The 144,179-nt window shown below is 36.0% G+C and overlaps 2 protein-coding genes across 2 annotated transcripts in view; one reads left to right on the top strand and one right to left on the bottom strand.

Annotated features, from left to right (window-relative positions):
* LOC149798083 (phosphatidylinositol 3,4,5-trisphosphate 3-phosphatase TPTE2-like) overlaps positions 1-50,755 on the bottom strand; it is a 57,722-nt gene extending 6,967 nt beyond the window's left edge. Inside the window, exons 1-14 of the mRNA XM_089963171.1 lie at positions 50,607-50,755; positions 47,429-47,685; positions 45,413-45,616; positions 40,558-40,689; positions 33,319-33,485; positions 30,953-31,017; positions 29,177-29,237; positions 27,549-27,630; positions 20,583-20,733; positions 15,976-16,056; positions 14,143-14,248; positions 12,697-12,794; positions 6,195-6,290; positions 4,090-4,163 (exon numbers count right to left, since the gene is read on the bottom strand). Coding sequence (XP_089819297.1) covers positions 4,090-4,163; positions 6,195-6,290; positions 12,697-12,794; positions 14,143-14,248; positions 15,976-16,056; positions 20,583-20,733; positions 27,549-27,630; positions 29,177-29,237; positions 30,953-31,017; positions 33,319-33,485; positions 40,558-40,689; positions 45,413-45,616; positions 47,429-47,667 — 1,556 coding nt within the window. The 5' untranslated portion in view covers positions 47,668-47,685; positions 50,607-50,755. The remainder of the gene's footprint in view (positions 1-4,089; positions 4,164-6,194; positions 6,291-12,696; positions 12,795-14,142; positions 14,249-15,975; positions 16,057-20,582; positions 20,734-27,548; positions 27,631-29,176; positions 29,238-30,952; positions 31,018-33,318; positions 33,486-40,557; positions 40,690-45,412; positions 45,617-47,428; positions 47,686-50,606) is intronic.
* A 31,601-nt stretch (positions 50,756-82,356) lies between these two features.
* LOC149798082 (ankyrin repeat and LEM domain-containing protein 2-like) lies at positions 82,357-137,933 on the top strand. The gene is made up of 11 exons (XM_089963162.1): positions 82,357-82,790; positions 86,496-86,653; positions 90,183-90,368; positions 93,895-94,089; positions 100,125-100,247; positions 105,994-106,060; positions 107,103-107,278; positions 109,585-109,700; positions 113,294-114,262; positions 121,554-121,685; positions 125,665-137,933. The coding sequence occupies exons 1-11, from the start codon at positions 82,457-82,459 to the stop codon at positions 125,849-125,851; spliced, it is 2,643 nt and encodes an 880-aa protein (XP_089819288.1). The 5' UTR covers positions 82,357-82,456; the 3' UTR covers positions 125,852-137,933.
* Positions 137,934-144,179: the final 6,246 nt, after the last annotated feature.

Below are 144,179 nucleotides of genomic sequence, written 5' to 3'. Positions count from 1 at the left end.
GTGTTCTATGTAGCAACAAGCAACACTCTCTGCTCTGTGTTCTATGTAGCAACAAGCAACACTCTTTGTTATGTGTTCTATGCAGCAATAAGCAACACTCTTCGTTATGTGTTCTATGTAGCAACACTTTTTGTTATGTGTTCTATGTAGCAACAAGCAACACTTGTTGTTATGTGTTCTATGTAGCAACAAGCAATACTCTTTGTTATGTGTTGTGTGTAGCAACAAGCAACACTCTTTGTTATGTGTTCTATGTAGCAACAAGCAACACCTTTTGTTATGTGTTCTATGTATCAACAAGCAACACTCTTTGTTGTGTGTTCTATGTAGCAACAAGCAACACTCTCTGCTATGTGTTCTATGTAGCAATAAGCAACACTCTTTGTTATGTGTTCTATGTAGCAACAAGCAACACTTTTTGTTATGTGTTCTATGTAGCAACACTCTTTGTTATGTGTTCTATGTAGCAATAAGCAACACTTTTTGTTATGTGTCATATGTAGCAACAAACAACACTCTTTGTTGTGTTCTATGTAGCAACAAGCAACACTCTCTGCTATGTGTTCTATGTAGCAACAAAGTGTCCGACTTGGCAGATAAAGCCAAGACAATGCATTTTTCATTGCAATAAGAAAATCTTCCAAAATGATAAGTACTAATGCACTCACTGAGCTTTAATGAATTTTAAGTTTATTTACTGGAAATGTTTCGACATTGTTAGAAGGTAAAAAATCTTCAAAAGACCTTTCTTTTAGAGCCTCTATTGACAAGTCATGAAACCCATGTCAGGATCAAATAACTGTAGTCCAATAAAAATAACTGAAAAAAAACTTTTCAAATAATATAAACTCTAATTTTAAGCAACTCATTATTTTTCTTACACTGTATTGATACATCTGCATTATTTACACTAACTACAATAAATCTAAACCACTTTTAGCATCATGTGCTGGAAATGTTTGACATTCAAGAGTAAAAAATGTTTCATATTGATGTAGTGATCTCAACTTCCAGCTTTACAAGTCAAAATATAAGAAACAGTACAATTGCAAAATTGTTTATTGACAAATTTTAGTAAAGTTTAGTTCTGATATGGACTGAAATGATAGTAAATATATGTAACTAACCCTTTACCTCATACAAGCGTCTTTGGACGCCTCTACTCCATTCGCATGGAAGCGCCTTTTGACGCCTCTGCAAGATTCGCATAGAAGCGCCTTTTGACGCCTCCTGTAAACATCAGCCATTTTGAGATGGTTTTCGTAGCGCCACCTTCGGGGAAAACCCCCCATTACATACTACATTCATTTCTGCGAATGACAATTACGTCAGATCACATGGTCGCTATTCATGCACTGGTCGATATCAGCTATTTAAAGTAACTGGGTCGTAATCTCCACTCGACAAAATGGCAGCTGCGGATTTCATTCAGTACGTACGAAGTTTTCACGATTAGAATAACAACCACGAAAGATTCAATAAATTAGGTAAAGGCTCTGATATTAATGTAGGCAGCAATTAGTTTTTATAAATTATCAAATTCAGATGACTTAGTGATATAGACGCACACGAAAACCTTGTAAATTTCGAGTATCGGAAATGGCAGCTACGGTTAGTCACGCGGCCTCACTGACATGACGGTGAACGAGTTCTCTCAAGATTTCGAAGCACATAAAAAAATTCTTCTGTGGAAAATAATTACACAGCTATAACAATCGGACATTACTCTTAAATTTTTCCACATATAATATATGTGTACCAAAAATGTAAAATGCTTAAAATTGTTGTTAAACGTAACATACACTAAACTGCTTAACAGTTCACAGGCAGGATTTCATTCAGTACTTACGAAGTTTTCACGAGTAGAATCTCAACCACGAAAGATTCAATAACTTTGGTAAAGGCTATGATATTTATGTAAGCAGCAATTAGTTTTTATTGATTATCAAATTCAGATGACTTAGTGATGTAGACGCAGACGAAAAACGTGTAAATTTCGAGTATGGGAAATGGCAGCTACGGTCGGTCACGCGGCCTCACTGACATGACGGTGAATGAGTTCTCTCTCGATTTTAAAGCACATTAAATATTCTTCTGTGAAAAATAATTATACAGCTATAACAATCGGACTTCACTCTTCAATTTTTCCATATATAATAGATATCTACCTTAAACGTAAAATGGTTAAAACTGCTGTTAAACATAACACCACTACATTGCTTAACAATTCACAGGCATGCCTATGCGGATGCGGTCTGCTAGGTAACAGGTGTTCTATTTATAGCGTGCTGCACTTTGTCACTATGCTCTATGAGGTAAAGGGTTAAACAGATATCAAAACTTTAATATGGTAACATTAGCAACCAGCACTTCCCCAAATGCTGTCATTGCCAAAAATTAAATGTCATGCAACCAATCCAAAACTGTCTGGACCTTTAGTAATACATATGATACAGAATTGGAAGAGGAAACTACAATGCTGTCAGGCATTTCTGAGCACATAAGGTTTCTGTCTCCAATACTGAAGCAAAACGCATACCGAATTCGACCGATTCATGGAAATAAAATACAGCAATGCTTACCATTTGAAAAGAGGCAACTGTTACCAGAATATTCTGTTCAAAATAATATTAATTATGGATACATGGGATACCACCCCTGTGTTTTCATTACTCGCGATATGTTGTCCTATTCTGCGCACAGCTTTGAAAAGATGTAATGTTTATCCATTGGGCTATAGAAATGAAATACAGCATTTCTGTCAAGTAATTAGGTGAGGGTTATATCTAGTTTTAAAAAACTCAATGTAAAAATGCCAATAAATGGCAAGAGATATTAAGCAGACTAAACTGATTGTGTAAAAAAATTAGTAAAGTTAAACATTTTATAAAAAATTAGCTATTACGTGGAAGAGAAACAACAATGAATAGGATACAATGTGTTTACAATGTCTTGTTTATAGGGAAAAATTACTACAGAATTTAGAAACAGACCATATGCCAGGGAATTTCTTGAGAATTTATGTTATGGTGGCAAGTTGACACATTGGGTAGCATACAATTTTTTACGTGTGGGACAACTTCTTGCAAAATTGGAAACTTGGATTGAAATACAGTTTTGAATTAAGGTATACATTTCCATCTTTTATATAATGTATTTATCTGTTTGATTCTAAAAGATGCATAGTAAATCAGATTTTCTGGGTTACCGTTTCAAGAAGGTCATGGAATGGGTCTTCATGTTAACATTTAGAAATCACATTTTCATATGTATTTCAAGTTGAAATGTGGGATATTTTTGTACACTTTATGAATATAACTTTCCTTGATTAAAGAATGATCATTCTTTCTTGATACAAAATAGATTTCTGAACCAAAATAACACGTGATCCAATGTTTACACAAATGACATATTGTTGCGCAGAATTACCCGACATGCAGAATTAGCCGACATGGTGGTACATCAAGATGAAATTAAAGAACTTTAAGGTTGTTCAAATGGGTCTACAATTCTTAAATGATTGGAAAATAAAACAATAATATTTAAACGACAGCTTTTATGCAAAACAATTTCATGCAATTAAATTGAACTTTCCGCTGATTTCATTCAGATTAATTTACATGTTACCTAATTTGTCCTTACTTCAATCCAGTGGAGTTTGAATTTCATTCTAGTACTCAGTGTAAATTTTAATTAAAATAATAAACAATAAATAAACAATGTAATGTTTTGACATAAAAAATAATAATGAACACTATAACCTGAGTATTAACATGTGTCGTGATGTACAAGTATCTGAAAATATAATTGTTGCTTAGTGCAGTAAACTAAGTATAAAACCAAATTACCTGCAAATTACTTAATTATTTTGTTATAACACCTGTTACAATTATTTAATAACATGCCTCTTATTATTATGTAATAGTATGATTATAAAATATATATATATATATATATATATATATATATATATATATATATATATATATATATAAAATGTACTTAATTACAAGGTGGTTCACTATACATCATTATACTCTATGGCTCCCATGGTCAGCTTTATAATGAGGGAGTGATGTTTTGATTTACCTGTTGTTTTCAATGAAAGATGTGTGGAACCAAAAGAAAAAGGCACAGTGGTCATACACTTTAGGAATGTTTTTCTGGAAATGAGAAAAGGAAGCATTAGTTTGAATTACACAATAGTTAGTGCCTTGCTTCAGAAGCAGAACATAAAAATGAGTATACCTTCCTTACAAACATAAAACATGAGTACCCCTCTATTAGGGACACTAAAAATCAGAATGCCTCTCTTAGGGACGCTAAAAATGAGTATCCCTCTCTCAAGTACACAAACATGGGTAGCCCTCTCTTAGGGACACAAACATGGGTAGCCCTCTCTCAAGTACACAAACATGGGTAGCCCTCTCTTGGGGACACAAACATGGGTAGCCCTCTCTTAGGGACACAAACATGGGTAGCCTCTCTTAGGGACAAAAAACATGGGTAGCCCTCTCTTAGGGACACAAACATGGGTAGCCCTCTCTTGGGGACACAAAACATGGGTAGCCCTCTCTTAGGGACACAAACATGGGTAGCCTTCTCTTAGGGACACAAAACATGGGTAGCCCTCTCTTAGGGACACAATGAGAACATCTTTCTTATGCACACAAAACATGAGTACTTCTCTCTTAATGACACAAATAAATCAGTCCCCCTCCGGTAGGGACACTAGGCATTAATACCCTCTGTAAGGGACACCAAAACATGAGTACTCTCTTTTAGGGTCATAAAACTTGAGTGACCTTTCTCATGGACACAAAAAAGAATACTCTTCTCTTATGGACACAAAAATTCAGTACCCCACTCTCAGGGATACAAAACATGAGTACACTCTTTTAGGGACACAACAATTGAATATCCGTTTCTCAAAACACAAAACATGAATATCCCTCTCAGGGAAGCAAAAGTGTATGATGGAAGTGGAGGTCAAGAGGTTATGCAATCCAGTATGGCAATTCAATTCGTTAATAAACATAGTGTACTGCAGATTGAAATGAATTCATTTAATGTTGGGATAAATCAAAGTATGGACCCATAGTTTATCAATTTATTAATATAAGTATGCTTCTCTTATATTTATTCTGTATTTAATTTATTCTTCTCTTATACTTATTCTGCATTTCATTTGCATTCCATTCAAATATTCATTCAGCTGTCATCTCATTTATTTTTCATGGCATTCTGATCTTGCATTTCTTGCTTCCATTCATGATTTCCTTTTGTCTTTGTTTATTTGGAATGCATTTACAAAAGTCTGAATTTCCCTTTCTCAGCGTTTAATGGGGAGAACTAAGGCTTTCATAATTTGTCTTATTTAAAAGTGAACTTTATTAATAAAACATAACATGCATAAAAGTCAAAAAGACACCATTGAACTTAAGATAAAATATAACTACAACTAAAATAACTGTAAAAATACATTTGTAGAGTATCTGTCAGCAAAATTGACTTATTTAGTTTCATTCAAATAAAAATTGTATCAATACAACAACAGTTGATGATAACATCATATGATGACATCATATCAATGGATGTCAGAATAATTTCATTAAGTAGTGAAAAATTGGCAATTTAAAGAATCTGATTCAAGATTAAAATTAAGTGATTTTTGGCTAGAAAAATTTAACAGCAGCCCAAAAAACAGGTATCTGAATTTGGAAATTTGGATGAAATCCACTAAATCTTGAAAAAGTTATTCTGTTGAAAGTCAAGATTATAGGAATAAAAGGTTATATAACTCCTGTAAGACACGGAATGCAGGAAACAATTCATTTAAAGTCTCATTAATATAGAGCCATTTACAAAATCTGGTTGAAGTCCAAAAATCCCTGGGGAAGGTTAACCACAGAAATGAAAAAGTCATGGGGATGGGAAATCATGATAAACAACTCCTGTAATCAAGTTGTTATTAATATAAAGCTGGTTAAAACCCCAAAATAATGTCATCTTGTTGAAACCAAATTCGTTGATGGATGGACGGTTGGATGGATGGATGGATGTATAGACAGACAGACAGACAGATAATACATGGATGAACAACTGGACAGATGGGTGGACAATATAATCGCTTTAGGCTCCATCAACAAAATTAACCAGGGTTCGAGTCACAAATGAAACTGAAAAGGACTTACAGCAGAAGATAAAAAGCGAACTTTGATGTCTTCCACCAAGACTGGACAGCTCTTCAAGGTGATAATTACACTGTCCCCATCTTCCCCTTGTGACACCTAAAGAAAGAAACAGACAGGGAAATTAAAATCTAAATCTAACCTAATATACATATCACTGGCAAAGTCTGGAAATGACATTAGAGCAAAATAACCCATAAAGTCTATTTATTATTTTGAGTTAATTCAATTTAACACTTTTCAAAATAAGCTGCTTGTTTGATAAGACTTAGCCTCTGCTGGACTAAAAACATCTGTGGGAATGCATGACAAATCTGTTTGATGAGACTAAGCCTCTGCTGGACTAAAAACATCTGTGGGAATGCATGACAAATCTATCTGATGAGACTAAACCTCTGCTGGACTAAAAACATCTGTGGGAATACATGACAGATCTGTTTGATGAGACTAAGCCTCTGCTGGACTAAAAACATCTGTGGAAATGCATGACAAATCTATTTGATGAGACTAAACCTCTGCTGGACTAAAGACACCTGTGGGAATACATGACAAATCTGTTGAGGAGACTAAGCCTCTGCTGGACTAAAAACATCTGTGGGAATGCATGACAAATCTATTTGATGAGACTAAACCTCTGCTGGACTAAAAACATCTGTGGGAATACATGACAGATCTGTTTGATGAGACTAAGCCTCTGCTGGACTAAAAGCATCTGTGGGAATACATGACAAATCTGTTTGATGAGACTAAGCCTCTGCTGGACTAAAAGCATCTGTGGGAATACATGACAAATCTGTTTGATGAGACTAAGCCTCTGCTGGACTAAAAGCATCTGTGGGAATACATGACAAATCTGTTGATGAGACTAAGCCTCTGCTGGACTAAAAACATCTGTGGGAATACATGACAAATCTGTTTGATGAGACTAAGCCTCTGCTGGACTAAAAACATCCATGGGAATACTTGACAAATCTGTTTGATGAGACTAAGCCTCTGCTGGACTAAAAGCATCTGTGGGAATACATGACAAATCTGTTTGATGAGACTAAGCCTCTGCTGGACTAAAAACATCCATGGGAATACTTGACAAATCTGTTTGATGAAACTAAGCCTCTGCTGGACTAAAAGCATCTGTGGGAATACATGACAAATCTGTTTCCTCCATTTATTTTGATCAACTGAATATGTAAACCATTTCAGATAATCTTGAGATATTCCAACATTCAAGTCTAATAACAAAATATCTTTTGCTGTATTTAATTGACAAATGCATTTAAAAAATCTTTTTAATGACCTTTGACTTTGAATTTTATACCATGTACAGAAGATAACTGAACTTGTGTCACTTTCAAGATACAGTGGATATACACATAATAAGTTTGTTTAAATCCATAGTTAATCAAGTAGTTTTGAAAGAAAATAAATAAAAGGGATAAATCAAGGTATTCTTAAAATATAGCCAAAAACTAGGGTTAATTTAAATCAATTCATCCTTGCGTGTGTTATGATGCTCAAAAGACATTACAGATTACCTGAGTTAAGACCTTTCACTTTGAAATCAATGTCAGAGTGCTGACAATCAACTTGTTAACTGAAAAACAACTAAATAAAAAGAGTCTGGTCAAATTATGTGTATACATGTATGCAAAAGTCACTATTTTCATTAGCTCATTGGAGTATAAAATCAGTGACCTTTGACTTCACCCTAAGGTTGAACAGGTATAGTTTTCACACTAGTTCAGAATAGCATGGACTGGTTGTCAGACCTGCATAATTTCTGTTCAAGACCAATTACATATTTCTGTAAGTATTTTAGTGAAACCAAATGTCAGTACAACCATTCGTTATAGAGGAATAGTGATAACAAGATTTCTTTTTAACATGGTAGGTATGGTTACCACGTCAGAGGTCACATCAGCCCAATTTTCATTCCTGACTAGCTATATGTTAGTAGAGCTTTAAAGTGGAAACCCAATGCTGATATGACCATCCACTAAGGTGAAGACACCTAAAATGTTTTTCAAGATGGTCACCAAGGCAACCATTTCAGAGGATTTATCAGCATCCTTTTAATAAAGGAACAATGTATACTGCAAGAAAGAAGTATTTTTTAAAAGAAATTAAAGAAACAATATGCTGGTACATCCATCTGATCAGGAGAAGCAGCTGTAATGACATTTTTCATTTAGGACCAACATCATAAACTGAGAAGTGTTTTAGGTATACTATGTTGTTGTTGTTGTTGTTGTGGGATTTGTGGGATTTAATGCCATTTTTCAGCACACAATAGGCTATATGTGGCGGCCAGTATTAACGGTGGAGGAAGAACCCGGGGAAAACCCCGGAAAGAACCACCGACCCACGAGAAGCTACTGGCAAGCTTTCTCAAATAACCACACTGGCTGAATCTTAGACTTGAACCACCTCAGACAGAGGTGAGATGGCAGTGATCTTTAACGAAGAGCGCTTTAGACCGCTCGGCCACTCGGGGCCCCTTTTAGATATATTAAAAACCACAATTATTCATTGGTCATGATTAGCAATCAATTTGTGTAGAGAGTTCAGAAGTGGAATATCCTAGACATGGTCACAAACATGTTTTTTTACAATACATTTTTGCAATGTCAGACACAAACATTTTGATGGCCATGACTAGGGCAATCCGTGATGCCATTTCATTAATACATATTTTTATGATATTTTGCTAAACCAGTCAATTGTTAGCTTCAATGGATATTTTGGGGCATCTGTATGAAAGTGATTCCTTGACAGTGAGGGAGGAATTGTGCCTGTGACGTGGAGGCCCCACAAGACAATCTGCAAAACCAGTGGGTCATTGAAAGAGAATGTATCTCCTTTCATGGCAATGTAATGGCATCTTCACTCTAATTGGCTATCTAAAAAGGGTAGCATATTATGAATGATATCCTGTTTGATAGTGCCTATCAAGAAGTGAAACTTGGACAAAATCAATCTGTCATCCCGATGTCTTGTCAACTGTGGATTGGACATTGCGTTCTTGACAGGAAGGGTTCAGTTTTCCCCATGTCTTATCATCAGTGGCTTAGACATTGAGTTCTCATTGAGGGAAAAGGTTTCGTGGACAGTTTCCCAACTGTGTGACATAGCAGAAAACTATTCCTGTTTCTCTGGTCTCTCCACAGAAATGAGGGCTGGATTACATATTACTGTACCTGCAAGAGTATCACCTCTTTGGCAGCTTGTTTCCAAACCCATCTAATCTGGCCATGAAAGAGAATAGAGCTGACTGCAATGAGAGCATGTTTCTGGTGATTTTTCAAAAAAGTGCATATAAAAAGAAAGGCTCAAAATTGATGGATTGCTGCTCAGTTAACCACTTGTGTCATCAGAGACTAAAACCCAGATGTGATCTTCAGTGGAGTTCTCAACCAAATGGTCTTGATTGTGTTTAGAATGCTGCAAGTAGTATGTAAAAACTGTGTGTCTTGTTGAAAGCCAGACAGAAATTTGATGGGAGTCATCAATGTAAAAAGAAATGCCCTTTCTTATTTTTGTCCTGAAGCCTCCTCTCAAAGCAAAGGAGTATATCAGTAACACTACCAGACTGGGTTGTTGTTAAAATTATGTCTGGTCTTACTTAACCACTATATTGAAGAATGCAGGAATATAATGGCAGGAATATTATGACAATGATAGCGTCAAAGGAGGCAGAAAAGTCTCAAGTGAAGAAACCCAGAATATCTCTTCAATCAATGCAGAGAGCATCTGTACATCATTGGATCAAGAAAGGAAGATGGGTTGTGTCATCATGCATCTTCAGATACAGAAAAGTGGGGTAATTGGGATGCCTTCCTTTGATGCCTGGGAGGACTGTGGAGGCAAAGCAGGTCAAGTGGGATGGTGAATAATGCTGGAATGCAGCCATGTTGGGACATAGTTATCACAAGGTATTCAGTGGGTATCATTAGTGGTTCAGGACTGGTACTAAGCATCTGTGACTTAGTAATCAATGTATTCAGTACCAGGTTACAATCAAACCAGGTCTGGTTATGAACCTGTCAGATACCAGTCTGTAATACTTCCAGGAATCCAGTACAAAGTTAGTTGAGATGGTTCACTACTGCTGGTTGTACTAAACATCAAAGCCGAAACAAGAATGGGCACATACAGATGTCAGGTGCTATCAATTTCTTATATCCATGACTGGGAATAACAGAAAAATAAACCATCATACCAAGTCATGGAAGGTACATGATGACTGGGAATACCAGGAAAAAAAATCAACCATCATACCTAATCCTGGAAGTGAAGGCATGGGTCATGACTGGGAATATCAGGGAAAATAGACCATTATACCCAGTCCTAGAAGTGAAGGCACCGGTTTATGTCTACATTCTATGAACAGAGGTGAGTTTACTTGCTTGTTCTTGTTGTTGTTGCAGGGTTTTACGCCATTTTTCAGCACACAATAGGCTATACATGGCGGCCAGTATTAATGGTGGAGGAAGAACCCAGGAAATCCCAGGAAAGAACCACTGACCAGTTGTAATTATCAAAGAGAAGAACTCGACAGATGTGTGAAGCCCAAAACTCTATCATAACATTGTTGAGCCCATTTCCTGTAAATGTCGGCTTTTATAAATAATTATATAATATTAATATTACTGTTACATGTACTTTTGTCAACACTTCTTTCAGTAATGGAATCTTCACAAAGGGATACACGTATCGACGATAGAGATAATCTGATTACTTACCGTATATCACGATATGAATTAACTATTGGTTCTGGATACATCTGAAAAAAAGTGGCTGCTCATGAGGGGAACATTTTACATTTTTTACTAATATGCTGGCCACTGGTCACATTGGAGGGGTGGCTGTTCCTGATGGGTACTTTTGAATACAAACTCGTCTGTGTCAAGGGATTCTGGCCGTAATAAGTGGGTGGCTGCTGGTCAAGAGGGCTGTTCAAGAGGGAGACTACTCTATTAGTAAAAAGAAAATGTTCCATAAAGAGGAGTAAAGAAAATTTTCCCACAATCACAGCCAGTCAGTAAAGAGAATAGTGTGCAAGAATTTCATGGGCTTATTTGGACCAATCAGAATCACATAAAGTGATATGTTAACCTGTGGTAATATAAAAAAATATTAAACTGCTTATGCTATATGCAAAGTATACAGAGTATGCGAAAATTTGTAATCTTATATTGTATTCCAGTAAATTCATATTTTGTAATGTAATATGATATTCATGTAATTCCTTGTATTTATGCAAATTCATACTTTTTTTAATGTAATAAGATATTAATGTAAATTCATATTTTGTACTTTGATATGGTATCAATGTAAATTCATATTTTGTAATATGGCATGGTATCAGTGTAAATTCATATTTTGTAATGTGGTATGGTATCAATGTAAATTCATATTTTGTAATGTGGTATGGTATCAATGTAAATTCATATTTTGTAATGTGATATGGTATCACTGTAAATTCATATTTTGTAATGTGATATGGTATCAATGTAAATTCATATTTTGTACTTTGATATGATATCAGTGTAAATTCATATTTTGTACTTTGATATGGTATCAGTGTAAATTCATATTTTGTAATGTGATATGGTATCAATGAAAATTCATATCTTGTACTGTGATATGGTATCAATGAAAATTCATATTTTGTACAGTGATATGGCATCAGTGTAAATTCATATTTTGTAATGTGATATGGTATCAATGAAAATTCATATCTTGTACTGTGATATGGTATCAATGAAAATTCATATTTTGTACTGTGATATGGTATCAGTGTAAATTCATATTTTGTAATGTGATATGGTATTATTGTAAATTCATATTCTGTAATGTGATATGGTATTAATGTAAATTCATATTTTGTAATGTGATATGGTATTATTGTAAATTCATATTCTGTAATGTGATATGGTATTAATGTAAATTCATAATCTGTAATGTGATATGGTATCAATGTAAATTCATATTTTGTACTGTGATATAATATCAATGAAAATTCATATCTTGTACTGTGATATGGTATTAATGTAAATTCATATTTCTGTACTATGGCATGGTATCAATGTAAATTCATTTTTTGTAATAAGAGGATTAATATAAGCCATCTGAACTGTTTGGAAGAAAGTGCAGCAACAAAACTTAGGTTAATGGATGGACAAATGAATGCAAGAAAGGATATGCAAACACAAGACATATTCTGATGGATAGACAAATGACAGACAAGGGATCTCTGCATAAGCTTTTCTGGTCTTTAACCAGTACAGCTAAAGAAAATGAGATTTAAGTTTGTCTTCCTCAGGAATAAAATTCATACATAACATGGCAACAGTCTGAGGCTTAATACACCAAAGTTGACTATATTACAGATGGCAGACAGACAAATAAACATGGGAAATTGCTAGTAATCAGATAGGGCTTCAATGTAATATGAGAATACTAAATTCTTTTTTGCATGCAATCTTAAAATTGCTTTTAATCCTACCTGACAGTTAACACCTGTCCCAAGGCTGCACTCAAAGATGGGCAACCCATCAACTCTTATTTCCATCCGTAGGTCTGATCCATCTCCGTTTCCTACACCTGCAATGGTAAACAGCAAATGATCTACAGTGACAGGTCAATACCATATGTACTCAGTTATAAGTTCAGTCCAACTGTAAACTGCATTGACACAGATCTGCTGTCACATGATGTGCTTCAAAATCTGGATCTATTCAGTTTGTTAGGAGCAATCAGTAAGACAAACAGCATAGGCCCTGATTGGCTGGTGCATTATGTGTGTGTGTGTGTGTGTGTGTGAAGATTCATGGGAATAGTTTGGCTTGAACATGGACAAGAGAGAGTGAGTGTGTGTGTGTGTGTGTCTAAAGGTTCAGGCAATAGTTTGGCTAGAACAGAGATGAGAGATGAATGTGTGTAAATATTTCAGGGCAATAGCTTGGCTAGAACACAGACAAGAGATGAACACAGACAATAGATCAATGTCTGTGTGTGTATAAATTTTCAAGTCAATAGTTTGGCAAGAACATAGACAAGAATGTGTGTTCATAAATTTTCAAGGCAATAGTTTGGCAAGAACACGGACATGAGATGAATGTGTATTCATCATATAAAGGTGAACCATTCTGGGAATCAGCCATTTTAGGTTTTCTTGGTAGCCCATATCTGAAATACATATTTGTAAAACTTTCTTGATGCAAGGTTCAAACTATAACATAATGCTTGTTCCTGGGCCCAATGTGCCAATCATGTCAAGATGAAGAAACCACACGTGTAAACAGTTTTCTACCAGAAAAAAGACGGATGACACAACAATCACTGCAATGCCTCTACTGCCGTGCCGTGTCTTGTGACAAGCACTTTAATGGTGAAATAAAAATTGTATACTGCACACAGTATATTTTGATATGCATAACTTTAAACTATCTTGCTTGAGTTCTTGCACAACAATGCTCCCCAAGTGCATGAATTCATCCAAAATTGTCCCTAATGGCAGCATTTCTTAAGGCTATTATGACCTTAATCACATCAAAAGAGTTCTACATATAGAGATCTTGTCCAACTGGTGTAATCCCATTACTCATCAGTTTGTTCTGACTTGGACACAAATTTACACATTTTTACAAAATGTTAATGAGAAATGTCCAGTCATCCCTCTCTCTCTCCAACATGATGTCAGTTTGATTTATAGGGCTTTTTTGGGGGAGAAAATAAGTTATAGTATTTTCGAGTATTTTTTGGTTTTAGCATATTTTCTTTACTAATTGAAAATCAAAATGACATGCTGTATGGTTTAAATCACTGATTACGAAGCTGATAAAAACAAAAATCACATCAAAATGTGTCTTCTAATTAATTTTACCCACGAGGTTTTGCAAAAATCCAATTTGGTCCATTCATGAATTTACACAGTACTTGGCTCAATTACCTTTAATTCCTTGTATCTTAATGGTGGATATTCTTAGCTCTCTCCTAGGTGGCAATTGTCCATTATACTCCTTCTTAACTTTCTCATAGTAGCCAACATAACGGCTCTTGTTAGTAAAGGAAATAAAAAAAAACAAAGACAAGTGAATAATACAAAACAAAGAGTTAATACAAGTTTAAATGTAAAGCTATGAGAAAAAAACAGCACTGGTGGTATACAATGAGACAAGTATTTACTAATCTAAATACTTAGGTAAATAAAGATTGAAACACTCTAAATACATGTACAGCATTTCTCTTATGATAAGATTGAAGGGCCATCCACATGAATCTCTTCAAAGACTAAGGGGTGGGGTTATTATCAGACAAAGAGACAGTTAAGAAAACTACTGCATGTCAAATCCAGCTGCAAAATGCATGGATCAAGATCTACCATCACATGTGCTTGCAGATATGGATCCAAGTTGTTTGCAACTGGACTTAAAAGCAAGCCATTGCATTATTTTTGTCCTATTTGGTATAAATGGAGGTGGGCTTATCAAAGGATAAATATGGCATATCATTAGTATGTATAGCAATAAAATAGACACACATGTGATTGTTATAAGATAATGATAGTGATGAAAATGATAATAAACAAATCAAGGTAAGAATAGCTGTTGAAGGACAAGATAGTTGATTATTCAAAATGTCTAAAATAAAATGGATAACATGTGTAAAACCCTTCTCAGTCATTTCATCAACTAATTAGGGTGCATTTGTTTATAATATTTACCAATAAGTTATGTGGTTATGTGTTAAATAAGTTTTATATATTTAAAATTACATCAATTTTAAGTCATGCCTGGTTTTTATAATAGGTATCCTAGAATAACTTTGTGAACTGTGTAATGTATTTTCTAGGCAGTGCTATTAATAATGCTTGAATCCAAAAAATCTCTGTCATAAATTCTAGTATATACTACATGATGAACAATTATGTGCCTTCAAAATGGGAATTAAATCAATGCAATCGAAGTACAGCTTAGGTAATTAAATTCTGTCTACAAATATTGCATTTATAACTATTTTATCAAAATGGGTAAATGAACCTAGAAAAAACCAGACCACTAAAATAGGCTACATGCCTACAATGCCTAAAGGCTTCCAATATGCCAGCAATGCCTAAAGGTTTTTAACATGCCTACAATGCCTAAAGACTTCCAATATGCCAGCAATGCCTAAAGGTTTCCAACATGCCTACAATGCCTAAAGACAATTATAACCTGCAGTGAGCTGTTATTATCTGAATCCATATTCTATTTTATAAGGACAAATAAGAAAGAACAAGAAATGCGTTCAAGGAACATAAATGCACATGCCTAAAAACGACCTTAATTCTTAAATTAAATGAATGGATAGTTGGACAAAAGGATAAATATACAGTGATGCTAAATGGATGGAAATTAATAAGCAATAAACATACATGCAATTAAAGAACAAACAAATATGCAAAAGCATAAATATCCACAAATAAGAGAAAATATACAGTTAAATACAAATTGAAGTCAATATTAATGAAACTGGAACCCAACAAGTTAGCCACTTTTAATCAGTACCTGTGTATATATAGCAGAATTATAGCCACTTTTAATCAGTACCTGTGTAATTATAGCAAATTTATAGTCACTTTCAATTAGCACCTTCAGCTGCAGTAAAAGTAGACAACAGTCAAATATGGAAGCATTCTTCTGTTTTCTGAGAGGTCAATTTACAGATGTCCCCCAACATTTTAAATAGTGAGTAATTAATGCTGTGTTCAACATTCACATTTCTAATTCTTTACTATACTAACCTGACTGGGTGTCTCTACTCCCTGAAACTGGGTTCCCACTGACAGGTCTGTTCTTCTGTCTCCAAAGTATAACAAGCTTTCCTAAGGCAAAAATAATAGTAAAAAATGCAAAGATTATTGAACAAAATCATTTATACACATTTTTACATCTACCAATGTTCATTATTTTCAGTCAATTTATTTTACGACCATTCCATTAAATTGAACCTGAATTAAACCAATGGACAACATGATTACCTTAACTACATTTTTAAAGAAACTACCTGATACATCACATTAGAGATCTGAAAAATATAATTAAGTCCCACAACATGCCCTCACTATAAGGACCCTCCTTATAATGCAATTCCTGTTTTAACATAATGATTGTCATGAATCCCATTTCATTTAATGGAGGTCAAATTGTATGTATCAAGTAATTCATTTTAAGATGGTTTCACTATAAAGCACTATGACATCCATCAGTAGCCTTATAATGAGGGAAATCTATATTAAATAAAACCTCAAGAAATTCATGTTGACAGTATTCCTTAAAGAGACAAGTTTGTGGCAGCTAGGATTGTCAGTCCATGATATTCATGAATAACTCAACAGTCTTAAAGTAAACAGAAATGACTACCATTTGCCAATAATAATAGAGGGTAAATTATGGTTATTCTGGAGGTTTGACCTGTATTATTTTGGAATTATATAAGTATATTATTTCTAATTTCTACATAAAATTTACTTCTGAATTAAAATATCTAAGAATAATTAATATGACCATAATACCATGTAATTTTTTTTACACAAAAAAATAATTATTAATTTCAGGGTAATAAAAATTACATGTAAAATAAATAATCATTTTTTGGTACTGACCATGTATAAAAGATAACGGGAACACATGATACTCAACAACCTAATGGTACAAACATATAAAATAAATGTAAATATTTTGCTTACTCATCTGAACTCAAGAATACAATTACAATAAAAATATAAGTACTCAGAAAGGCTTTTTTTGTTATTAGTGAACAAGAGGGAGAGAGAGAGAGAGGAAACATTAATGTCTTATTGTGCAATTTCATCTGTGTTTAGAGTATACTTTTTTGTAGATGTTACAGTGTTTTGTTGACAGCCCTACTACAAGATGAAAATCTGTCTTTTCTATATATAACAGATAGACAACGGGCAATTACTCTTGTCCATAACCTCCCCATGCCACCAATAGCTATCATTAGTTTTTAAGCTGAGTGAACAACCAATGAAAATGCTTGCATGGCAGGATGGACAAGAAGGTCTTAAAGTAAGGCAATCAGGTAAGTATTCTTGGAGAAATAAAATTCACTAGAAAGATTTGCCTTCTCCTTTGAATACATTCCCCAATCACATCAACATTAGGAGAATAGGAAAGGGGAATTCTGAGTATCCTACATATACCTTGGGTATCCTTCTACGAAAGAATGACAGGATTCCCTACGTGAATGATAACCTTCTCTCCTACTCAAGGCAACACAGCCAATGGTCATGTGACCCTATCAGGTTAAGCAGATGATTATTGAATTTTCCAACTGTCAATTCACAGGTCAAACCAGTGAAGCTAATAGGCTGTGTTGTATGGGTCACAGCCACAGGATCCACAATATTCAGGTTTTATCTCTGCAGAGCTAAATAAAAACTAGAGAAGGTTGACTCTGTCTAAGAGCTGTTATGTATATTGTCATTAGGCTTTTATCATAATTAAATGATAGGGATAATTGTATTTTGGATCCAAAATCAAATTCATTGTGTACCTAAACAGTAACTGAGTTTTGTAAACAAATAATACATAGCTAATATTTTCTCTTTGAGTGTGGGATAAATAGTGGGCTCATTATCAACAGAGGTAAACATGTTTATTAGGGTCTCGGACTAGGATACTGGGATTCCGAATTGATAAACCTGTTATTTCTAATGTTTACCATATTTTTTATTATAATTTTAGTAACAGATTTTATCTCTTTACAACTTAGAATTCTCTAGAAATTAAATTTGTACCTACATCCTGGCTCTATCTTTGTGTCTTGGTTTTTTATATAGACTTGTTTACTTGAGAAATTACATAATCCTGAGATAACCTTAGAAGTAGAACCATTTGTATTGTTGTGTTCAGTTTTTTATTTGGGTGAAATTATTTATTTAAATTATTATTCACTCGAAATAAAAATTCCCATCTAAAATATTATTGGACAGGAACAGTAATTTGGCATTATAGTTAATTCAGACAAAGACATCTTGAACTATATTATTGTTATTAATTAGAAAACTTAGGATATCGTCCCACTGAGGCCACTGGTATATTAGTACATTCAAGACTACAGGGATATCAACACCTTCAGTGCTAGATCTTAGTTTGGACACCACTTGAATTGAAATAGAACTTTATTCATTAGAACTGGTGATAAAATATTATGGACTATGGGGTATTTTAATTCACATATTGTAAGGTCTTTTTTAAATTTTAACTTTGTATTCTAGTGAAATAAATTATTGGTTGAATTTTGCAAAATTTGTTAATTTTCACTCTTTTCAATTACTTAGTTTACAATATTAGACTCAAATTTTAGCCAACTTCTATGATGTTTCAGACTGAAATATTACTTTTGAAAGCAAAGCTCAAAGATATCACTCCAATTTCATGAGCTAACATCCTCATGAAGTAACTGATCTTTTGAGATGTCATAGCATGTAGAGCATACTACTGGCTTAAACCATGAACATATTAGAAATGTGTATGTACATACCAGCTAGATATTAAATATTAACAATGGCATTAACTATTAACAATGGACATTACCTAATAATGATGGACATTAACTAATAATGATGGACTTTAAGTATTAATGATGGACATTAACTATCAATGATGGACATTAACTATCAATGATGGACATTAACTATCAATGATGGACATTACCTATTAATGATGGACATTAACTATTAATGATGGACATTAACTATTAATGATGGAATTAACTATCAATGATGGACATTAACTATTAATGATGGACATTAACTAGTAACGATGGACATTAACTATTAATGATGGACATTAACTAGTAACGATGATCTTTAACTATTAATGATGGACATTAACTATTATTGATGGACATTAACTAGTAACAATAGACATTACCTATTAATGATGGACATTAACTAGTAACGATGGACATTAACTATTAATGATGGACATTAACTAGTAACGATGATCTTTAACTATTAATGATGGACATTAACTATTATTGATGGACATTAACTAGTAACGATAGACATTACCTATTAATGATGGACATTAACTAATAATGATGAACATTAAGAAGTAACGATGGACATTACCTATTAATGATGGACATTAACTATTAATGATGGACATCAACTAATAATGATGGATATTACCTATTAATGATGGACATTAACTATTAATGATGGACATTAACTAATAACGATGGACATTACCTATTAATGATGGACATTACCTATTAACGATGGAGTTTAACTATTAATGATGGACATTACCTATTAATGATGGACATTAGCTATTAATGATGAACTAACTATTAATGATGGACATTAGCTAATAATGATGGATATTAACTAATAATGATGAAATGGTGGACATTAACTATTAATGAGGGACATTAACTGACAATGATAGGCATTAACTAATAATGATGGACATTAACTATTAATAATGGATATTTACTTTTAATGATATAGCAATAGTTAATGTACAACTGGAACATACATATATATTTAATAATTATATAGGGTTCACTATTTGGACAAAATAACTTCCTACTCCTGTCAGAGTAAGATGAAAAAGGTGAAAGTAAGGAGAAGTGAGTGTAGAAAGTTTAAAATTTAAGACATCAAAAATAATCACCCTAAATTATTGTTTTTGCATGATTATTATGCCAAATGATTACCACACTAATGAAATACTAATAACATTTAATAAAAATACTTTTCTTATTTTGCTTCACCATCTTTGTTTTATTACACAGACAATGTATAAAAATGGCAACCTCAAAAATAGATTACAGTCAAAAATCGGCAACTGTTCTTTAGTGTAAGTCTTAATTTCATATGTGTATTACTGTATGGGATAAAATTATTCATTTTACTGGAAATGGGCATGGAATCATCCTCTGGGCCCAAAAATTCAAGTTTTCACCACTTTTGTTGAGATTTGTCTGTTGCAATTCCAAAGACAGCAATATAATATCTGGCAATTAAGGTCTTCAAATTAACACTTAAATTGACCACACAGTTTGCAATTTATTAAACTTTCCATCTTACACTTTGAAGGGAAAACTGACACAAAAGTCAACTTCTTACTTTGATTTTTAATGCACTGTACTGAAGAAAATGGGGTTGGGGGAGGGGGAATGTATGAAACCAAGGCATAGCGAAGTGAACTTTGCTTTTTGGGGATGTTTGGGCAAAATGATTGACCTGACGGTGACTAATTCACCCATATCTTCCCTTAGCCTGAACCCTGTATATTCAAAAGGGACATAACTATTGAAGATACATCAACACTTTCATTAATTAAGACATCACTGGATCCTTCCTTTCCCTATTACCTCGGCCTCCCCAAACAGCCCACAATCCACAAGCCAGGTACAGATGATGGTCCCCGTTCGCCCCTTACCACCCTTACAGTGGATGGCCATCACATTTCTCTTGTCAGCTCCCATCCATGCTCGGGCACTCTCACAGAATATGACCATGTCCCTGAAAGCAGTGTATCAATGCTAATATGCCATAATCGAAACTGGATAGATTCACTTATAACTTGAGTCCAACTGCAAACAATGCAGACCTTAATCTGCCATTGCATCATGCACTAGTAGATCAGGGTCTAAACGGTTTATCCTACTGATTACTCCTAACAAGCTTCATAGATCCAGATCTGCTGATGCATTATGCAACAGCAGATCTAGGTCTGTGCAGTTTGCTGTTGGATCTGCCATATTATTATTAATAATAATAATAATAATAATAATAATATTATTATTATTATTATTATCATTATACTTTAAAGAGGGCAACTCATTTAGTCAAGGACTATTCTCCTTTGAAAAATTTATCAATCTGCACCATACATAAGATAACAGTATTTACTATTCATTTTAACTTGTCTTTAGTATTATTGATACTAAAATCTATTATAATTTATTAGTAACACATACATACTCAAGATAACTCTTCTTAAATACTGTAATATTTTCAGCAGATTTTACATTAAGTGGAAGCTTGTTCCACAGAATTGTCCCAGTGTATTGTAAGCTTTTCTTAAATTACTCTATTCATGGTTTTGGCAGATAAAGGTTTCCATAAGACATGATCTCAACTGGTAATATGTTGAAAAGGCTTTAATAAGTTCTGTAGCTACTCTGGTACAGCTCCATGTAGAACAACCTTGTGAAAATCAATCCTTTCGTATATTGTAAACCATTTAGTTATGTAAACAATGCTTTGGATGAGTAATCGTGAGATGCATCTAAAATAATGTGTGCTCCCCTCCTCCTAAGTCATAAAATAATGAGTGCTCCCCTCCTCCTAAGTCAATAAATTCCACCAAGCCAAGATTTGGCACAGTTTCCCTATACTGCTGAACAATAATCCATTACTGGAAGAAAATATAATTCCAGTATAGACTGCAAGTTTCTGAAGATAATTATTTCTTTATTCTGTTTTGTATGGCAATTATGGATGAGATTACAGTACAAAGTTTGTCTATATGGTTATCCCATTGCAGATTATTATCCACAGACACATGTAAATGGTTTTCATGTTTTACATTTTCTAATTGATGATTATTTAATAAAAGAGATCATTCTGGATATCAGAACTTATGTAGTTTTGTGACATGCTTAAATAATAAATTTTGTTTTACTTTCATTAATTACCATCTTATTCTGTTCTAACCTTGTTTGGAAAATTTTGGTAAAAGAACTAGATGTATTGCATCTTCAAAAAACAAATTGGTAGATTCATTATTTAATGCAAGATCATTTACTTATTTAAAAGAAATGAGGACCTAAAAAATGAGGGACTTCTAATTAAATAACTGAAAGACTGCTGTGAGCTAATATTGCCAATGGTTACTTGTTGAGATTTTTGGTTTAGGTATGATCTAAACTAGTTTAATAAGGAATTATCAAACCTGTTCACCTTCTGAATTTCATGATCAACTATAACAAAAACTTTCTTCAGGTCAAAGAACCATTATCCATTTCTTGTAGCGAAAGACCTGTTAATTTAGTGAGTTCTGCTTGGCTTGAGTGATATTTCTAAATCCTGAATGTGACTTACGAAACAGAAAGTAAGTTTCCAAAAAATCATAGACCTGCATAGGTACTTGTTTTTCAAATAATTTTGATACCAGAGGTAGAATGAATACTTACCTGTATTAGCAAGTATATACATTAAATCTGCAGAGTGAGAGGTTTCCTATTGTTTAAATAAAAGAAACATTTATCTAGTAAACTATGTTGATCTTTTCTTGATAATACATTACGCAATCACAATACCTATGGAGTAATACCACCACCTCACAAATCCAGCCTTCCCAGATATAATATTTAGATATGGGAGCTAAATGTTGTATGGCCACATTTCTGGCAGTCAGACATATGTCATGGATGTGGAGATGGTCCTTAAGTGAATCAATACTTGTACATTGTGAAGACCCAGGGACTGTTGTTGAGTTCCCTAAATTAGTAACTGTCTCCTTGAAAGCAAACTGCAAGAAATTCCTGAAAGATTTGTGAAATGGAACAAGTTTCTTGCAGATCTATGCTGAAGCATTTAAAACCCATCTTGATGTTTTCATTTTGAACTACAGCCTATGAAACTACTGACAGCACTTCAGTGTATGACTGGTCGAAGAGTGCCATTGATCTTTGGAACCAGGTGTAGTGTCAAATAAAAACCAGGTGATTTTACATTGCAAATATAGTTTACCATTCTTTTCTGGAGAAAATTGTTGATTTCTCACAGCAGGACCTCCACTTTAAATGGGTCTTTGGGGACATCTGTAGCTGAAAGGACTCGGACAAAGGAGGAAGGGTACTTTGCATGCTACTGAGGTCCCCGGAAACCACTTGGCCCTAAAGAAAGGTGAAGTGTAGAACTGCAAAAAGTCTATTTGCACTAGGATCCAACAATTGTCTGTGTAAGCAACACAATAGATCTGCCACTCAACCTGACAGTGGTAGCAGTTTGAATGCTGGTTTTTCTTTCTTGATCAGCAAGTCAACAATTGCTGGAACTCTCTGGATCATGCCTGCCGACAGAGAAGGAAGAGGAAAACAAAAGACTTTTTAATCAATGAATGAAAGGTAGAGTATTCTCTTGTCATCATTGGGTCTGGCAACAATGAAGGAACTTTTGAGCATACTTTGTCATCTCCAAAAGAGTGTGTTACACTGATGCCTTTTTATGAGATGGATCTGGTGAAAACTGTCTAACTGTCTAACCATACATACAGATCATCCTGATTAAAATATGGTCCTTCCTTAGAATGGCATGTGAATAAGTTTTTTATATATCACCTACAGCACTAAACCAGGTATAAGATGCCATCTGTCTTATGACACTATAATGGTATGGCGATCCAGAAGAGTGCTATTGTACTGGTGTCAGGTAGGCATACTGGTCAAACAGATTCCCCTCCTCTGACTTTCAACTGTGGTGTTGACATTCTGCAATCTGAAATGTATGGCCAAGTCCAATGATGGTTCAGCAGTGCTACTTTGTCTTTCATGACAATATCCAGTTCTTTTATTCTTGGATGGTGTTATGTGTTTAGGCTCTTTCAAAGATTAACAAGACAAGAGTGAAGATAACAAGCTCTGCAAAATTTACCAAATAATTTATTTCCCTGAAAATAAGGTAAAAATTAGAAAAACAACTTATTGTTTTATGAATCAAATCCAAAAATAAACCAAGAATTAAAAAATAGAAGTCCTAGTAATAAAAAGTCCTAATTAAACTGAGTTTGAACCCTGATGAAATCCAAAATGGAAGGCGATGACGTATTCTGTCGTCAGCATCATACTGATGTGTCAACAGTTCTTTGTTGAATCACAGAAAATAATATTCCAATTTGATTTCTGTATAAATTTTGATAACTGTCTTTGTCCAAGAAATAATTTAGAGCACAGGTATTTCCAGGGCAAAATAATCTCTTGGAATCCAAATAATTTGAAGAAAAATAAAATAATTAGCCCAAAAACTGGTCACAACATAAAACACTTTAACATCTCAAGTGTTAAGGCACTAAAGACTACTCTTTCTCAAAACATCAACAATAAATCTAGCTACAACGCAAAACAGATGCCCAGATGTGGGTCAATCCTCTGGAAAAACCATAGTTTCAAACTATTGCTACATGTTATTTATCATGTACTCCAAGTATATGGTCTCGATTTCACTTTATGAATATTACTCTGAGAAAGAATAAAGAATAAAAAAATTTAAAGTCATTTACTACAACTGTTACTGGTTCTAAATCAATGTCAGGAACTAGGTCAGCATTAGATACAATCTTTCTATCGTTAGTTGTTTTTAACTGAATTAAATTTCAGGACAATGTCATATCCAGTAAATAAAATTACATCACAATAACATGTAATGGAATAAAAAAATTAAAACAAACCACTAAATTAAATCAAATTAAATCAAGTAGACATAACCGATGGGTTATGGGATATTTAATCCATACAACTAGGCTTTACTTGCATGGTGTAATAGAGTTTGCTCGACTTAATCCTGATTCATCTGTAACTGGTAGTGATGACTGTTGTTTCAGGCCTATTAGTTCTGGCTAAAATGGTTTGTCAGGTTAATGCTGCAAAGTTGGAGTCTGGGCTGTAGCTGTTGAAAAGAATGTTATGTCCTGGATTGCTTCTTGCCTGGTGAACCCTCTGACTTGTGATACTCATTCAGCACCATTTATTGAGGTGATGTCAGCATGAATGTCTCTCTCTCTCTCCCTCTCTCTCTCACATTCATGCACATAATGACATGTGTTTCTTGAGTGGCAATCCATACAAGCTAGACATATACTCCTATTGTCTTCCACATCTTTCCACTATTGCAATGTTTTATTTAGTCCCTAGGACAGACAAAATTATACAAGTGTAGCCTGTTTTATGAACTCAAGGAATAGATGTTACTAGGCTACTACTACACAATACTGTGTATAGTTACCTGTGAGAAAGGGCCTAAGTGGCAACCACATAGCTGCCAACCTTCCAGGCTCACAATTAGAAGGGATAAAAAGTCATGAATTTGGACATGAATTCGTGAAAAATACCATGACAATAACTCCATCCACTCTGACCAATCCATCCACTCTGACCTTCAATACTATACTATATCAAGTTCGCAAAATAAAAATAAAACACTACACATATGCAGAAACATTTATTTATCAAGACATGATACTGTGGCAGATTTGAACTTCCTCAACTGCTTGATCGTAAATTTGTTTTCTAAACAGTTCCGACTTCTTGCCTGCTGGTTGATCTTGGTGACTAAAATTGCTGCCAAATTTTCTGCAGCTAAGGAGGCCCTAAAGTCCGTCTTATTTTTCCTCACTGAAGAAAATACTCTTTCGCTGTCACTGTTGCTGTGAGGAATGCACAGGAGCTGCAGCATTTTTGGTTCTTCAACAGGAAAATTTGGAAGCGATTTTCAAGTCTGGGAACATTTGTCAGAACAAATGTTTAGCATGGTCTCCAGCTGATAAAGGTAGATTGTCTTCGACAAGAAAACTCACAAATAATGCTTCAGCGTTGGTAGCCTGCAGGTCTTCCGCCAATGGTTTAAAATATTCCAGAGCTGAAATCTGCGAATTCTTAATTTTCCCAACTTCTAAGTGTTTTTCGCAGCTGACTTGCTTACTCACATCGTCTCTACGATGGCACACTGAGTGCAAAAAGCATGATGAATATCAATGTTTAATGGCAGAATGCATGGCCAATTTTTGATATATTCCAAATTAAACTTCACTTTTTGAGTAATACATTTCTTTTTCTTTGGTGGTGAAGACATTTTCAAGATCTTACATACGATGCTGAATGGTAGCTCAAATCAGTGTTGGTGACACATGCGCAGAGCAAAATTCCTGCTAGGCCCCAGTTTCTCTCAAAAGCATTTGTAAAACTACTCTTGTACATATAGAGTAAAATAGGCTAAAATGCTTGCTACCGGGCCAACTGTACTAATCGGCTGTAGATCTACTAATATCGTGACCAGCAGTACTGGACCATTTCGGCAACTGCGAATATGACGACTAGCGCTTAACGGGAAATCGGTTATATTAAAGATTTAAAATAATTGAGGATTGGAGAATTCGTGAATTTTTGGCTTGCGGCGTGAATCCGTGAATCGCTGAAAAAGTCGTGAAATTCACACCAAATTCGTGAGGGTTGGCAGCTATGCAACCAAGACTGGTAAGAAAAGAGAGGCATTAGTTTCAATAGCTATGAACTGGACATTATTATATAAAATAAATTATATTATATTCAATTTATTGTATAAATTTATCTGTACAAAAAGACCAAGATACTGCAGATCCAGGTAAAGTCAATGAAGCATTGCTTAGAATAACTATAAAGTGAACACTATTATATAAAATATATTGTGTAAAGTTACCTGTATAAAAAGACCAGGAGACTGCAGATACAGGTAAAGTCATTGAAGCATCGCTTAGAATAACTATGACACTTACTATGACTGTCTGTAGAAAACTCATCCTTATGTACCTAACTGTACCTAGATATGCATGCAGCATCAACTTAATAACCCGAAGTCTTCTACGGCACATATATTACCTGCATAATGCAATAAAGCTATTAATGATATCCAAAAGCATGTTACTCCGCACAAGCAGAAACAGTAACTGAGACACACATGGGAATTGACACAAATTTTTATGTCATGGGAAGATCACTCCGACTGTCACATGTGCAGCCATACAGCATTTAGCTCCCATAACTAATAATTTTAGCTGGTAGGGCTGGATTTGTGAAGAAATGGTAGTAATCCTATAATATTATGATCAGGTAATATATTTGAAGCAGAAAACATTCCAATGTGGGTATGTGAGAAAGCTTGCCAGTAGCTTCTCGTGGGTCGGTGGTTCTTTCCGGGGTTTTCCCGGGTTCTTCCTCCACCATTAATACTGGCCACCATGTATAGCCTATCGTGTGCTGAAAAATGGCGTTAAACCCCACAACAACAACAACAACAGCAGAAAACATTCTTCATTTATGGTTTGTAGCAGCTATGTAATTCTTGCAAAATGTTACCACATGAAAAATGTTACTATATTAAAATTGGTACCACATGAAAAATGGTACCAAAGTTTTTAAATTGGTACCACAAGAAACTAATTACCCCTAGAAAAATGGCGTACTTACAATACTGACCTGAAAATTATCTAAACAAACACATGACTAAACATTTTGAAAGAGTGGAGTTTATCAAATCTTGATGCCTTTAATCCAATCGAACAACACCATTCGGTTTCTTACCTTAGAGTTGGAACATTATGGTCATCAATAAAAACTCTTTCCACCCGATTATCAAAAAGTGTTTCGTCATACTCCATCTCACCTATAGAAAAAGAAAAGTACAAGGTACACTTTGGAATTTAATTAGATCTGAGCAAGCTGCATGGGATTGGCCAAATTAGAAAATTAAGGGTCAAGCAAAACTGCTAATGCTCCATTGATAAATGGTGATGTCAATACTTTTCCATCTCATGTATCTCAAACTTTAGAGCATCAGTCTAAACAAAGTCATACTTATATTAGCATATTAATGAGACAATATTAGAATCTCCATAGAAACAATTATAATTATGGTAAAACAATGCTAGAATGAGACCAACTTCAGTATCTTTCTAAAGCAGATCTCCATAGCAACTATTATAACAGTAAAATAATATTACATTATCTTACTTAAAAAAAATCTAAAATCCATACATTCAAAAATGCTTTAAGTGATCTCATAACTACAAATGGCAGTCATTGCCCTAAACATGTTATGGAATTAAGTCTGTTAGACTGGTTTAGAAATTTAATTGGGGAGTATTGGTACTCAGATAAAGGGTATGAAGACTACATCCACAATGAGGTTATAAAGGAGAAATATACCACTGAATAAAAATGAGGCTACACAAGTAGCTTGTCAGGATCATTGACCACTTTATCAGAGACAAATGTGCACCAAATTTGGAAGAGGGAAAACAAATATGATAACCTGCATAGATATTTCAATCCTTTATATCACACAAGTTAATCCACTTCAGTGAAAATAGGAACTGATGTGCATGGTTGCTTTGTCTCCCTTTGCATGCTCTCCAGCAATAACTATAAAAGAAGCCTGCAATCACATGTCACCTCGATGTAACACTGATGACCATTGATTTTACAGCTATCAAAGTGATTCATTAATGAATTCCACCATGAAAGGTTGTTTTTCCTTTATCATTATCTTTAACAAGTTTGTGCTCACTTTGCTTAGGGTACTTATTAATCATAAGTTGTGGAGTGTGTCAGCTAGTTTTACTGTAGTAAATGATGACAGCACCTTCACTTAATCCACATGATAATTAGAGTCTTCAAAGCAATTTCTTGGTCAGATGGTTAACCTATTCAATCACAGGTACTCAATACAGATACAGCAGTCCTTAGTTTTAGTTTCTACTTATAGTTTGTTCATTTTTCAATAGCTTTATAAAACTTGCTTTGTGTCTGGAAACATTTTGTAATATTTAAAATTATTCCAAATTTTAAAAACATGGTGTCCAGATAATTGTAGTCTGACTATTTGAGGTAATTAGAGTAATCATGGACAGACATACACATGGACAGATGGAGAGTTTTACATTATCCCTGATGCATTTAATAACATGTAGGGATATAGATGCAGAATATATTCAACAATTTTCTGACTTTTTACCCACTTTTGTATTAACGAAAAATCAAGGGTGATTAAAAAAAACTGAGGTTTGAAACCCATGTCTACATAATCATTTTGACATGACACTGAGGTTAACATGGCATAAATGAGGACAACCAAAACTTTTAGAAAATATTTTTATAAGTACAGGAAAAAAAGCCAGACTTTACACTTAGTTTCTAAATGAAGTACTTACTACAAAGATTATAAATTCTGTAGTGACGAGGGTGTTTGGTATTAAAAAATCTAGCAACTTCCTGAAATAGATAGCATTATTAAATTAAATATACATGCACATTGTTAAATTTAAGTATACATGCACCATCATCCGAAAATGCTTAGTGACTTAAATGAGAAATTTAGAACAGAGGTGGGCAAACTTTCCAGTGCAAGTGCTGCATACACAAATTTACACCTTGTTGCGGGCTGCATAGTTCATTAAGTAAAATAATTAATATTTGAAATAGCAAAAACAAAAGGTTTTTCTAAATAATATCTAATTAATTTTCAGTTGTTAATATGTTGTTAATATTTGAAAACTTAAACTTAAACTTCAAAAGAAGCACATTTATTTGATAAATAGAATAACATAAAAAGAGTCAGTGTGAATGATGACTTGTTCCTAGGCCGCATGAAAATCCTTGGCAGGCACCATGAATGCCCTTGGTGGGCCGCACGCGGCCTGCGGGCCACAGTCTGCCCACCACTGCTTTAGAACAAGCTCAAGACTTTGTTAAAAATCAGTCATATTAGATATGAAATATTTAAAATTAATAATTAACTGATAATAATAATAAATCATTTTTAGTTAATTATTAACTCAAGTTTATTTGTACATGCCATTTTCACAATGATCAGACAAGGAAATTCACTAATGCAATCTAACTTACACACATGATATGAATTTGTTCATTGTAACAACAGCTAACTGTACAAGACATGTAGTACAGATTAAAATTTCTGCCTTAATTTTTCATTTATATATTCAAGTTTGACAGTACAGATTGACTCAGTCATGCATGCTGATTTGACAACAATTAGACAAGGATGATAACTCCTCTAACTTAAAAAAATGTTTTTAAAACAACAGAGTCATCAATATAACAAAACTGTTCATAAAACGTCTTGGAACAAGAGATAACTGTATAATGAAATGATATGTCAAAAGTTAATTAAAGTGAAGCAACTTTTGAAAGCAAGTAATGCTTGGTTCTAATCATTCTACAGACAAATAAAAGGCACACTGGTAATTTGCTAAACAAATTACCATGCTGACAATATTATCAGTTTGTCTGGCTGTCAGGGTGTGTAAAAACTAACATTCAAGACTATTACATATATATAAAATAACAAGGAAAACAAATTCATGTAAAAACAGTATGAATAGGACAATTCAAAGCACCAACATGCTTGTAATAATGGAACCATAGAGTTAAAAGAAACGTTAGTAAATAGAAACCATAGAGTTAATAGAAACATTAGTTAAAGAAAACATAGAGTTAATAGAAACATTAGTTAATAGAAACCATAGAGTTAATAGAAACATTAGTTAATAGAAACCATAGAGTTAATAGAAACATTAGTTAATAGAAACCATAGAGTTAATAGAAACATTAGTTAACAGAAACCATAGATAATAGAAACATTAGTTAATAGAAACCATGGAGTTAATAGAAACATTAGTTAATAGAAACCATAGAGTTAATAGAAACATTAGTTAACAGAAACCATAGAGTTAATAGAAACATTAGTTAATAGAAACCATAGAGTTAATAGAAACATTAGTTAACAGAAACCATAGAGTTAACAGAAACATTAGTTAATAGAAACCAGAGTTAAAATTTGTTTCATCATACAATGAACAATCCAATACAGGAGAATTTAGGATTACATATTACCTGCAATTCAGTCCAACATTACTACTGTGTTAATATTCCTGATGAATTTAAGAAGTCTACTAATGACAACTTACCCTGATTGGGTTCCTATACACTGCCATAATTCCAGAGGATGGAAAAGACATTGCTATTACTCGTTCTGAAAAAAAGAAGAATCAAATCTCATAACTTTCAATGCATAAAATGCAGACATTGTCAGTAGGCTACCATTAAACTATTTCTTAAATGTGAAGTTATTTGATAAGTGAAAATCTATGTACATATAAACCAGTCAAAGCAGAATAACATTGTAACAACCACAACCAAATGATAATTTAAATTTCAAGAAAGGACAATCAAGAGCTGTCAAATTTCACTAACTAAGCTTCAACAAAATACTTTGCCAATATAGAAAATGGTAACCTTGCCAATGTAGAAAGTGGTCACCTTGCCAATGTAGAAAGTGGTAACCTTGCCCATATAGAAAATGGTAACATTGCCAATGGAGAAAGTGGTAACCTTGCCAATATAGAAAACGGTAACTTTGACAGTATAGAAAATGGTAACCTTGCCAATATATCAAGTGGTAACCTTGCCAACATACTGAGTGGTAACCTTGCCAACATAGAAAACAGTAACCTTGCCAATATAGAAAATGGTAACCATGCCAATATAGAAAATGGTATCCTTGTCAATACAGAAAGTGGTAACCTTGCCAATTTAGAAAATGGGAACCTTACCAATACAGAAAATCATAACATATTCAATTCATGTTATGCTATATAACACATGTTCATGTATTATATAGCATTATCATGGCATTCAAACATGATATATATATATATATATATATATATATATATATATATATATATATATATATATATACACACAAGACAAGGTCAGTGACTAAGTAATGACAGCTGCATTGTTTAAAGTAAAGATAATACAATAAAACAATACTAACTTTGCAGACAAATGGCTGAAAATTCCAGAAAAATAAAATGGATTTGAAAGGTATAGAAAACACTTAGGCTGAGGAACATCTGGGTAACTATATGATATGCAGCCTAACACTGGCAACATGATGGCAATTATTATGCTATCTAGGAATTGTTTCCTCCAACAGACAGGAAAGACATCTTTTTTTTTTGTCCATTCGGAGGGCTAGATTTTAAAAAGTAGCAAACTTAAATGCCAAATCTTTTAAAAGGAATTTTAAAAGCTCTGAATAATTATTTTGTCAATAAATTTAATATTGATTGACAGACAAACTAAGGATATTTAAATCATCAGTATCTGCAAATGCAGCATATCTGAAACCTGTAGATATATGCATACAATGTAATATAGGATAGATGCATGCAATGTAATATAGGATATATGCATACAATGTAATATAGGATATATGCATACAATGTAATATAGGATAGATGCATGCAATGTAATATAGGATAGATGCATACAAATGTGATATAGGATAGATGCATACAATGTAATATAGGATAGATGCATACAATGGAATATAGGATATATGCATACAATGTAATATAGGATAGATGCATACAATGTGATATAGGACATATGCATACAATGTAATATAGGATTGATGCATACAATGTAATATAGGATAGATGCATACAGTGTAATATAGGATATATACATACAATGTAATATAGGATATATGCATATAATGTAATATAGGATATATGCATACAATGTAATATAGGATATATGCATACAATATAATATAGGATATATGCATATAATGTAATATAGGATATATTGAATACAGTGTAATATAGGTCAACGACAGTGATGTAAAGATGTTGGAGAAGGAGAACAATTTGTTACTGAGCAAAGAGCATACTGTAATATCCAGCTAACTTCTGACTGAAATCAATGCCATCTTAGATAAAGGTTATGGATGTAACTACCTATTCTACAATTTTTTGGTTCATTTCATCATTTTAAAGGTGGTCAAGAACAAATAGAAGATGGAATACTGTTGGCTGTAGTTGGTTAGCAGAAACAGGCTCTGGTGAAGGGGATAATTTATGAAGATACTCGATGCACATCATAAAATATTTATATTATCTTAGGCATTCATTTGTCAGCTATTTTTAATATACAGAAGAAACATTTTTGAAGTTAAGAAACAATTTTGCAAATTGGGTCCAGCATTATAACTTTCAAACAAGGACAAGGGGTAACCTCATAGGCTTACTGGTTTCTCATAGCAAGAGGTCTGATTATGCAGATTATGTCAATTGCATGATATCATAGGTGGATGGACAAACATGTAGTACTTAAGTGACTACATAATGATTTAATTGGAAAGCAACCCAATGGGATTGCCGATAAGCAATAATTATCTGAATTTTTTCTATAGATCAATATCTGATTGCAAGAAAACAGAGTTTTACCCATTGTATAATGCACAATTCACACAATCTGATACCTGTAATGTAACACAAATCTAGGTCAAATCCATCTTTCTGATACCGTCTTTTGTTCATTGACACAACTCTGCGAGTCGCTGAGGTAATATGGCGCCTCTGTTGGACCAAGATGTAAACAATACGCACGATTCTGATTATTCGCACAACTCGACCAAAAGTGACTAACCTGAAAGGAAAAAATGCACCATTAATTTAATAATTAATTTAATAATTAATTTAATAAGATCTCTTGCTGAAATCCTAATCTAGTCAAAAAGAAACAAAGAACTTACTATAAACTTTGCGATCTTACTTTTCTAACACTATTGATGTTGCCTGCAATAAATTGTCACCATTGGCATATGCCAAACTAGACTTGAATTTAAGGGAGAAGTTACTTCTCCTTTTGGACGGAAGAGGGAGATTGGCAGCAATACAATACTTTTGTTCTCTTATTTATACTATACCTTTTTGTTCTCGTCATCGGTCTTTGCATTTAACACTGGTTTAAAGCAATACTTTACCTTCCAGTAAAACATTCTCTGCGTTGCATGCATATTATAAACACATTTTATAAGTTTATGACTCTATCATATTCACATACAGTGTATACATACTTGAAAGTGTATGTTAGGATGAAGAGATATATGCAATGTATTTTGTCCATGTCTTTAAAAAAAAGTACAGAGGTAAAAAAAATTTTTTTATAGTAAATCATGTTCATCTGAAAATACTCACCTCATCACATTAACATTAGGAATATAAACATGGTACTTCCCAAATAAAAGACAAAAATTCATCTTTTTTGTTTATAACATATAGACGAAGGAAAGCAACTCTTGACCGTTACCTCCCCTAACCACTGCTAGGTGTCACCAGTTTTAACCTGAATGTACTACCAATAGGATGCTCGCACAGTGGGATGGGTAGAACAGTCTGCAAGTAATGTGGTCAGGTATGTATTATTGGAGAAACATAATTTACTATAAAATTTGCTTTCTTCTTTGATTACATTTGCAGCTTATATTAACATTAGGAGAATAGATAATATGTGGAGGGAATGCTGAGGATTCTATTTATACCTCAGGTATCCTTTGAGGGAAGAAAGGTTGGATTCCTTACGTGAACAATAATGCATTCTGCTGCTTAAACAACACAGGCTATAGTTAAAAAGCTTATTGATTACTGAAGTCTTACTGAACTCAAAATTCACTGGTGAATCCAGCAAAGATGAGAGGCTGTGTTGGTTTAATTAGGTCTGGTTGTCATCTGGTCATTAGGTCTGGTGGTCATATGGGTATTAGGTCTGATGGTCATCTGGGCCTCAGCCACAGGACCCACCAGGTTCAGATTCTGTCTCTGCAAAGCTAAATCCCTGAGAAAAACACTCAAGAAGGTTGACTCTCATACCAGCAAACAGCTTCTATGATGTCTCAGATCACAACAATGCATTTAAATACTGGGCTCACAGAGATCACTCTAATTTCATGAGTGGAGGGCCTAATGAGGTCACTTGATCTTATGAGAGCATGCAGACTGTATAAATCCATTTAAGAGACAATTAAAGGACTTGAGAGGTGATAACCTGATTTTCCACCCTCAAGGGAGAAAGTCTTTTGTGGTTGCTACTACTTATCTCTGTGCACTTCAAGTAGTGCTTGAGGGCATGGACAGGACCTCACATAGCTGCTGTTCTCTCTGAAATTCTAATGAGGTCACTTTGATCTATAAAAAAGAGGAAGCATATACCGGTAGCTATTCTCTGACTGCCAATCAATGGTATCCAATGGTAACCAGTTCTTCATTGCAAAGCCTGGTTGTGTGATGAGGATCACCCAAGCATAGGACCTGAACTGAAGAAAGTTTTGATCAACTCAAAAGGACATTAAACTCACTCACCTTGCAGGCTGAAGCTAAAGATGTCAGAAAATGATAAATGTTTCATTGAGATCCTGGCTAACGGATCAAACATGTGAGTTGAGTCATGTTAGGATCCAGGACAAATTCCAGTTTGTAAACAGGGTGAGTAATTTTGGTTGACTCAAATCAAAATTGACTAGTAGGTGCAACTGATCTTTATCAGGACATATTGCTTCAGCTATGGTGCATTAATGTGTCAGATATCATGGAACAGTAGCCTCTGATGGTAAATGACACCAAAACTTTTTCTCCCCATAGCCCTTGAAATAAGTCTGCTAGTGGAGGGATCAAGGTACTCAAAGGGATGATGGTACTGACTCCACACCAGTCTTTGGAGACATGCCACTTTCCCTCATAAACCTTCAGAGTAGAGGACTTTCTACTGCTCTTGAGATTCTCTCCACAACTGAATATCTGAATTCGTTCTCTCACAAGGCTCTCCTGACAATGTCCAAGTGTGAAAAAGAAGACAGCAGGGGTGAAACACCTGCAACCTTGGTTATTGGAGAAGATTCAGTTTGGTCATAATCTTGTTGGGTAAGTGACCTGGGTATTGTCCCATCTGAGTGGGGCTTTCAGAATTATTTTGAATTTTTTTCCCAATAATTTCTGTATTAATGACTGTACTAAGGCTGCGGGGCTGGGGGAAGTAATTATCCATAACCATGTTACAAAGTGCACAAATGCAATACAAAACCTATGATGGAGGGATAATTTTGGACAGAACATTGGCCAGAAAACTGAGTCAGCTGAGAATATGTCTAGTTTGCACACCAATCTAGAAAAATGACAGACTAGCATGCACAGGTCAGGTGCCCCCATTTGAGGAGATAAATCACCACTACAGATTTGTCCAACATAATCAGAACTGACTTCCTGGAGAGTCAGTCCTTCCAGAGCTGATAGGTGTTTTGATAGCTTTCATTTCTGGAAGGTTGATGTGAAGAGGCCATTCCCCTTGTCTCCACTGACGAACTGCTGTTATTTACCTAAATAATTCAGGCCATGAACTCCCAGATGTATTAGTTGTCTGATTTTTCTGCCAGTTTGAAAAGCTCAAAAGATGACAGGTCTAGCATCAAAGATGTGGCAACAATGGTTTGAACCAGCTTTTGTGTGGCAAGAAACACATTCTTATCCACCTTATTAAATGGTGGGGCAGACCCATTAACCACTGTTACATTTTTTTCCCATGCCAAGAGTTCAGTATGGTAGATGCTGCAATGTGTTTTGTACCAGCACAGTGAGAATGACCCTAATATCTGACTTTCCAAAAAGAAGGCTTTAGCATTCCCCAGATCATAGATTTGATCAGACAGCTGATCATTAATCTCGAGTTTTGCTGGCTTGGGAAACATATGGACACAATGAGACTCTCCATCATCGTGAATGCCAACCAATGCTTTGACTCTAAAGCCAGCATCACAACTAACATTCACCCTCTCAATGGTCAGATTGGAGAAGGGTTGTTACTAAGAAGTATCTTTACATTCAATGTGTGAAATCATCTGCTTCCATTTTGAGATAAACCATGCCCTAAAGTAACAATGACACAATGCCCTCATCCCTAAAAAAATAACTGCTAATACCCTGCTGGTAGCCAGATCAAAAAGATGGCTCTGCTTGGTGATTTTGCCTCACATGGACAGACAACTGGTTAGCCAGGAGAGTGGTCTACCTGGTTGTTGGATATGTGAAAACCAGACTGATTGACTTTGGTACCAGTTATGATGGAAGCATGTCTGGATCGAGGGATTTTCAGCTACCATGATATACATATGTAACCCTTGGCCTAACTATAGAGACAAATCACTAAGGTTCCTATCCTTATAAATATAAGAAGCTGTATGTTTGGCTAAATGGTTGGCTCTATGACTAGAAACAGGTTTGGACAGCTGGTATGTCTCTTGATGGTGAGACAGCAATACAACATGTTGGATCCACTGGATTAAAAAATTAGCCCATGCATCTTGGTGTACAAGACCAAAGGCCAAGGTCTTACATCAACTGGGCTGCCTGAAAAAGGGAGAATAATCCCTCACTGTATCCTAATTATCCGCAGGAGCAAAAGATGGAAAGAAAGGTAAAATCGCCATCTCCTGTACCAGCTGATGTACAAGTTGGTGTAAATGTCATAGAGTTAGAAAGTGTCATGCTTCTGATTTTGTTGCAGTTGGGGGGACAAGGTAGCCTCCCCAATAAGGCTCAAAACTGATTCTGTATACTTAGTACATCTGTACTGGTCTTACATGCATTTCCTCTCTTCTCTTTGGCCACAAATTGCACATACTGCAATGGGAAGATGAGGTACATTTGGTACATCTCTGGCAGAACTCATGTGTACCTTTCCAGGTGTAATATTTCTTGACTATAATGCATTTAGATCACATGTTTCTGCAACAATAAACAATATATAAATTATCATGTCAGGGTATTAATAATTCATTAAATAACACCCATTATAAACAGCGTGCGTGAACTAAAGACAGCATGTGTGACCACTTGCAAGTCTATATCCATCATCAATAATAGCATGTTGTACCATGCGGTCTAAAAAGACCAAGTCTGAGAAAGTGATAAATGTCACAAAATATTTACCAAATTCTAAACAGAATAATTACCACCTGTTTCAAATAAATCGAAATTTGTTTAGGATGGCTTGAATTTAACACACACAGACTTGGATTAATGGGAGGCTTATTCCATAATGTTGTGCATGGAAACCAAGCTTCAAAACTGGCAACTAGCGGTGGTATGGGTAGGTCATGGGCAAGAGTTATTACCCACCAACATGAGAACATAAACCTTAAGTTTGATGCTTAATCTCATTGCTGCTGATAAACATGATCAATTAATTAATTTTTAATCAATGATGAAATAAAGCATCAAAGTCAATATATGAATGAACTTTTTCCTTCTTTCCAAATGAATCAAAACATGGTCAAGAACAAACATGATGCCATGCATACCATCTACTTTTAGAAACAGGGATTTTCCCAAGAAGACCAGTCATACTGTCTGGCCTTCATACAACAATCCACATATTGGACTGCAAATTTATGGTTTTAGTATTTGTCCATGTACTTATAATAATGTCATGCTTTGGTTATATGTTGTTTACTTTGCTGCTATTTTTGTATATTTGTACAAAAATGAGCTATTTAAGAAAACAATGCAGACCAAACAGCGCTTCCTGAATTCCACAACACAGCACTGCCCCATATGTTTCTGACCTAAAAATGTTTATTTTTAAGCTAAATTTTCTATCACATAATATTTACACTTCACTTTCCTAGGAAATGTATATTTTCCTTAATTTATGTGCATAAGAAAATCACAAAACCAGTCTAATGAAGAGGTAATTCCTAGAAACAGTAATATCTGCCATTACTACCTCATGACAGGTTCACTTTAAGTTTCAAACAGGTCTTATAAAGAAAATAACATAAGAGTAGCAGTTAAAATCTCAAAAATTATATTTAGAAAGACCTTTCACTGATTCTATTCTGAAGACACAAATTGTCCGGGGGGCCCCGAGTGGCCGAGTGGTCTAAAGCGCTCTTCGTTACGGATCACTGCCATCTCACCTCTGTCTGCGGCGGTTCAAGTCTAGGATTCAGCCAATGTGGGTATGTGAGAAAGCTTGCCAGTAGCTTCTCGTGGGTCGGTGGTTCTTTCCGGTGTTTTCCCGGGTTCTTCCTCCACCATTAATACTGGCCGCCATGTATAGCCTATCGCGTGCTGAAAAATGGCGTTAAACCCCACAACAACAACAACAACAAATTGTCCGGTACATATTGATGTTTTAAGCTTCAAAACATTAAGTTGCTATCTGTTCATTATCAAAAGATAACTTCCCAAAACTGGGCAGTAATAACAAAAGATAACTTGCAAGGTAATGGGTTCATGGTCAGTCAGGACACAAAAATACATACCTGTGAATGCGCAAAACTTTGTTTTGTCTGCACAATTGATATTGACACCTGCTAAGGTTGCATGCAATGCACTTGACCTGTGGGTATGGTACTGTGACATCTCAGCTGGGTCAAAGGAGTATTTCAAAATCTATGAACTACTGTCACTCAGTTTACATCTAAAAAACAGCACAGGGCAAAGTCATTCTTGCCAGCCTAATAGAAGAAGGCAAAGTCATTCTTGCCAGCCTAATAGAAGAAGGCAAAGTCATTCTTGCCTGCCTAATAGAAAAAGGCAAAGTTAAAATTTTTGGATGACAAATATAAGAAGGCAAAGTCATTCTTGCCTGCCTAATAAAAGAAGGCAAAGTTAAAAAATTTGTATGATTAATAGAAGGCAAAGTCATTCTTGCCCACCTAACTGAAGAAAGCAAAGACATTCTTGCCTGCCTAATAGAAGAAGGCAAACTCATTCTTGCCAGCCTAATAGAAGAAGGCAAAGTCATTCTTGACTACCTAATAGAAGAAGGCTAAGTCAACATTTTTGGATGACTAATAGAAGAAGATAAAGTCATTCTTGCCTGCCTAGTAGAAGGCAAAGTCATTCTTGCCAGCCTAATAGAAGAAGGCAAAATCATTCTTGCCTGCCTAATAGAAGAAGGCAAAGTCATTCTTGCCTGCCTAATAGAAGAAGGCAAAGCTAAAAAATTTGGATGACTAATAGAAGAAGGCAAGTTAAAAATTTTGGATGACTAATATAAGAAGGTAAAGTCATTCTTGCCTGCCTAATAGAAGAAGGCAAAGTCATTCTTGCCAGCCTAATAGAAGAAGGCAAAGTCATTCTTGACTACCTAACAGAAGAAGGCAAAGTCAACATTTTTGGATGACTAATAGAAGAAGGCAAAGTCATTCTTGCCTGCCTAGTAGAAGAAGGCAAAGTCATTCTTGCCTGCCTAATAGAAGAAGGCAAAGTCATTCTTGCCTGCCTAATAGAAGAAGGCAACATCATTCTTGCCGGCCTAATAGAAGAAGGCAAAGCTAAAAAATTTGGATGACTCAGTTGCCCTGAGAACAAGATCCTTATCTGAGTATTTTGTTCCTACCAAATATTCTTCCAAAAATCTTGAAAACTGTCATGAAGGTGGACTTATACTTTTGTATGACTGAGTTTTGGGTAAAATATTCCAAATATAGCATTTTAAAAAATAATTTTTGTCTGTATCAATGTTGCATGAAATATAACTTTTTATGATTCTCTTTCTTATTGTGTCCACATTAACATAACTGGTTTATGAACAATAGCTGTAAGTTACTGGGAATAGTCTTAAAACTTTCTAATCCATGTCAAAACTGAAGGAAAAAAGTTCAACAAACAATAGAACTAAAACATCAATGTCACTTATGAGATTTGTTAGCGATATTTACTTGGCATAGTCCACTTTGTTAGAAGAACAGTCGGTGTTGGCATCCATAATAGTGAACACCATATCCAAGATGAAAGACACCAAAATCACACTGCCATCGATTATTTCATACAAGCTGTCAAAAAACTGTCTCCTGAAAATTAAAAAATACAAAATACATGTACTTCAATATATATTGAAGAGAAATAAAAGCAACTAAAGCAGTTGTGATGGCTTGTCATTGCAAATTCTCATTATTTTTACAGTATGTTCCATTGCAAATATCTATTCTTTGTAAAGTATGTTCCACTGCAAATTCCTTATCTGCTAGAATAACCATGTCAATGTATAGTGAGACGGGTACAGTTTGGTACAACCTCCTTGTCCACTAGAATAGCCATATCATTATACAGTGAGACTAGGTACAGTCTGGTACAATTTCCTTGTTCACTAGAATAACCATGTCCTCTGTTCAGGACATAGTTATTTTAGTTGACAAGGAAATTGCAGCAAACTGTGCAATAATTCCACTCAATAATGTCTGTTTCAAAGTACATAAAAGTGTATATTTCTAGCAGAAATGATTAAATCCATGACCTGAGCTCTTCAGTCACATGCCTGTAATAAATGGATTTGACTTCCTCATACTCAAATAACTATTCCACCTCTATGATTTATTACACAGATTTAAGTCGGCTTTTTTCCTCCATGTACACTATGTTGGAAGTAGACATAGCAGTTTTTCCTCTGAAGATTTTCTTCTTTACATTTTCTATCACTGATCAAGGATCATGTGCTTTCAATTCATGCCCAAGCCAATCAAAATCTGTATGACTTTTCTATCAGCCAATGAAATGGATCATCTTATGCTTGTTTGGCACATCATGCACTCTATTCAGTAAGCTGGGGATGCACTCAGTTCAGTCTAAAATCAACTATAATGTTCTTTTATCTTTATTTTTATAGGTTCTTTTTAATGCACTTCACTGGCAATATGGAAGGAAATTCCTAATGCCATAGATGAAAAACAAGAATCCCTTGAATCGGTCTGATGCTCCACTTTTCAAAAAGAATCTGCAGGAATTCAAAATATGACAATTTCTTCTTTTGATCTGATGACATTCTTGAGTGATACGATTTTCAAATTATTAAATGTCATCGTCATATTGGAATAAGATTAGTACCATTTTCCAAAATGAAGACACCATAAGAAGACTTATGGTGAAAACCCAATGTTGACATGACTTTCCATACATACACAGTAACAATAAGATTTTCAAGATGGATTCTTTGGGGGCCATATTGGACTTAAGGTCAGCACCATTTTTTTTTAAAACCAGCTAGACACTACAGTGAAAGGATGATATTATGACTTTCTCTTCAGTAGGAGTAGTAATAACAAGATTTTCATGATGGCTACAGTGGGGACCATATTGAATGGATCAAGCAGACATCATAAGAAGTTAGGGCCAACTAAACATTTGGTGAAAACCCATATCAATATGACTTTCCATTCAGGAGTAATTATATGTTCAAGATGGCTGCCATACTGGATGTCAAATTGGCATCATTTTCATTTGGGAAAAAAGGAACATCATAAAAAGTCTTTTATTGAAACCTCCATACTGACCTACCATCCATTCATGAGTAGCAATAACAAGATTTTCTAGATGGCCACTGCAGCAGCCATATTGGATGCCTGAGTAACACCATTCTCATTCAGGACAAACTAGGCTTGTAATGAATGTGTGTGTGTGTGAAGTTTCATTGCAATTCTCCAAGTAATTTAGGAGGAGTATTAATAATTTGTCCTAATGGGAAAACAGACATCGTTAAATAGACAAAGAGCAGACAATCATATTAGCTCTTCTGATTTATGACTAGTAAAGGTCACTAGCACAATGGCACAGCCTTGAATGAACCTGGAAGTTTTATATGTTTTCAGTTCCAGTCACCAAGATTAAATACAATTAAAGATTGTGTCAGGTCTCAAACACAAGTTCAACCAATCAAGGATGACTGAACCAAGGAACCAATGAGATCCTATTCTATAGCACCTAAGTAAACTTGCTGCATGCTGGGTAAAATCTTGTGATGCAGTACTGTAAATTTCTTTATTTTTGTGGTTATCATTTTCTGAGCTTTGTCAAAAATTACATTTTTTTCAAAAACCATATAAGCTCACTTGTAAGTTGAGTCAAACTGCAAACAAAACAGACCATTGTCTGCTGTCACATGATATGCCAGTAGATATGGGTCTATTTTGTCTGTTCTGTTGATTACTCCAAACAAACAGCATAAACCCTGATCTGACTGCATATTATGCAACAGCAGATTGTAGTCTGTGCAGTTTGCAGTTGAACTCAGCATATAAGAGAGTATAATTATATGCTACCTAAATTTGTTAATTGGAAGGTTCCCTACTATTGCTAATTGATCAGTGAGTCTTTGGACTTGTATTAACCACTAAATCCAAAATAAATGGTATCCCTAAAAAGATAAATCAATGCACATTGTTATTACTTAGCATTATTTCAATTACACGAATAGAATAGCATAACCTAGATAGAATAGTATACCTATGGTATAACAGCATACCCAGGATAGAAAAGTATACTCTAGGTAGAATAGCATACCCTTGATAGAATAGTTTACCCTAGATGGAATAGTATACCCTATATAGAATAGTATAACATAGGTAGAATAGCATACCCTAGATAGAAAAGTATACTATAGATAGAATAGTTTACCCTAGATAGAATCATATACCATTGGTAGAATAGCATACCCTAGATTGAACAGCTTACCCTAGAGAGAATAGTATACCCTAGATAAAATAGTATTCCCTAGGTAGAATAGCATACCCTAGATAGAATAATATACACTAGGTAGAATAGCATACCCTAGATAGAATAGTATACACTAGGTAGAATAGCATACCCTAGATAGAATAGTATACACTAGGTAGAATAGCATACCCTAGGTAGAATAACATACCCTAGATAGAATACTATACCCTAGATAGAATAACATACCCTAGGTAGAATAACATACCCTAGATAGAATACTATACCCTAGATAGAATAACATACCCTAGGTAGAATAACATACCCTAGATAGAATACTATACCCTAGATAGAATAACATACCCTAGGTAGAATAACATACCCTAGATAGAATAGCATACCCTAGATAGAATAGCATACCCTAGATAGAATAGCATACACTAGGTAGAATAGCATACCCTAGATAGCATACTATACCCTAGGTAGAATAACATACCCTAGATAGAATAGCATACCCTAGATAGAATAGCATACACTAGGTAGAATAGCATACCCTAGAGAGAATACTATACCCTAGATAGAATAACATACCCTAGGTAGAATAACATCCCCTAGATAGAATACTATACCCTAGATAGAATAACATACCCTAGGTAGAATAACATACCCTAGATAGAATAGCATACCCTAGATAGAATAGCATACCCTAGATAGAATAGCATACCCTAGGTAGAATAACATACCCTAGATAGAATAGCATACCCTAGATAGAATAGTATACCCTAGATAGAATAACATACCCTAGGTAGAATAACATACCCTAGATAGAATAGCATACCCTAGATAGAATAGTATACACTAGGTAGAATAGAATACCCTAGAGAGAATAGCATACCCTAGATAGAATAACATACCCTAGGTAGAATAACATACCCTAGATAGAATACTATACCCTAGATAGAATAACATACCCTAGGTAGAATAACATACCCTAGATAGAATAGCATACCCTAGATAGAATAGTATACACTAGGTAGAATAGCATACCCTAGGTAGAATAACATACCCTAGATAGAATAGTATACACTAGGTAGAATAACATACCCTAGATAGAATACTATACCCTAGATAGAATAACATACCCTAGATAGAATAGCATACACTAGGTAGAATAGCATACCCTAGGTAGAATAACATACTCTAGATAGAATAGCATACCCTAGATAGAATAGTATACACTAGGTAGAATAGCATACCCTAGGTAGAATAACATACCCTAGATAGAATAGTATACACTAGGTAGAATAACATACCCTAGATAGAATACTATACCCTAGATAGAATAACATACCCTAGGTAGAATAACATACCCTAGATAGAATAGCATACCCTAGATAGAATAGCATACCCTAGATAGAATAGTATACACTAGGTAGAATAGCATACCCTAGGTAGAATAACATACCCTAGATAGAATAGTATGCCCTAGATAGAATAGCATACCCTAGATAGAATAATATACACTAGGTAGAATAGCATACCCTAGATAGAATAGCATACACTAGGTAGAATAGCATACCCTAGAGAGAATACTATACCTTAGATAGAATAACATACCCCAGATAGAATAGCATACCCTAGAAAGAATACTATACCCTAGGTAGAATAGCATACCCTAGATAGAATACTATACTCTAGATAGAATAACATACCCTTGGTAGAATATATACCCTAGGTAGAATAGCATACCCTAGATAGAATACTATACCCTATATTGAACAGCTTACCCTAGAGAGAATAGTATACCCTAGATAAAATAGTATTCCCTAGGTAGAATAGCATACCCTAGATAGAATACTATACCCTAGATAGAATAACATACCCTAGATAGAATAGTATAACCTAGATAGAATAATATACCCTAGGTAGAATAGCATACCCTAGATAGAATAGCATACCCTAGATAGAATACTATACCCTAGATAGAATAACATACCCTAGATAGAATAGTATAACCTAGATAGAATAATATACCCTAGGTAGAATAGCATACCCTAGATAGAATAGCATACACTAGATAGAATAACATACCCTAGGTAGAAGAGTCTTGTTGCTACTTCTAACATGAAATAGCAGATGATGATATGGGAAATGATCTCCAGAGCATTGGTACTTCCACATGCATTTATTGACAGATCTATTACCACGACTGTAAAATCCACCATGATCAGTAGCATTGTCATGATGCGGAATGCTATGTGCTCCATTATCTCTCGTATACGCATCCTCAATGATCTGAGGAAAAAAGAGAACAAAAGACTCAATATTTAATTATCACCACAAAACTAAAGAAACATAAGTAAACTATGGGGGGGGGGGGGGGCAACTCCTGAACAGTACGTGGTAGATCACCACTCTTAATTAAATTTTTTAATTTAGCTGATCATGATTAGAATAGGAAATATAAAATAAGATCATGATAAAGTCTTCAATATAAAATGATATCATGATAAAGTCTTCAATATAAAATGAAACTGAGATTGTCTTTCTTTGCTAATGTTACTTAAAATAGAATTATTATTATTGTTATTAAAAGCTGAAATACTAGCTTAGTAATAAGACCCAAATACAAACGATCAAAGAAATGTATACATCATCCAAAAATATAAACTATACAGACATTTTTTAATGTATCTAGTTCTTTTACAATCATGAGCATGTGCATAAACAGCTATGTACAGATGTACAGTGAATGTTCAATGTGCCAAGTCTGAGAACCTCTGGACAGATATAAGACATTAGCTTTGTGTCAAGGTATATTAACTGAGCCATCTTGATCTACATGTACTCAGAATCCATATAAGAAAGCACACAGAACTGGTCAAAGTGCAAACTGATACACTGGTGTAATCCATAATTAACAACTCATATCGATGTGAGCCATGGAGGCTTTTCATTACTGTAGTTTCGGGTGCAAACTTGTGCCAAAATAAATTGTTAACTGTTTAATTTTCGGCAGGAGATCTATGAGCTGGATGCTGGATTCAACCTCTCTAATAACACAAACATTTAGAAATACATATTACATGTCACACAGTTATTCCCATTTTTTTTTCAAAGATTATGCAAATACTTTCTCTTTATATGTAAATACCACATGCTGCCTCCTTTAAAAGATAATGTTTTCATCACCTGTTACTGTTCAAAACTCTTGATGCAATATTCACAAATTTTACAACCCAATTCTGCAAATAACTCCACCTTACAAACACCCTTTGTTTTGAACAAAATGATGTGATTGTGAGTTTTGCTGTTGCCTTTTGTTTGATTTTTAGCAAGCTTTGTTTCTTTGTTAATTTGGCCATGTACATATACTGGTTGCTAATTTCGCCATGTACATGAACTGGTTGCTAATTATGCCATGCTCATGTACTGGTTGCTAATTAGGCCATGTTCATGTACTGGTTGCTAATTAGGTCATGTACATATACTGGTTGCTAATTAGGTCATGTACATATACTGGTTGCTAATTTGGCCATGTACAAGAACTGGTTGCTAATTAGGCCATGTTCATGTACTGGTTGCTAATTAGGCCATGTTCATGTACTGGTTGCTAATTTGGCCATGTTCATGTACTGGTTGCTAATTTGGCCATGTACATGTACTGGTTACTAATTAGGCCATGTACATGTACTGGTTGCTAATTTGGCCATGTACATGTACTAGTTGCTAATTTTGCTATGTACATGTACTGGTTGTTAATCTGAGTGCAACAGATGCATATGCTTCATCAACAGTGCATGTAGAGTAGGCAGTTGCATGAGCATCAGCAATAGCCAGGACTGTGGATTTTTTTAAAAATAATTCTCTGCCAACACAACAAAGTGATGTCATGGGAATGGATAAAAATAAAGAGAGTTATTATGTTTATTGGAAAGCTTTTGTTCTAATTTTATTCTGATGAGCATCAAAATTAAATTTTGCATATATAATTGATACACGCCAAACCTGTGTGCTGATGTCAATTCACTGTGACCATGCCCTTTCATTTGTTTAAATATTCCTGAGTAACATCAAGGTAAATTGCATGAAAAGATATCCACATACCCAACCTGACTTGCAGGCAGCTGCACCTGACTTGGATCATCAATGTAATCCACGCTATCTTTCTTCTCAGTAGGATAAATCTGGATGGTGGCCTCTTTCTCTTCGACTTTTTGTATCTTGATCTGAGTGTCTTCTATCTTTCCATTAGATCCATTCTGATTGTCCCCTCCTGCATCCATATCCACAGTGGTGAGGTCACTCTGCCCTGGTCCCTTGTCGAATCGTTCATAGGAAGGCATGGTTATGTTCCTTAAAATCTTGAATGAAAGGATCATATAAAAAATCACTATTATATTTTCTGATTATGAACTTAATATGGAGATGGAACTGAACAACATTTTCCTTTATCACCATCAAAATGGTATATGTCATTGTTGTGAACACACTCTATGACATTTTTCGTTCCGACATTGTAACATTATATCTTTACATCATCCAATTTTTTAATGCATGCATGAAGCAGCATTTTATGGCACATCAGCACAGTAGTGGCTATATGATTCCAACTAAAGTATAAAAAAATCAGAACTGTAAGACAAACTGTGCAATTAGTTAGAAAGACAAACCCTACCAAATAACGTTAAACATTAATAACATTATGAAAAAATCCTTAAAATATATGGTCACACTTTGTTCAAAAAACCACAATCTTTCATTGTACAATTTCTTTATGCAATTCTTGTCAAATTACATGTCTTGCAGGGTGGAAACTAACACCTGAGAATGCATTTCACTGCCAGTGGATGCTCTCATGTGTTCCACTCTGGAACACCCATTGGAAGGTACGCCAGATGAGTCACTTACACGTGTCCAACATGTGATCAGTACAAGACCATCACATCTCAGCAATTTGGAGGCATACCACTCACCAGTAGTTGATGATACTACTAAACAAATTCTTATGCACATGTGCCTTATATGCCAAATGACAAGTACAAGTCATTTGCCCAAACAACTCATCCCAATCATGACTTCTGATAGAACAGGAACATAAAGAAATACTACAAATATCTACTAAAAAAAATATCCAAATAATATATTATTAAAGGACAGGTGTAGCCTCTTCTGTTTAGCAAATATTTAACTGAAGGTTCTTTAAAAAAGCAATTAGAAACAAGGGAATAATTTAGTAAATCAAGATAAATATTCCAATTAATTCATCTAATTAATACAATTTGTTTTATCATGAAATTACCTATCAACATCAGAAATTTTTCATATGGAAATCATGTAAATTTTACCAATCAGTTATTGTTTTATGATATAAAATGTTTTGTAAATATTTGAAATCCCAATTGCAGAAAATTAAAGACGACCCAAAGAATTTTTTAAAAGACAAATTTTCTAAAACTGATTTGGAAAGTGGAAGGACAGGTTGGCGGCATGAGCTACGTTTCATATCAATACTATTTATTTCAATTAAAATTCAAGAAAATTTTAAAAGAGGGACTAACTGTCATTTTCATAATATTTGACTTCATGCAAATTTATACAAATTTCAACTTTTTTATCACATATTAAGTTAAATAGCTATTTTATAAAATGGAAGTTTCCCCACATTTAACACTTTCTTTGTGGCCACTAACTGGATTTAAAACTCCTTTAACTTCAGATTTAAATCTCCTTTAACTACATGGTCAACAGTCATAAATGGCATGTTTAATATCTGACCAGTTAAAAAAACTTGATCTTTTAGAAATAAATCTGATTTCTGGCACATACTGCATTTTGTTGCAAACTGTTGATAAATAATGTATTATTCATTAAAACATTACTTAAAATTTCAGCAGAGAAGTGTAATTTTCATAATATATAAATACATACCCCTGAATGTAAACTTTGTTTTATATCATATTAACTTAAAGGGCTAGTTGATAAAATGTGAAAGTTTCCACACATTTGCTGCTTTATTTGTAGCCAGCAACTGGATTTTCAAAAATATTTAATGTATTGATGCTGAAGTGTCACCAGTCACTGACAGTCCAAGAGAGCTGTGAAAAAAGCTTTGGCATGATTAATGTTTGACAAATAAGAAAAATGATTTGTGTGCCAATTTTCGGGAAAATATTGATAAATTATATTTTTTATTTACTTAAACTCCTTGCAAAGTTTAAATAAAGAACTAATTTAAATTTTCATAACAGTTCTAATGTATATGACCAAATTTCAACCTATAATGTATTAACTTAAATAGGCAATTCATAACATCTGGAAGTTTTGCTACATTTACACCTCTCTTTGTTACCAATAACAGAACCATAAAAAGTATTTATTTTTTAAATGTATTCCAAGCAAACTGCACATATCTGAGACAAACAAAAGAATTATGAGAAAAGCTGTGGCATGCTGAACACCCGACTACCACAACTAATAGTTTAGAAAGTATGAGTGGCATGTTGTACTTAGTTTGGCAAATTCTTGATAAATAATATTAAGGTTATGAAAATGTGCACCTCAGCTGAAGTAGATACTGTACGTTTGTGTCCATTCAATGTGCAATTATGTTCCTGCTGAACATAGAATCATTGCAATATTCAGTATGTTTCCATCCCATAACTGCATACTTGGGTCAAATAAATAAATATATACACTTGAAATGTCACAATGGAATCCTCGGGAGGGGGTACCAAACCCTAAAAACCCCTGTGCATACACGACAACGGCATGGTCAATAATAAGGAAGTTCTGACCAGCAATATTAGAAGACGTTGGTAACGGTCGGATGGACGTACGTACGGCGAATAACACCGACGCTGAAGCCCCGGGACGATTAATGGTCAATGTCGATGTCTGACAAGAGGACAAGCAATTGTCCACAAACTGATTAAGATCTCGATAAAATCGGGGTAGGGGCGGGTAATGTGGGTTTAACGCCTTTGGTTTAAAGCACGGGCTCGTTACAACATAAATTCAGAGTATCGGTCAATGGACAGAAGGTTCTTGTTACAGGTTGGACCACACGGGCTCTCTTTCCAATGACCGGTACTCTTAATTTCTTTGTAATGAACCCCTGGCTTGGTCTGCGAAATAATCGTAAAAAGGGGTGTTTCCTCTTTCTTTCTTCTTCTTTTTTTTTTTTTTTTTACATATAGCTGGGTGAAACGCAACCCAAATCTTGGTCAAATCTGAATATTTTGCTAACAAGCTCTTTTTAAGTTTCTTTCAATTCAAGACTTACTTAAAATCCACCATCTAATACTTTTCACGTGTAAATAATCTCAGATACGGATTTTCTTAACACTGCATCTCAGAGAACTAAACGATGTAAATTGACCTTTTGGGGTCAGGTCAAAGGTTGAACTATTCGGAATATCTGTGCATCTTTCCTTTGAGAGTTGCATAGGTGGCGCTATATTTTCGCATTTTGCATAGGGTTAGGAATTTAAAGAAAAAAAATGTCCCCGGCTTTCCTCACTGGTTATACTGGCTATTTAAAAAAGACCTTGTATATCTTAGGTATAATGCAAAGAACCTTTAATTCCTTTTATTTTGGTGTATGATTGATGGGTGTACTATGGGTTATAGAGTATACAGCTTGGCCTTACTTCAAATGTGCACCTTTCAAAAAAGTGCTAGCTCTACTTGGTCATTTTCACTTCCTGAACTTCAGAGGTCAATTGTATAAAAAAGAGCCGATAACTTTTTTTACATTTTATATATTTGGTAATTCATTCATTGCACTTTCAGAAGCTGGTATTGTCTAATCTGGCAAAATTCATTTTCCCTATTTTAATAGCTGCTATGTATAGTGTACTTTAGACTAATTCAGACTGATTTTTTAACACAAGGGAGCAGTCATTTTAGTTAGCAGTGTGCTTAAATCATGTAAAATTTCCAAAAGTACAATATCCAAAAGAAATATCATCCACATTACATTAATGTAGCATAGAGGTATGCAAACATTCTCTCCACTGTGCATGTTTTAAATGCGAACTACTTCACCTTACATACGTCACTCTCTCAAAAGTACATATTATCTGGTGAGCGCCACCATAACTAGTCTGGTTCCCTGCTTAGTATGCTCCCATCTTCGCACTACGCTATACAAAGTCAGGTGAACGCTGACGCATATTGTCACGTGATCGAAACAATGGACTCGAATGGAGAGACGTCATTAATCCAACCGTGGCACATTTATTCCCTTAATATTCTGTTTGTTAGTCACACAATGCGAACTTTACTAATACTTTTGATTTGAACTATAGCAGTCGTTATCTTGTGTTCAAGCTTAACCAAGCAAATCGGCAACGTAGGGATTTTTACAAATATTTCTACAATTAGGCGAAGACAACGTATAGGGATACACACAACAATATTTTGTTAATATTGCACGTTTCCCACAAAGTCATCTAAAAAATTCCCTTTCCAATCGATTCCTTGTTAAATTGTACTTCGAAATTGATATGAGGTTATATACGGCAGCTTTAATTTTGCCAAAGATTAAGACGAAAATATCTTCCCCATTTTACCGGGGATGAGGATAACGATTGCTTTGCAAATATTGCACATTTCAGATTGCGTCATCTAAAATATTCTAGTTGCAATGAATTGCTTGACCAATTTTACATAAATATATTTATATCGTTTTCCATGACAGCCCAAATTTTGTCAAATATTAGGATTGATATAACAACCCTCTTTTATGAATGGGAGAAAGCTAGACCAGCAAGTTGTTCTCCACCTTTTTTTTTTCTTTGACTGGCGGCGGAGACCAACGTTGTTCTGCACCAGTCGTGCTGAGACGTCCGAGCTATGTCACCTCGGATGATCGGACCGCGCGCTATTAATTAATAAATTTATTTAGACAAACCTTTGTATCCAGACGGTAAGTATAATCCCTCTTCTAATGATCCACAGCGTTAAATCCTTTAGAACACACACTTTTTTAGTATAAATCCATGTCAGAACAGAACACCTGTGTATTCATCGGCTGTTGACCTCAGATTTGAATTACCCACGCATGCGTGTAAAGCAGCATCACCACGAGGCAAGAGTAACGCGTGAAAACCGTCTAGCGAGGCGTAGATCACTAGGAATTTACTGATGCTTGGGTGGGAACTGTGTCGTTACGGCAGAAATTTAGGAGAGAGAGAGAGAGAGAGACTTCATGTAAGAAATGTGAGATAGAGTGAATGATAAATAAATTGTAAAACGACTACAAACTGTATTCAGATGTGAAAATATGCTACACAATAATAATAATAATAATAATAATTTATTATTATTATTACTAGTGGTAGTATTTTCAATCATATTTAATAACATTTACAATGGTATAAATGGATTTTATGACATACATACATATCTACATATTAATACTTTACATTACTTATAAGAAGAACATGATTATTATGATGAATATTATTATTAACATTTGCAATGGTATTAATGAATACATACATACATACATACATTACTTAACATTACTTATAACATAATTAGCATGATGAACTTTATTAATAACATTTACAATGGTATTTATGAATACAAACATACATGCATACATACATATATACGTCTGTTATAATTTTACACCATAACTTATAACATATGGATAATGTTTTTTAATCAAAAACAATAGTTTCTTCTTCCCTTCTGATCACTGTATTGACAAGTGTTGCAACAATTTACACAACAGTTACATTTGCCGCAAGAGCATATATTGCAACTTACCGCGGAACATTCTTTTAGGCCAGCGGGAAGTTTATCCATTTCGGGGATCCACAATGCCTCAAGAATTTTTCTTCTTAAACAGACTTGACGATTTTCGCATTTCTATCATGTTTTCATCTGGTGTTGTCTTCATCATGCTTGTCATGTAAGGTAGGAGACAAGCATAACCTCTTCTCCCATCTCTGGCACATCTCCCATCTCTTGCCAATAGCTCAGAATGCTCTTTGGGCATCCCCAAAGAATAACGATATCTACATCGCTGATTTGGATCCCCATTCCGAATGCTACCGTAGCAACAAGACAGCGAATTATGCTTTCGGGTCTTCGAAATTCCTTGATAATTCTGCCCCGTGTCTCTTTATCCGTGGAAGAATGATACATTTCAATACTGACTATAAATCATAGTACAGTGAATCACGGACATATATTAAACACAGCATTTAATTAGTTTCTTAAATTTCACACCATAAATAGGCTATACTATTAGCTGGAACAATGTTGGTCGACAGTTAAAGGCAAGGCATCATACTAGGAACCATGGCAACAAGTACATGATTTGGGCCTTAGCATATATAGCAAAAAACAGAGTGAACACCATAATGTACAAGGAGGCCTCTGATGTGAGAAGAGCTGTAGATCTACCAATGTCCACTTATTTTCCTTCTCGAGAGGAGATACAAGCGACCAGGGATAGAATGGAAGCTGTGGTGTCTCGAATCCTGACTGAAAAGGTCCCATGCCTCTATCCACTGGCGGACCTTGTTTGTCATCATATTGATCACAAACATTGGTCCAAATCAAGACGGAAAAGTGAAATAGTATGTACTTGCCTGATATTTATACTAAATGCCATTCTCCTATCACGATAATAACAATAATCTCATTCAAACGATGTACTGTTCGTTGTATTGATGTATGTTCAACATTGTTATGCTAGTGCCTACGATTTGTCCGTGTTTTGGATTAAAAGTTTACATGAAGCAGTTTAAACAAATGTACTTTTACGATCTGAGGCGATATGTGTGCACTTAGTTTTAGATTTGCAGTTGTTTTTCTTTTCTTACTCTAATAGGTTGAAAGTAAGAGAATGTGCGTATTTATTTTGTGGCAAAAATACAACAATAGCAAGTGGAGAAAATTATTTTTTGTCTCGAACGCTTTAACTGCATACTCTGTTATAAGGGCTTGGTATAAGTACAGTAATTAAACTGTGTTCCATTTCACAGTTTAATATTGGTGTGATCCCAGAAAATCCTTCAACAACCGCAGATGTTATTAGGATACTGGAGCGGCTGCATGATTATGTTCCAAGAAGAGATGATAATCATGTGTATCCCATAGTGTGCTGGGGGGATGGCCTGTCTTGTGAAAGACACATAGATGCTCAAAATGCAAGATCCAATGCTGGGAATCCTGTACAAAGATTGGAGGGCTTGCTGCCATCACCTGGAGAATTTCACAAAAGAATACTACTGCTTCAGGTAAAATAATACACATATATAGCTTGTTTTGTACAGCTTTATGATGGAAATTCTATTGTTTCAAAATTATCCGTATTCTATTTTTTTGCACAAGTGATAAACATCAGTACCAATGTGCTTCACTTAGTCAAAATCAGTATCAATGGTCATATTGACGTACTTAGAATTTTTTTTTCATATTCTCATTTTTATGTAAGATACATGTGTTTTCATTTCCAGACGAAGAATGGTTTTGCTCTGAAAATTGCAAAAAGATATCAAGAAGGAAATCTAAGAAAAGGAAGAGTAAGAAAGACTCTGTAAGTGAAAAGGCTGTTGACCGTAAATTCGAGTATACAAAGACGATTCTCATCCGAGGGATGGAAGATAAAGCAAGAAGAGATGCTGTCAGAGAAAATGATGGCCCATCAATGGTGTCCTTTTGGAAGCAAGACATGGTCAAATTCCACAACAATAACCACAGAAGATACTTTATCCTGGGGCACAATCTAATTACAAGTAAGCCATGTTATATTTGTTTCAGAGCATTAATGTATTTATATGTTAATTAGGTCAAGCTAACTCCATCTAACATCTATGAAGGAACAACCTATATTGAAGACTTTTATTACTGTAATTATTCTATATTAGTTCATTATCCCAGCGACTATAAAGAACAAAATGGTTATCCATGATAAAACACATACAAGAAGAATCCACTAAATGCTTACTTGTTCATAAAGTAATTTTAAAAAAATTCCTGCTTTATATTTTTTGGGGTCCTTTTATTGCCGTACTTAGTGTTTGCTTTAGGGTTACTGTACAAAAAATATTAAAATATCATCTGAAAATAAATTATAAAAATTATGACAAGTGTTTAATTGGATGTTACAAAAGTTCCACAGTAAAGATTGTATCGGTTCATTTATTTAAAAACAAGTCACCTATATTTAATATAATTTTGGAACATCAAGGAAGTGACAGCTGAATACCCATTATGACCAGGGCGGGCGCCAAACCCAACCAGACTATCTGGCGCCCTAGGCAAGGTTAGATTCTGGCACCGCCCCCCCCCCCCCATCAATTTCAACATTTATAAGCAATTATAAAAAAATTTTTAAAAAATGCGCCCCCTGAAATCAGCGCCCTAGGCGGCTGCCTAGTTTGCCTATATGGTAGCGCCGGCCCTGATTAGGACTATATCAGAATCATCAGATGCATATATCAAATATTCTGAAGAAAATAGTTTTAATTTAGTGTGATCATTCTGCGGTAGTATATAACATCTTTATTTCATTTGTGGGTCAGTAACAGTAAATTTGTATAAGAATCAGTTAAACAATGAGAAAACTGTCCTAAGTAACAAAGCAATTTAAATTCTTGCAGACTTATCTGGGTGCGTATCAGAGAGAATGCAGCAAGACTTGATGTGGAACAGAACAGTTAATCTTCGAGGAGGTGCCAGAAACAATGATGAGGTTGACCTAGTCAATGAATATTTGAACAAGGAGTTCAAAGGTAAATCATTTGATAACGGAATTATAATTAATTGTTTTAAACTGGAAGAATTTTGTTTTATAAATATATGAAGTCTTAGTATATGCCGTATTTTGTAATTCGTGGAAATACGACTTTAACATGATTCTTGGTGTCTAATATATTATGTGTTCATTAATTTGAAAACTATCACATAATGTTAATTTTGGAGGTTAAAATATTAATGCAGACTTTTTATTATCTTTATAGAAAGCTTGCGATCAACCAGTCATCAGCTGAGTGACGCCACTTTGGACAGGCATAGCAAGTTGGCTGGTGGGGTTGGCCATGCTCTAGATAAAATATACTCTACAACCGTCTCCGAATTGGAAAGTTTCCAGACAGGAAAATCAAAGTTTTCACGAAGAAAGGAAATTGAGACTTTTGTCAGAGTACTGAAGGACGAGGAACTCTTATCAGAATTTCGGCTCATTAGCAAGAATAAAGAACCCAGACATATACATCTCGCACATAAACAAATTATCACGCAAATTTGACAAAAGAAACAAAATTATCGCTAACTCACATGTCAATTTATAATGTATGTATGTATGTATTAATAAAGTTCATCATACTAATCATGTTATAAGTAACGATTTGTTGCACGAGGTATTAAAGTATGAAGGAGAAAGTTTATATGTGCAGTCAAAACAGGAAATGGGGAAGTGAGTCGGATGTACATGGTCTGATACCAGCAGTGCGGGGGAATATTTCATATGAAAAGGATCGTTATTATTATTATTATTATTTTATTTCAGAACATGCAGTGCTGTATTTAATGTTTGGTCATGGTTGGTTGAAGAAATGGGAGACCAAGTATACCGAGGCGAAAAATCAGCAAAGACACGTTTGATTGAAAAGTATCATTCCTCCACTGATCAAGAGACATAGGACAGAATTATCAAGGAATTTTGAAGACCAGTGGTCAGAAGGGAAGAAGAAACTATTGTTTTTGATTAAAATATAACATTATCCATATGTTATAAGTTATGGTGTAAAATTATAACAGACGTATATATGTATGTATGCATGTATGTTTGTATTCATAAATACCATTGTAAATGTTATTAATACAGTTCATCATGCTAATCATGTTATAAGTAATGTTAAGTAATGTATGTATGTATGTATGTATGTATGTATTCATTAATACCACTGCAAATGTTATTAATAATATTCATCATAATAATCATGTTCTTCTTATAAGTAATGTAAAGTATTAATATGTAGATATGTATGTATGTCATAAAATCCATTTATACCATTGTAAATGTTATTAAATATGATTGAAGATACTACCACTAGTAATAATAATAAATTATTATTATTATTATTGTGTAGCATATTTTCACATCTGAATACAGTCTGTGGTCGTTTTACAATTTATTCATCATTCACTCTATCTCACATTTCTGACATGAAGTCTCTCTCTCTCTCTCTCTCTCTGTCTATCTCCTAAAGTTCTGCCGTAACGACACAGTTCCCACCCAAGCATCAGTAAATTCCTAGTGATCTACGCCTCGCTAGACGGTTTTCACTCGTTACTCTTGCCTCGTGGTGATGCTGCTTTACACGCATGCGTGGGTAATTCAAATCTGAGGTCAACAGCCGATGAATACACAGGTGTTCTGTTCTGACATGGATTTATACTAAAAAAGTGTGTGTTTTAAAGGATTTAACGCTGTGGATCATTAGAAGAGGGATTATACTTACCGTCTGGATACAAAGGTTTGTCTAAATAAATTTATTAATTAATAGCGCGCGGTCCGATCATCCGAGGTGACATAGCTCGGACGTCTCAGCACGACTGGTGCAGAACAACGTTCGTCTCCGCCGCCAGTCAAAGAAAAAAAAAAGGTGGAGAACAATTTGCTGGTCTAGGAGAAAGCAGGGCCGTGCAGAGGATTTGGGGGCCTCGAGCATAACTCAGATTTTGCCCCCCCCCCCCAAAAAAAAGCCGATTATAAGAGTCCAGCTTTCTTTTGTTACAAGGTCATTTTTGTTGCACATGTTTTTGCAAATTCCTGAATGATATCATAGAAATCAAGTTTTCGCGCTATTTCACACTCAATACTCAAAATTGCAAGATCACTAGTTCGTTCTTGTCCCATAGTTGAACGCAAGAATTTTTGATGAGTTTCAACTTACTGAAAGAAAGCTCACTTGAGTCAACTGTTACTGGTATTGAAGAGAAAATATGCAGCAATTCTTCAGACAGTTCAGTTTCAGTTACGTCATATGAATATTTCTTCGAAAAATCAGAACAGGCACTCTTAACTTCATCTTCAGACTGTTTTTGATACTCCCACAAGAAAGAGAATGTAGACAAGATTTTTTGAATGGCTGTGAAACGAACTGTAAGTCCACCAATAATTGAATCAATAATGTGATTTAAAAAAACAGTTCTCCGAAACGTTGCCTCTTTTTCTGATTCCATTTTCGTTGAATCTGTGATATGTTCATCGCCTTCAACTTGTTCTCCAGCAGAATGTTTACACTTCACTTTCCGATGGATTGGAAATTCAGAACTGTATTTTGCATACACTGCCACTGTTTTGGCTTCTTTCAAAATTGTTGGCCAGTCATCCCGAACAGATTTGAGGTGACTGATCAACAGATTTACAGAGGCAGAAACGCCAAGACCAGCAGAAATTTTACAATATCTAATAGCGAGAGGAACTAAGACGGAAAACATTCAAGGTCTGCAAAATGGTGGAAGAGGTTTATACTTCTTATTTGCCAAGGGAGATATACCCCTCTACAAGAACAACCAAACAATAGAAATTAAAGGAAAGGCGATGAAGATATATTTACCCCCACCACTGATAAAAGTCCTGAAAGATAAAAACGTGGAGGTCCACTTCTCTGGGCTTCCATTAGAAATCTCACTGAAAGAGTTAACAAGTAATCTGGAAAAGAAATTCGGAGTTAAAGTCACCAGGGCCCAGATGGCGACTTACTGGGGTTTCCCCACCGTATTCACAGGGGTAAGGATCTTGACCCTAGCAGCTGAAGATGCCAAGAAGATTCAGCCATATTTCTATGTCATGGGTTTCATGATTAAATCATGGTATAGAGGGTGTGCGAACTACAGGCAATGTAACACGTGTGGAAATATAGGTCACATTCCAAGAGATTGCCAAAACCACAACCAAAACAACCAGAAAACACAAAACACCGTCCCAAAATCATATGCGGTGGCAGCAGGAAAGACTACACAAGAACCCAAAGTCGATGAGGCCACGGAAAAAGCTGTACAACAAGTGCAAGAACTGATAGAAGACAAAATAGGAGAAATGATAAGCTCTCCTATCCAGGATAGCCTGGAAGCGAGCTCAGAAGTGGCATCACAAGATACATCAGAAAAGTGGGAAGATGCCAGCCAAGCAAGCTCGGTAGAAAAGAAGAAGGCCAAAGCCAGAGCACGGAGAATTCTGCGGAACAAAAGGAAATGAAGGCAAAAGAATCAAAAATCAAAGCGAAAAACACTGTTCTGTGCTATGTCATAGAGGAACCGAAATTCGGAGAAGAAAAAGAAACTCTGGAAGGTCGTAATATTATAGAAGAATCCATAAATCAAGAAGGATCTACATGTCCAAACTATCAGGAAACTCAGGAATCCCCGTGCAAATGCAGAAAGATACATCAACTCCTATCATTCCAACGAGGAGGAAAAGGGCAGCCTCCACCCCCAGGACTCCCTCAGAATCAGACATAACGGAATTCATCAGAGAATCTAGAAATGAGAAAAAAGATCACGAGCAAAAAAGAGCAGTTTCTCTGAACAGAGACAGGAGAAGAAATAGTATAGAACAGTACAGAGCAAGAGGACTGCCCACTAAACAAAGAAAATTATCTTAAATATAATTGCTTTTTATAACTCACAAAACCTTGACTTTGAAATTTGCAAATTAATACATAGAGAAAGTAATACACCTGTCCATAGTCAATATGGAGGGATTAAACTAAATATATTGACTATGAACATAAATGGAATTACAAATAAAATAGATAAAATCATAAAACAATCAAAAAGTTATGACATAATTTTAATACAAGAAACGCACAAAATGCCTGAGCATGTGGTGAATAAACTAGAGGAGGAATTAGACGCCTTAGTTCTTACCAATAACCACACGTCCGAAATCTTTTCCGGGGTGGCTACAATTGTTCGGTGTTCTGCCAAGGGATTAAACTTTGAACACTTAAAACCCCCAAATGAATTACAAGGTCGTTTAATTCATATTAAATTGAATAAGTGGAATGTATTTAATATATATGTACCATCTGGAAGCGTAAGCCCTAAAAAGTAAATTTTATGAAAATGTCACTTTCTCCACTTCTTCTTTTCTTCTCATGTTTCTCTGTCTGCACATGTCTGGGTTCTTCTTTAGGGGAGGGTACCTCTTCTTCTTCTTCCTGTCCAGAATCCCTCTCTTCTTCTTGCTCCTGTTGTTTCTTAGGGCAATCTGAAGACCAGTGTCCATTTTCTTGACAATGATAACATGTGTCTTGACTTTTGTCTCTTCTAGCACCTGTGTTGCTTTTTTGACGGTCTGGACACTTTGAAGACCAATGCCCTTTCTTCTTACAGATATAGCAAGTATCTTGACTTTTATCTCGAAAGGTGGGTGAGTAGTCCGTCGGCTTGTCTGAAGAAAATTTTCTTATGACACCTCGCAAAGCTCTGATCAAAAGTTCGATCTGTGTAGGCTCTTCCATCGATCTGCTCGGTTTGAGAGTGAAATGAATATTGGAAGGCAAGACACATACACCCTTTATATATATGTTCTTCTGCCATGGACATAAAGTGACCCATGGTGTTTAAAATGTAGTCATTTGACTTTTTGCAGTCTAGATGAAACGATCGCATCAATTCGTGAAGAAAGTAAGTGGCAGAAACGTGATTTATCACCTCGTACAGTAGCAGAAGTCTTGGCACAAATTCATGCCAGTAATTTTGAAGATGACACGAGTGAACCAGAATCCAGACTTAGACACTCTTCACCTAACCAAACTTCACCACCCTTAGTAAACCCTGAAAATTACTATCACATTCGAGAGACGGAAAAGAGCTCCTCTAGAAAATTTAGAACCACGGCTTAAACCTACACGGTGAAGTTTAAAGATTTAAAGTCCGACGTACCACTAGAGAAAGCAGAGGGCTTCATCACCGAGGTGTGGGATTCTTTGTTAACCACACTGAGACACCAATGTCAAGCCAAAGAAGACGATCGCTTGAGACTTTCCATTCATCATGACAGCTTCAAATCCCCTGTTTGGATCGAGTTTAGCAACCCAGCAGAACTGACACCCTCCAAAGTCATGAACAAGATACAACCTATGCAACAATCCAACGGCCAATTTCACATCACCTATGGAAAAGCAACACTGTTCATGTCTCACGTCTCTCTCCCCAAAGGGACCGGACAACGCAGAAAGGTGTTATTGGTGGACGACCTTCTCAGCATTAAGCGTAGTCTCGTCCAAATTAACAACTCTCAAGACCAGATGTGTTTAGCCAGGGCTATCGTGGTGGGACGAATGTATGCCGACAAGAACGACACGGTAAAATGGAAAAGGGCCTGGGAGAACATTCGAAAATCGGACCGAGCCAAACAACGAAGGGAAGCAGAACTCCTGTTACAACAAGCTGGTTTATCCAAAGACACACCCTGTGGCATTTCTGAAATGCAAAAATGGCAAGATGTCCTAGCTCCACGCTACACCTTGAATATACACCCTCAAGAAGAGCGCAGGCCTCTGTTGTTTCGAGGCAAATATTTCCAAGATGGAAAATACGTCTATTATCACGATAAACATTTCGATACCATTACGAGTATCACCGCATTCTTGGGATACGGTTATTACTGTGAGAAATGTAACTATGGCTATAACAATCGAGAGCAACACAAACATTGTGGATCGAAATGCTCAGGATGTTTGGCCTCTCAACCCTGTCTGGACGAGGGACAAGAACGAGTGCATTGTCCAGCTTGTCAGCGCACTTTTATCAGCCCTACCTGTTACCAACAGCATCTAACAACACAGGGTTCACAGCAGAAAAGTGCTTGTTAACTCCTGAGATTGTGCCCCACTTGTGGACAAGGCATACGTACCAATCGTGCCAAGGCACACGTATGTTCAGGAAAGAAACGATGTCACATTTGTCACCAAATCGTGGACTTGGAACACCAATGCTACATTCAAAAATACCAGCCACAAGAAGAGGAAGATAACAGAAGAAAAGGATTTTCATCTTTTTCGATTTCGAATGCATGCAAAAGACCGGCATTCACATTCCTAATTTCTGCGTGGCTCATCGAGCGTGCGAGAACTGCATCCAAGAACCTATCTTTAGTCATTGCCCTCACTGCAGCAAGATTCCTGGAGGACGTGACAAAATCTTTCGGGGAACGAACAAGCTGGCCGATTTCGCCCGATGGATCTTAGACCCCATCGACGAGACGTGGAGCCAAGAGGACATCGAACGTTACGGAGATTGTCATCGCCATGCCACGGTGATGGCCCACAATTTCTCCGGATACGATGGACAGCTTCTTCTCAGATGCTATACGGAACAAGGCACCGAACGTCCTAAAGTCACTTTGAACGGAGCCAAAATCATTTCCATGCAAGTGGGACAAGTACAGTTTAAAGATTCGATGAGCTATTTAGCCATGCCTTTGAGTCGAATGCCTAAAACGTTTGGAATGACAGAAATAGCTAAAGGTTATTTTCCTCACTTTTTCAATGCCGAAGCCAATCAACGTGCCGTTCTATCCCATTTGCCAGAGACTCACGATTACGGCATGTTCCTTATATGTACCGTCAACGATTCATGCCCACAATCAACCTAGCTGTCATCAGTCCTCAAACGACCCACTTTGTCAAACGTCAATACTCGGTCAAAGCCCTACGCTGGTTACATTACTTGTGCGACAAGGAAGACAAATGGATTCAGCACGTCCGCAACAGAGGGGGCGAAAAGACCATCGGAACGCATTCGGTCGATGGCTGAGACTTAGAAAACCCCAAGATCGTGTACGAGTTTAACGGTTGCTTATTTCACGGATGTCCCGTCTGTTACCCTGAACGTGGCACTAAAAATCAGTTTTTACGTCGAACCATGGAAGACTTGTACCAGGCCACTTCTCAGCGACGCTTGAAGTTAGAACAGCAAGGATACCAAATGGTGGAAATGTGGGAACACGAGTACGATCAACGTTTGAAAACCGATCCCGAGTTTAAACGTATCGTGGAAAGTTACAAGTTGATGGACCCCCTGAACCCGAGGGATAGTTTGTACGGAGGACTGACAAATGCCACCTGTTTGCTGTATCACGCTGACGAAGAGAACGGAGAAGAAATCAAATACGTGGACGTGCGTTTACAGTATCCCTACGTGTGCAAATATTGTCGCTTTCCTACAGGGCACCCACAATTGTTGACGGAACACATTCGACAATACGAAGACTTGATCAACTGCAAAGTTTTGCCTCCCACGGACTTGTACCATCCCGTGTTACCTCACCATTGCCAAGGAAAACTGATGTTTCCCTTGTGCCGTACTTGTGCAGAAACGTGCAATCAAGACCAACCTTGTCAGCACACCCAGGAAGAACGCGCCTTGACAGGAACGTGGGTCAGCGTAGAATTGTTCAAAGCTCTGGACCTGGGACACCAACTGTTAAAAGTGTACGAAATTTGCCACTTTTCCAAGACATATAAAAACCACAAGGGCGACGACTCAGAAATGCATTTTCGCAGACTACGTGGATGCCTTATTGAAACTGGAACAAGAAGCCAGTGGCTATCCTTCCTGGTGTCACACTCGCGAAGATCGAAAGAAATTCAAAGAGAAATACTGGGAGCAGGAAGGCATCACTTTAGACCACATCGAGAAAAACGAAGGCAGGCGATCGTTTGCCAAAGTGATGGTAAATTGCTTGTGGGGCAAAATGGCACAACGACCGTGTTTACCCAAGACGGAGTATTTGACAGAACCTTCCCGCTACTTCCAGATGATTCACGACAAAACCGAATACATGAAACACGTGGACGTCGTTCGTGAGGATTTGATCTCCGTCAATTACGAAGAAGATCTGGATTTTGCACAAGCCGACGCATTTGGAAATGTCATCATTGCGGCTTACGTGACAGCCCATGCTCGCTTAAATTGTACGAAGTTTTAGAACTGTTAGGTGATTGCGTCCTGTACTTTGACACGGACAATTACATCCACATCGATCGCTCAGGTCAACGTCACCCTGACATCGAAGGAAACCGTTTTGGAGCCTGGACAGACTAACACCCCGACGAGAAGATTTTAAGTTTCGCTAGTGTCGGTCCTAAAAATTACGGCTACGAATACCGAGACAAACAAAGAGAAGTGCACACCGAGTGTAAAGTGAAAGGATTGACTCTCAATTATCGCACCAGTCGAGTGGTAAACTTTGGAGTATTGAAAGAAGCCTTGCAGTCTGGAGAGGATGGAAACTTTACAGTGACCACCTACCAACCGAACAAGATTGTACGTATACGCACTCACTAAATCGTCAGTCGACCCTTGCAAAAAGTCTATCAAATTGTGTACCAGAAGCGAATGCGTCTTCCCAACCATTTCACTTTGCCGTATGGACATGTCGGTATAAAAAATTGGTTGTAAGAGGATAGCCACCAACAAGAAGGATGACTTCGCCACAGGAAGAATAGAGTGAGAAACCCACTGAAAACTCCAAGATCAAACCTACCATTTTCCGGTCTTCTCGCTTGACTATTGTGATTGTACCCGTCAAATGGAAACGTTTCAAAAATGGCCCACGGATAGGGAAGGATTACCTACTTCGAATGTTTTAGCTAGAACAGGATGTGTGTATACTTGGGACCTGAGGCTGGATTGGGATACGAAGTACAGTGTTTCAGTTGAGGTCAGAAGTTACGAATGGATCTATGTATCTATAAAGATTCAGCTATTCTAGAACATAATCGATGGTCTCCGCACTGTCCTTACCTTTCTATGGCCTTTCCACCCATCACATTACGGTACAATTATAACTGTACCATAGAGAAGGTAGTACCGTTGTCCAGGAAGAAAAAAAGCAAGACTTCCAAACTTGACATAAAACGGAACGATGTAAAAGCTTGAGACTTCATTGCGACTAGGATAAAAAGGAACAATATGCAAGATTGATAGTTCATTGTGACTACCAAGACCAAGCAAACAATATGAATACCTTCAGCGAAACACAAAACAAGTTCAGACAGGCACAATTCAAGTTCGGTGATTCTCAAGTGGAGTGCATTGAGAGTGATGCAGTAAAGTATCATGGGAATTTTGTTCTCACTTATACTACTGCCAGTACACCTATCATGGAAAGTGATGCTGTGCGTGTCAAACCTGACGGATGCGAAAGCGATGCCACTCTTGATCGTGGACTCTTTACTGGTTTTCGTTGTGGATGTCAACCTTCACGTCTACCACCCTTCAGAGGTCATCCAGCCCTTAGCAAACTCCTGTCGATGTCATCCTACCCTCATCGAAACGAACCTGTGAAAGACGAATATTCGTTCCCTGTGCGTTTGCCTGAATACTGCAACTTTGAAATTCGTTTTCAATCATTCAGATTCTTAAATATTTGGGAGGACCGACCCCTGAAGAATTAGCCAGAGCAGGATTTTTCTACTTGGGCGAAGGGGATAAAGTGAAGTGCTTCAGTTGCGGTGTGTCACTTCACCAGTGGAACAACAAGATTCAGCATACCTGGAACATGCTCTATGGTCCCCGAATTTTCACTATTTACCTTTAGTGGGACGATATCAGTAATACCTGAATGGATACTTTACAAGAGAACATTCGTGGTTTCCATGTGGAGTTGAGAGAACGCATTTACCGAGAACTTGTCAAAATACAAGTGAAATGCAAACTCAAAATCATTTCTCCATTTTTAAATTATGCTCATTTTCGAAAGTAAACGAAGACTGATTATGAGTGGATATTACTTCAGTCACAAAGGTAAACGAGGCTATTGGCCACCACCCATTGATTCAAAAAAAAGTGTATATATTTATGGATACTTTGCAAGAGAACATCTTGGGCTTGCCTAAGGAGTTCAGAGAACGGATATACCGAGAACTGGTCAAAATTCAAGTGAAACATAAAGAACATCCGTTACGTCACCGATGTTTAATCCTCTGGTACCTGAATGCTATAAGAGGACTGATTCAGGAGAAAGTGTTCCAGAGGTAAGACATTGTTAAACCGTTCGAGGACGAGAAGGATCGATATGTTAATGATTTTCGTTACTTCGAGATACACATACTGCAACGAATTCGAGAAGAAGAGTTAGAGAGTTACCAAAATCTTATACGCAACGCCAACTTAGTAGAAAAGGAAACTTCTGAACGAACTGTGATCTGTATGTTATTGATTGAACCCTTTAGATTCGCTACTGGAGTACAATTATCTCTGTGCAGAAAGTACATTTATTGCTTCCGGAAAAGAGGGTATAAAAACAAACTACCATGCCACAACTTTTATCAGAAGTGATTCAACAGATTCCGTGGAAGGAAATCAATGACACTGTTGAAACAGTGGACGATTACAAACACTTATGACGAAAACTGTATTCATTTAATTGGGGTCGACGTGTGGTGTGTGTCTTAGTGACTTGTTTTCTGGGATTTCGCTTAACAGCCGATTCCTTGTTGACTCTTTACCAACAGTACTTACCACCCAATAAAACATAAAAGTGGTTCCTTTAAATGGCCACGAGAGACTCATTTTGCTCAAACATTTGCGTTTTCATCTAGATACTTCTCGACCTCTACGGGGAAAAAGGATTCGTCAACTTTTGGGTACCGCATATGTGTATGACGATGTGTGTGTAACTTGTGACTTACACTCTCATTGGACAGATGTACGTAACTGGAAAAATTGGGGTTTTGAGGCTTGGACTCAAGAAGTAGCTCGAGAGTTGGGATCCTCCATTTCTTCATCCTAGGAAAAAAACGTCAATTTTCAACCTTTGTTAGTGACAGTGCCAGAAGAATCCGTCACTGAGGACAACCACTTCCATCAGGACAGGACTGTCATGGACATTCCCGAAAGACTATTTCGGGAGGACACTTGTGTGACATTACCCCATGTAGAGCCTGTAAAAACATTACACATTGTCCCTAGGACATCTTGGTTACCCAATACATGTTCAGAAACTTGTTTCTATTCCACTTTGATCGTTTTGATGTGTATTTTATCTTTGTACTTAACCCTTCGGCTTTTATGTATTTTAGTCTTTCGTGTTTATTTTTAAAAAATCAATAAATGTGTCCTGAAAAAGTATAAAAGCTCATGTCTTGTCTGTGTTCGTGTCACAAGTGACTTTCCTTGCACTACTGTCTCTGATCCCTCTTCCTCCACTTTCAAAGTCATCGACGAACACATAGATCGTGCCAGTTGGTAGGCTTTGTATCTTCGCCATCCCTTTAACATGCTAATTGCCGGACTTATCGGTTCAGGCAAAACCGAATTTGTCAAACGTTTGATGGAACATAAACATCATTTGATCGATCGTCCACCTCAACGAATCGTTTGATGTTACAAAGAGTGGCAATCGGCGTACAGCCTCTTGCGAGAAAGGCAAGGCGATTCCATCATGTTTGTGGAAGGCATTCCTAACGAAGGCGACGGAATCGTGTCTGACCCCAGTCAAACCCATCCGGTCATTTTCGACGACATGTTAGGAGAAGACGAAGAAGAAATTAAACTATGGTTTACGCGCAAATGGCATCATCGTAATGCCAGTGTCATTTACATTACTCAAAATTTGTTTCAACAAAGTAAAGCCCTCAGAAAACAGCTTCTACGCGCAAGAAAGGCACTTCGGCCAGGACGCAACCTTACATTCCCAAACCACAACCTGCAACGACGGTGACCGCGTGTCCGGTAGCCTCAGGTTGATTCACTTCTCTGTTGCTGACGATCCCTACCCAACCGCATTTGACACCCGTTCGTCCTCAGTTGATGACACCATGGAAACCCGTGTCTTCAAAAACTTCTCCTCCAGTGGTGACACCCTACTCCTCTTTAGCTGCAGTGGCAGTTGCTCACAAAGTACCTGCTCCCAAAATCAAAGTCCAAGATAGATCGGACATGTTACAGAGTTTGCTGGATTTGTCCAAGCAATAACTTACTCGATTTAGTCCGTTGCGAGCACCTCCACGGCGCGTGATGCCTGTTATCAAGTTGATACGACGTAAAGACAATCAGTGGCGACGTGTTCCAGTATAAAAAAGGTCTGAGACTAAGCCTGGGCATCAATGTTGTTGTGCTCCTGAAGACCCAAAAATGCCACCCCCCAAAAGTCATCCCCTTTATAACCCAAATGAAAGAAAAGGAAAGGACAGCCTCCTCGTTTGGTCAAACATGGGGACATGTCTGTTCTGCCCAAAGCTTCTCCGCCCATGCGAAAAAACTAATTCCAACTGCCTCCAAAGGTCTCATCGATACCGTGTGCGAATGTTATTTGAACGTCTTGAAAGGCACGATACCTTTGTCAAAACACCAGAAAAAATGCTTAGGCAAACATTGTCACATTCTTCGCCAAATGGTTCAAAAGAAAATCCCCATTCGTCAAAAGAAGATGTTGATCCAACGTGGAGGAATTTTGCCTCTATTGTTAGGACCTTTGCTGGAAGAAGTATTGGGAACGATGTTGGGAGGACTCGTGGGAACAACATAAAAAGGACCTCTGGAGTCCCAAGATCTCAGACCTGACCCTTGACATCTAATGGAAGGACGAAAACTAGCGTTAATACCTTACAAACGATGGATGGAATACCATCGTTGGCAAGAACAACGAACCCCTCATTTGCCTTCCAATCCCAATTTGACCGAGATGTCCCAGTTACAAAACGAATTGCAGTCGTTGATGGATCGCCACGATTTGTCCAAAGCAGAAAAAACTCTTTCACCAGAAAACTTTAGACGAAACAGCTCTACCCATTCTGAAAGATTTAAAGACCTTGATGAAAAGTCCACCACCACTACTACCTCCAGGGACCAAGACAGAAAAAGGAGAAGAAGAAGAGCTTCATACTTCGCCAGAAAAACTACACAAGTTAACAACACCACCAGAGAAGGTAGGCAAGTTAACAACACCACCTACATCCAGAATTGGCTGGATTAAAAAGATGATGACCACCCCATATTCATCAGAAGAGAAAAAGAAGGTGAAGACAGAAGTGAAACAAGAACCGATTACCCTGTTCAGACATCCTCCTCCTCGACACTTATCGCTCGCCGGACATGCAAAGCATAACAAACCAAGAAAATACCACACGAAAAAAAGAGTAGTATCAGCGAAGATATGGTGACTTATTAACAAACAAAAAATGGAGAAGGTGTTAGCCAGCATTTACTACGATCCATCCCATCCTGCAGGTTACGGAGGAGTTCAGAAATTGTATCGTGCTGCCAAAACTTGACTGAAAAGTCTCCGTTTACCTCAAGTGCAACGATGGTTACAAGAACGAGCTACATACACTTTATACAAACCCGTTCGACGAAAGTTTTCCAGAAGTCGCAACCAAGTGGGAGGCATCGATCATCAATGGCAAGCCGATTTAGCCGATGTCTCTCATTTGGCCACCTACAATCGCGGATACAAATGTTTGTTTTGTCTCTTTTACGTCTTTTCCAAATTTGCCTGGGTCGTGCCATTGACTTCCAAATCGAGCAGCGAGTTAGTGAGAGCCCTGCAACGGGTGTTGAAACAAAGCGGTCGTCACCCTCTTCGATGGCAAACTGACAAAGGCACCGAATTTCTCCACCAAGCTTTCCAAAAAGAATTAAAGAAAGGTGACATTCATTTTTTCACCACCGAGAATCCTGAAACCAAGACCAGCATTGTGGAACGTTTTCAACGCACTTTGAAAGAACGCATGTGGAAATATTTCACGCATCACCACACTCTCAATTACATCGACATCTTACCGCACCTGGTTCAAGCGTACAACCAGTCTTACCATCGAAGCATTGGATGTGCGCCCCAAGATGTGACTCCCGACAACGAAGTGCTGGTTTCTGATCGTCTGTTTGGTACGGCCACGACGGTGGCTGTCCCCAAGAAAGGTGATGTGTTGGCCGTAGGAGATTGGGTGCGCATTGGCAAAACCAAACGCACTTTCGACAAAGGTTACTTACCCAACTGGACCACAGAATTGTTTCGTGTCACTGGACGAGAGCATGGTCGTCATCCTGCCGTCTATAAATTGGAAGATATAAACGGAGAAGTGTTAAAAGGAACGTTTTACTTACCCGAGTTACCACGTGTCACCAAGAAAGAAGACGACGTGTACGACATCAAAAGTATTCTCGAACGAAGAACCTGTAAAGTTGGAAAACGACGTGTCAAAGAAGTCAAAGTGCGTTGGAAAGGACATTCTCCCAGTTTTGATTCTTGGATCGACGCTTCGCAAGTCATCGACTATAAATTGAAGTAACCATCATGCCCTTTCACACAGCATCAACTACTGCTACCACTGCAGCGACCACTCCTTCACCCAGTTCTTCTCTGCAAGATCTACAAAAGCAACCCTTGTAGGTGTGGTGTAGAGAACGTGTGCCTAAAACGCAAAGCGTCTTTTTCTGCCAAATCTTTGTGGTGTATTGTGTCATCGGTGCAGCCATTGCCAATTTGAGTTTGCAACAAAGAGACAATCAGTTGTGGTCCGTTTTATTGAGCAGTTGCATCGGTTACCTTCTTCCCAATCCTGAAATTCCCCTCGAACGGCAACAACGGAAATCTTGTGTCCAGTGGCAGTCACCACTCCAATAACAACAATCCCATTTGGGGCGGAGACACTCCTCTCACTTCACGTAGACCCCTCGGACAGCCACAGAATTCTGGAATTATGAACAGTAACAACCAATTTTACTTAATCATACAAAGTGACAGTTCATTGGAGGTGTTTCCCAACTACAATGTGTGCTGTTACACGGCCAAATTACCTCAGGCCATCTAATTAGATCAAGAAGCCCATTGGGAAGTGGCTTTGTTAGAAATCATTCATCCGACACAAATAAAAAATATCACTGAAAACCAAAACACTTTCCACGTTGAAATCCTAAATGCCCAATTGCAAGAAGAAATAAATAAATTCGGGTTTTCAGGGGACACAAGACCAGCAAGCAATCCATCCTTCAGTATCAGCACATAGAAAATTCCTTCAGGTTATTATTTTAGTAGTGAACATTTGGTGGACACTATTGCGGACAGGTTCGACTTAGCCTTTGGCAAAGGCCTGAACAGAGCCAAAAGGATTGTTAAGATTCAGTACCATAAAGCTGCTCGTCGACTCATGATCAAATTTCAGGATACGGACACATTGTCCCTCAGGTTTAATGGTAGTTTATTTTTGGGTGGACATCCATAGTTGGTAACACAAAATTTGAGCCCCAAGATCAACAGTAACAATGATTTTTACAGGGCTTTTGGAAACCCGGTAGAACTGAACGGAGGACTCAATTTGATCTTTGTGTACTCCGATGTGTCCACTACACTTCTAAGATCATCGAAAGTTCGAGCTGCAAAGAGTTCTTCGACATTACTAACGAGCTAATGTCAAGGAACAAATCTACACCACTTCCAACTATCTTCTCTCCAGTCGACCTTCCGGACATGTTTGCAAATTTCTTCCGTGACAAAGTACAAACCATTAGAGATAAGCTTGACACCACAATTTCAATTGACTCGTCGTCACCATACAGTTGGGATACAGAATTTAAGCGGCAACCATTAGCAGCATTTGAACCTATCTCTATGGATTTCGTTACGTACAATCCTGACGAAGAGTGCACCAAAGTCATGTGAATTTGATCCAATTCCAACATCACTGCTGCTTGAGTGCTTAGATCCAGTATTGCCTTCACTAACTGATGTTATTAATTCCTCTCTCTCATCCGGGGAATTCCTATCATTTTTCAAAACTGCCATTGTAAAGCCTCTGCTGATGGAACCAACACTAGACCATAAAGAATTAAAGAAGTACCGCCCAGTTCCTAATCTCCCATTCATATAAAAAATCTTAGAAAAGGTTGTTCTATCCCAGCTTATATCTCATCTGAATTCAAACAGTCTTTTTAGCAATGTACAATCAGCATATCACCCTTGCCACAATACTGAAACTACTCTTCTAAAATTAGTTAATGACATTCTCTCTGCGTTGGATAGCGGAAAGATCACAGCCATCACTCTCCTTGATTTGTCTGCAGCATTTGACATAATAGACCATGTATATTACTTCACCGTCTCCGGGGCCCCGAATGGCCGAGTTGTCTAAAGCGCTCTCCGTCACGGATCACTGCCATCTCATCTCTTTCTGCGTAGGTACAAGTCTCGGGCTCGGCCAATGTGGATATGTAAGAAAGCTTGCCGGTAGCTTCTCGTGGGTTGGTGGTTCTTTCCGGGGTTTTCCAGGGTTCTTCCTCCACCATTAATACTGGCCGCCATGTATAGCCTAGCTGAAAAATGGCGTTTAACGCTATAACAACAACAACTTCACCGTCTCCAGCATGTATTTGGCATTCATGATACAGCCTTACTGTGGTTCAAGTCCTACTTGGTCAACAGGACACAAATTGTGTCTGCAAATGGAATACAATCCAGCCCAGTTGATCTATGTTGTGGTGTTCCACAGGGGTCTGTTCTTGGACCTGTTATTTTCATTATATACATTCAACCGCTCTCATGTGTCATAGATCATCATCCAGTGTCTCACCAATTGTACGCTGATGAGAGCCAAATATATAAATCTAGCCACCCAACTGAAGTTGATGCTACCATCCAAGGTGCAGAGAAGTGCATTTCTGATGTGAAATCATGGATGACATGTAACAAGCTGCAGATGAATGATGATAAAACTGAGGCCAATCTTATTACAATACAACGACTTTCTCATTCACATCCTTTACCTCAAACAATAAATATCAGAAACACAACATTAAACTCACACAATCAGTACGAAACCTAGGTGTTACTCTGGACAGTACTCTCACATTGCACCAACATGTCATGAACATATGCAAGACTGCATATCTTGAGCTGAGACACATTAGATCAATTCGCAAATATCTTTCAGCTGATGCCACTAAAACACTTCTGTATTCATTAGTACTTTCAAGACTGGACTATTGTAACTCAGTTCTGTCTGGTTCATCTCAATATCTGCTCCAGAAACTTCAAAAAGTTCAAAACACAGTTGCTCGGATCATACTTAGAGTACCACGATCAGAGCACACCTCCCCACTGCTCTGTACCCTACAATGGCTATCCATTCGATCCAGAATCAAACACAACATTTGTTCTCTGTGCTACGTTTCACTGACGGACTCTTGTCCAACATACCTATCCGACCTCACCTATGTATATACACCAGCAAGATACTTACGCTCCTCTTCTGACAATCGTATACTCATTATTCCCACTATGAAAACAAAGTCATATGGACAGTGTTCTTTTGCATACCACGACCCAGCAACGTGGAATGAATTGCCCACTGAACGTAAACACAATGACACAGCGACTGCAAGAACACACTTAAAGACCTAATAATGTTTCCTACCTTAAATAATTCAGCATGATTTTTTTACGTTTTCTAATTTCATTGTGTTTGTGTTTGTAATCATACCATCATATATGTTTTATTTTTATCTTATAGATGTTCTCTAATCTTGTAAAGGGCTTAGAGCTTCTAAAGATTAGGCGCTATACAAAGTCCTTATTATTATTATTATTATCATTATTATAACGTGGTGGGACACACCTCCGTACAGTTACTGAGTGTCATTCCTTTCAAAATAGATAGTACCACGGCCAATGACCAGGAAGGTGCAAACACCTATCACGTACACTGTGAATTTGAACATCCTCACTATGTAGGAGATATGTTGAAGTCGGCCTTTCGTTCCGTGTCTCCGGTGTTGAAACCGATGGTGACACGAGGATTGCGCGCCTTGAAAGATGCCGCATTAACACCGGGCAAAGAATTTCTCCAAAATGTAATGATTGACAAACAAAACCCTACAGGAGCTTTCTTGAGAGCAGGCAAAAATGTCTTGCTGCAAACGGATAAAGACATTTTGTGCCGACGCGAAACTCCTATAAATGCCTTGAACGATACTGTGTCAGGCATTCCCGCTTCCCTGAAGCCACAGCAAGGACAAGGCAGAAAGAGACGACGAAGGAAACACCCCTTGACAAGACTTCACAGTTCTAAAGCCAGAAAGACTAAGAAAAGAAGAACTGCTCGAGACATAGACGTTTTCGATTATTAAATATTAGAAACAGAAATGATGCACCGAGAATCTTGCGCCTGTTCCATGTCGGAACTGGATCTGTTTGCCATGCAACTCACCATGATGGCAATGCAAGAATCCCAATGGGTCGAATTTCATCCCATCTCCTCTTTGACAGCTTCAGTTCCAATCGAGTTTGAAATCAAAGGACAGCCCTAATATTACATTGATCTGAACAGTAGTTACTTGTATTTGAAAGTCAAAGTGAACGATAAGGATGGTAGCGATGTATATGCCGATAAGCCAGTAGCTCCTGTCAACAATTTCATGCATTCCTTGTTCCGCGAAGTGGACTTGCACTTGAATAACAAACTGGTCAGCATCAGCATGGATACTTACCCTTATCTAGCGTACCTGGACAATCTCTTGACGTACGGAAAAGAAGCCAAAAACACTCATCTGGATGCTTGTGTGGTACGGAAACTTGACACAGCGGGCAAGTTCGATGAGGTGGCAGATAAAGATTGTACCAATAAGGGATTTGACGCACGTCAAAAGAAAATTCCTGGAAGCCGAAGTGTAAAACTGATTGGTCGCTTGCATTTGGACAAGTGGTTACAAGAGAAGTATTTGCAGAACGGTGTAGATATTCGCCTGAAACTGAATCGCAGCAGTACCACTTTCCATTTGATGGCTGGTGCAAATGATTACAAAACCTACATCGAGGAATCCAAACTCTACGTACGACGTGTGGAAGTGTTACCTAAAATGGGAAACGACATTAGTCACACTTTCAGCAGAACAACCGCTAATTATCCGATACGACGAGTGGAAGTGAAAATTTTCACCATAGCCACTGGACTCCGATCCTAGATCGAAGATTATCTGTTCCATGTACAGTCACCCAAGTGATTAATCATTGGTATCGTGAGCAATGCAGCCTTCAGCGGAGTCCACAATCAAAATCCTTTCCAGTTTAAGCACTACGATATATCCAAGATTGAAGTCAGTCGAGATGGCAAGACCTTGTGTACCAGACCTTTCGAACCTGACTTTAGTGCCAAGATGAATTACTTGAGGTCGTACTTATCCCTGTACGAAGCCACGGGACAGTTAGGGACCAATACCAGTCATGGTATTACGTACGAGGATTATGCAGGAGGCTACGCTTTTTGGGCTTTTGATTTCGCTCCAGACCAAGGGAGCGACGAGGGACATTTCCACCCTATAACATCAGGCCAGATTCGAGTGGAACTTCAGTTTGCTACAGTTCTACATGAGGCAGTTAAATTCATCTTTGGACATGGAATGTGAGGAACCTGTGAAATGAGAACCCCAAGACAAAGACGAAAAGGACATCGTGATACAGTTCAGATGGCCAGAACAAGAACAGTATTTAGTCTCCTGTTTTGCCAAACACTTGGCAGAAAAAATTACGAAATTGGTCAAGAAAGATTGCTATGGATGTCAAAACGATCATCCCAGTTAAATTCAACTCGATAAATGTCTGATGCTGAGTCAAGAAGAAAAATTGGACTAGTATCTGGACGAAGCTTGGAGTCTCATCTCGGAAGAAGCCGTGTTGCATCAGTGGTATAAAGACTTGCGTGAACATTCTTGTCCTCCATTAACTCTAGAGATCTATCACATCGAAGCTCTCTTGGCTCAGAGTACAGAGACAAAACGAAGAAACGGTTACTTGTCAGACAAATTCAAAGAGAAAGTCAAGATCGAAGTGATCACTTATCATCACATGTGAAGAAAAAACAAGGAAAAAAGAAAACAACACAAGCATGGATACATAGGAACTTTATTACCTATTGAACCACAGTTCGTACACTGCTTCTTGGAATCATGTCGTGTGGGCTAAAGTTGAACTACCTCATCGCAAACCTCAAGACCATCAAGCTTATGTAATCAACACAGACAACAGTCATCTCCTAGGAACCCACTGGGTAGCTGTCTACTTTCCTCAGGAAGGATGTGTGGAGTATTTTGATTCATATGGATTGCCCCCTTTGGAAGACGATATCATTGACTTTATGAGAAGAAATGCTCAGACAACACGATTCAATAATGTGAAATTACAAGGCACAGATTCATTGGTGTGTGGACAATATTGTGTGTATTTTCTGCATCAACGCAGTCTGGGATATTCTTTAGAACATTTAGTGACTTATTTCGATCGTCATTGTTCAAGAAACGATGAGAAAGTAGATCGATGGTTTTGTGACCATTGTGGCTATCTTTTGTCTCTAGCTAGGAAATGTAGTGTACATCAATGGCCCAATGACTTCCAACAGTGGAAATCTCAATTTAATTCACAACGTTGTCAACCTTGTCCAAAATAGATAGTTAATTGAAAAAATATTTATTGTTGAATTGAATTGTTAATTTTTTTTTTAAATTGTTAATTGTTAGTTGTGAGTTATTTGAATGAAAAATGTTGTCTTTTGAAAACAAATGCGTTTGTCGTTTGTTTGCCATTGGTATCATGAACCACGCTCTTTGAATTCTCTCTATCCCTTATATCAAACTATTTTAGCGTTCCGACTCGAAACCGTGTAGGGATGTTTTCGATCGCGTCCGCGCTTTAACAATAAAAGCTGGGTAGTCACCAGTCTCACCATCCATTTGTGACTCATCCTTCTACGAAGATGCGCTCAAGATTAGCCAAGCTGAACGAAGGTTACGTTAATTTGCATCGTGTCAGGCAAAGCCTGATACCGAAGCCTGAAGAGATAGATAATGTCAGAATGTTAAAAGTCACTGAAGACATGATAGAATAGCTCTTCAGGGAGGAAATTAACAGGGACAAAGAAGAATGGACAGAGAAGTACAGACTTGAGAAACAGTAGAGAGAGCAGCAACAGCAACAGCAACAGGAACCTGAAAGAGGTTTTATCGACTGCCGTGTCGATACGAAAGAGTTCTCCTTCTCTTTCCGAAGAAGCAGACCCTATCATGTGGGAAAGCCTGCCGCCAGACGAGGTCGTAATGTTAGATCATAAAAGATTGCTATCACTCCTCGTCCACAAAAAACAGCCCTTTTCAGAGCTACCCAATACTCTAGAAAAGAAATATTCATTCAATTGCCAATGGTATGTTAGTCATTTGCAAATAATAGTAGTGCGTTTATAAGTACATTATTTCTTTATCTTAGTTAGAAAGTGTGGCTATAAATCCTTCGTTTCCGTAGCTTGTCAAAAATTTAAAATGAGTGATTGTCAGTAAAAAAGGTGAGTGAGTGTTTTTTTTTTTAAGTCCACGCGTCTTTGGGGATAATAAGGGCAATGTAAGTTTTTGGTGTCATGGGATGTTTTCCTTCACGTGCGTGCTTGGGTGATATATACGGAACGCTCGGCAGTCTGGCTACCTCACTCACATTCATTCTCATTCAACCAGGGAACGTCGAGCGGTGAACATCGTGAGCAGTGCAAGGCAACCGACCACGTGCTACGAAGCAGTGCAGTGCAGCCTACCACCGTGCCGCTAGACACAGAAAATTCAACTTGCAGCACAAAGGGCATTGCAGCATGGAGTATACTGGAAGACAGAACGACACCATCACTAAAGACACCGTAACTAAACCGGACCGCTCGTTACTAGGAAATTTAGAGAAAAGGAGGGAGTAAGGAGTGGACTTTGCTGCGGCACGTGGGCCGTGACTAACCAGCATCAAATAATCATAAAAGGGGGCGCGACCATTTACACGGAGCCTGCAGCCCACGGTAACCGAACGACCCAGCCTTCTCAACCGTTCAACACAACGGAAAACCAGAAACTTGCGGATTAGCACAGTAATAACGCTGATGCCGGAAAATGTCGGAGCTGATCAAATATTCAGTGGAGACCAAACCGGACCTGGTGACGTTCCTAAACTCGATTTGAAAAGGTCGAGCAAGGTATCAAATTGTCTGGTTGAATGTTGGGTTCTCATTTTGGCTAGAGAACCAATTTGATAATATCTATTTCATAACTTACATAATTTGACTTGTTTTGGTACCGCCGTCCAAATTCTTATACTCAATTTTAAACCATGCGTGACTCAAACTGGTATAAGTCGTTTAGACTTCACTGATTGGTTCTTATTTCATATTTTATGTACACTTTGTACACTAAATTCTAACTTGTTCGTTAAAATTTATTCAAAATTGCTAAATTTTCAATTTGATTAATTGCAGAGGTGGCTTACACATTATTGGTATTTTTATTGTCTACTAGTAAAACTGGACTTAATTTGAAATAAGTACGGGCTAGCGTTTCAGGAAGTACACAACATCCATGGCTGGCTTGCCGAGTGCCTTTTCCTCCTTTACCACGCTCGGATATCGTACACGTGGCAAGATGTGGAACGATTTCCACTTGCCACACGACCAGGTGTCCTAATGTGACGTCATCGCTGCTGACCAATCGCAGCGGGCGTTACATGCTGCTTGGGTTGACACCTGGGGCAGTTCAGTCCAACTTTACTAACATGAGTGCGTGCTTTCACTGTTCCCACTCATGTAAGAGCCTTACATTTAGGTTGTTAGGGACAAATAGTCCTACAACCTAACGGCTAGAATCAAAAAGTACTCTGTGAGTACATTAAAGCCTGGGGGATGTGGCACCATTCCTTCCCCCAGGAGTAATTAAAAAGGTGCCTGTGGCACCATTAACCAGTGGTAAATGCTCAATGCGAGTGAACACCACTATAATCCAACGCAACAACAACAAGTCTGGCTACCCCTGTTGATTCGTTAACAGCAAAACGATGAGTACCAGAATAGCGAAACTTTTGGAACTCCAAATGTGCCTGGAGTATGCCAGGCGATTCCTGAATGAGCTAGCAGCAGAGTCTTTTATAGAGGAAGTTAGAAGTAAAGAAGAAGAGGATAAAAGGAATAAGGAAGAGGAGAAGGAAAGGAAACAAACGATCCTGTCTCACCCTATGATGAGACAGAACTGTAAAGTTACACCCATGATGAGGAATCCTCCACAACCACTTCCAGCACCACCGACACAACCAGCACAGAGACCTGTCGTCCAACAAATAGAGGTCAGACAACATCCACGTGTGCAGAATAGGAGAAGGAGGGAAGTCTTCACTATCCCTGAAAGTGAAGACTGGGATAGTGAAGCGAGTCAACCTCTCTCAGCACTCCCAATAACAACTATAAACTGGGAGAATGATTGGAGTCGCCGTTGTGTCTGTGATGCCAGACCTGGGAGATGTCACCATGATCCAGGTGCATCTGGAGTTTACAACAAAAAAAAGCAGCCCTTCTCAGGGCTAACCAATCTCTAGAAAAGAGACTATTCAAGTTGTCAATTTATATGAGTGTGGAGTAGTGTGAATATAAACACTCACTCGTTTACTAATGTGATTGTGTGTGTGTGTGTGTGTGTGTGTGTGTGTGTGTGTATGAGCTCACGTACGTTTGTATGGATAGTAGATTATTAGGGTTTGTAAGAGCTCACGTACGTTTGTGTGGATAGTAGATTATTGGGGTTTGTGAGAGCTCACGTACGTTTGAGTGGATAGTAGATTATTGGGGTTTGAAAGCTCTCGCGTAGGCTTGTGTGGATGGTAGAGTGTGAGGTTACTAAACCTTCCCTTCTGTGTGGATAGTAGATTATGGTTTTGTTTTGCTTCTTCGCGTGTGTGGATAGTATAACTGGGTTTGTTTTTGCTTCTTCGCGTGTGTGGATAGTATATTTTGTGTTTGTTATGATTCTTACCGTATGTGGACAGTAGATTTGTTGTTAGTTGTTTGTCTCCTCACCTCTGTGTGGATAGTAGGTTAAATGTGAAAAGAGAAGTAGGGGATGTTTTCCTTCACGTCTGTGCTTTTCACATAAAAACTCAAAGCGTTCGTCATTCGCACCATTCTAGGAATAAGCAAAGAAGATGAGCATACAACTGTTCAGTGAACTAAATGACTCTTGGTATTGGATAGTGGATGGGACATACGTAGTGGATAGGCTTCAGAAGGATAGGAGGTATCAACTTACCAAGGATTTTGTGACAATACAAGTGAACCAGTCTCAAAGTAGCCATGGATCTTCTCCAGGGCATGATAGAAGAGGAAGTAAAAAATTAAGAAGATTCATTGGCCCTCAGTATGTGAGAGTAGTTAGCTTGAAGGAAGCCCTGGATCATGTCACGAGAGTCAGGTTCTTCCTAGAAGATATCTTGGAATGGAGTGAGTGTCATTTTCTGTGAAGTGGGGTTTAGACCAACTCATGAAAGCAGAGGAACTGATGAGGAAAGTGCTGACAGAAGAAGTGAAGAAGATAAAAGAAAAGTGGTCAAAGGAAAGGAAAGAAGAAGAGAATAGAAAGACAAAAGAAAGATTTAAGAAACTCAACAATAAATGGATAAGGATACAGGAGAAATTCAGAGCCATAGGCCGTCCTAACTGGATATCAGAGTCAGAGATAAAGAAGAAGATAAAATGAATATTAGGAAAAATTAGAAGATGGCTGAAGAACTGGAGAAAATAGAAGAAGAAGAAGAACACAAAGGCCCTTTTCAGGGCCACTCATGTGCCTCGAAAAGAAATTACTTTCTTGCTTCCAATTTTGTAACAAAAATGTTGTATAAGTGTTTGTCTCTTGTCTGTTGTCTGTCTCTGTCCCGCCAGTTACGTTCCCGACAAGCGTTCTAGGTTCCCCCCCACCCCCCGCTGTTTGCTCCGATTAAGGTCAGCCCCTTGCTACATTGTTGCTCATCGTCAGTACGGTGACGTCACCTTCCCTGTTCCATTCCTCTTGTCTCCATACAGTCCCAATACTTTTTTGTCCTTGTATAGTCCCACCCATGTTAAAATTTCCCATGTTAAATTCCCCTTTTCCCTATATCGTTCCAAGGTGATTTTTAATGGCAAGTCCCATTGTCTCTATATCGTCCCCATACTCTACTGTCATTCACTATGCACCTAGATATGTAACACACCTTATGGCTGGAGGATGTCTTCGACACAACCATGTTTGAACACATCTGTCTTGGATCACACTTTTAATCCCTTGGAAACTTGCAAACAAATAGGCACTTTCTACTGATATCTACACTGTTGGAGTCGTGTTAAACTGGTAAAATGTTTATATCGTCTCTCTGAAAATTATTGAATTCAATACAGTCTAGCGTTGTACCATTATTTACGACGTGTAAAATAATGTAAAATAGACAAACCGTATTGGTATGACTGGTATAGTTTTTTTTTTTTTTCATAATACAAATTTGGAATTATAAAGTAATACTCTCATGTCTGGCTGGTCAAATGATTGTTAAAGACTGATTTTTATGCCCTCAGATCCCTTTACTGGATATAGATCCACACAAAATATGAACAATCTTGTCTTCCTTTTTGCTAATTATTTAAACACGAAATTTTACCCTTTAATCAACTGGTTTTTATGTCATAGTCAACTATTTGTAGTTATATGAAGATCTATTGGGTACAACAATATCGTGTAATGCTTTTGTTAAACTATATTTAGATTATACAGGTTACAAAATCTATGTTCTTTATAATTACAGTTTGTTTTATTTCTTCAGTTTGGTGGAAATATATCACTGAGTCGGTGTTCTTCACGAGTTATTCAACTGCCTACGTCCCTGTTAATATCTTTTGTTATTTATTTTTGTTGGTCATTCGAAAACAATTAAAAATGCTGACAAAAAGCAGCTTTTTCATCGTCACATTTAATATATGTGTACTCATAAATCTTTCCACTTTCTCGTAATTAATGACAAAAACTTATATTTATGTTGGATTGTGTCGGGTCATCGGTGATCCTTCTTCAATTCAGTTACCTGGAAATATTTGGAGATAATATTCTTTCCTCATGGGTTTCGGTTTCCGGTACATTTCTTAGCTACACACAAAGTATGTAAGATGTATTTGCATTAGTTTATGATATTTAGTTCGACCAATGAGAACAAGTGTCATGTCGATGTCTGTTTGGTGTTAGGCGGATTTATAACAGGCGGAACTAGATGTCTCGACGATCGATGCGATGACGTTATTTCGAGTATTTTCTTAATGACTTTGGTGCAGTTTTAAGTTTATTTAAATAATGGATGACGTTTTGAATGACGTTAGAAAGCTGAGTGTTGAAGTATTGAGACAGAAGTTAGATGACTTCGGAGTAAATGTGGGACCCATAACTCAAACGACAAGGTCAATTTTCGATAAAAGACTGGCAAGATTAATATTCCTGTCGACATGCAGTGGAGAAGAAAGGAAGAAAGAAGAAACCGTTACAGAGGACGAAAACAAAACAGTAGCGGAAGAAAATACAATTAAAGTTGAAAATACTGAAAATAAACCTAAGCAGTTTTCCGACCCTCACGTACCCATTAGCGCTTTCTATGGTGTTTGTTTACCAGCCGAGATCGATGTTGCTTCTGGTAATGCATTAGGCCGATGAATCTGTCCTTCACTCGTGATGATGTTGATTTTCATCCATTAGTATCAACACAGATCGAGTGTGTGTGTGATTATTGGACTAGTAATGCATATTTTCATATATTGATTGATTGGTTCTGATTGTCAAACTTGAGAACTACTAAATAACTTTGAATTATTCTGATTGGTTTATGCTAACTACCGAAGCAAAATAGATTTCGGTTTTTACAAGGGGTTGTCATGTTGCAGTAAACAATCTTTTTCATATGCCATAATGACATATCCAATCCTCGGAGGGGGTGGGTGCATTTTTATCTTAATTGGGTGCTACAGGTACATCAGAGGCAAAGTTTGTCCATGTCCCCCCACCCAACCCAACCCCCCAAAAAACCCAGAAGGAAACTCCCAAAATGCCATGAAAACTGGAAACACACATGACTAATCTCAGTAGGGATTTTGATTAATGGATTTTTGTTAAGCCTTGTTGAAATCTCCCATTACAGGGTATAAGGAGGGGTTTTCTGGAAACTTGTGTTCATTTGAAATTCATTTAACATTGAAAAAACATTTTAATTGAAAGCTGTTGTTGGATGATACATTATTCTTACAAATTCAGTCAGTTTTTAGAGTATTGCTTTCTTAGCAGTCAAATTCAAAATTGGAACGAACAGCCAAAGAATATCACACTGAACTGCCAGCATTTTGAACACACACAGTACTGGTCATATGATCAAATGATCACAGCTAGATATAGTATGTTTATATATTTTACAGATTTGCTTCATTATATAAGGGACTGCTTTTCATGTTTTTATCTGATTTAAAGGTTCACTTTGAAATTTAACAACACACAACAGCACTCATACTCCACTCAGTTTCACATAATCAGTTGATTAATCTGTGTTTAAAGTATTAGTGGTGCAAGATGATTTGAAGATTGATGCAGACATTTCTTCCAAACATGAAACTATTTCCAATGTTAACTTGATCAAATGCACACAATTTTTCCAAATACTCGCATAGAACTGGTAAAGTTGGCAATGAAAATCAAATAAAAATAAACTGAGTTGAAATCCTTGAGAGGATTATCATCCAAAGAATCAAGAAAAGTTGATTCCTTCTGAGAAAATGAAATAATTTTCATCCCATATACATTATAAATTTTTAGTAGAAATAATTAAGAACTTGTGATGTGCCATTTTTTTTATTCAGAGTCATATTTGTAATATTAATATTTTTTTATTTTTAAAATATATTTTTATTTTTCATATTTTTGATATTCATTGTGCATAGGTGTTTAGCACTGCACAGTTATATGACTGCCCGTTGTGTCTTTATTCCTAGGTATCTTGACTACCCTGTGTGTCTTTATTCTTATTTGAAGCCAAACTAGTATCATAGGCATATTTTTAATAAGTGACACTAAAATTATACAGAACTTAAATCACTAACCTTCCATTTTTGTTTTTAGGGGCCCACCCTGCCATCCCAGGTAAAATTCAGCATGCAGTTAAAAAATTAAAGAAATGAAACTATCCCCCTTCCATCCCTCTACCCAGTTTTCAGAAATAAAAATAATAAAGGACTGTGTAGCATCAAATTATGGGGGTATCCCCACTTGGAATTTACAGATAATCTGCAACATAGCCAGTGTGTAAAGAAATGAATCACATGATAAAACAATTCACAATGACCAATATACTAAGAAAAAACTAAATGCCATTTGTGAATATGATCAAATAATGGGGGCTAATTTAACTTTAATCTTGGACCTTTCATAATGTCATTGTCTTGGATTGTTTCTACACTTGAACTTGACTGTTTAGACAAAATGTTAAATGGTGTGTCACATACCTGTTGTCCTCCCAGACAGAGTTGGGGTTTATTTGCGACTTAAAGAGAGTTTTGAGGTCCCAATTGGGGTCAGTGGATGTGACCCAGAAAGTTAGATTATACAACTGGAAAAAGTTTTTTTTACACATAAAAGCCTATACAAAATGACTGGAAATTAAAATCTAAATATAAAAAATAGAAGTTTTCTTTGAAGCATTTAATATATTTTCAAACAGAATATAGTAGACTTTGTCTTTGTATTGCCAAATATCATCACCACACAAACACATATGTGTACATAAATAATTGCAACTACACAGAAATTAAATCAGAGACTGGATGATACTGTTGTTCACACTAGTTAGTAGAATGTTTAAACATGCAATGGCCACACTAGTTAATAGAATGTTTAGACATGCAATGGCGATGCTAGTTAAAAGAATGTTTAAACAGGTGATGGCCACACTAGTTAATATAATGTTTAAACATGCAATGGCCACACTAGTTAATATAATGTGTAAACTTGCAATGGCCATGCTAGTTAATAGAATGTTTAAACATGCAATGACCACACTGTTTAATATAATGTTTAAACATGCAATGGTCACACTAGTTAATAGACTCTTTAAAAATGCAATGGCCACACTAGTTAATAGAATGTTTAGACATGCAGTGGTCATGCTAGTTAAAAGAATGTTTAAACAGGCAATGGCCATACTAGTTAATATGTTTAAACATGCAATGGCCACACTAGTTAATATAATGTTTAAACATGCAATGGCCACACTAGTTAATAGAATGTTTAAACTTGCAATATCCACGCTAGTTAATAGAATGTTTAAACATGCAATGGCCACACTAGATAATAGAATGTTTAAACATGCAATGGCCATGCTAGTTAAAAGAATGTTTAAACAGGCAATGGCCATACTAATTAATATAATGTTTAAACATGCAATGACCACACTAGTTAATATAATGTTTAAACATGCAATGGCCACACTAGTTAATATAATGTTTAAACTTGCAATGGCCATGCTGTTTAAAAGAATGTTTAAACTTATTTGAATTTAGTTTAACTTTGATATATTAGTGTTCCAGGACTGCAGCATGAGATCCTTGTTAATGCAAACAGCATGGAGTTGTATTCATTAATTTCCATGTGCTATTGATGAACATGTAGTGACATTTAAAATTGCCATCTGTAGCTTGAGCAGCAACATTGATGTCTTTGGACCCATCACTATGAGCTGTGAGGCTATAGTTCATATCTATTTGTCTACAGTGGATACATGTTGTTTAATACTGAGATTTAATGCAACTTTAATTTTACTGATGTACAATTTTTTGAGGATAGCATGTCAGCTTGATTTATATTAAAAGTATGCCATCAGTTTATCAACTTTATTTGACTTTGTACATGTAAGATCTAGCATCCATTCATATTAAAATCCATTATACAAATATTTTTGTTAGAAAAGGAGATTCTAATTTTCATGTAGCAATGCACCCATCCTCTTTCCCCACTGCCAGTGTTAGCCAATATTTACTTCCCTCACTTATGCTATGGGTAATGTTTGGAGACTCTGTTGCTTGTGAATTATTGGGAAGAAGTGTATATATATAAATCTACATGAGGCTTGCCAAAAATTCATACACGGACCTGCAAGAGGCATGTTAAATATCATGCATATGTTTATATCCCAGAAACATACATATTCATCTTGTTGGACTTATGAAAAGAAATGAATTTATCCAGTATTTCATGACATACAAGGAGATGTTTTGACAGCAGATATTAAACACCAATTTTCTATAATCACCTATTTTGTCACAATAGCTCACTATAAATTTCAGATATAATATTTTTTCAGGTAGAAACCTTGTCTTCACAGATAAAGCAGAGGCACTCTCGATGGCCAAGAAGTACAGCGGAGCTAGATTCAAAGTTTTCAAGACTCAAAAGGATGCTGAGGAATTTTCCAAGCTCTCTGCTGATGCAGTGTTTTCATCTCCCATTAAAACTCCACAGGTAAAAGCTTGATTGTACAATTTTTGTCTGCTAGCTTTTCTTAGCATCATTCAGGAGCTCTGAATTAGCATGAAACTGGAAATTGATGCAGAAATGTCAATGAAGATTATCATTGCAGTTTTTCAAAAAACGTTTGAGTTCAGTTTTTAATTTCTTTATATGTCAAAATAATGTAGCTTCGTTAACTAGGAACTCAGTACTTTTCCAGAAGATAGTTTGACCTTGCCTGTTCATTTTTTAAACACTTAAAGCTGATGTGGTTCCAGACCTTAACTAAAAATTAATAACAGTCATGTCAACAAGTTATTTTTAAATTTATTTTTATTGTGGGATTGATACAGTTGAGATCGAGGCTGTTTTGGATAGGTGACCCTCGACTTGTAAATAGATTTTAGTGAAGTAAACATTTTTTAAATTTTATTCTTTGAGTAAAATGATAGGTTTTTGTCAGGGCCATGCTGAGAGTACATGATGTAAACTTAATCATGTGACCCTTACCTGGGCATCTGTTTTGCTTAATATTCAAGTTTTAAACCATTGCTGAGAGAGAGATATCTCAGTCAGGCTTCTAAACACTGAGACTTAAATGTGTTTCTATTGTTGTGTCATTTTGGGAATTACATTTTAATATTTATTCAAATTATTTGGATTCTAAAAGATTAGTTTGTGTCTCTGGAAATATTTTGAGTGCTCATGCAGAATTCTTGAACAAAGAAGTTTCTTTTCAATTTAAACACCAGATTATTTCTTGTGTTTAGAAACAAGGAACTGTAGACTTCAACAGAGTACAGAATACAGCATACGTCATCGTCTTCCATCTTGGATTCTTCGTCAGGGCTCGAATTCATTAGAACATTTCAGTATTAGGTCTTCTTAAATTTTATTCTTGGATTATTTTTGGATTTGATTCTTAAAACCGTAAGTTCTTATTTTTTTCATTTTTACAGTATTTTTCCAGGGAAATAATAATTTGTTAAATTTTTCAAAGCTTCTTGTGTTGCTGTTTATTTGAGCCTAAACACATAACATACAAATTGGTTTGTTTGTCCGAATTTTGAATTTTGGCTAGAATATTTCAGAAATCTTTGTTTTTTTAAATTTGAATTCCCCTAGTTTTTGAAATCTTTAGTGAAATAGGCAAGCTTTTTCTAAAATGTCATTAAAAGTGGAAATCTTTCTTTCAGATCCTACTCAAGAACAATTAGATCTTTTCAAAAAGGATGAATTGATTTAACTTGCCAGAAAATACAATCTTTCTGAGTTAAAGGCTTCCTTAACAAACCAAGAAATAAGAAATATTTTGGTTCAGTATTTGGTAGAAAAGAATGTTTTGGATAAAAGTGCTTTGGTTTCGATCAGTAAGTCTGTATTAGACTCTTGACATAAAAGTGAAGGAATTAGAATTAAAATACAAGATGGAATTGGAGTTGAGGAAGCTGGAACTTCAGAAAGAAGAAAGAAAAACAAATGCAGTTACGATATGAGAAAGAGGAGAGAGAGAGACAGAAAAGAGAGAAAGAAAAATGCATTTACAAGCAGAGGAAAAAAGAGAAAGACAAATGCAATTACAAAAAGAACCAATGCAAAAGGGAGACAGAGGGAGAGATGCAAATGCAAAGAGAGAAGGAAGAGTGGGAATGTCAAGTTAGAATAAAAGAAATGGAGCTGGCAAGTGAAAAGCATATTCACACTTCAAATCCAAGTTTAAGTTTTGATCTTGCAAAGAATATTAGATTAGTGCTCCCTTTCAGAGAAAAAGAAGTAGACAACTATTTTACTCTTTTTGAAAATGGTGCTGAAAATTTAAAATCACTAAACCATTTAATGCATGTACTGATTCCATATTTAGCAAGTGTTTTAGGTCCTTCAACAGCAAGTCAGCTTTTATCATTGAAATGGATTTTTACTTACTTTGCATGAAACATTATAATCACTGTTGCATACAGATGTCAGAGAACTTGTGATGTCATGAACTTAAAGATGACCTAATGTCACAAATTGGAAGGTTTATTATAGATGGTCAATTTTTTATGATGTTGGGTTGCTATGTTAGGAGATACTGCATTAATTTTTGTTCTAGAACTTTTATGATCAACCTATGTATGTCAGCAAAGTATTGAAAATATCACATGCTGGATGTATTGAAACTTCCATGATAACAAGCAGATTTCTGTACATGTAACAAAATTTAGTCATGATTGTGGATTTGTCTCATACCTAGTTGATTGTATTGTGCAAGAATTGAATAATTGATTGGCATTAGTTGTGTTCACTTATAAAGCAATAAATAAAAGTGTATTCAGAACTGTTTTTGAGCCATTGAATCAAAGTCCGGCACTCCAAGCTGTACATAAAATACGTGTAGTTGCCTTTGCATGTGTGTGTGTGTTTGATTTGGATTTTGAACGTAGCTTTAAAAAAAGTCAGTCACATTGCTACGATGTCTGCAGAATGGCAGTTTATAGTGATGTCTAGCACTGGGGCATCACGCAGCATACATTTAGCATGATGTCCCACCCAGTCACATTATCCTGACACAAGGCCTACAAGTCCAAACACTAACCTCTTAATGCTGAGCACCAAGCAAGGAAGCTTATCATACCATTTTTGTAAGTCTTTTTTATGACTCGGCCGGGGATTGAACCCACAATCTCCTGCATCCGAGGTGGACGCTCTAATAAACACTAAATGTAGATATGATTAAGGCTGTATTAATAAACACTAAATGTTGAAATATGATTATGGCTGTATTAATAAACACTAATTTAGATATATGATTAAGGCTGTATTAATAAACTAAATGTAGATATGATTAAGGCTGTATTAATGAACTAAATGTAGATATGGTTATGGCTGTATTAATAAACACTAAATGTAGATATATGATTAAGGCTTTATTAATATAAACTAAATATAGATGATTAAGGCTGTATTAACAGCATTATAATGGGGAGTACTTTACTTCAGTGTCAGGTGAATGAGTGGGGTTTTATTACTCCACCATGACGGATGTGGAAACATGACATTACATGAGCTGTGCTTTACAAAACAGAGGCATTAGTTTGCTATGTCTGTGTGGGGAAATGTCCATTTTGGAGATGCATTCCCATCTAATATGTCTGTGTGGGGAAATGTCCATTTTGGAGATGCATTCCCATCTAATATGTCTGTGTGGGGAAATGTCCATTTTGGAGATGCATTCCCATCTAATATGGCTGTGTGGGGAAATGTCCATTTTGGAGATGCATTCCCATCTAATATGGCTGTGATACATAAGATCCATTATTGAGACTGATTTAACCTATTAGGTTAAATTGTAACGAGACATTGGGCATGTATGGTGGTATGAAGACCACACAGTAAATGTGGAAAGCCTTCCTCTATTTCCATGTAGAGTTATATTACTCTCTACATGTATATAGATCACCTTGCATACAGATGTCTTGAAATAGATGCAGAATATTCTTCATTGATGATCAGTAAATACCTTGCACAATTTGAAAATTCATGTGATGTATTCTTTCAATAGAACAATGGAGGTAAACAAGCTAGTGCCATGTCACCAGAAAGCTCTCCATACAGGGCCCCCAAGGTACAGGACATACTACAGCTGAAGAAAATAATAGAGAGTGGGGATTGTAGGTTATTCAAGGAGTACATCAATTCAAATCCACGCTACCTTGTCAGCAGTGGAGATACACCTGTTATTTTCCAGGTGAGTTTAAATACTTACTGTAATTAACACATTTTGTGCTCCGATGTCAGTGATATATCAGAACTGAAATTGATTTTATTTGTAAATAATCAAATTGGCTCTGGTGTATCTTACAAGGTGTAATTGTGATAAGTTGCACGCATTGCAGAAATATTAAATTAATATAGGAATATGTTAGTCCTAAATATCACACAATAACATGGCTGAGAAATTACATCTCATGCTATACATTGTGACTTTTTTATATAAATGTATCATAACAAAATTAAATGTATTATAACAAATAATATCAAAATTTCCATCAGTTTTTTACTTGGATGTCAGCAGAATAATTGAATATGTTTAATGCATATCAATAAAAGAAATATTTCCTCCTTGCCTTCTTCTCTGTCACTATCAGTTTCATTCTGTCTGTGTGTCTGAAACAGATTTTATGATCCTCTTTGTCCATTCATGCGTTAGCATGTGAAATGTCATGCGACTATCCTTGTATCCTTAAATTCAGAAACAATTACACTCAAAATGTGCAGCTACATTTTAATAATAGTTTTAGATCTCAGACGTGATTCATATTTTAGATGTGAAGTCTTTGGTATTGGGGAATTTGGGATTGGTGGTCAGCTGGGTATTGGTGTCAGGGCAAAGTGGGAGATGTGGTCGGCTTGGACATGGGCATCAGGGCAGAGTGGGAGACGTGGTCGGCTTGGACATGGGTATGATTGGCAGAGTGGGAGAGATGGTCGGCTTGGACATGGGTATCAGGGCAGCTTGGGTATTGGTATTGGGGGCAGAGGGGTCAGGTAGTCATTGTTTATTGGTATCATTGCAGAGGGGATAGTTGGTCAGCTGTATCATTTATAGCCGAACAGAAGAGAAAGGTGGTCAGCTTGGGCATTGGTATCAGGGCATAGGAGATAGGTGATCAGCTTGGGCATTGATAGCCATATATATGAGATAGGTGGTCAGTTTGTGCATTGGTATCTGGGTAGAAGGGATAGATGGTCAGCTCTGGCATTGGTATTGGGGCAGATGGAATAGGTGGTCATCTTGGGCATTAGTTTTTGAGTAGGGGGATAGATGGTCAGTTTGTTGTATGGGGGTAGAGAGAATAGTTGGTCAGATTGGATAATTTAGAAAAGACGTGGGAATGTTGCATTATGGTTGAATAAAAAGACATTACTGCAGCAGCTGTAATATATAATGGGTTGTGAATGGCTAGACATGGGTTACACTTTTCTGCTGGTGTCAACAGTTTTAAAGGCTTTGAAAGTAACATATCATTTTCATCAGTTTCTATATTCAACTTAACAGGGCCTTCCATTACATTTAAAGTTGATGGGGGGGAGCTGTCCAAAGCTGGCTGGCGGGGGGGGGTGCAGGATTTTGTGTTGGGGGACTTACCACAATGGGGATACAGTTTTTTTTTTTAAGTAGCAGGGTGTAAAGTGATAAGGAAAGCCCTGATTTAAACTTGCTATAATATTGCCATGTGTCTAAAAATAAAGATTGTACACTTTATAATGGGAGTTTATGTTTCATCTGTGCAAGCAGAAAGCTGTTGAGTTGTTGTGAAAAAAGTTTTGTGTTAATGTTTATGAAAATCCTTTGTATTCTTCAGAAACTTTACAGTAATAGTACTACATGTTTAAACCTTGTACCATGACATGTTTGCAGTTCTTGACTTGCCTGTGTATCATGATAACGACCTTGCAGAAAAATTTAATATTTCATGGAACCAGTTTATAATTGATACTTGATACTTTGTCTTATTCCACAAAGATGTCTTAAGGCTGGATTTTATACTTTGTCTTATTCCACACAGATGTCTTAAGGCTGGATTTTATACTTTGTCTTATTCCACACAGATGTCTTAAGGCTGGATTTTATACTTTGTCTTATTCCATGCAGATGTCTTAAGGCTGGATTTTATACTTTGTCTTATTCCATGCAGATGTCTTAAGGCTGGATTTTATACTTTGTCTTATTCCACGCAGATGTCTTAAGGCTGGATTTTATACTTTGTTTTATTCCACACAGATGTCTTAAGGCTGGATTTGATACTTTGTCTTATTCCACACAGATGTCTTAAGGCTGGATTTGAACCAAATGTAATGCAACTGGAAGCACAATTTGGTTCAAGCGAGGACTTTGGTATTTTAAATTGGTTTTCTTTTCTTCTTCAGGGCAAAACTCCAGGTTATTGTTGGCAACACTATAAAAAAAAAAGAATCATGTACACATACAAACATCCACAGGGCAGACATTAGTGCATTTTGGGGGGGGTATTTAGAGAACTAGCTGTGGTCATTTGAAAAAAAGAACAACTTTTCATGGGACATATAGTCAGTTAACATTAAGCATTACTACCTTTATTTCAATAAAGAATGAATGTTTTTTTCCCCTCATTTTCTCATTTTATTGTATTATTAACTGTCATCTGCCGAATCACTTAATAAGATGTGTGATTTGGCAGCTGGCAATTCATGCAATGATAATTGCAAAGAAACCAACTCTAAAATATTATAATTTCAGTCCTGAATGAATTTACATTAGTATTTGATTATTTATTAGCTCACCTGGAATGGGTTGCTGATCTAAGCCCTTCCCTATCAGGTGAGCTTATGGAATGGCCCTGTGTGTGTCATCTATCCCCCATCCAACAGCAATTGTTTGTTACCACTCTAGAGTCCATCTTCCTGATCCAGCTTAGATCGGACTTGAAATACGGGTTTATATATTTGACTGGTCTTCATGTTACCATCCCACCAGCAGTATAGGGACAGGGATCAGGTCAATACCCTCCCCTTGTCTCTATTTTGTGGATCAGTCTTTTTGGTGATAGGAATCTGTCAATTTTTGCATATGCCTAGGGAAGGGCTTAGATCATCAACCTATTCTTACGTTCATATTCAGTCCCTGTAGAATGAGGGGACATCCATTCCAGGATTGAGAATCTTCCCTCCCCCATCATTTGTAGCATGGATGCCCATGCTGTGGTCTCAGAGCAGTTGTTTCAGGTTGCAGACCAACATTGTCTTATGTGAAGCCATACAAAAAGGAGGGATGCAGTCCTCATTCCCTAGATGATCTAGGAGGGATGAGAAGTGTTCTTATCCCCATAAAAACTCATCCCATTAAAAAGTCTGCATGTAATGGCAGTCCTTCCATTCCCCCTGAGCAGTTGATGGAATGTCACTATGGGTTGCCAAGTGTGTGAGATATTCCTGCATGACTTCTCATTCAAATGTTAGTTGACGTCAGAACACACTACACATGTCCATTATTAAGACAGTGACCTAAAAACACAAAGATATCAGGGTAGGCATCTTATATTGCAGGACTAATGCTGCCTACCCAGTGCTGTCTAGGGAGAAATCTCTAATAGCATCACTTATAGTCATCCAAACTGTACCTGTATTCTGAAATAAAGTGCATCTTCCTCTGATAGACAAGAAATATGTCAGTGTGTTAATTTCAGAGTTGCATTTCTGTGATAATTGTACCTTAAAGTTTAACTATATTCCAGGAAGGTTCCCGTTACACGGCCATGCATCTGGCTGCCATGAAGAACCAACCTGAGATGTGTCAGTTGATTTTGGATACCCTTGAGGACCCTCAGTTTGTCCGGAAGCTGTATGTTGGCAGTAAGGACACAGAGGAGACAATGACGAAGAGGATCAACTTCCTGGTGGACTTGTACCTAAACATGCCAGACAAAGGGGTCAGTTTTTGACTTGTACCTCAACATGCAACATGAAGGGGTCAGATTTTTGTCTTTCAGCAAGCAGCTATTGTGACATAGGTTGTACCATCTGTGTGACATAGGTTGTACTGTTAGTGTGACATAGGTTGTACTGTCAGTATGATATAGGTTGTACTGTCAGTGTGCCATAGGTTGTACTGTTAGTGTAACATAGGTTGTACTGTCAGTGACATTGGTTGTACTGGCAGTGTTACATAGCTTGTATTGACATTTTAACATATGCAGTGCTGTTAATGTGATATAGGTTGCATTGTCAGTGTCTCATAGGTTGTACTGTTAGTGTGACATAGGTTGCACTGTCAGTGTGACATTGGTTGTACTGTCAGCGTGACATAGGTTGCACTGTCAGTGATGATGTTGGTAAAATCTTGTAGTAATTTTGTCAAAATCTGTGACATAATTTTGATTATGTCTGTATTTATCCACCCCACCCCACCCAGTCCCCAGCCTCCCATTTATGTAATAAGGCAGGATATAGCACTTCATACTCATGCTGGATTAGTGATTCAGATGTGCCTTTTGCTATTCACAATTCCTCAGTATATTTTTTTCTTCCACTTTACTGTCCATTCAGGTATCCATTGTCCATGTTTTTGTTTAAACTCCAAGATGAATTAAAATAATACCAAATAAGGGGCCCCGAGTGGCTGAGGGGTCGAAAGCGCTCTCCGTTACAGATCACTGCCATCTCATCTCTGTCTGCGTGGGTTAGAGTCTCGGATTCAGGCAATGTGGGTATGTGAGAAAGCTTGCCAGTAGCTTCTCAAGGGTCGTTGATTCTTTCTGGGGATTTCACAGGTTCTTCCTCCACCATTAATACTGGATGCCGTGTATAGCCTATCGTGTGCTGAAAAATGGCATTAAAACTTACAACAACAACAACAATACCAAATTAAACATGTAGGAATCTATGTTTGACTTTTACTATTCACAGTTTTTGAGCTTGAATATGTTTAATGTTTTCATCATATTGTTTATTTATAATTCACACTTTTGTTTCTGCTGCCTTGCTTGGCACTCAGCATTAAGAGGTTAGTGTTAGGACAGGTTTGCCTGGTGTCATGATAATGTGACTGGGTGGGACATCATGCTACATGTCTGCTGACAAGTTGTTAAAGCTACGTTAAAAATCCAAATCACACACACACACACACACGTTTGTTTCTGAAGCATAACTCAAAACCAATCATATATCTCAATGAATATTGTACACCTATTAGACTAGAGTTCCAGGTGCACCTTTTGGTACACATGTTAGACTAGTGGTCTTTGTGTTCATTTTGGGACACATATTGGACTAGTGTTCAAGGTGTGCATTTTGGTATATATATTAGACTAGTGGTCTTTGCATGCATTTTGGTACACATATTGGACTAGTGTTCCAGGTGTGCCTTTTGCTAGACATATTGGACATGTTCCAGGTGTGTCATTTGGTACACATATTACACTAGTAATCCAAGTGTGCCTTTTGGTACATATATTACAGTCTAATGGTCTATGTGTACATTTTGGTACACATATTGGACTAGTGGTCTATGTCATACATGCCAACCATTACGCTTTTGGCGTAATCATTACGCTTTTTTTCACTAAATTACGCCTTACACGTAAACGTATATGGATTACGCTTTTTCGGTATATCCACCTTCCCAAAAAAATCAGTTGTTTGTTTTCTCGTTTTTATTAACATCCCATTAATCCCACAGACCGTATTTTAGAAAAGACGGCTTCTACGTAACTACAATATAAGAGTACGCTTGTCCGTGCACTTTCCTAGCAGTATTATGTTCTATTTATAGCAACTATCCTATTACCCAGAAACATGATGGTTCTACTTTCAAACTTTCGACCTCATATTCTATTTATAGCAGCTGTATGGCTTAGCGAGGAGAGATCAGACTGGTTTTCTAATTTTTAATCTTTACTCGCAGATTCTTTTTTCTAATTTATATTTAGTACAGAACCAGTCTATAGGTATTTGGCGCTAAAAAGTATAATTTATTTTAGTCGATGCTTGTATGAGAGCAGAAATATCTCCTTTCAAATAATTTCACAGATGGATTAGAAAAAGGCCAAAAATAAACAAAACATAAAATAACAGAACCCTCCAAAGATGAGGACTCGAGGGCAGCATCACATGACGTCTATTGCAGGCCATGTGGAAATAATTTTATTATTTGGCGCTAAAAGTCTTAAGATGTATTCTAGTCGGTGTTTGTGTTAGAGCACATATATTTTTTCAAAACATTTCACAGGTGGATCAGAAAAAGACACACACAAAAACACGAATCCTTCAAAGATGAATACATGAATGGCATAATACAGCATTCCATTCTCGGGCACAGGGGCTCGTATCGTTGCTTAAAATTGACCTGTCATACATGTACTATATCGTACATGTATGACAGGTCAGTTTTAAGCAACGATATGAGTCCGTGTATTTTAGTGCAGCATCATGCTCATTGCAGTCTGTGTGGAAACGATTTTAATATTGGGCATGGTGGTAAATTTTATGTGGAGAAACACTTGAAAACAAATAAACACATCAAATTAGCTCGTCTTACAAATTCCAATACAAAGGTAACTTATTATCTATAGCAGAACTAAAATGCGGACATGAATGTTATAAATGCAGAGGTGTTATTTACAGAGCTCTTGATAGAAAGATAATGAAGATCTTGCTATTGGTGCAGAAGCGAGAGAATTCAAAGAACACAATTCTATACTCTAGCCGTGTAGGTGTTTTTTGATAGAGATTATTATGCTACAGCCTGTGATTACATGCTCCAGAAATTCCCCTGTGGAAATGAAGTGCCTTTAAATGCTTCATTTGCTGATGTAAATGAGAGACAGTCAAAAAGCTTCAAAGTGTTAGATTCTTTGTCAAGAGATATCCCTTTCTGTTACCATCCTTGTCTACCTTGGATCATCTGGAAGGAGAATTCCTGAAGTATAAAGTTGGGATTCTACCTGACAATATACTTAATGCAGATAGAGTTGATGTGCAAAGGCACCTTTTTTCCCAGCTAAAAGACACAATCACTTGAAGATACAAATTTCCTTTTCTTTGTCAGGTTATGAAAGGAATATTGGTTTTTCACCATTCTAATGCTGACTGTGAGAGATTGTTCCGTATTGTAAACAAAAATAAAAGTGAATTCAGATCCAGGCTCAGTAACTCAGTACTTTGTGCTCTACTGGTGTGCAAAACATTCATGGTCTCAGCTGGTACAAAGTGTTTTAAAATGCAACATGAAAATATGTTTCTTTCTAAAGCTAAAAGTGCTACATATGAAAACTTGAAGCAGTAAAGGATGTTAAAAGACAAGAGGGGCAAATAAATCATTGTTTATTGAATTTTTAGCATGTTATATGTGGATTCCTCTTTTTCTGCTTGGATTCCTCTTTTTGTCCACTTGGATTACACTTTTTCCTCGTCAAGGGTTGGCATGTATGCTATGTGTACATTTTGGTACACATATTGGACTAGTCATCCAAGTGTGCCTTTTAGTACACAAATTGGACTAGTGGTCTGTGTGTGCCTTTTGGTACACATATTGGACTAGTGGTCTTTGTGTGCCTTTTGGTACACATATTAGACTAGTGGTCTGTGTGTGCCTTTTGCAGTCACAGATTTTCAGTTTCCATACTTCCAATATTTTTTCCATTTTGAAAAGATTGCTTTGACATTGAGGAAACCATTGGGGCAGGGCGTTAGGGAACTGAGCTGTTTATTGAATTCTCGTTTTACAATCACATTGATAATAATTGTCAATAACGCGCTTTTTCTAATGAAGTAGTTCGTTATTCTGTTAAAATAACATTTATTTTCAAAATGTCCAACACATGAAAGATAGTTCTGACTGGTTTCAACAACCATCACATGCATGCGAAAAAATCTGTGTATTGCATCATTGTTTTTGGTTTTTCTTGATGAGGCTGGTTCCCGTAGTGGTGTTTACTATTATCCTGCCGAAACGGGAATCCACAGGGCAGGGAACTAGACTAACTCTTGATATACCACCAAACAAGATTCCTTTTTTTCAAAAACATGCTACATTTATTTTGTGAGACAATCATCTACGTTGAAACTCAATTTTTGTATTGCTCAATTAGTACAATATTGATGTTGTGAATTCATTAATTGGAATTAATAATGAAACTTCTTATCATCCTTGAGGATATCTCTAATTGCCAGTTCAAGAATTCTCTGAATGCTTACAATGGTCTGTATGTGAAATCAAGCTCTTTATTTTACGAAGTATTCGTTTCGCTTGGCTGCCTTGTTATCTTTGATCAGTTATGAAAGAGTCGGTTAATTTAAGATAGTATATGTTACATACACAGTAAGATTTATAAGTGTTCGATTGATCAAATGAAGTGATTTCACCTGACATACAACCAGGGCCGCTAGATTTTAAGTTTGTAGGATTTTGGTGCCTTTTAACTTTTCCTTTATTCTACCTCCATTTTTTGATTCAGAAGACATAATTAACATGATAATACAAAGGAGGCCAGCTTTTAATTCAGTGCAACAATACAACAAATACTGACGGAAGTCAGTTATAAAAACACGGTCGGCACTTGCTTCTCAGAGAAACGCTCACGGACAAAGCTGTTATGGTAGATTGATGCATTTTATGTTTAATTACAAGAGGACACATTGCATTTATAATGATTACACTTAAAAGGAACTAAAAGATAGAACTAGAACACAAATTTCAATTGATAAAGAATTATTTAATTTGTATCTATTTATTAAAGTACTGCCTCCATTCAGAGTGAGTTACATTTTCATTGATCAAAATTTCCTTACATATCGTTAATTGTGGTGTACTAAGAATGTCGTTTGGAAAGAAAATATAAAAAATTGTATGCCTATTTTTAAATTTGATATTTCACAGTGTAGATTATAATTTCCAGTTCCTATCTACAATTTACGACAATAAAATGAGCGATACATCAATGTTTCCGTTACCAATTTTGATCATGATTTTCCTCAAGTTCAACAAATAAGGATCAATTTCGGGGTATTTTCTGGTTTTGTCTGTTCGTCAGTGATCAAACATTCAAATTTTCATTTCTGGAACAAAACACCTGATGCCTATCATTTTGTTGCGTACTTAGCTATACTTACCCAAAAATAATCACTACACTTATTTAGCCAAAAATGATCACTACACTTATTTAGCCAAAAATAATCACTACACTTATTTACCCCAAAACAATCACTACACTTATTTACCCCTAAACAATCACTACACTTATTTACCCCTAAACAATCACTACACTTATTTACCCCAAAACAATCACTACACTTATTTACCCAAAACTAATCACTACACTTATTTACCCAAAACTAATCATTACACTTATTTACCCCTAAACAATCACTACACTTATTTAACCCTAAACAATCACTACACTTATTTACCCCTAAACAATCACTACACTTATTTACCCCTAAACAATCACTACACTTATTTACCCAAAACTAATCACTACACTTATTTACCCCAAAATAATCATTACACTTATTTTCCCAAAACTAATCACTACACTTTAATACCCAAATATAATCGCTATACTTATTTACCCAAAAATAATCACTTAGCCAAAACTAATCACTACAGTTCTTCAAAAATAATCGCTACACTTAGCCATAACTAATCTCTTCTTTCACCCAGAACTAACTGGCTTTATGAGAATTAAAGTCTGCAGGAATATAAGCCATCAATTTTTAAAGCCTTCTATTTTGGTATTTTTATTGCTGAATTATTTGTCTTTTGCATACACAACATTTCATTAGGTAGTGTAATGGGATTATGTTATTCCCATTGCCATAAATGTATGCCAATGTACAACCATGTGTTGATATTACAACCATATACATGTAATGGGATTAGGCTATATGCCAAATGAGCAACCATGTTTCCAGTACTGGGATATTACATATTTATACATGTTAAAAATGCTGTCCTTTTATTTTTTAGAACTGTGAAACACCACTCCATTTTGCTTGTAAATTTGGACACATACAAGTTGTTGAAGTGCTTATTTGTCATCCAAAGACAGAAAAAAAGGCCAAGAATAAATATGGAGAGACACCCTTTGAGGTAAGGGCTGTGATATTGTAATGACATTTTGGTTGTAATATGTTATTTGCCACATGACAGTTTGATTATCTTGGGTAATTTGCCACATGGCAGTTTAGTTGCCTTTGGTTTTTGCCATGTGACAGTTTGGTTGTCTTGGGTTATTGCCACATGACAGTTTGATTGTCTTGGATTATTGCCACACGACAGTTTGGTTGGCATCATGATATGGAAATACTCACTTTGATTCTTTGATTTTCATGTTTGCAATGAAGCATGCTAATGATATGTTGAAATGAAGAAAAATTATTTTACTATTTTGCTTTCTTATGGCAGAAGACAAGATTGTGTATGGCACTGGTAAAAGAAAAGTCATAAGTTTTTCTTCTGCATGGCAGAGTCTTGTATAACACAGGTAATGTATCCTTATTTGCTGACATTTCCCTGTCCTGATGCTAACCCCGACATAGAGTAGTCTTGGGTACAGTTTGGATCAGCTTTTTATATATAAAAGTTACTCTATGTATTCAGAATTCATTCATTTCATTATCATATTTTTTTTTAAAGTTGATGTCACATTTTCTCTGTCTGATTGGTCATGCCATCGAAGGTCAAATTTAATGTTGAATGAATTTTGAAAAAGTAATTGAATAAAAGAGTAAAACTTTCATTTCCTAAGAAAATTTCTTATGATTATATGTAAATTGTTTTATTAGATTAAATTGATGTACAGTGGTCTCCCTCTTAAATGGCCACCTGTTTTGAACTGGGAAAGTGGCCTTATAAGATGGGTGGCCTTTCCAGAGGGGGACTAAAGTTTTTGTGAGAAGTATATGTAATGTACTTAGTAGGAAAGCTACATATCTTCATTTAATATCTTCAGTTAATATCTTCGTTTAAAAGTAACATTAACTACTAAAAGGTTCTTCTTGCCTTAAAAATAGACTTATTTCAACTGAATATACATTAATAGTTCTTATTCTTGATGTAAGCGCGATATGCAAGTGGGTATTTTTGTCATGCACATTGCAAAACCATTAAAAAATGTAATTTCCATTTGCTAACTGCTGCAGAATAATCTCCTTAAGACGTTGTTTATTCATGTTTTTTCAGCTTAAAATTGCTTTATTCTAGTCTTTTCTACATAAAATTGTTTGGCAAGTCCCGCCTTCCCCACACCCCGATGTCTTTGAGTAGAATAACCAACTTTCTTCTAAAGTAATACATCTCTGTTTACGTGATGTCATTATTGTTTGGTAATGATTTATTTGGATGTTGCTAACTGTATGTGATTTTAATTATGCAGACAAAACTTTTGTAGAGTGGACAAATTGCCTTCTTCACAAAGTAAGCGATATATGTATTGTCACGTGATTTTTCAGTTTTCGTCTGATACCATGTTTTGTTCAAGGTTAATTTCTTTGTGTGTGTTGATCCACAAAATCTATATCTAGCCTATGCTGTGATCTTGACAATTATGTCCGGTTGTGATCATCAAAGAGAAAAACTCAACAAATGTTTGAAACCCATAACTCTTATCACAATATTGTTGAGCCCATTTCCTGTAAACGTAGGTTTTTATAGATAATGATATAATATTAATCTTAGTCTTACATGTACTTTAGTCAACACTTCTTTAAGTAACGGAAACCTGACATTGGGAGACCGGCATCGATGGTTGAGATAATTTGATTGCTTACCTTACGTTATGAATTATTGGTTTTGGACACATTTGAAATAAAAAGTGGCCTCTTGTGAGGGGAACATTTTACATTTTTGTATTAATATGCTGGCTGCTGGTCACATTAGAAGGATGGCCATTCTTGAGGGGTACTTTTGAACACATTCTCATTGGTGCCAAGGGATTCTGGCTGTAAGAAGCAGGTGGCCACTAGTCGGAGGGGGGCAGTTGCGTTCAAGAGGGGGACCACTGTATTAATTACTATTGACATTGCTGCACAAAACGGATCATTTATTTTCACAGATATATATCTTAATGGCTTTTTTACCCATTATATTTTTGTTAAGAGATTATACTCTTTGCACAGAAGGATTATTGTTCATTGATACTTAAAATTTGTGATTTTTAGCAAAGACAAACCCACAAAAAATTTTAAATTCATGGTAGGCAGTATTTCAGGTATTTTTTGGCACATCTTTTGAATATTTAAACATCTAGTTACTGCTCATTAATAAAGCCTTGTATGAGCAGTTCAGTATGAACAGGTATGAACCATTCAGTATGAATCATTCAATATGAACAGGTATGAGCCATTTAATATGAACAGGTATAAACCATTCACTATGAACAGGTATGAACCATTCAGTATGAACAGGAATGAACCATTCAGTATGAACAATTAAGTGTGAACAGATATGAACCATTCATTGTGAACATATATGAACGGTTCAGTATGAATAGATATGAACTATTTAGTATGTGTATTAAACCTGGTGTGAACCATACAGTATAAATAGGCTTGAACCATTTAGTATAAACAGGCATGAACCATTCAGTATAAATAAACATTAACCATTCAGTATAAATATACATGAACCAGTCAGTATGAATAGGCATGGACCATTCAGTATAAATAGACATGAACCATTCAGTATAAATAGACATGGACCAGTCAGTATAAATAGGAATGGACAATTCAGTATAAATAGGCATGGATCAGTCAGTATAAACAGACATGAACCATTCAGTATGAATAGGCATGGACCATTCAGTATAAATAGACATGAACCATTCAGTATGCATATACATGAACCATTCAGTATAAACAGACATGAACCATTCAGTATAAATAGACATGAACCATTCAGTATAAATAGACATGAACCAGTGAGTATGAATAGGCATGGACCATTCAGTATAAATAGACATGAACCATTCAGCATAAATAGACATGAACTATTCAGTATAAATCAACATGAACTATTCACCATGAATCAACATGAACCATTCAGTATGAATAGGCATGGACCATTCAGTATAAATAGACATGGACCAGACAGTATAAATAGGCATGGACTATTCAGTATAAATAGGCATGGACCAGTCAGTATAAATAGACCATGACCGTTCAGTAAGCCTGGTATGAATCACCTTTTTAATTAACAGTGTATGAATTTCTAATTAAAAGTAGATACATTCAGAAAATTTATTATTATAAAATGTTCATGAATTTAGTCAAATTTAGCCTATTTGTGATATAAAATATATGCATTTTAATAATTTTGTAATGTGTATATGTATTACAGTAAAACCTGTCATGAGCGACCTCTGCTATGAGCGACCACCTGTTATTTCCGACCACAATCGTAATGCACGGATCGATTTTACTATATAAACGCTCTGTTATGAACGACCACCTGCTGAACGCGACCAGCGACCGCGATTTCTTGGCAAAATATGCATTTTGACACTGCTATGAACGACCGCATCGCCAAAAAATCAAAACAGATTGACACCACTGACCTTAACTTAATCCTTTGTAAACACAAGAGCTCGGGATAAATGTAGTATGCAAACAAAGTGCACATTAAATAACACTATAGTTGAACAACCATATATCGGGATAAACACCTCTAACCATCATTTAATCCTTTGTAACAAAGACTGCATAAATAGCAAAGATTGTTCTAATAAAGTATTTAAAAATAATTTGTATTGCTACAGTATCAGTTATGTGAAATTTACAACTCCAGCGTACGGTGTCATTTGTAAACTGCAGTAAACCAGACTAAAGTACATGTCACTAACCGCCATTGTAGTGCCGAAGTCATGTGAATAGCCAGTAAGAGTAACATCGAAGGGAGTAATGATGGATATACGCAGTCAATTTAGAGGTTTGTATTTTTTCTTTATCTGTATGAAAACTCACAAAACGCCGGTAGTCCTTATGTCCAAGTGAGAAATCGTTTGAAAGGGCTTCAGTGTTGGTTTGAGTACGTCGTTTTCTTTCCATTTAATCCATAATGCCTGGAGGGTGAATGAGCTCATTGTCTTTAATACTAGTAAGTGAGAATCATTTCCGGATTTTTTTAAAATTATATTTTATTTCTTTTGTTAGTGTTTCACCAAGCCACAATCTGTTTACGTGGGTGCAGATGGTCGGAACATTTGTTTATCGAGCTATAACGCTGTTGATTTAAACTTCGTCTCAGAATAAATGTACAGTATTGTTTCCTGATGAGTTAATTATGTCTTTTGGTTTCATTCATTGGTACATAATATATATTTATTCCACAATTCCCCAAAACCTGATCAAAACCGATAGTCTTTATAACGTCAACACTAATAACAACGGCAGAATCTCCGCTGAAAAAAAGAAAAATTTTAACACTGGAAGAAAGGATTAATGTCATTGAAAGAAATGAAAAAGGCGAGACCACTCGCAAAATAGCAGTCAGCTTAAGCGTCGGTAAAACGCAAGTTCAAAATGTAATCAAAGACAAGAAGTCCATTAGAAACGAATGGCAGAAAGGTGCACAAGCACAGAGGAAATATGCCACGGCACGACGGACAGTTTACGGAGATCTGAACGAGCAAGTATGGGAGTGGTTTTGTGTTGCAAGGAGTAAAAACATACCAGTAAGTGGGAAGTTGATTCATGAAAGGGCAATAATTGAGATACATGTTCAGACCAAATAGCTGAGTAAAACATGTCAACAAAGAAGTATAATGGATTTCTTTTAAAAAAACAAGTGAATAAGTGTATAAAATAAGATATATACATCATATCTAACTGTTCATTTTTTTTATATATTAATGTGATGTTGAAATATAAATTTTATTCTCGTTTGATGGATGTATATCTTTATTATATAAAGATATTTTGAGAGGAATGCATGCATTATTTAACAAGATTCATGAATAAAGGATATGATACATGTACAGTGAGTATGGGTATTATTTATTTTTCAACAATGCTAACTATTGACCCTGAAAACCAGTCCATTTTCACACACCTCTTATGAGAGACCACCTGTCTTGAGAGACCGCTTTTGGTTGGCAGAAGGGGCGGTCTCTCATAACAGGTTTTACTGTACTATTTATATGTTGCTAATAATATAATTTTGAAGGGTTTAGAGATCATGCTAAAATCATAAAAGTTTTTATGCATGTAAAAAAATTGAAATTTAGTGCTGTTCCAGTAAAACATGTGGGACCCAGGGAATGCATTTTTAGAGTGGGGTACTCACCCATAGATGCAATTTTGATTTTTTTATCATTTTACTATGGACTGCTCCGGTGGCCTAGTGGTTAGAGTGACCGTCTCAGATGTGGGAGGTCGTGGGTTCGATCCCCGGCCATGTCATACCAAAGACTTTTAAAAATGGTACCTACTTGGCGCTCAGCATTAAAAGGTTAGTGTTAGGACTGGTCGGCCTGGTGTCAGGATAATGTGACAGGGTGGGACATCATGCTACATGTCTGCGGCATGATGCCCCAGTGCTAGACACCACTATAAACTGTCACACTGCAGACATCATAGCGATATGACTTAAAAATTGTTAAAGCTATGTTAAAAATCTAAAGCACGCACACACACTCATTTTACTATGAACTCTGTGAAATCAAAGTACCCTGGCATATGTTTTTAGAAAAACTGCCTATCCTGGGTACCATGTATGTTTAAATGGAACAGCCTGTACTGATCAGACTAGAATGATTCAGCATTTGTGTTCTGAATGCTAGTTGTCCCAATCCTTGTTGGTTTTACACATAATGTGAAGAAATTGTATTTCTCCATTAAAGGTGATATGTGCAAGGTGTCAGTCAGCATCAAAAGAGACAAAGGAACTTATTGCAGAACTCTTGAAAGGTTAGTTGTAATTGAAGTGGCAGTCGGGATTATTGATGTAATTAAAGTTTATATATATATTTATTCCATGCCTATTTAATCTGACATGCTTAATTAGGCATTCAATACAGCTTTTCTGTGTCACACCCATTTTTGAACTGTTAAGGTGCCATCTTTGACATCTGCGATGTAGATTTTTTTAGACATAGTGAATCAGACTTGTATAAATCACAGTTAGTTTTGAGTTTCATTCGTGCAGTAAAGACAAAAATAATAGTCAATGTCAATTATCATGTCTTGATTGCTTTACTTTGGAAGACCCCAGGGATCATTTGCCCAATAAGTATTGCCAGATGTTCTTAGACTGTACGTAGATAGAATGAGGCTACTGTTGCCCTCATGACATTGGAATTCCTCACAGATTTATTCCCCTTACATACTCTATTTACAGAGGAAAAAAACTTTCTTATTTAAAAACAGAGTGCCTTCAGTATTGTTTACTGTGAAAGGAATTTTATCTTTTTTTTTTTAAATATTTGAATATAGCTATTTATTTCCTTTAAAATTAATTGCTGACCACCATGACTATATTGGTATCTTTGGTTAATCTTTTCCCTTTAAATCTTGGTATATGACATTTGGGTAAACATAGCAACATCACAAATGAAAATGTTTTTGCATGCATCCAGTCAGAGCAGCGGTTACTGAGATGCATAATGGATGCACTGGGTCTGTTTGTTTGGCTGGGTACATGCTGCAGTGTTCAACAAGGTTCAATCAGTCTTCATATTTTTGTCATTTTAAAAGAGAAAAAGGGCAAAATGTTCTATTAAGTTTGTGTATAGTGAAATTTTGACCAGTTCCTACATAACCTGAGTTACTCTGGAAACTGGCAGTCTTGTTCCCAATAAGACCACTATAATGCTGATCAAACCTGTATGCTGTATACAACTCTTTAAAACAATTAGTGTCCAGTATAGGGATGGGTATTTTTAACACTTTTAGTTTACATATCATTGTATTATGATACTAGTAACTTATCTATTATTACATCTTTGTGCAGGTCAGATGTATGTTCCTTTGATCCGATCTGAGGACAATACAGCACCTCCTATGATTGGTCAGCCATGGTCCCCTGATGGCACAGAGTCACATATAGAAATTCCCAATTTATTCTGGAATCCAAAGGATCCACCATTGGCTGTCAAAGCTTGTGCAGGGCCCATGTCCCCGTCAAAGGTTGTTACATATATTATTCAGACATGGTAACATTTTAGTTTAAACTTTTTCTTTCTAAAACATGGTTTGAACACTTGGCTGGTAAAAAGAAAGAAATGGTATTGTCACAGATTCTTGGACATTTTTTTGGCTAATGGAGAATCACTTCCTTTGAGGGACTCGTGTTCTTTTGCTATCATCAGGGTAGGTCAGAAATTTAAGAAGTCCCTTCTCCCCCAATGAAAAGTTTGAATTCACAGGTGCACTTGGTTTGGGTTGGAAGATAATTTCCCATACACATTTCAAATGTGTTTATGTTATTTGCACAGTGCAGTTATTTATTAAGATCTGGCTCCTTGGAGTTGAGTGGGGGCCCCGAGTGGTCTAAAGCGCTCTTCGTTATGGATCACTGCCATCTCACCACTGTCTGCATGGGTTTGAGTCTCGGATTCGGCCAATGTGGGTATGTAAGAAAGCTTGCCAGTAGCTTCACGTGGTTTGGTGGTTCTTTCCGGGGTTATCCCTAGTTCTTCCTCCACCATTAATACTGGCCACCATGTATAGCCTATCGTGTGCTGAAAAATGGCGTTAAACCCTACAACAACAACAACAACTTGGAGTTGAGTACATCCATGTTGTCTTTGAAACGTGACTTGAGGCACTCTTTTACTGTTAACAAATATGATACTTTCAGTGTTGCAATGGTAACATTTTCTTCCATCCACCATTATCTTGTGCATGGGGACCAGCTCCTTCATCTTGGATTTCATCATGACATCCAGATGTCTTCGGGGTAAAATATATCAAATGCTGAAAGTTTTACATTTATGTTCATTTCAGTATGCCTACATCGCAGCAACATGTATACAAAAATGCATACATGCCAACCATTGTGCTTTTGGCATAAACATTGCTCTTTTTTCACCAAATTACATCTTATTCTAGCCTGTACATGGATTACACTTTTTTGAAATATATTGAAAAAATGAATTAGATATAAGAAGTAAAATAATAGTTTTTGCCCTTTTCTTATCATCTTTTTAATTCCACTCATATAAATTCATGATTATTCTTAAAAAGATGACTGTAGACTATTAGACATGCATCTGCTTTCCTTATTTTCTATTTATAGCAACTGAATATGACACATTTCCAAGAAAATAGATGAGTTTCTTGAATTCGAAACTTTGCCTCACAGATTTATTATACTGATAATATAGTTAGGTAGCAGACTAGTCTATACTTTCAAAGAACATAGTGCTAGATGTTAAGCGAAAATGGCTTTACAGTGTGACTTGTAGATGTTATATGACTAAATATGTTATAGCAGATGGATCTTTTCAAACTTCAAAACATCTCAGATCAGAGATAAGGACAAATTAACACTGCTTTACAAACTTTAAACAAAGAATCTGAGAGTAATGTAATACAACACTTGGATTGAGCATATCATGTTTGTTGCACATTCATGATCATTCAGCAAAACTTGAATGTGTAGAATAGTTAAAGTGAGTGCTAATAATTTGTCAGTATGTTCTGTGTTTGTATTCTGGTTATAATCCATATCAATTTTGCACATTTGTGACAAGAATTTTGACCATCTGCAGAACCAGGTCGGTAGAAAAATAAATGTATCTTTTTCATATACTGTGTTGTTATTATGACGTAATATATAGATCACACTTTTTTGTACCCAGCTTATGCTTTTTTTTTTTGCCACTTATGTTTGCAGTAATTATGTTAATACTTCTTGGGGGGTTGGCATGTATGCAGATGGGGTATGGGGTGAATTGTGAAGCATTGCATTGAATATTAAATTAATTGAGAGATATGCTAACATTATTTAAATAACCACAGAGCAGAATTCTTTCATTCATTCCCTCATGACTTATATTTTAAATTAAAAATTTCTGATGAGAAGGAATTTTCTATATTTGTGAACACATGCTGTATACATTTGCATGTAAGTTGACTCCAACTGCACCCAAGATAGATCCTGATCTTCCATTGCATAATTGGCTGGCAGATTAGGGTCTATGTTTGTTCTGCTGATTACTCCTTTAACAAACTGCATAGAACCAGATGAGCCAGCTCATACGAATTTTCTATCTTTGTTTCAAATCAGCTATTAAGAGATCAACTTTATCTTTGCCTCATGAAATAACATCAGTTAAGTCGGGCAGTTTAAAGTGAAATTTTGCTACAAGAGAAGATTAATCTTTGAAAGCTAAATTTCAAACATTTTCAGGATTTTGCATTATCAGTCATACAGCTGGAAAATAGAAACCATACTTTTACAACAGTCATAAATGGCTTTAAATTTATAGGCTGCAGTGTTCCATAAATCTTGGACTATTCCCCCATCTGGAAGCCCAGAGAAGAAACAGAAGTTCCTTGCCACCACAAGAGGAGACAGTGAAAAGGGTTTAGAGAGAATAGGAAGGTAAGTGATTATGAAACTTTATTGTTGAATCTCCTCTATATGTGCTGGTCACAGGTATATACCTTTTACTAAGTGGTTTACATGACATGAGCTGACATTAATTTATGTAGCATGGAATGTCCAACAGAATTAGATCCTTGGAATGGGACACAAGTCTATTGCAGCTGAAAATTATCAAATCATCAAGCTTTCAGATGTAACAGATTTTTTAAATCATGGCTCTAAAAGAGCTTTTTCTTTAGGATGTCATGCAGATACATCTATTTGTTTTTTACATGAAGCACACCAACATATCTAGAGCTTCCTTACTTTGACGGATGGAAATCAAATGAAATCAAAAGCTTGGAAACAACACACCTGTGCTTCATTAAAGTGTGATAAATATGGGTTATATATATTATTAATAGTTATTGAGATAAGTGATTATTAGACATTACAAATATGAGAAGCAATTCATTAGTTATTATTGCCTAAATGTTTTGAATAGTGGCTCTGTGTAATAATTATTATTCATTGTTATTTTTTTTCATGATATCCCTCTTCCATAAAATTTTCTTTTCGATGTAAAAATAAGTTATTTATTACTTATGCATTTTTTTTGTTATGAAACTTAGGCCTATTTTCCATGCCTGAATGGCCTGTATATTCATTTTATTACACCCCAACTCGGATCCTAGGTTGCACGCTGATGAAAATTTATGCCAAAGTAGAACTGGTTTGATATTATTGATGAATTGACAATATATACTCTGGCAGTAGTTTATGATGGTGAACTTGAACTATTTATACACAGTAGAATGAAACAAACTAGAGGATGTAAAACTTTTAAAACGTACAATTTTATTATCATCTGAAGAGCTCTGGAGAACTGTGTGTAATTTACATTGTTAAGATTTAAACTTATTTCATCACTGGTATAAAAGTCCACAACAAAAAAATGAAAATTTTGATGAATGATACATTTTTTTTCAGAACTTATTTCAGTTTCAGCATTGAAAGAAGTTGTTCCCAAACTGAAACAGTACTTGGTAAAAGTTGCTACTGTCGTATTTTTAAGCACATGTAAAGATGGGTCATGTGGTCGTGTAAAATCAGACATAATCTAGTGTAAGCTTTCTACTGATTTGTATCTATTATCAGTCTGCTTTTAACATTTTAAGTTGTGATTTCAGTTTAGTTTTTAAAAGGAAATACAGTTTTGTTGGAAGCAAAAAATGTCACTTGGATGCAGTTTGTGCAGTAGTACTCTTTGTTATAGCAGTATTACCCCATTTTGCAAGATCAAGTGATCAGTCTTAGCCTGTGTTTAAAATATCAGCAGTACATGCTGATTCTCATTAGGAATTCTGTTTCAGTTTGATATAAAACTGCTAAGTTAACCGAAAGTTGAATGAGTTTGTCAGAAAAGGAAAGTATCATTGAACATTAACTTGGTTTTCTGATCTGGATTTATGTACCAATATTCGGTTTTGTTCAGATGTTTATGGGGACAAACACATAGTTAGGTGCAGGTGAAGAATTAAAATAAATGAAGGGATTAACAAAGAGCATACAAACAGTTTCCTTCTATCCACTGTGTCTACCTTAGAGCTTTGAAAATTTAAGGTATTTTTGTTTTTGGCAGCAGTTAACAGTACTTAAAAGTATTTGTTAAAATGATACTCTCTATTTGGATTGGGTTTAGTAAATATTTGTTCCACCTGGGTAGCTTTTACATTAGTAATACTCTATATTTGGAATGACTTTAGTAAATATTTGTTCCACCTGGGTAGTTTTTACATAAGTAATCTTACCCCATTGATTCTTAATGTACCACCTCATAAAGTGCACATCATATTCTGCCTAAAAACTTTCTACTTCCATACAAATATAAGCAGGTTCTTACTTTTGACTTGGGGGGCTGGGGTGTGCCTTAGTGGCCGTGTGGTCTAAAGCGATTACCGTTCTGCATCATTGCCATCTCTCCTGTGTCTGTGTAGGTTCAAGTCTCAGGCTTGGCTAATGTGGGTACATGAGAAAGCTTGCCAATAACTTCTTGTGGGTCACTGGTTTTTCCTGGGGTTCTTCCTCCACCAGTTATACTGGCCACCAGGTATAGCCTATTTTGTGCTGAAAAATGGTGCTAAACCCTACAACTACAACCTTTGACTTTAGGTATATCCTTTAATGAAAATCATTTAGGAATGCACAATCTACAATATTTATGATGTAACATTTTATGCACATTATGTCCTAGAAGAAATGAATTCAATACACAACATTGTGACCTAACTGGTGTTTTGAACTTGGCCATTGCAATTCAACTTGTTCATGCATATATTAATAGAAGGAATATTACATCAACACATGTTGTGTTTGGTTTCCAGACCTTAAGTGATATTTTTATCTTTGCCTCAATTGGACCATATGAACAACTGATAACTGTAAAGTACATGTACCAAAAATTGCACCGGGGGGTGGGTGGAAGATACATTAGGGGGTCAAAAATAGAGACACTCATTTATTGTCACATACTGAGTGCATCTATTTGCATAATACAATAATAAACATGTTTTAAATTATTTTAGTGTATCTAAGCAATGTTTAATGAGCACAATATAAACAAAAACCCATTTGTATTTTTCTTTTGGGAATTGAGCATTTTCTGCAATGGATTTATGCAGTGATTCAAGAGCTGTTTGTTGTTAAAACATGGGCTGACCTGTATAATTTTCTGATTATTTAGGAATGCATGTATAATTATTGGATTATTTATGTATGCATTACTATTGTGATACATATCTAATTGAGGGCAATTAACATAATACATACTGTACTGTCATGTTGAAGGCAATTAATATGTTACATACTGTGATATAATATTGAGGGCAGCTAGCATGATACATACTGTGATGTATATGATATTGAGGGCAACTCGCATGATACATACTGTGATGTATATGATATTGAGGGCAACTCGCATGATACATACTGTGATACATATAATATTGAATTCAACAAACATAATACATACTGTGATGTATATACTATTGAGGGCAGCTAACATGATACATACTGTGATGTATATAATATTGAGGGCAGCTAGCATGATACATACTGTGATACATATAATATTGAATTCAAAAAACATGATACATACTGAAATATAAATTTGAGGACAATAAACATGATACGTACTGTGATGTGTATACTATTGAGGGCAAGGAACATGATAGTGTGATGTGTATACTATTGAGGGCAAGTAATATGATACATACAGTGATACATATAACATTGAGGGCAAGTAACATGATACATGCTATGATAATATAATGTTGAGGGCAGTTAACATGATACATTCTTTGATACATATTATATTGAGGCAATTAACATGATACATACTGTGATATATATAATATTGAGGGGAAGTAAAATGGTACATACTGTGATACATTAATATTGAGGGCAAGTAACATGATACATAATGTGGTAATATGATGTTGAGGGCAATTAACATGATACATACTGTGATAAATATCATTCTTTAATTTTTTATTCTTTTATGAATTGTTAAATTTTACTAAACTTAATTACGCATCTGTTTATTTTTACAGGGACATTGCTCATGAGATGAAGGTGCCCTGGACAGAATATTGGTATTTTTTAGGGGCCTTTCTTGACATGTCCTCCCAGAAGGGTTTAGATCTGCTGGAGACGTACCTCAAAAAGAAGCCGTGGCACATTTTATTTAATAGTGCCATTGATAAGTATCAAGATGAAATTAGAAGTCATTTGTCTGGCCTTGATGTTTCTATAGGACATTTAGATATCTCAGCTACCTGCTGTGATATCCCACAAGTCTGTGATCAGATGGTACAAGGCTCACCCAACAAGGTTGTGGCAGTTAAAGATGAGAATTCTCAGACACAACAGGAAGCTTTTAATTCTGATAAAAGTGTGGTTGATGTTCTGAGTCCAGTCTCAATTCTTGCAGAAAGCTTTGCAAATTTATCCATATTAAGTCAGTCATCCAATTGTTCTGCTGATGGTGTACAAGAAATTGACACGAGCAATGTGAACATTGAATTTTCTTCTACACAGCATGATTTGAACACTGATTTGAAAGAAGATCCTAAGTTAGACTCTGATAGATCAAGATGTGATGCTGACATGTCTATCAGAAATAATCAGCAAAGAGTTTGTCCAAGCAATGATTCACTGAAGACAGATTTCAGCATATCCCTAGAACTTGAAGATACTTCTTTCTTGGATACAAGTGACGTATTTTGTGAGATAAATCAGAACAGAGTGCAGATGTTATTAAAAATCAAGAACTTGAAAGTTAGTGAGTCACTTAACTGTGATGTTAGTATTGTTGATGTTGTATGGGTACCCTATACAGATCGTGTTATGGACATTGTTGTAATGGAAAATGTAGAGCTTGTTGGCATAGACGGTCAGAAAGATGGAAGTTTTGTCAATGTTCTTGTCTGGAACAAAAGCCAAAGTCAGAAGGAAGGTCATGAAGTCAAGGCCATCATTACCAAGGAACTCAAGCTTGCAAAAGTCACTTTCTTACATGGGTAAGTTGAGTTGCTTGACCACATGGCCAGATTTTAAATTCAGCCATTGTTTTATTAGGTTTGATTTGGTTTGGTTTTACAGCACAGCAAGACAGGCATGTTAACTTTTGCAGTGGCTGTTGTAATAAGGTGCCTTGCCCAAAAGCTCATCGCCATCATCGACCCAATTTGATCCAGCATGTAGGTCTCGATCCTGGACCATTTCAGTCACAAGTCTAGCATGCCAACCACTGTGGCACTATGGCTGCTGCCTCATTTAATTGCCTCTTATGAAATACAAATGGTTACATTGCACCTGTTCTACATCCCAAACCTCTGTGGAGTTATATGGGGTGGAAATTTCTTTGATTCAGTAATCATGATATTCTAAACTATGCATTGCAAGTCAAAAAGTTTAGCAATGACAAAATTAGAACATACAGTAGAACCTGTCTTTAAGATCACCCCTTCTGCCAAAAAAACAATGGTCTCTCAAGACAGGTGGTCTCTCATTGCAGGTCTTAACATTATAAAATCATTAAATCTGTGCAAGGAGATCCTAGTCTCTCAAAACAGGTGGTCTCTCATAGCAGTGGTCTCTTATGATAGGAAAGGAAGCTATATGCTTTAAAATATTGTTCACCAAATTTTAGAACAATAAATAAAAATACTCTGTTACATTTAAGAACATTTTGATTTCCAGAATCCTCTGATATTGTCTTTTGATTAAAGCGAGTCACTTGAAGACCCAGTACAAGACCATAACAGGTGTGTGTGGCATAACATCACTAATGATGTAATTTTGTGATTGTGTCACCCATCATTTCTTTGTCATTCTTCCACATAAATGTGACAGGAAATAAAGTGCAAAGAGATTGTTCATGTAAGGTAAATTCATTGCATGGTATGCTAGTCACTGGTATATATATTTAATTTATATTGTGTTCCTAACATTTATCAGTGTTTTTGAGTTGTAAGCTGCATGCTTACATGTCTAACATGTTGTACACAACATGTATATGTAAAAAGAATTCAAAGTTAGTCTTCTTTAGGAGTTAGACTAGGGTTTTTTGCATTGGAAATTTTCACATTCTGTTGTGTTATGGGTCAAGAAAAAATGTGTATAAATATGGAAATAATTCATTCCTGTTTTAGGTCAGTTTGAGGGAATCCGTTTAGATCAGAATTTACAGTTTTGTTCATATATAGTTAAGAGGAATTATCTATAAAAATATTCATTGGAATTACTGAAGTGTTTATTGACTTTGGATTAAAACATTACTTTGGGATTATTGTGAACTCATTCCAAGACATTCTGGACTGCATCATTTTGGTACGTCAGCACATTCAAGACTATTGCAATTCATTCAGAACATTTCTATATTTTGAACATTTGATGGGGCATATAGGATTAGTTGGGATTTAATTCACAATATGTACATGTCTCTTGAATGTTTACAGTTTGAGGAGAGAAAAAAATTGCCTGTTGATTTTACTTAAATTGTTCGTTTTACTTCTTTGTGTTACTTATTTTAAAACTTAGAGTCATGACAGTGAAATGATGCCAGGTCAGTAGGAAATTCATCTGGTGATGTGCATTTGATTATCATTAAATCTTTAATATGAAGATGTGTGAATTTGGAATACTGTTTGTAAATTGTAGGCAATATTTTTATAATCAAAAGCTTTGGTGTTGTGATTGTTGTGACTTATAAGTTCATATTGTTTAATATGTCCATGCAGCTGAGTCATCTTGATTAGGACCTGACTGTCACTCCCGATTTGTTTGTAAGTCCATCCATACTTTTCTAGTCTGTCACCCTGTTAATGAGTTTACACAACAGTACTCATTGTTGACAAGTGAAACTTTGTTGGCATTTTTAAAGCTTGTTTATCTCCATAAGTAACCCTATTTGTATCCATAGGTAGCTCTGTTTGTATCCCATAGCTGCCAAGTGTCCCGTTTTTTCCAGTATTTGTCCGGTATTTTGGACCTGAATACTGGTGTGCGTTTTTTTGTGCAAAAAATAAGCTCTTTAATTTAAAATGATAAAAAATTTCCTTGCAAGTATCAGTTTAGAATGTGCACTCTGTTCCATTCTGATAGAAATGTATTGCATGTATATAGGAATACATTTCTACAATATGATTGTTTCATTCAAAATCAAGGCTACCATGCCTGTCTATCTGCCATATTGGATTTTGCAAACAATTACTGTTGTCACTGTATCTCATCTTCGTAATATTCAGCTTCTAATCATGTTGAATAGGAAAGCAGAATATTCAGAATTTTCTCCAGGAATGACAAGATAACAGAAGTGGAAGGACAATTGTGCTGTCTTGTTTAGATTTGTGACACCATCTAGTAAAGGAGAAAGCTTTACATTGTGCAAATTGTGTAATGTGATTTCACTATTGGACATGGAGGTGCCCATGAAATACAAGAGCACAAAAAAGCTAATAACACCAGCTTGTGCTTCATCAGACGCAACTCAGACTGAATTTACGATGTATATAAATAATAGAGAGAACCTTGATGTAATTGAATTGAAATTTGGTTTATTAAATTTCTTTTAGAAATGAGCCTTCCTCTTTCAGTTGCACGTGTTGCATGAGATTTATTTTGCACACGTTTTCCAGACAGTAAAATCACAAAGGATTACTCGTATGCTAGAACAAAAACAGTTCAGTAAGAAAATTACACAGAATTGAGATCATCAATGAAAGTTGGTACATTCGAATTGATAGTATTGGGGAAAAAAATAAGGTGTGGAAAAGGCTCCTATAAACAGCCTGTGTCTGAGTGTGTTGCGCTCTTCCACCTTATGAATGGGCACCTGAATGGAACATGGTGCCTGTCCAGAAGGTACAAGTGTGCATCTTTGACATTAAATAATTATGTAAGGCACTGTCCTACTTTACTGATGGTTGTATATGTTGTAAATAGTTACATATGGATTAAAATTTTAAAAATCAGTATTTGTTCCTGAATATTAGTAGTTTTGTCACAAGCAGTCAATATTTTTGTATTCAGGGGTTGGCAGCTATGGTATCCATGAGTAGCCCAATTTGTATCCATGGGTAGCCCAATTTGTATCTATAGGTAGCCCTATTTGTATCCATAGGTAGCCATGTTTTTATCCATAGGTAGGCCTGATTGTATCCATAGGTAGCCCAATTTGTATCCATAGGTAGCCCTGTCTGTATCCATAGGTAGCCCTGTTTGTATCCATAGGTAGCCCAATTTGTATCCATAGGTAGCCCTCTTTGTATCCATAGGTATCCCTGTCTGTATCCATAGGTAGCCCTGTTTGTATCCACAGGTAGGCCTGATTGTATCCATAGGTAGGCCTGATTGTATCCATAAGTAGTAGGTAGCCCAATATGTATCCATAGGTAGCCCTGTTTGTATCCATAGGTAGACCTGTTTGTATCAATAGGTAGGCATAATTAAATTTGGTAGGTCTAACAAAATTTGGCAAGCATAATGCAGTTTGGTAGGCATCCTGAAATTTGGTAGGCATAGTGAAATTTGATTGGTATAATGAAATTTGGTAGGCAGTTTGAAGTTTGGCAGGCATAATGAAATTTGATAGGTATACTGAAATTTGGTAGGTATATTTGTATTTATATGGAGGTGATCTGATTAGATTTTCAGTCCATTACACGCATTTTCAGTATTTTATGTATTTTACCATGTTTGGAATTTTTTTATGGAAAATAAAGCAACTTAAGGTCGACAATTAAAATTTGGTATGCATGTATGCATACATATGTAGATGATCTGGAATCACTTGCATGCCATTATGGCAGTTTCTCAAATTTGTTTGGGATTGAAACATTTTGGTCTGCAGTGGGAGCATGTGTGTCTTACAAACACAAATGCACCATATAAAATCACTTATAAATGGATTCCAACTGCAAACTGCACAGACTCAGATCTGCCATCACATAATGCACCAATAGATCTGTGTGCACTTTGTTCTTCTGAGTACTCTTAGCAAATGGCATAGACCCTGATCTGTGGCTGCATTATGCAATGGTAGATCTATGTCTGTGCAGTTTGCAGTTGGTCTCGACTTATTTGCAAGTATTAGCTGTGCTCATTGCCTTCTAACTTAAGTGCATTCAATATAAAATGTTATTTATTCACTTAAAATAATATTTTTGTTTTCGTACAAAGCACGTAAAAAGGTTATTTATTCACTTAAAATAATACTTCTATTTTCCTGCAAACAAAGATCCATGTACACGGCTGTCACCTATGTATAATTAATGATGAACATTTTAAAATGTGTCAATTACTGTACAAGTCTAAGAAATTTTTGAAACAGGCAATAAATTTGTGGCCATAAACGTGTATTTTTAATGGGAAATATCTAATGGTACCAAAACTGCAATGTGTCCCATTTTTCACTTACTTGTCCCATTATAATTTTTAAAAAAATATTTCCTTCCAATTTTCTGTTTAGAACGGGCACTTGGTTCCATTCAGATAGAAATGTATTGCATGTATAAAGGAATAGAGTTCTAAAATATGGTTGGTTCATTCGAAATTGAGGCTACCATGTTTGTCTTTAATCGCCATATTGGATTGCACAAACAGTTACCGATATCACTGTCTCTCATCTTTGTAATATTCAGCTTCTAATCATGTTGAATAGGAAAGCAGAATATTCAGAATTTTTTCCAGGAAAGACAAGAAAATAGAACTGGAAGGACAATTGTGCCATCTTGTTTAGATTTGTGAAACCATGTAGTAAAGGAGAAAACTTTACGTTTTGCAAATTGTGTAATGTGATTTTGCTGTTTGGCATGGAGGTGCCCATGAAATATAAGAGCATGAAAAAGCTAACAAACATCAGCATGCTGCTTCATCATCAACAACTCAGCCTGAACTTAGAACCTATATAAATACAAGAGAGAACCTTGATGTAATTAGATCAAATTTGGTTTATTAAATTTCTTTTACAAATGAACCTTCCTCTTTCAGTTACTTTTGTTGCTGGCAATTTATTTCACAGATTTTCCAGATGGGTTTTTTCGCAAAGGATTTCACTTTTGCTTGAACGAAAAGAGTTCAGTAAGAAAATCACACAGAATTCATTCAGATCATCAATGAAAGATGGTACATTGGAATCGATAATGATTGGGAGAAAAAAAAAACAAGGTGTGGAAAAGGCTTCTATAAACAGCCTGTGTCTGAGTGTGTGTTTCACTAATGAACCATGTAAATGGTTCCCCAAATGGAGCAAGGTGCCCATTCAGAAGGTGCAAGAGTGCAATACATGCATCTTCAGCATTAAACAATTAAGTGAGGTACTGTCCTAATTTACTGATGGTTGTAGATGTTGTAAATAGTTACATGAGCAATAAAAATTTAAAGATTATTTGTTCTTAAAAATCAGTATTTGTGTCATAAGCAGTAAGTATATTTTTTACTTAGGGTTTGGCGGCTATGTGGTACTTGCGTATGACAGTATTCTGGCCAGAAATAACATAGCCTTTGCTAAAGAAGATGTCATGCTTTATCTTCCTTTTTTCAGCCATAAGTTGGGAACAAATATTTTATTTCATGCATAGTTTTTCCTGCTTGAAAAAGTAATATCAATAATGTTTCAGTGTTGTGGTCAGTAGACACATTTTGAAAACATAATTTCACATGTGTTATCAGTTAGTTGACTATAAAACAGTTATATCAGTTAAGAATGTATTTTATTCAGGGCTTTATGTAGGACTTAAAACTGAAGTTCAGGAATGCATTTCTCTCCAACTAGGACTCCATTTGCAGTACATATTATAATGCTTGTACAGCAAGCATAGATTATACCAGCCTGTAATGAAGTACATAATTCATTACTCCCTGATTATAATGCTGTTCATGGAGGCCCTAGAGGATACCACTTTATAGTGGGACCACCTTGTAATGAAGTATGATATACAGTACTCTCTCATTATAATGATGTCCATGGGAGCCATAGAGTATATCACCTTATAATGAAGTATGATATACAGTACTCTCTCATTATAATGATGTCCATGGGAGCCATAGAGTATATCACCTTGTAATGAAGTATGATATACAGTACTCTCTCATTATAATGATGTCCATAGGAACCATAGAGTATATCACCTTGTAATGAAGTATGATATACAGTACTCTCTCATTATAATGATGTCCATGGAAGCCATAGAGTATATCACCTTGTAATGAAGTATGATATACAGTACTATCTCATTATAATGATGTCCATGGGAGCCATAGAGTATATCACCTTGTAATGAAGTATGATATACAGTACTCTCTCATTATAATGATGTCCATGGGAGCCGTAGAGTATACAACCTTGTAATGAAGTATGATATACAGTACTCTCTCATAATGATGTCCATGGGAGTATACCACCTTGTAATGAAGTACATGATACAGTACTCATTGTAATGTCATCTGTGGGAGCATTGAGTGTACCACCATTAGTAAGACAACTTTATGATGAAGTATGATATACAGTACTCTCTCATTATAATGATGTCCATGGAAGCCATAGAGTATACCACCTTGTAATGAAGTACATGATACAGTACTCATTGTAGTGTCATCTGTGGGAGCAATTGAGTGTACCACCATTAGTAAGACAACTTTATGATGAAGTACTTGATACATTAGAACATGATACATTAGTCCATGATTGTAATGCTGTTAGTGGGAGTCTTAGAGTATACCTCTTTATAAAGAGGCAACCTGTTAAAAAAGTACATAATAAAGTATTTTAATGCTATAAGTATCAACCATAGAGTATTCCACCTAATTGTGAGACCATCTTATAATGAAGGACATGATTCAGTACTCACTCATTATAATGATGTCCACGAGACCCATAAAGTGTACTGCCTTATGGTGAGAATGCTTTATAATGAGGTGCATGATAAAGTGATCCCTCATTATAATGATATTATTGGGAACCAGAGCATACTTCCTTATAGTGAAAGTCTTATAATGAGGTGCATTATATTGGGAACCAGATTATACTACTTTATAGTGAAACTGCCTTATAATGAGGTGCATGATAATTTCACTATGTAATGAAAATGGGATCCATTGGTCGTACTCTCTTTGTGACAAGAATGGTGTTATAGTGAAGGTACTTGTAGTGAGTGAGTGCTGTATATGGAAAAGTGAGAATCAGGGACCAGAAACATGAGTCCTGGTAGCAGGTACTTTTCTGATTGTAGCTTTGTTATATTATTTGTGGAGCTGTTTAACTTCGATATAAACTAGGTACTTATCATGTGCATGAATTCTCATTTCTAGGCCAAAGCCCACTCAAGAAGACCAAGATGTTTTAAGAGCCCTGGGTTGCACACCAGTACAGTTTGAGAGATACCCGAATATATTTCACTGGAGGATCAATCTGCTGCGATTTACTAAAGATTCTAGTTTCAGGTATGTAAATATTGTTGATTTATTGCTTTTTCGGGATAGTGATTTTCATGATACACTGAAAAATTACATTTTCATTAGGTTGGGAAAGAGACTCTAATGGTGTATATATTTTCTGATAATACCTTATAGAATACTTTAAAATCCAAAGACTACGTTATATTCCTTTTTCTGTCACAATTTTTTTTACAGATGTGTCAACCTGTAATGAAAGTTAGGGGTTTTAAAGTCCCTTTTTAAACTATTTTAAGTTGATTTCTTAAGTTATCTTTTACCTAAATATATTTGGCAGTCATGTATGTAGGTATGGGTGACCCAACAAAAGCGTGCAAGACAAATGCATGCCAACATAAGCGCACAGTCAAAAGCATGCAGCGACAAATGCACGCAGGACATAAGCATGCAGACATAAGCGAGCCTAAGACTGTGTGAACAAATGTTCTTACAGTATAATGCATTAAATAAATAAAACATATAAATTTGCTTTAAAAAAGTTGGTTTATTTACTTAGAATCTTTATTACTCTATACATGGCGGGCGCCCTATACACACTTGTGAAATGTTAACAAACCTATTATTGACTTATCAAAATATTGAAAAAAAGAAGAATATTGTGCTAAACTAGCCTGATTTTTTTATAAATCATAAGTAGAAATGTTAGATGTTAATGTTATGAGCTATTCCTCGCAAGTAATCTTCTAACGGGGCTGTTCCATATGTTAGGACCAAAGACTGGAGATGGCGATTAAGACGTACATACTTTGATTGTCAAATGCCTGAACGAAATCTCTTAAATTTCATTTTGTAGTGATCTTGTTCTTTACGAAAGTATTCAGTTAGCTTGAATACTGATGGATGATGACAATCTACCGTCTGTTGAAATGAACAATGCCGGGCTTAAAATGAATTGTTTTTGTGTGGCAGGTTGTTGATTACTCGATCTCGGATGTTCCAGAGTTGTAAGGCAAATCTTGGATTTGTACATCGACCTCTTCTTTGTCTACCTGTATAGGTGTCTTCCCAGTAGTTGACCAATGTTGTCATTTGTGGAGGACAATTATTAACCAAATCTTCGAAAGCTGCTGCATCCTTTTGCTTCTGCGATAGCATTTTCTCCATGATTGCAGATTTGTGTTACTTAAAAAAAATGTAGGCATACATATTTATAACATTTTCAAACAGACCACATGCATTGCCAATTAACACGATTCACTGGTCAATTATTGCCGATCGATGGAGGGTTAAACTTATTTATAATTGACTGAAACAAGAATGAGTGGAAAAGGTTGAGCAGACATCTTAAAGCTCAATCTTACAGTCTTCTTTACAATATAACTGTGTGGATCAATAAACTTGAATGGTTGAGAAGACTGAGAAGTTGGCATTGCTTAGAATTAATGTACTATGAGAAAAAGTTAGTTGATCCACACAGTTAAATTGTAAAGAAGACCATACAATTTACTTGTGCTTATTGTCTTCTCAGTTAACATTTTTGTATTGTCATCTCAGTTTACCTTTTTTATTGTCTTCTCAAGCTTGTCTTTGTATATCTGCACGTTTTTGTCGTTGTGTATTTGTCGGGTTGTTTATCATTGCATGCAGTTGTTGCCACGCTTTTGTCTTACACGCTTTTGTTACAGTGCCGTATGTATGAATGCATGCATGCATGCATGTATGTATGTCACATCAGCACAAGCCAGGCTATATAATGCCAAATAAATTAGGGTATCACAATAAAGGCATTCAGAACAATGATAAACAGTAAAAAGGGTAAAAATTCATATGTAAAAATATCAGTAGTACTGTTTTATTAAATTTTTTTTTATATAAGTCCAAGACTTTGGCAGGAACATCATCGTAAGTAGCTTGAAGTGTTGCATTCATACTGTTGAGTCTACAGTTTTCTTTGAAACTTTAATGTTGATCTTAAATACAGTACAGCCTGAAGTGTTGTATTCTACTGTTGAGTCTATAGGATTTTTAGACACTTTAATTTGGTCTTAAAAACAATATAGCCTGAAGTGTTGCATTCTACTGTTGAGTCTACAGTTTTTTTTGACACTTTTAATTTGATCTTAAATACCGTATAGCCTGAAATGTTACATTCATACTGTTGAGTCTATAGAATTTTTAGACACTTTAATTTGGTCTTAAAAACAATATAGCCTGAAGTGTTGCATTCTACTGTTGAGTCTACAGTTTTTTTGGACACTTTTAATTTGATCTTAAATACCGTATAGCCTGAAATGTTACATTCATACTCTTGAGTCTATAGGATTTTTAGACACTTTAATTTGGTCTTAAATACAGTATAGCCTGAAGTGCTGTGTTCATACTGTTGAGTCTACAGTTCTTTTTGACTCTTTTAATTTGGTCTTAAATACAGTATAGCCTGAAGTGCTGATTATTACTGTTGACTCAACAGTTTTCATTTAACTTACTCTGGGGAAGAGAAATTGCAATTATTGGTTAAATTTCCAAAATTTGAGAAAGTGTACACCTTGTCTGATCAGTGCCCAAACTTCATATTCAGGCCAGTGAAGTACATGTGAAAATATATGTATTGAGCAAAGCATGAAAGGTTTATGGTGGAGGTTCTTACCTGCTTGATAGAACAATATTATATATTTCTTAATTTACAGACCTTGGAATACCATTGTTCCTGCATTCGATGTAGACTGAAATTCATTGATATTGATGTAGTGTATATATTTGCATCAAGTCAGATCCAGCTGCAGACTGCACAGAACCAGATTATAATAGACTGGTAGATCTGCCATCATATAATGGACTGGTGGATCTGCCATCATATAATGGACTGGTATATCTGCCATCATATAATGGACTGGTGGATCTGCCACCAAATTATGGACTGGTAGATCTGCCACCAAATTATGGACTGGTAGATCTGCCATCATATAATGGACTGGTAGATCTGCCATCATATAATGGACTGGTGGATCTGCCACCAAATTATGGACTGGTAGATCTGCCACCAAATTATGGACTGGTGGATCTGCTATCATATAATGGACTGGTAGATCTGCCACCAAATTATGGACTGGTAGATCTGCCACCAAATTATGGACTGGTAGATCTGCCATCATATAATGGACTGGTAGATCTGCCACCAAATTATGGACTGGTAGATCTGCCATCATATAATGGACTGGTAGATCTGCCATCATACAATGGACTGGTAAATCTGCCATCATATAATGGACTGGTAGATCTGCCACCAAATTATGGACTGGTAGATCTGCCATCATATAATGGACTGGTAGATCTGCCATCATATAATGGACTGGTAGATCTGCCACCAAATTATGGACTGGTAGATCTGCCATCATATAATGGACTGGTGGATCTGCCACCAAATTATGGACTGGTAGATCTGCCACCATATAATAGACTGGACTGGTAGATCTGCCATCATAAAATGGACTGGTAGATCTGCCATCATATAATGGACTGGTAGATCTGCCATCATATAATGGACTGGTAGATCTGCCATCATATAATGGACTGGTGGATCTGCCACCAAATTATGGACTGGTAGATCTGCCATCATATAATGGACTGGTAGATCTGCCGTCATATAATGGACTGGTAGATCTGCCACCAAATTATGGACTGGTAGATCTGCCATCATATAATGGACTGGTGGATCTGCCATCATACAATGGACTGGTAGATCTGCCATCATATAATGGACTGGTAGATCTGGTTCTATATAGTTTGTTAGGAGTCATCAGTAGAACAAGCACGATAGACCCTGACCAGCCAGTGAATTGATTCTATATTTGATATAAAGACAAGTAGAGCCTGTTCTGTTTTTGAATCATGCAGCTGTAAATCCAGGTCTACACTATGGCATTTGATTTGCCTGCTTTATATATATATTTATGTGTGTGTTTATACACAGGATAATTTGTTTTTCTCAGATGGCAAATATATACACAGGATAATTTGTTTTTCTCAGATGGCAAAGTCCAGCCAAGATGAAGAGTAGCATGAAGCATTCTGTCACGTCTCCACAGCTCTACCATACCACAACAGACTTACCTGTAATTTCCTATGGAAGCCCTGCTGGAAGAATAATTTCTCGCCCCAGAATTCAGACCTCACCATCAATGCCAGAAATTCGCACAAGATTGTTTCCACTTTAATGAAATTTCAGCATGTTTACTTTTGTGCTGAAAGAGCACTTTTTATCATCTGTTTAGTGTCAAATAACTTTCATCGTAAATATACCAAATACAAACATACACTTAATTTGCTTTTAAAGAACTATTTGCCTTCATAATAAGGTTAATTTGGACACTATGCTGCAGTGGTGGATTTCATTTAAAAGCAAGACAGTGACTCTGTTAAGAATCTTAAGATACATTTTATTAACTGTTTAAGTTACAGAACTTGATGCAAAGTGAGGACATATGAAAACTAGCGAGGATCCCAAATTCTGAGGAATCTCTGTATGTCAGTTACAGATTAGGATGACTTGGGGATTTTACTTGCTGAATTGGAACCATTGGTGTTTTTCAAAATATTTAACAGGTATTTTGTGAACATGGTATGGCATAATGTATGAAATGAGACTGAGTGTTAGTCATCTAGACTTTTATAATTCCTTTGAGAATTTGTGAAACATCTTAGTGGTCCAGGCTAGCTCAGGGTGTGCCTGATTGTATGGCTTTTTTTGAGTTTTCTCATTATAATTGAATACTCATGATTTGCCTGATTATATGGCTCTTTTTAAGTTTTCTTATTATAATTGAGTACTCATGATTTGCCTGATTATATGGCTCTTTTTGCGTTTTCTCACTGTAATTGAGTACTCGTGATTTGCTTGTTTGTTTGGCTAACTTTGATGAGGGTTCTCATTGTAACTGAGTACTCATGATTTGCTTGATTATATGACTCTTTGATGAGGGTTCTTGTTGTAATTGAGTACTCATGATATGCTTGATTGCATGGCTCTCTTTGATAAGTGTTTTCACTGTGATTTAGCACTCAGGATGTGCTTGATTGTATGTCTCTCATTGATAAGTGTTTTCACTGTGATTTAGTACTCAGGAAGTGCTTTATTGTATGGCTTTGTTTGATGAGTGTTCTGAGTACTCATGATGTGATTGATTATATAGCTGTCTTTGATAGGTTTTCTCACTGTGATTGAATGCTTGAGGTTTGCTTAATTATATGGCTCTCTTTGATGAGTGTTCTCACTGTGATTGAGTACTTTGGGTTTGCTTGATTTTATGGCTGTCTTTGATGAGTGTTCTCACTGATTCGAGTACTCAGGATGTACTTGATTATATGGCTGTCTTGGGGGCCCCGAGTGGCCGAGTGGTCTAAAGCACTCACCGTTCCGGATCACTGCCATCTCACCTCTGTCTGCGTGGGTTCGAGTCCAAGGCTCGGCTAGCGTGGATACGTGGGAAAGCCTGCCAGTAGCTTCTCGTGGGTCGGTGGTTCTTCCCTGGGTTTTCCAGGGTTCTTCCTCCACCAGTTATACTGGCCGCCATGTATAGCCTATCTTGTGCTGAAAAATGGCGTTAAACCCTAGATCAACAAAAAAATATGGCTGTCTTTGACGAGTGTTCTCACTGTGATTGAGTAATTCGTGGTTTGCTTGATTATATGGCTATCTTTTATGAGTGTTCTCACTGTGATTGAGTACCTCATGGTTTGCTTGATTTTATGTTTGTCTTTAATGAGTGTTTCATTGTGATTAAATACTACAGACCCTGAAATGGTATTTTGACCAGTGGAATGAAACTACAAGCAAAATGAATGCAAATGAAATGATGAATGTAATTTTAAGGAAAAAGATAATACAAATTCAGAATAATGAATTAGATTCTTGACACAATTTTTCACTTCTTACAAGCCATGAAATTGTTTTTATTGACCACCCTTGTGACGTCATCATCACAGTAGTTGTATTGGTGCAATTTTCATTGAATAAAACAAAATGAGAAATAGCATTTTATTGCAGTTGCAGTTATATTTTATTTATTGTAAATGCGGTGCTCTATTTTGAATTTTATGCATTTTTTTTATTTTATTAAAGCACACTTTTAATAAACAAAACATAAAATCAATAATTTTCTCCATTAATACTATTTCAAATGGGAATCCTGACTTTTAAGTGCATTCCAAAATGAAAAAACAATGGAAGGAAATGATCAAATAGAAGCAATAAATGCAAAATCAGAATGCATTTATGAGACTCAATAAAAAGTGAGATGATAGCTACAAAGCAGAATGAATATAAAAATGAAAAATTAAATGGTTAATTTACCCATTTTAGGGTCTGTACAATTTCCAACATGCACAGAACATCCAGAACTTGTTGAAATTGTACAGGTTCGTTTGTTTGTTAAATAAACATTTTGCCTACAGCAGGATAAATAGGCAAAAAACAACAGATTTTATTTACTGTTTGCTTTTTTTATATGCATTTTAAAATTCCTTGATGCATTTCTGTTCAGTTTATAGGCATAAAATACAACCATTAAGCTGCTTTTCCCCCCGAGGAGTTGTAATAAGAAAAGGTGAATTAACTCCTCTATTATGGTGATGTAAGAAAAGAAATTTGTGATCATCAGAAACTGTTTTAAGTTTAAATCTTGTCACAAATGTTACACCAGCAATTTGTCTTTGAGGACAGTCCATCATTTTTATTTGACTTGTGCAAATTGTAAAGAAATGTTTGCTATTTGTGGCATTGCCAGATTTTTACATTATATGCCAAGGGTTGTATCAATATTACTGTCGCATGTGAAGATAGCATGTGGTCAGTATTTAAATCTTTTGAAGGTTTTGCATCTTCAGGGTCATAAAATTCTTTTTCAAAACTGGTCACTTTATAATTAATAATGAACTTTCCTCCATAATTGTTTAGCCATCTAGTGTTGTGCTACAAGTCTGTTTTGCCATTTCACTGAATTGGAATAGATTCGTTTTGGACACTTCCACTGAATTGGTGGAGACTCATTATGGCACATCCTTGTCTTAAGTCGGGGCATTTATGCACTGAATTTTCTGCCGATATATTGATTTCGGGATTAAAAGTCAAACGTCCCACTGGCTGATAAAAGAAAAATGGTTTCTGCAGAATAACTTGAGCTCTACATCACAGACCTGGACAAATCTATGTGGATGGCTTGCACTGGAGTAAGGAAAAAACTGATGTTGGGGCCAAAAGGTCAAATGTCAGTGTCGCCATCTGAAGAAAACAATATTATACACAAAAACTTCAGTATTTGACCATGTATCCTTAGAAGTTGTAGATGATTTACACTATGGGTAAGAAAGAAGCTTAATGATTTTGGGATCAAAAGGTCAAAGATCAAGGTCACTGAAAGAATAGAAATGGTTTTTGCTTACTTGTTTCTATGCCATATATGTTTGCTGAAGACTTATACTTCGGTAAGTAACCTCTTGATTTTGGTGTCAAAGATCAAAGCCATCATGATTAATGAAAAATGGGGTTTTCTCGGTAACTTTTGTCTAAAAGCAAGTTTCTTGTGAGGATGGTATGCATTTAGGTGTGAAAGATCAGAGCCATCATGATTCAATGAAAAATGGGTTTTTCTCAGTAACTTTTGTCCAAAAGCAAGTTTCTTGTAAGGATGGTATGCATTTAGGATGAGAAAGAAACCTGTAGATTTTGGAGTCTAAATATCAGAGGTCATATCCAAGGTAAATCTAACAAGAAAATATTATTTTTTGTACAGTATATTTAGTTCAAGACTGCATACCTGGACCAAAGTTCAACACACACACACATGTGTATTAAAATACCAAGGCTTTTAATGTGTTTATATAAAGTAATTAGATATACCAATACTGTTGGTATATCAAATTGTGATTTGTCCATGGCATCTAAATGTAATTACGAATTGGGATATATTATAACTATGGTTTCAAGAGTATATTGTTACTTTTGTATTCACTAGATCAGTGATGAATTTCCGCTTTTTAATTATTAAAAAAGACTAATGAGAGAAGATAATTATTCCAGTTTTGTGATGAATTAAACATTTTAAACAATTTCATTGAAAATCCCCATGCTTTCCGTTTCATCTCTCAAATGCTGTAAGGAGACAAAATACATGGAAATATGTTGAGTGAGTGAGAGAGAAAAAATTGAGCACGATGAAAACCTTATAATTGTATGTGTACATTTTCTGTTGATTTTTCCAAGATATTGCATATTACCAATCTTAACAAGTTATACAATACTCTGTTGAAACAAGTAGGCCGAATGGTACCTTCCTTGCAATACATTTACCTCATTCTATTTAATGCTTTATTTTTTGTTTTTGTTTTTAACCAGTAATAAGGTTCTAAAATGGATCATCTTTAAATATTAAAAATGTTTGAAGGTTTCTCTCTCTCGTTCAGGCTGTGTGTTGAGCAGACAGCATATCACTTTTACCACATTTGGTAATGGTCACACACACTCTGTCTCTCTTTCTCTGGACCTACGATGGTAAAATTGACAGACTAATTCACTAACAGAGAAATAGAGAGATGAACGATAAAAGCAATCTTTTATTCAGTCCTCACTTACTCTGGTGGTTGGTCAGCCAGTATCTCACTTTTTCTCCAATGACTCTCGCCTATCATTGCATGCCATTAGTGAAAATCCATGAAAAAGGAGTGTAGTGGATTTTTGCCCGTCACACATGACATTGTCTCAATATCTTTGATAAAAATACTAGCAGAAAACAGAGAAAGAGATGGAGGATAAAACAATTTTATTGTCAGTAGCACTGAAGATTAAGGTGTAATAATGGCTTAGTAGATAACTTTAAATGTTTTAAATATCGCCTACTGGTTTGTCCTTTTGCTTATACTGTTTCCCACGTGCTGTTTTAATTGACTTGCTTTGATCAAATGGATGTACTTTCACCATTTGGGATGCTAGTCCTGCAGTGTTTGTGTAGTGCTGTACTTACCTCATTTAAACCACCATTCATGTTTAAATCCCAAGTTATTTTATTTAGTCAGTATGACTATAAATAGGCGCAACAAAACACAATGCCAAAATGATTATGAACATTTGATGCAGAGCCTTCATCCATCAGCTTCCTGTAGTCTGCCTCAAACTTGTTGGAACACATGTACATTTGTATGTGGTATAAATAAAATATATGTACTGTGTTATGTACACTGTGTCTTTGATGTACCACTTGTATATATTTTTCATTATAAGGAAACATGCTTTTAATGAAGAATTTATACAACTTGTGTGTGTGTGTGTATATATATATATATATATATATATATATATATATATATATATATATATATATGTATTCTACTGAAGCCAAAGTTTTAGGTTTTTGATCAAAGTTTGAATGCTCTTGGCAACATGTTTTATCCCACTTATTTATTTTTACTCTATGGCAACCAAGTGCTAGATCCTTTATTTTTTTTCTTCCCTTTTTATGATTTATATAATCACTGACCACATGTAATTATGCATCGTTAAAATGTTTGTGCAGTGCATTTCATCAGACTTTCTTTGCAAAACATATTACATGTTATATAAGTTATATGAAACTTATCGATGTCAGTCCCCGTCGGGACTCTCATTCCAGATTTTTTTAAAGTGAGCTTTGCCTGCTAATTGCAGCTAAATTATTTTGACAAAATTATTTTGCATATTGTGTATTTAGACATTATGTCACGTTTGTTTTGGATTATTTTTTAAAATTGTTATTGTTTTATTCTGTTTTCATTTCATGTTTATATGAATTCCTCATTTCAGTGACAAATACAAATGATAAACAGCTTTAAAGGTTGAGTGCATAAAAATTCATGCTTTTTCCTAGTTTGCAGAACATTAAAATACAACAGCAGGGATAGGAATGTTTTATTTTTTTTTTTTTTTTAAAGTACATACTGACATACCTGTAACTATTTGCAAGTATACAAAAAATATTTGCTTGTAGTGAGTGAATAACGTATCGAATGGGTGAAAATACATAAGGATTTGCCCACAAGATGAAATCATAGGTAAAAATTGGGAAAAACCACAATACTGAAAAGTAACCTGGAGGTCCCTTGTGGTTAGCGAGTGAAGTTCTAGTGTTGGGGGCAAAGGGCAAAGTTCCCATGAAACTTAAAAAAAGAGTAATTTTTACTGTATTTTTGCATGAAAGTTGTAACTGAAAAATCCAAAATTCCTATATTTAATATGTTGCATATATCCAATGTCTCATTAATACGCAAATTTCTCATTGTAAATTTTGAAGAAAATAAGTGTGCTTCCTTTATCTCTACTCAATATTTCCATTATTATTCTGTAAATGTGAAAATTCAGGAGCTGAACATAAAATTCAAATGTTAATGTTTGATACATTATAACTCGGGATTTACTTCAGTAATACATACATATATATATATATATATATATATATATATATATATATATATATATATATATATATATTTACACAGTGTGACCCCACTATAACACGGTCGTTGGGAGCCAAAGAACCTGACCACGTTATAGACTGAACCGTGTTATAGGCAACCAGGTCAGTTAGCTGAAGGAAATGTACCCCAAAAAATTTTTGGGGGGGGATGTGTGGGTAATAAATGTGGGCGGTAAAATACATGCTTCATCGGCACAGTTACCATCTTAAATTGATGCATATTAAATGAGAAATACACCTGTAGTGAAAACAGAGAAGACATCATATATAATAGTTTATTTAGAGAACCACAAATTGGTATATATACATGAATCCTGTTTATATGTAAATGTATAATGTATAGCGTGAATAGAGTATCAACACTGTGTACTCACCTGCGAACCTCATCATATACAGTGAATCCACAATACAAGTGATTCCATCGAAAATATGCACACACACATGGCTTTAAAATATTCAGTAATTTTTAACAGGTCATATTGGTCTGAATTCAGTGGAAAAACATAGCACAGTCACGTAATGAATGATGAAGCACATTTTCCTTTTCAGTACGTTCAAAGTTGGTAAAAGTTAGTTTGCATTCTAAGCCGCTGTTGGTAGTGTTCGTAAGTATAAACTTTTCCCTACAAAAGGAAACTTTCACAGCACAGTTAATGTATTCCAGTCACGTTGGAAAATGCAAAAATCCATCAGATTCCATCACTTTTATTTAAGTTTGGTACTGACTTCCTTTAAAGAAAAATTCTTTGTTGTTATTGAAAGATTGTGGTCGGTTTTCTTTGATGAAGCTGCATGCGCTATTGAAGTCACCACTAAAGGACAGCTTTGGAGAACCAAACAAATGCCCATTTCTTATTGTGGCGGCAACATCAAATAATTGTATTGCATGATTGAGACTGGTATTTTTTCCATTTGCCCAGTAAATTTTCATAACAATCGGTGCTTCAAAGGTAATCTGTTTCCTTAGAAATTTCAGCAAACTGTTTTATCTGGGTACATTTTTAAAAAGGAATTGGCCGTCGTTTGGACTATTCTAGTTAGCAGTGTGATGCTGCCTTCCACACATGCATCTGAAAATTAACAAAGGGTCAATGGACGATAGAGACGCAGGTGTTCTGATGACAGGGATTATTACAGAGAATGTGAGTGTTCTGACGGATTTAATTCTGAGTAAAAAGAAGAGGAATTTTACTTACCATCCAGTACAAATGTAGTCTTTGTAAATATATTAATTACTAGCGAGCAGCCGAAATCTGATGAAAGATAGATTACGAGACAGTGCCTCGTCTGGTTGATCCCTGTTACCAGAAATATCAACAACAACACAGTGGATATTTCACAACATAAAGAACTCATGCTAGATGTCAAGATAAGCGGATTATGATATAATAATGCACTGTTTAGATGGTTTGTCGATATCGACAAAGAATTTGTTATGTAACAATTGATAAATTTAAGTGCATTTTTTATCCAGTTTGCAGCTTTCTTTCGTGAGGTCTCTGAATTTCTGCACTCCAAACCAATGGTTGTATATAAAAGTTTAAACAGCCAACAATGTCGCCAATAAAAAAAAAATCACCACATGGTATGTTTTGCAGCCAGTAAGGAAAAACAATCCAAGTTTGCGACATTGGCAAAGACCTACGAGATCCCAGAATAAACTTTGTATGCGTTATTTTTCGTACTTTTAAGAAGAAGAAAAAATACTTTTTCGTGTACAAGAAAAATACATATAAAATTTCAGGAGCCAAGCCACGATCGTCTTGTATTATTCATACGCGATCTCTTCCCCTAAAAATAATAAACTTTTTACGTTTTTTCCCCCATACTTTTTAAGAAAGAATTTTTTGTGAACAAGAAAAATACATGTATATGAAATTTCGGGAGCCACACCACGACCATGTTATATCCGAATTTGTGTTATAATGAAGCGCGCTATAGCGGGGTCACACTGTATGTATGTGTGTGTGTATATATATATATATATATATATATATATATATATATATAACCAAAATTGAATGTAACACATAAACATGACAATAATGCTATGACACACTTACTTTGTTGCATAAATACTCGAGTCTCTTTCAGTCAACAAATAACTACAATTGCTTATTCTAAACAGCTGATTCTAAACAATTTTATTTTCTCAGTTTTAAATCTGTTAGTATGCACTTCTTTTGTATGTTCACTGCTTTTTATGTTTCAGTCATTCTCCCATTATCACAATGAAAGTCATTCGGCATTTACATTGTATAAAGCTGCTGAAATAGACAGTGCACTCTCCTCCATACAGGATGAACAGTCAGGAGAAGTAGACAGCTACACTTTAAAGTTTCATCAGGGTTGGGTGTGGAGGAGTGTGCTGTTCTTTTAACCATTTATACATCTGTAACTTAAACTGAGATATCCGCTGTAACATGTGAAGAGCTGACAGTGACCACTTATGGAGTCATGTTCTGGTGACCTATGTTAATGCCATAATTGCTAATTTTATCAGCCAATCAGATTAAGTGTTATACCTTCACATCTGGGAGACTGAGCAGTATGGCTGAAGAGCATCATTGTGTGCTGAACAATTTGATTCCCTTTCAGATTTCTGAAAGTTGCATTTCCATTTAATTCTTTCTATTGCCCACTCTGTTGGGTAAACTCTATTTGCCCAAACCATTTGGTATACTCTTTCTATTTGTCCACTTGACCATTCCAGTGGCCTAGTGGTTAGAGTGCACGTCTGCCTTGGATGCAGAAGGTCGTGGGTTCGATCCCCAGCAGAGTCATACCAAAGACTTACAAAAATGGTACTTACAGCTGCCTTGCTTGGCGCTCAGCATTAAGAGGTTAGTGATGGCTGGTCTGCTGTTAGCATAATTTGACGGGTGGGACATCATGCTACATGTGTGCAGCATGATGCCCCATTGCTATACATGACTATAAATTGCAACACTGCAGACATCGTAACTATACGACTGAAACATTGTTAAAGCTATATTAAAAATCCAAATCATATGCACACACATTTTCCAATGGCTAATTCAAAGGTCACCAGATGTTGACCCCGTAAGTGGACACTGTTAGATCTTTGAGTCTCGAGTGAATTGAATACCTCATGAAAACTTATTTTGCTCACCCAACAGTAAATTATAAGTTTTAAATTCAACATCCCTAAGCATTGATTTTTTTTTACCTAGTAAATGCTTTCCAACTATTTTAACCCCTCCTACACCACCCTCCAAAAATTTTTAAAAATGGATTTGCACAATTTGGCAGATTGATCTGTGGGAACTTTTTGAGGACAGAATTTCCATCCTTTGATGGAGAACTTTATCCCATGTGAAATACATGTTATGCACTTGAAGCAAATATTCTTTTTATTGTATTCTCAAACATGATAACTAGCCATTTGCATAGCGGATTGAAGTAACAGATTTCTAATGTGATATGATAATGTCAACTGTGTATCATTCATGTTTTTGCTTTTCGTGTATATTTGATAGCAAATTTCAGATGTAACGTAATTTTCTTTTCTAATTCAAGACCAGAAACAAACAAAAAAATTAAAGACAAGATATAAGTATGTTATGGGATTTGAACCATTTACCATTTATTGTACAAGAAGTGGCCCTTACCTCTAGGCAAAGCAAGTGACATAATGTTCAAGATGTCTTCTGAGAAAAGAAATATTGTATTTCACTATAGTGATTTACTGAAATTATTTTTATTAGAAAATCCAGTAATTCTCGGGCTGTCATAAAAAAAATATTACTATACAGGTTACTATTAGCAAATGATCGGCATAGATCTTTGCAAGGTTATTTCTACGATGTCATAACCTAAAATTGCAATTTTTGCAATTTTCATTTAGTTTGCAAGTCCTTTTTGGAGGGATGTGTGATGATTGTTACATAAAGAATCATAACACATTAGTTTTCAAGTTCTACAACACTTTCTAATTGCGTGTAACATCTTATTAATGATTAATAAACTGTGCCACTTGATTAATCCGACTAAATGGTGTTTTGTGTAATCATTTGTGAAATTTTATATATACAATTTATCCACATTGTGTTTACTGTAGTGTTTTATGAAGTGTTGTGATGTGTAATGTAAAAATAAATCAATACTTTTTTAAGAATACTTTTGCTCTCGATCTGTCAATTGGTTTGTCCATCAGTCAGTTAATGGTTGGTTTTCTGTCCCAAAACTTCATAATTGTTTGAGAAAATGTTATGAAACTTTGCCAAAGTATAATTTATGACAAGACTTTGTCATGTAACCATAGTAACCCCTGCATCAAGAACAAGGTTACTGCTGGGGAAGATATAATTCTCTGACTTGTATCTTTGTCTGGACTGTAACTTTTTAACCACTGAAGACATTTAATGAAACTTGAACCATTTATATATGATGTCTATGGAGTAGTTGACGTTGTTGTGGGGTTTAACGCCATTTTTCAGCACACGATAGGCTATGCATGGCGGCCAGTATTAATGGTGGAGGAAGAACCTGGGAAAACCCCAGGATGAACCACCGACCCACGAGAAGCTGCTGGCAAGCTTTCTCACATACCCACATTGGCCGAATCCTAGACTCGAACCCACGCAGAGAGAGGTGAGATGGCAGTGATCCGTAACTGAGAGCGCTTTAGACCACTCGGCCACTCGGGGCCCCTTGTCTACGCAGTATGTAGCATAGTCATGTACCCTGCCACAGGTCTCAGTATGGATAAATGTAACTCAGACTTGTATCCTTGTGTAACTTTTGAACCACTGAAAATATTTTATGAAACTTTATCTCATACCATGACCACACCCAGTGTGTATCAAGTTAAGAGGCGCAGTAAGAGAAAATAGAAATTGGTGAACTCTGGTAATGTATAGGTACAAAATTGGAGCTAATACATGATCACCCATTTTGCTTAAAATTGTTTGGTTTGGGCTCATTTCTCAGTTTCTTTTGACTACTTTTGTAAAAAAAATTTTAATATGTTTATGTATTGTAGAACATGATATTCTGGTTTTTTCAAATATTTTTTGTACCACTAAAATCTTTTTTGACTAAATTATTCTCCACCTCTGTCATTTCCTTACTGTGAAGTATCCTGTTTTTGTTACATCACCATGGAAGTCTAAAAATAGTACTTGTTACAAATGTACAATTTCAGACCACAGTCAAGATGCTCACTGGCGCCTACATACAAAATTAACCTTACAGAATAGTTCTTATTCATGCACTGGACATTTCAGATCACATTTAAGTCAACTTTTCTCGCTGTGCTGGCTACTGACTTATGTCCTGGCACTCTAATTGGCATAATGCATGAAAACACCTTTGAGTATGAAATTAGCAGTATAATGTTGTGTGCATTGGGTAAGTAACAATCTTTCCTGAATATAATATTACTTCATATAGATATCCTAAATAATTAGAGATAATATAGATCATAATACAATTCCTTCATATGCTGTCAGGTTTCTAAGATTACAAGATGTCTTAACGGCTGTTTTCTTGCATTGAGGCTCAGATTTGCCAATTAAGTATGATGATACTGATATGGTTTCTATTGGGAAAGTGGTCTGTATTAGAAAATGATTTGAACTATGAGGACATGAGCTAAAGGCTTCAACTTCTGTAATATTATTAAGAAAAGAAGGAATTAGTTAAAAGATCATTATATAAAAAATATTGTTGATTTTCATTGTTGATTTAAATTATAATACTCATCATTAATATTTGCAATCATTGTAATGCTGGCATTTAAATCTGAGATAATCCGAATAAATCTAGATGAACATTCTCTAGTCATAAAGAGTGGCTTTTCATTAACAGATACATAGGTATCCTTTCTTTCAGGTAATGATTCTTAGATCAAAGTATCTATAGTACTACCTCCAACATTGGCATCGGTGTCTGAATCCACATTGATAAAAAGCGCATGTGTACAGACTCACTGAATTTGAAACACTTTGTCTTCATAGGTTCTAAAGAAGAACTTGCATGGGTTTCATAGCACCTATCCCCCAGGGGAGGGGGCTGACCTTTTACATGTGCATACTTGGTTAAGTTTTTTCATTTAATTCCGTTTTTGTGCACCCTGTATATAAAAACTACATCTGAAATCATGATACTTAGTAAGGGGTTGCATCTTAAGGAGAACAACACTTTCATCAAAAACTCTTTGCATTTATTTTACTACATTGGCTTATGTTTTTGTGTGACCAAATAGGTATATGGCACCCTGTATGTATGGATGGATGGATGTGTCTGTGTGTAATCTTGATGAATACTATGTCCTCATGACAAAAGTAGGTCAATGTGAACCATACTTTATGATTCATTGACTTTGGTTGTATCTTTTGTTTTAAGTTTATTGAGTGCAAGAATCATGAAAATAAATGTCACATAATTATCTCTGTTTTAGTACCACGTTTACAACAAAAGTAGGTCATTGTGACCTTCAGTTCACATTTAGCTAAGTACTTGCATGTTAGTTCATGGCCAGATTGGATATACATACTGTTAATCTAGAGTCATGAAACTTGGAGCAGGGATGCACTTTGATGAATACTGCACCATCATCACAAAAGTAGGTCATTGTAACCCATATTTATAGTTCATGGACACAGGTTCAGTCGCAAGAACTGATGGTGCCAGAATCATCAAACTAAATGATTTTATACATTTCTACTGGTACTTCACCCTTGCAAGTTAAGAAATGGCAACTCAGAATTACAAGTCTGAGAACGAAATTAACCTGCAGGTCGGCTTCCTTATAGCAGCTCGAATTAGCTGAGTAATTTCATCAGGTCATTAATCCAAGACACAAATTGGAGTATAAATGGTGAGATGCCATTTCTTAACTTGCAAGGGTGAAGTACCAATAGAAATGTATAAAATCATTTAGTTTGATGACCTGCAGGTTAATTTCATTCTCAGACTTGTAATTCTGATGCCTGTTTGCCTAATGTCCAAGGACTGACCAATTAGATGTCAGAAGCTTGAGCAGAGTCAAAGTTTAAGGCCACATGTTTACCAAAATTTTTTAACTTTTCAAGGTTTACAATAACCCAAAATGATGCTGTTTAATCAAATAAATTAGGAAGTCAACCAATCCCACTACCCATCCATTATACTTACTAACAGGTGACTGCTATTATTATGTGCATGATGTAACTCACTCACCTTGTGACTGTTTAATTTGTTGTACATCTTTTACCTGATAGTGTGAAAGTTTCATATTGTAAGACAAGTTTGTTGAATACATGTGACGGTTTCAGTAAATCAGCTGTTGGATTAGTGTGATACTGCTTCTAACTGATGTGACCTGATGACATACAAAGCAAGATGTACAACTTACCATTCCATAGTGATGTGACCTGATGACATACAAAGCAAGATGTACAACTTACCATTCCATAGTGTGATACTGCTTCTAACTGATGTGACCTGATTCTAATGGACGTGACCTGATGACATACAAAGCAAGATGTACAACTTACCATTCCACAGTGTGATACTGCTTCTAACTGACGTGACCTGATGACATACAAAGCAAGATGTACAACTTACCATTCCACAGTGTGATACTGCTTCTAACTGACGTGACCTGATGACATACAAAGCAAGATGTACAACTTACCATTCCATAGTGTGATACTGCTTCTAACTGATGTGACCTGATGACATACAAAGCAAGATGTACAACTTACCATTCCATAGTGTGATACTGATTCTAATGGACGTGACCTGATGACATACAAAGCAAGATGTACAACTTACCATTCCACAGTGTGATACTGCTTCTAACTGACGTGACCTGATGACATACAAAGCAAGATGTACAACTTACCATTCCATAGTGTGATACTGCTTCTAACTGACGTTACCTATGACATACAAAGCAAGATGTACAACTTACCATTCCACAGTGTGATACTGCTTCTAACTGATGTGACCTGATGACATACAAAGCAAGATGTACAACTTACTATTCCATAGTGTGATACTGCTTCTAACTGATGTGACCTGATTACATACAAAGCAAGATGTACAACTTACCATTCCATAGTGTGATACTGCTTCTAACGGACATGACCTGATGACATACAAAGCAAGATGTACAACTTACCATTCCATAGTGTGATACTGCTTCTAACTGACGTGACTTGATGACATACAAAGCAAGATGTACAACTTACCATTCCATAGTGTGATACTGCTTCTAACTGACGTGACCTGATGACATACAAAGCAAGATGTACAACTTACCATTCCATAGTGTGATACTGCTTCTAACGGACATGACCTGATGACATACAAAGCAAGATGTACAACTTACCATTCCATAGTGTGATACTGCTTCTAACTGACGTGACCTATGACATACAAAGCAAGATGTACAACTTACCATTCCATAGTGTGATACTGCTTCTAACTGATGTGACCTGATGACATACAAAGCAAGATGTACAACTTACCATTCCATAGTGTGATACTGCTTCTAACGGACGTGACCTATGACATACAAAGCAAGCTGTACAGCTTACCATTCCATAGTGTGATAATGCTTCTAACTAATGTTGTTGTTGTTGTTCTAGGGTTTAACGCCATTTTTCAGCACAAGATAGGCTATACATGGTGGCCAGTATAACTGGTGGAGGAAGAACCCTGGAAAACCTAGGGAAGAACCACTGACCCACAAGAAGCTACTGGCAGGCTTCTAACTGATGTGACCTGATGACATACAAAGCAAGATGTACAACTTACCATTCCAGTGTGATACTGTTTCTAACTGATGTGACCTGATGACATACAATGCAAGATGTACAACTTACCATTCCATAGTGATGTGACCTGATGACATACAAAGCAAGATGTACAACTTACCATTCCATAAGCTCAGTTGGCATTAGGGTCAGGTGAGCAAAAACAGATATTTCATGTTGTGAAAAAGATGGAGATAGATGAACAGCTTGACTAATTCGTAAATGGACAGATACATGCAAGAGTGGAAGATGATAAAAATAAATTTATACACACATGAAACAATGTTTTTGTATCAATGAAAATTGTTTCAATACACATTACTAGTAAGAAAGATTTTCACAAGGTTGCGCCAAAACATATCATAAATATGAAAATGTTTCCAAAAATGAAAATGATGGTGTCTATAATTTTATATCAAAAAATTGTAAAATACATTTTCAGCAGCATGCCACTGTGTAAATGGAAAATAAACCAATGAAAAAGTCATTTCCCACGCATCCTCTGCAGAATAAAACACAAAATCGTAGATGCTTTAGTCTTATTTTTTGGGTTTCTGTTTGTTCAGATACAGTTTAGTAAATAAAATATTTCTCATGTTATGGTCAATAAAGGGTAAAAGCAACAAAATGAATCAAATGCTGAATTCCACAGTTAATGATTAGCATAGGTCAAGAAGAAGCAAATCTTCATTTCAAAATTAAATGACCACAGACTGTCACAATTTACCAACTTATCTTGTCATAATCTTGCAAGGAATAGTACAAAATGACAACAAAAGAATTCTGCATATTTCAAATATGAAAAGCTGAACTTGTATAGTTTGTGGGAAAAAAGTTTATCTTATTGCCTATTCCTTTATATAAATACAATTTTCATTGAATGTTGGGCATCAATAGAACATTTGTTTGGATTTACATGTATTGGTAAATGATTCCATAACACTTATTCCTTTATATAAATACAATTTTCATTGAATGTTGGGCATCAATAGAACATTTGTTTGGATTTACATGTATTGGTAAATGATTCCATAACACTTTCTCCAAAAGTTTTTCATGTTTCTGCATCACAGTGTAAAATAAAATGACAGCACATGTAAGAGATGATAACTATGCACCCTACAAATGATACTCCATTACCAAGTATTGCTGTAGTGATTGTTTGGAAGGCCAGTGAAATATCTTCTCAGTGTTTTTTTTATATTAATTCCACTAGTATTTGTTTCACTACATTTAGATTTTAAGGAATATTTCAACTGCAGCTTTTTCAATATTAACATTTTATGTGCAAATCAAAGTTGAAAATCTTTACAGGAAATGTAATCTTTTTTTAATAAAAAAAACATTGTTTGGCTTTGATTATCACAGTTGTAAGATAAACATTTACTTTGTAATGTAAAATGAAATGGTCTCAAAACACCCATATTTCTTTAAATTTTCACTTCATTTATCAATCCTTCATTTGATCATTTTGACTGATCATAGTGCACCACCATATCTTGAAAAGGATGCAGGTGACTTCTCATTTTTTCACCACTTTTCATTAAGCCACTCACAAAACTCGCATGCAAAATTTCAGAAAAACTGCAACAACAATGTTCCACCTCCTAACATTGGTTTTCTCTTAACTTGACCAAGGATTTTTGTATTTCAACATACTTTGTTCAAACTTATTTTTGAGACCTGGAATAAGTTCAATTTTCAGTGATTTCCCGTCCTCCTTTGATTTATGCAACTTTCCTTAGGATTTCCGTATTTCAAGCGAATTTGGGTTGAGGCTTTATTCTGACAAAATCTTGAAAAAATATGATTTCCAGTACTCAGTATTTTCATTTACAGGAGGTGTTGCCTTTAGTTTCCCATTCTTATACCTCTGGATCAAGGATTGTTGGATTTGAACTTAATTTGGCATTTCTACTGATAAGGTCTCGAGTAAGTCTGACTTTCAGTGCTCCACAACACATGATCCAAGTCTGAAGAGCCATGACTGAACAAACCCATGATTTAGATTAAAATGGCATTAGTAAAATCTCGATTTTAGCATTTGGTATTCACCCTTGTATTGAAAGAACTTAATCTCTGCATTCTGCATGATAATTTACAAGATTTATGACCCCTAGTTTACCGTTCTGGTAACTTTGACTTAAGCAACATAACTTTACTAAGGACTGCTGGATTTAACTTTAATTTGGCAGGTAGCTGATAATGAATTTGAGCACGAGCATTTCATGTCGTCATTTACAAAAGTTATGACCATCATTTTCCTAACATTGGTTTTGGTGGGCAGCATCACAAATTACTTGATTTCAACCCAATTTTGCATCCAGCTGTAAGTGATGAGATCTTGAGTAAAGTCTACTGTCACCATCCCATTCTTACACAGTAGCTATAGTCCCTGACTGCCTTTCCTCCAAAACTTTGGTATTTGCATCATATGCAGTTCTTAATCAATACCTGTAAAAAATCTAATTTTCAGATGTCCAATGACAGCAAATATAATGTTACAATATCATCAATTAGCCAAGTTAGTTACCCATCTATATTTTTCCAAGTGATTTGACGGAACCTGATATGTAAAGTATGCCTTACAAAGTATCACTTGAAAAATCGTATCTTGAGGAAATTAAAACTTTAATAACCTACCTAATCTATATTTTCACTGGGCAATTTGGAATGTTAAGCACTAATTTGCATTACTTTTAACTTGCAACTCTTATGATACACTTTTCACTACAAATGGGTTTATTAACTCTATTACAGTTGTAGCTGTTGTGAGGTTTCATGCTATTTTTTAGCACAGGATGGGCTCTACATGGAGGCAGTATAATTGCCATGGAAACCCCTGGTAACAAACAAATAACCCACAGGAAGCTACCTACAAGCTCTCTCTGATACGCACATTGACTGCACCAAGACGAGCACACGTGGATAGAAGTGAGATGGTAATGATCAGTAATGGCAAGTGCTTTAGATCACTTGGCCAGCCACAGCCCCCTCTATTACAGTGGTTGAAAACTGAGCTTGAAAATTGATCTTTTATGTTTCGCTTGACACAAATGGATGAACAGTTGGATGAAAGACGGTAATAGTATATGTTCCTTCCACATTAGTGGTGAGCATACAAATATCCAGGGTTCCTGCCGACTTAAAAAAACAAGTTCCATGACTTTTTCGGGGCCGTTACACAAAACTCAAGGACCAGTATACCTTGCATTGTCAACCATTTATCAATCATAATTGGGTTGTGTTTGAAACAAGTTTTTTTAATTGGTGCT

Source organism: Sinohyriopsis cumingii, chromosome 6 (genome assembly GCF_028554795.1).
Source record: "Sinohyriopsis cumingii isolate HCF-2022 chromosome 6, ASM2855479v2, whole genome shotgun sequence".
NCBI classification, from domain to species: Eukaryota; Metazoa; Mollusca; class Bivalvia; order Unionida; family Unionidae; genus Sinohyriopsis; species Sinohyriopsis cumingii.
This window is presented reverse-complemented; position numbering and strand designations above follow the sequence as displayed.

Bases quoted from the DNA above. Each gene is read 5' to 3' on its own strand.
- LOC149798082 (XM_089963162.1), top strand. From the start codon at position 82,457: ATGGATGACGTTTTGAATGACGTTAGAAAGCTGAGTGTTGAAGTATTG. The intron at 94,090-100,124 runs GTCAGTTTTTGA...TTTATTTTTTAG, and splicing joins TAAACATGCCAGACAAAGGG to AACTGTGAAACACCACTCCA. The intron at 121,686-125,664 runs GTATGTAAATAT...TGTTTTTCTCAG, and splicing joins ACTAAAGATTCTAGTTTCAG to ATGGCAAAGTCCAGCCAAGA.